This window comes from Anabrus simplex, chromosome 10 (genome assembly GCF_040414725.1).
Source record: "Anabrus simplex isolate iqAnaSimp1 chromosome 10, ASM4041472v1, whole genome shotgun sequence".
NCBI classification, from domain to species: domain Eukaryota; kingdom Metazoa; phylum Arthropoda; class Insecta; order Orthoptera; family Tettigoniidae; genus Anabrus; species Anabrus simplex.
The window spans coordinates 44784289-44906184 of record NC_090274.1 but is presented as its reverse complement, the minus strand read 5'-3'; the positions used below and the strand labels follow the sequence as shown (position 1 = coordinate 44906184).

The 121896-nt window shown below is 39.7% G+C and overlaps 1 protein-coding gene and 1 long non-coding RNA gene across 3 annotated transcripts in view; both read left to right on the top strand.

Moving 5' to 3' along the window:
- Window positions 1-602: 602 nt before the first annotated feature.
- Window positions 603-103966, top strand: Nelf-A (Negative elongation factor A). Of its 2 annotated transcripts, none has more exons than XM_067155030.2 (11): window positions 603-812; window positions 15434-15614; window positions 30946-31031; window positions 31134-31299; window positions 33176-33367; window positions 36536-36760; window positions 59864-59982; window positions 74627-74860; window positions 80884-80983; window positions 95252-95505; window positions 103608-103966. In XM_067155030.2, the coding sequence occupies exons 1-10, from the start codon at window positions 603-605 to the stop codon at window positions 95497-95499; spliced, it is 1761 nt and encodes a 586-aa protein (XP_067011131.1). In that variant the 3' UTR covers window positions 95500-95505; window positions 103608-103966. The 2 variants fall into 2 exon arrangements, with proteins under 2 accessions (XP_067011131.1, XP_067011130.1); XM_067155029.2 differs by having other exon boundaries at window positions 59861-59982.
- A 15424-nt stretch (window positions 103967-119390) lies between these two features.
- Window positions 119391-121896, top strand: part of LOC136882109 (uncharacterized) — a 35271-nt gene continuing 32765 nt past the window's right edge. Inside the window, exon 1 of the long non-coding RNA XR_010861094.2 lies at window positions 119391-119522. This is a non-coding gene — a long non-coding RNA (uncharacterized lncRNA). The remainder of the gene's footprint in view (window positions 119523-121896) is intronic.

The following is a 121896-nucleotide window of genomic DNA, read 5'->3' as shown; positions in this document are numbered from 1 at the left end:
GCTGACTTTGTCCTTCTGTCTTGAAAATTACAGTCGTAACTGTTTGCCTCAGTTTCATCTCGAAATATAATTTTAGGACCATTCATTCTTGAAATTATTAGTTTAAGATATTGCTTGCATTGTTACATAATCACAGCGACTTAGAAATTGCATGATTATATCAGGCTTAATTCTGACGTTGTATCAAAATAAATGTACTGCATGCAGCTGACTAATAATAACAGTCTGAAACCAATATTCATGCTTCACAAATAGTCCCATTACTTAAGAGCGTCTAATGCTGTTGCTATGGTAACAAGTTGCTTCAATTATTCTAGGCAAGTTAAACTTCCCGCTGATTGTAAATTAATGGCAATGCACACGCTATTATTATGAAAACAACAAGACGTGGTCATCAGGCTATTAATTTGATACACCTAGTTTTATAATGTTTGAAGTGGTGGGATCTGATTATTATATAGTAATTGAGGGGTGTAATTGATTGCGGCGAAAATATTTTACAGTAAAGTTATGTGTCTTTTTTGAATGTATTTATTACATCTTTGGTAGTCATGTCGACTGTAGCGACTCTATCGGCTGACGCAGGTATTACCCGATTTAATATGGCGAATGTCAGGGATAGTGATACTTCGTTGTGGCTACATAATAAGCTTGGTATATCAAATGATTCGTGGACAGGTGGTTCAATTTGTTCGCAACTCAATGCAGAGGTATTGAGAAACATAAAAGATTGTTTTCCTGATCTGCAGACACAAGTGAAGCTGAAACTACTACTGTCATTTTTCCACATACCGCGTAGGAACGTTGAAGAGGTATGTTTACTGGTATTTTATATTCATGTTATTTCTTTCCCTTCTCATCTGTTTACTGTGATATTCTGTATACATTACCTGAAAATATTTTGAAAATGTCATTGGTTTTTTAGGGTTTGTTTTTGTAGGCGTCCACTTATGTTTTGCTTATGGTAGGTTTGTTGTCATTGTGTGTAACTATGAGTAATTTTGTGTAATCAGCTTGCAGTTGTCATAGCCGGTGTCAGTGTCAAATAAAATTAAATATTCTTGAAGTTTTCGACATTGCTAAATTATTCGTATTGTTTTAACGGATGTGATTGTTCAGCGAATGGAATGTCATGATTGATTACAATGTTGCAAGAGACAATTACAATGTATTATAGTGTTCGGTTTATAGCTCGTTTTATATTCGCTTGTCGTGGGAGTTAATGAGTTTGAGTTATGTGCTCTTCTGCGATTACATTGTCTTTATAGCTTCGAATAACGTGATTTCGGTTTATTAGAAATTAGCCTGTGGATATTTTATACTCTCTTCAGAAGGAGCAGCGTCTGTTTTGAGAATACACTATTTGCCAGTTTACTCTTTAATGCTGTTTGATATGTTTATTAAAACATCAGGAACAAATTAAGGTACGAAACTGCTACACTCTTGTACAATTGCCTGATATTGTTAGAAGTACCCTGTATTAAACCATCTCATGAAACAAAATATGTATCTATAATTTGGAAGACAAGAAACTTAAAAGAATTGAGAGATCTGTACACTGACAGACTGCAGATGCCAATGGGTTGAAATGTAAGCGGACACAGTAATCCTTATGATATTACAAAGTGCCTAAATGATTTGGGAGGATGTTTAGAAACAGTCATCAAAAGTCTATTGCCTTGAAAAGTTAATGATGCTGATATTCTTGCTCTCATTGTTAAACATCTTGATAATCATTCTTGTGTGAATGACACACACCAACATGAATAATGTATTCTGTGCAACCTGTTGTCGAAGATCCAAGATACCACCAAACAATGTAACAGAAAGAGAAAATTCGCAAGTGTTAGCTTCAATATTAGAATTTTTACAAGGAAGGTAAACTCGGCATAATTAATTAATTAGAGGTAAGGGGTACAATTCCAGCCCTGGTGACAAGATATTTCTAATGTTATAAGTAAGTGGAAATTAATGAAATCTTACTTGGAGTGCATCTTAGAGGAGAGATGTGCTCATTGCGATGTCCAGGAACCCACAATCCTTCCCCAAGAAGTACATGTACTTTTATAACCGAATGAAGAGTATTACATGCCATTTTCATTTCTGAAGTACTGTAGCTACTTGCATTCCTATTGGCCAGTGTAAAGTAGCACGTGGTCTCGTTCACGTCAATAATGTTAATCAGAATCCATTACCACTCCCAGCACAATACAAGCGTGAGGAAACACCTCTGCACCTCCTCTCCTACTGGTTCGCCACCACACGTTTCCCTTCTTTCTGTGCCTGCCATCTGCTTAGCTGATGAACGGGACTGGCGCTATACTTTGCGTACTCTAAAAACCTTCCTCCTAGCTCTCCTTTGTAATTCTCACATTATATTTGCCAGTTAACTTTATCTGAAAGGTTTATAAAAACGTTTGTGACGATTCCTTAAGTGTAATTTCATTGAGCGTGTCAAAAATTATTTTTCTTCTTCAAGCAAATGCCGGAAGGCACGGTGAAGAAGGTCCGCTGAACCTTCGTGAGCTGCCGCTTTATGACGCAATTGAGGGTGAGTGTTAAACAGTCATTTGTTTTCAGATAAAATTTGACGCTCACGGGGTGATGTTACATTGCGTGACCTAGGTCGTAATAACGTAAATTGAAGCGTGGTCTTTTGCGCTGCATGTGAAATTTTAGGTTTTAGTTTTCAGCGCTGTACTGTGTGATATAAAAAAGTAAACTCGTGTCCTCATCCCGAGCTGGTGCAGCTCTATTCAGGCACATCCTGGATGGAGGTGAGCTGCATGTAGCATTTCAACCACAGACCAGCCCTCCTGCAATTCTTAAATTTGTGGCAGTACCGGAAATCAAACCCGTGCTCCCGAGGACGGCAGCTAATAACACTAACCGTTACGCTACGGAGTTGGACACCGTGTGATATGTTGATACCGATAACTCTCTCGTCTTTTTTTAAACAAACATTTATGTTTTCCATTCTATGACATGTATTTTAATTATGTTTATTTTATTTTTCAGAGCTATTTTAAAGACATAAAAAGAACCTGGTTTTGGTATCCCGAGGTACCAAATCTCATTTCGTTCATTGAGATCCTCTATGTCTGCCTCTGTGATGTGGTGGTTAGTGTGATTAGCTACCAGGCCCGGGTTTGATTCCCGGCTCTGCCACAAAATTTGAAAAGTGGTACGAGGGATGGAACGGGGTCCACTTGCCCTCGGGAGGTCAGATAAGTAGAGGCGGGTTCAGTTCCCACCTCAGCCATCCTGGAAGTGGTTTTCCGTGGTTTCCCACTTCTCCAGCCAAATGCTGGGATGGTACCTAACTTAAGACCACGGTCTCTTCCAGTCTTCCCATCCCTCACAAGGCCCTGTTCAGCATAGCAGGTGAGGCCACCTTGGCGAGGTACTGGTCATTCCCCCCCAGTTGTACCCCCGACCCAATGTCTCACGCTCCAGGACACTGCCCTTGAGGCGGTAGAGGTGGGTTCTCTCGCCGAGTCCAAGGGAAAAACCAAGCCTTGAGGGTAAACAGATTAAGAAGAAGAAGATGAGAACCTTTACCTGGGCATGTAATTTCTTTAAATAAGAAGATATTTAACGTTGTTTAAAAGTCGGTGATTTGATTTAATTAATTTCATATGTATGGCCATTCTAAAGGACACTACCAACAGCTATAAGGTGGTTGTAGAAGTAAATAATCATTGAAGCGTAGGTCAGACGCGGTATCCCATCCCACGTTTGACCACAACCGATGGTGCTTAACTTGGGGTTGAACCCATGAATGTGACAACTCGCCGGAATTAGCAGGAATGGAAGTATAACATTTGAATATAATATGGGTAGGCCTATATTAGTTTAGGTTATTTAATATCATTATGTGTAGAAAGGAACGTTATTTAAAGGATTTCAATAATTATAGTACGAAAAGAAGCAAAGTATAGCGCTGGTCCCGTTCAACAGTTAAGCAGACGGGCAGGCGCGGGAAGAAGGGAAACACACGGTGGCGGACCAGAAGGAGGGCATAGGAGAGGAGGTGCAGAGTTGTGGCACTAGGCAGGCAGGCAGTGTGCCGGCTTAGCATTGGCCAGCAGGTATTCATTGCCGTTTGTGTGGAACTTGAAATGTCGCAACTTTTAGGCCCCTTAGTTAACGCCATAATAAATGTCGGCAGCCAAAATTGATTCCGACATCTTTTTTATGTGTACCTCAATGTGTTTTCCAAGTTTCATCGTGATTGCAGACTTAACCATAGCTGATGTTCCCTTGTAAGACATCACAGTGGGATGTATCAGGCCGTACCCATTGATGCTGGGAGTGTATACAGGTGAGTCATCATAGGAAAGTTTCCACTTCCCTCCCCGAAGTGGAGAGGCAGTCCACATAGAAGGTTATTGCCTTCTCTTTGGCCAGGAGATTTGGTGGGTTGAGGGAGAAGCGTAGGAGTTAAAGGGGGCGGGGGTAAATGGGAAATTAAGGAAGGGGAGAAGTGGGTAAGTCTTTTCTTATTTATTTTTGGATGTTGCAAGATATTTTAAAATTGAGAGCATATTGATAATACAATGTTTCTAAATGAAACTCTACCATCTACGTATTACACCTATCCATCTATAAATGATTTCATTCCCCACCCTGAAGGGATGGGGCAGGCCACCTAGAGGTTTAAGTCTTCTTTCTGCCCAAGAGATGCAGGCAGGTTGAAGAGGAAGTGGAGGAGAGGGGAAAAGGATGTGAGGTAAGGAGGCGGTGAAGTAGGGTATTTCGGCCTATGGGCATTTTTTTAAAAAGTTATGGCTTGGTGGGTGGCACACCCTGCTTTCAACTGACGAGGCTGTGGCGACCAAGTGACTCCCGAGATGAGTCCCCCTCTGCTATGCCAACGGCTCCATATGAAGGCGGATGAGCTGGCAGGGGCTGGGGAACGCTCTTGCCCTTGAGTGCGAATCACCTCTGAAGGCGGAGGAATCACATATGGTCAATGTCATAGAAAGTTCTCAACGACGGACCAGGCGTAGGGACAACTAAGCCTAAAGCTTCCCTAGCAGTTGGGAAGGCGGACGAAGGCTGCAGCAGTCTCGAAGGTTCTAGTCGCCATAACTCCTATGCCACTGGGGACAGGTTCTGAGTCTGTTAAGAAATGTGTGATTGTTGTGCAGCAGCATTCCCATACTAAAAGATGTCACACACAGGCGTCTTCTGAAGAACTCAGCACATACACTACAAGTCCTGCGGCAATCAGGGAGTTGTGACAGGAGCAGGATTGTGTAATCTGGGAGCTTCTAGTGACAAACCGGCACATAGGTGACAAATGTGTGATCGCTGTTTTGCTTGATGATGATGCTTGTGATTTAAAGGGGCCCAATATGTAAGGTCATCAGCCCACTGGCTTGAGGAGAGGCTGTAAAGCAACTCGTGTTCTGCATTCGTTACTGAGCAGGCCTATTCAGGAACCACTCTGCTCACTCTGAAAGGAGAAGGGGTATAAAAGGTGCCCTAAACATAGTCAGCCTCAACACAACCCGACTGGGAAACCGCACCCAGTAGGTACACCATAAGCGGCCAGAAGAAAATAAAGATGAATTTTGCAACCTGGAACATCTGTATTCTAATGGACAATGATACAGCTAATTGGCCAGAAAGGAGAACAGCTATTGTGGCTCCTGAACTAAAAAAGATTTAACATCGATATTGCAGCACTGAGTGAAACTAGAAGGCCCGACGAAGGACAAATTAAAGAACAAGCATACTTTGTTTTGAAAACATTCATGTGTTGGTTTTGCCATTGCAAACAAACTTGTTCCTCACGTTGATTAACTTCCTTTTTTTTTTTTTTTTTCTCACTTGAAAAGAAAAATCCACAGCCTGTTTCCAGTCATTCGACGGGGTCAGGAATGGAATGAAGCCCCCATCTAGCAGCGAGGAACAAAGGAAAATTTAATATGTCCTCCTATTCAATACATACTTATTAAATTTTCATTTGTAAAGTGAAAACCGTCAATACGGAATGATTCTAATATCTTGTAACTTCATTCTGGCATAAATGAAGGACTTGTGAGCTTACGCCTCAACCTCACCAACAACGAACGAGTTACAATAATTAGTGCATACACCCCGACCCTCACTTGTGAAGAAGATGAAAAGGAAGCATTCTATTGCCAACTCGATATACTTCTAACAAGAATACCTCAAGCTGAAAAAAATTATTCCCTTTGGGGACTTCAAAGCGCGAGTCGGTGGAGACTCGACACTATGGCCCAAATTCAAAAAGAGGGAGTAGGGAATTGTAACTCTAATGGAATCCTTCTGCTCATGAAGTACTCCGAGCACAATCTAGTTATCACTAATACCCTCTTCAGACAAGAGGGTAAATTTAAAACATCATGGCAACATCCACGGTCAAAACACTGGCATCTAATTGATTACATAATTGTACGCATTTAAAGATAAAAATTTCATTGTTCCGTATTGAAATTATTAACATTAAAAATTAAATAATTGAGGTTCAACCAATTCAATATATAAAATAAAGAAATGTAGTAATTACATTCTTATTTAAATGGGACCGGTTTCAACCTTAGTCCAGGTCATCATCAGCCGTAAAAACAAGTAGGCGAAATCACACAATGTTTATGAATATTGGAGAAATGGGGCAGATTCACACTCTGTCAGGCACAAAGTCACAACACTATCAAATAATATATGAAGATTATAAATAAACTTGAAGTCGCAGACGAATAAATTTGTAGAAGCAAACCGCCAGTTCTCCGTGATCAGCGCGGCACATTCAAGGTCATGCGCTGCGGTCTCGAACGCCAAAGTAGAGTGGAGAATGTCTTGAAGGTCCAATATTTTTCTCGGTTGCGGGAAGTTAAGTATGTATATGAAAAATATACGACGCAAATCAGTATAATTGAATGAGAACTTGTGCTCTTGCTAAGTTCTTGGAAAACTGTTTTCCGCAGCGCATGACCTTGAATGTTACAAGTAACTATTCTCATTTTGGTTCCGTATTGAAGTTGACGTATGTCTCAAGTATTATTACAATATTATAAGTCCACCTGTTCAATACAATACCTTGAATGACCTTGAATGTGCCGCGCTGATCACCGAGAACTGGCGGTTTGCTTCTACAAATTTATTCGTCTGCGACTTCAAGTTTATTTATAATCTTCATATATTATTTGATAGTGTTGTGACTTTGTGCCTGACAGAGTGTGAATCTGACCCATTTCTCCAATATTCATAAACATTGTGTGATTTCGCCTACTTGTTTTTACAGCTGATGATGACCTGGACTAAGGTCGAAACCGGTCCCATTTACATAAGAATGTAATTACTACATTTCTTTATTTTATATATTGAATTAGTTGAACTTCAATTATTTAATTTTTAATGTTAATTGTACGCACCTGAGACTAATGCAACATGTTAATCACAAAGGCTCTAACAAGTGCTGAGACGACTGCTGGACGGACCACTGACTTATACGGTCTATGATGACCCTTCACATCCACGTGCAGTGAAGGAAACAGACAAAACTTACCAGACCTAAAATGAACACGGACTGTCTCAAGGATCATAGCACTAAAGCAAAATTTCAACAGCTCCTAGGTGACAAACTGCCGGATGAATACCCTGAAAGGACTGAAGAACACTGGGTAACACTGAAGACTGCAATACTATCAACTGGTGAAGAATCAGTAGAACGCCGTAGGGACAAACACCAAGACTGGTTTGATGAAAATGACCAAGAAATTCAGGCTCTAATGGACAAAACAGAGAGCAGCACACCAAGCTTGGCAGATCAATCCCAGTTCACTCTCTTAAGAAACGAGAATATCAAGAAGTGAAAGCAGATGTTCAGAGGAAAACCCATGTTCTGAAAAACAGTTGGTGGATGATGGAGTCTCAAGAAATGCAACATCTAGCAGAAACTAACAACACTAGAGCATTTTTTTCAGCATGATAAAAACCATATATGGCCCAACAGCTCAAAGACTAAATTGTCTTAAATCTAGGGATGCTTCTACTCTTCTAAAAGACAGCAATTCCATTAATGTACAATGGAAAGAACATTTCCATGAACTACTGAACAAGGATCCAGAGATCAACGAAGTAGAAGTCTTGAAAATTCCACAAAAACAAATCTGCCGGATCAGATGGAATTCCTGCTGAATTTTTCAAGGAAGGGGGATGAATTCTTACTGAACATATACTAATGCTCGTAGTCAAAATATGGAACAGTAAAACAATACCTCCTGATCTCAGACATGCTCTGACAGTTGCAATCTTCCAAAAAGGAGATAGAACTGACTTTGGTAACTACTGTGTAATAACCCTTCTGTTTATTGCTGGGAAAGTACTCACTCGAATTCTATCTAACCGCCTGATGCCTCTCACTGAAGACTGCTTACCTGAAACTGCCTAAATGAAAGAAACATAAAACATGGCAGCCAAGACAGGAACAAAAGGCAAAAGAAATAGCACCATACGAAAATGCAAGAATAAAATGCAGAACAAGATCAAAATGTAAATTCAGCTGATTGATACGTCATTCTTTCACTCCACTTTCATACTAACATTCGCGCACACATTCAGCATGGCCGGGATCGGCAAACAATATAAGTACCAGCGTCAGTTAAACGACAAACTCAATTTCATATAGCATGACTCCAAGGTCACAAACGAGGTCTCATTTATATCGGAAGTTGCATGCACAGGACAAACAAATTCACCTGTGGGATCAGAGAAATCCCGCAGGCAAACCCATCAGGGTTCGCACTTCGTACGACACGAGTGGAGGCTCGCGGTGACACAAAGGGCAAACAGTCATCAGATGGCGAATTACATAAAAATGCAGCGCACATGAACAGAAGTAATATGAGACCCGAACATCAACATATCATAATCAAAATAACCACAAGAAAAATACGCAGTCCATTCATACAGCGGAGTGAACGACACATATTAATCAGCTATACATAAATGAACGAATACTACGAAAGAATAGCCGAACAAATATTATGAAAGAATACCCATACCTGGCGTATATTAACCGGGAAAGAAAAGAGAAGGATGGTAGTATAGGCTAAGTTTGAATCGTTTAAAGACTCTCCTGTAAGTCAAAAACGCTAATCTGATCTGCGTGGGGTCCATTTTTATGCTTCTCTCCAACCAAAACAAAGATTCGAGTCAAAGAGATGAAATTAACATCTCGTCGGAAAGATATGACCATCCGTGTCCAACATTGAGGGAGCTGCCCTCTCATATAATCATGGAAGTTGTTAAGTCATTCAACGTGAGGTCGGAAGAGGCCATTAGCAATAACAGAACCGTAATATTTATGAATTTGCCATGCCGATATGGCTCAAGACACAGAAGATGTTAGTCGTAGGCCAGTACCAGGTCGACCAAGGATAACCACTCGACAGCAGGACCGATATCTGGCCTTAACCGCCCGACGAAATCGGAGTGCACCTGCAAGGCAATTGTCGGCGGAGCTTGCAGCTGTCTCAGGGGTTGCCGTTTCCTGGCAAACTGTGTACCAGAGGCTCAGAACAGCAGGGCTGTTTGCCCGAAGTCCGGCAGTGTGCGTTCCGCTCACTCCAGCACAGAGACAGGCCCGTTTCGTGTGGAGCCGTCAACATCGAAACTGGACCTTGAATGAATGGTGGCGTGTGCTATTCACAGATGAATCCCGCTTCAGTTTGCAGAACGATGTCCGCCGCACATTAATCTGGAGAGAACCGGGTAGCTGATACAACCACAGGAACATCGTGGAACGGGACCAATATGGTGGTGGTGGCGTCATTGTGTGGGGTGGCATCATGTTGAATGGCCGTACGGACCTGCACTTCTTCATGGGTGGTCCGAGGAACACTGTTAACGCTCGGAGATACAGGGATGAGGTACTGAGTCCACATGTTTGACTCTTCAGGGGTGCAGTTCATCCAGACTTCCTCTTAATGGACGATAATGCCCAACCGCACCGCGCTGCTCTGGTGGATGAATTTCTGACTGGGGAAGACATTCATCGCATGGACTGGCCAGCGAGGTCTACAGATTTGAATCCTATAGAACATACCTGGGATGCATTGGGGACGCGAATTGCATTCCGTCAGCCTCCACCAAGGACCCTTTCGGAGGAATGGGATCGACTGCCACAAGAGCTCTTGGACCATGTGATAGAGAGCATGTCACGTTGCTGCGAAGCATGTGTGGCCGTTAGGCGTAACCATACATACCAGAGATTGCCAAGTTTTGTTAGTAGTTGTCAAAGATGTACCTTAGCCACCTTTCTGACACTGTTTTTTTGGACAAGTTGTGTGACATATGGTGTGTGAGTCTGCTTACGTTTGTTCAGCAGTCCGTCTGACATTCCTCTCAGGCGCTATGGCCTCGTTTAGTGATTATGCTTAAGTTTTGGACACTAGTGTATTTGCAACCAATGTACAGGAACTACTTAATGTTGTCTCTGAAGCCAGCAATGCTATGGGCTTGAGGCTGAATGTAATGAAGACCAAGTGGATGGTTGTAAGTGGGTAAGAAGACAGTATTTGGGGTAGTCTCAAAGCAGGAAAGGACCGGTTCGTGAGAGTGACAACATTTAAATACATGGGGTGTCACATTAATTATGACTGGGAACTTGCTAATGAGATCTGATGCTGAGTTGAGTGGGCTAGAACTTCTTTTGAGAAACTTTTGACAAGCCATGATGTATCCGTTATAGTACGTACACGCCTACTCTGGCACTACATTTTCAGCATCCGACTATAGGGCGTTGAGGCATGGACACTAATGGAGACTATGTGCAAGAGATTGCAAGCGTTTGAAATGTGGACGTACTGAAGGTTACCTTGGCCAGCTAAAATGACCAATATAGAAGTTTTGCACTGTATGAACAAAGAACCAGAAATTCTCACTACCATCAAAAGATGGAAGCTAAGAATAATTTGGTGATGCAAAACAGTAAATACTCCAAGGGAAAATTAATGGAAAATATGGTCCAGGTTGCAGTAGGACACTGTTGCTCAGCAACTTGAGCCAGTGGTTTGGGGTGACGAAGTTTACTCTATTCAAACCAGCTGTGATCAAACAACAGGTCATGCTACTGATTGCTAACATTGTGCAAGGACATGGCACATGAAGAAGAAGATATGTGTTTAATTTCAGGAAATAGCCATCTTCGAATACACTAACATACCTGCTAACCCTTCCGATTTACCTGGAAACTTTCCATTTTTTAAGTCGTCTCCTGGCTTTTCCGATTTCATTTTACTTCTTCCTATTTTTGAGCAATATAACCTCCAGTACGGTCAATACTCTTCCCCTAGGATAAATTCTTATGTGCTTGTGTAATTTACGCAACCTCGTTTTCAAGTGTATTTTATTTGGCGAGTGTATTGCCTTTCTGTCTTCGTGTATGTGTTTCCCTCTCCTTATAACAATGTGTTTGCCTTACAGTTGGGAATTCGGGACAGCAATCGTCCTACAAGCAAGAGAGGCCACCGACTCCGTTAATTAATCGGGATGAAATAATTAGTTTGTTGTTGTGTGGTTCGCGCACTGTTTAACATCGTTCTGTGTGTAGTTTCATTGGAGGTGTAGGTTGGGTGGTTCTGTGCTTCCCCCCTGTCGAAGTCGTAATAATGTATGAGGCATATTGACCTGTTCTGTATGTGATAGTTTCACGTATTTCAGTGCATTAATGTTCATTCTTACTTCATAATTTTGTTGACTTGAATCCATTTCAGGGAGTTGTGTCGGTGACAGTTTCTGGTATTTTCTCTTCACGTTATGGCCACAAAACATAAACGTTATCTTCAATTGTTCAGAGATAACTATAAAATTGTTTTTCCATTCGTTTAACAGTCTAATAAAGGAAACTATTATGCATTTTATTCGGTATGTCGGTGTGATATAAATATTATTATTTGTACATAACATACATACATGTGACATAAACGAGAACGATTAGGTACAATTTCTTGTAAGAGTTTTTGTTTTCTTAGTTTAAGATTTTAATTTTAGTGGTCAAGTCGCATTGTAACTGTAAATATGTATGCCTTTTCATCGAGACCGCGGCGCAATGTACGTGATGAAATCCAAGAATTTAAAAAAAATCTTCCTATTTTTGATTTCTAAAAGTTGGCAGGTGTGCACTAAGATCATACTTTAAAGTCACATAATTCAGAATCTAAGGATTCCCAGAACCATGTTGATAAACCATTTTTTTTCCTGTATCTTCTAAAGAATCCATTCTTGAAATTTTGCCTGGTATTTTTTGTTACACTCTGTATTGTATTTGATCTTAAGCAATCTATCAAATTACTAATTGCCCTTGCAACTTCTTGTCTAAATCCGGATCAAAAGTTTAACATCATAAATTTATCCTTGTATCCCACATTGATATATCACTTCCTTTCCACCCCACTGGATAAAGTTTCCCAACGATGATGCTAACAAAATGATGAAGAGTACTCTTGAGGAGATTTTATCACTTCCAGCTGGCACACTGGATGTGATGATCTATTCTGCCAAAGAGGTTACAGGTCTGGGTCTTTTCGCAGTGTGGAAAGTAGCTCTACAACAGATCAGTAGCAGTAACACTCTCTACAAAGCTGGCAATCAGAACATTACCGTAACGAGAAACCTCAAACTCAAAACTGCACATTGCACGTCCGCGCTTAACACCCTGACTGCCATTCTGTCGTGGCACCCTTCTTGAACTTTTTGATTTCATGAAGGAACAGTTGGAGACGAATGTTATGAAACCACATAGGACATACAGAAAGCAGTGTGTAGGTGTCTATGGGCTATTGAAATGAAGTATTGTTGTAAGGTTATTTTCAGACTTGCAGCATGCTTTGAAAAATGTGTGCAAAGATATAGAGATGTGAAGAAAAGTCTGTAGATTAAAATTGTGTATGTGACTGAGGAGCAGTCGCTTTGTAGGCCAAGGCTCAGCGCTGTATTTCCTTGCAGGGCAGGGTATGTGTTTTGGACCAGTTAAAGAAGCTAACTCGGAGGAAGTTGAAGCCATTCTGAATTGCCACGCTCAACATTGGAATCGAATCTGATGATGTTATTTCACGAACGAAACATCTCATTCTTTGTTTAATAATGTGTATTTTTATTCCTTGTTTATTGTTTTTACAGGTATGTTCTCTTCTCTTCATCCATTCCCTTTTCCAGATTCTCCCTGGGTAGGGTAGTGTACCAAAAAACCCTCCACCTTACTCCACCACTCCTCTTCTAGTACTTTATTGCTATCATAGAATAGAATATATTTATTTATCACCTACAGGATGTCCCAATTACAGATGATGTAATAGAAAAATTAAATAAAAAATTAAATAATTAAATTAAATAAAAAAATTAATTAAATAATATATATACAAATATACATATATATACAAGCAGATATAAATCTTCACATGTTATATACAGATTATTCATATAATTTACAAAATTACCACGTTCCTTCCTTGAGAAGAACTGTACGAATTGCAGTGGAAGGGTGGTGAAAAATGTCGAGTGACCCTTCCAGCTTGCATGAGCCAAGAATTTTCATGCACAACCGTCCTACATTTGGGCAGGTGGAATGTACATTTCTGCCTTGTTCGTCTGCTTGGAACATGAAGTGGGATCAACCCCAGTATAGCCGGACTGTCCACTTTATTCTTCAAGCATTTAATCGCTAACATTGCGTTCGCACACTTTCGGCGCGTTGCCAGCGTATTCATTCCAAGAATGTTTACAAACTCTTCATACCTGCTTGAAGAGAGGGGCATGCCTAGGAATACGAAACTAATCCACTTCATGAACCTTATCTGTACTCTTTCGAGATGGTGTATGTGGCCTTTCTGATACAGGAGCCACGTCTCACAACCATACTCGAGACAGGGTCTCACCAGGGAACAAAACAGTGTTTTGACACATGAAATATTACTGAAATCTTTACAATTCCTCTTGACAATCCCCAGGAGTCTGAAAGATTTCTTTATAATACCATCGATGTGTTTCTCGAAGGATAAGCCTTCCCTGTTACTAAGAATTACACCTAGATCATTAAACTCCTCCACATGATTTAAACTTTCTCCAATGATTTTATACCTGTAAAATACAGGTGTTAACTCCGAGTAAGTGACATGACACCATACTTGAATTTATTCACTTTAAGGGACCACTCCTCTATTTGTAATACAGTCCACAACAGAGCTCCTCCATCTCATTCTCTTTGCAGTCCCTGTATCCATGAATGTTCTTTTTGGTATTCTCTCTCCTGGCATTCTCATCATGTGTCTAAACCATTTCAGCTTTGCTATATCAATCCCTTCTTGAAGTTTACACACTCCCATGCTTCTCCTTATTTCCTCATTTCGTATTCTGTCTCGTCTTGTCTTTCCCTATATGCTCCTCAAGAACCTCATTTCAGCTGCTTGTATCTTTCTTTAGGTCTTCTTAGTCAATGCCCAGACTGCTGAAGCATAGGTCGGTATAGGTTTATAATAGGACATGTATAAAACCTTCTTGCACTTCATTGGCACATCTTTGTTCCATACAATGTCTCTCACACACTGGTAGAAACTTGCAGACTGCTGTATTCTTAAATCGATTTCTCTATCCAAATTTCCATCTTGTGACATCGTGCTGCCCAAATATTTAAAAATTTTCACTAATTCAAGAGGTTCGTTTCCTATTTTTATCACTCCCCTGGATTTTCTGATACCTCACGTCATATCAAAGTCTTGCTTTTTAAAGTACTAATCTTCATTCCAAATTTTCTTATTTCCTCATTCCATAAATCAACTTGTACCTGTACTTCTTCTTCATTATCTGCCCAAACTACAATGTCATCAGCAAAGAGCCTGGACTTTACTTGCTCGCCCATCATCTTCTCCGTGACATTATGTAGAATTCTATCCATGATGATAATGAAGAGTAAGGGAGACAATAGACTTCCCTGTCTTAAGCTTGTCTCAACTTGGAACCATTCAGTTTGACCCACTTTGGTTCCTACACAACTTTTGCAATTTGGATACAATGCTATTTTATTACCATCTGCATTTTTTCATTCCCAGTCTGTGCCTCTGTCAATGTTTTTCATACCAAATTCCCTGGGACACATTCATATGCCTTTTCATTGTCTAGAAACGTTACTACCATGTCCTTTCCATATTCCCAGGTATGCTATAATGTAAGATTTATATTTAACTTGTGTGTTCAGCAGGCTGGAAAGCTTTTAAGTTACAGTGGGGTCCTGTGGTAGATGCCACATCTCATTTGTTAATGAATGAGTGGATTCCAAGAAACCTGCATTGCCTGTGATTGGGGATTGTTTCAATGTCCCGTTTTTTACTGAATTAATCCATCGATCGTTTATGATGACTGATTTACAGCGATATCCAATAACACCTTTGGATGTTTTTTCCAGTGGCGAGTCGAGCTCGAAGAGATTTTGGAAGTAGCGCAGGTGGACAGCGAACAGTGGGTCTCGATGTTGGCGGAAATGATGAAGACTCTTCCTTCAACGGGGTCGCTCAACACCGACATAGGAGAGGTGGACGAGAATCGGAGAATATTCTCAGACTTGGTCAATGATCTCCGGAAGTTTGGTAAGAGAGAAAGACATTTTAAGTGTCAACCCCTGACTTCTCTAAATTGTTATAATAAAGTTTTAATAATAAAGTTTTATTGCAGCCAATGGCCATATGTAAATTTTCTACTCTTTACTATATTCATGTAAGGACTTTTCTCTTTTGCTACACTTATTGAAGTGGTATCGTTCACATATTTTCTCACACAGTTTGCACACACATTCGTCGCTTGGATCGTGATATATCTCTTTTACGCATAGCTTATGATGGAAACCATGTACTGCCAGCCTGTTGATAGGGCTGCGCATGATCTTATTTGGGCCCATCCAGTCTCTGTCATAGCATCCGTCACGTAGAACTCCGGCCAGATTTCTTCTCTTTTGCTTAACCTTAGATTTAGGTGAGCAGTGGCTTGGGGTGTCGATGGCACAGAAAGATATCTAAGGTCCTCGATAAGGAAAGGCTCCTGAGCTAGTTCATAAGCTAGTCTAGATGGAGATGTCTTAGAAATACCTAATATTCTTTTCAGAAAGGTAGCTTTCACTTTTTCAAGGGTAGTTATGTCAGATGTTGATAATTTGTCCCAGATTAAATCTATGCCATATGTCAGAATGGGTAGTATCTTTGCATGAAAAAGTTTCATTGCTGAGCCTATTGATATTTTGGTTGGGTCTTGTATATCGTAAATTCCTCTTATTGCTGCTGCTGCTCTTTCCCTCACATGTATTTTGAATGAGGATCCTGACGTTTGTAGAGTGATGCCAAGGTAGCGAAAATTATTTACTGTAGTTAAATCTACCCCTGCATATGAAATTCTATCTGTCGCTGCTATTCTTCCTCCTTTTCTGAAGACCATACAGACTGTCTTGTTCTTGTTAACCTGGAAGTCTAAATTGTTATGAGAAATTGATTTATGTAATAGTAAAGATTCGCACAATGTGCAAAGAAAATAATTTTAGCTCTCATTTTCATCGAGGCAGAATTTAGTCAGTGACACCAATCTTTTCCTGCATGACATTGCGTGGTACCTTTCACAGCCCCTGCCACACAATTTGCAGAAGCAGTGTGAATCGTTTGGTTCATGGTAGTTGGTTCTGCTGCTTAACCGGTGGTGAAATCCATGAACAGCAAATCGCGTCATTACATGTCTAAGGTGATAACCGGGCTTTTTCCATTCGCTGTTTAACATAGCGTCTGTAGAGTAGAAATCCAGCCATATTTCTTCCCTTTTTCTCTGAAGGTCAATGAGCAAATTTTCGTATGCCGGTGTAGAGGGTAGTTGCAGTTGTAGGCGGAGATCTTCTATGAAAAAAGTTTCTCTTGCCAGCACATATACCAGGCGTGATCGGGTGTACTTTGATACACATAAAGCTTTTTTTAAGAATTTGGCTTTCACTTTTTCTATATCTGCTAGATTGCTTTTGGTAAGATACTCCCAAATTAATGCCATACCATATGTTATTACGGGGGTAATTTTCAATTTGAATATTTCCATTGAGGTTGCCAGCGAGATCTTTGGAAGGTTTTTTATATCAGTCATGGCTAAGGTTGCAGCTGTTGTTCTTTCTTGGACATGTATCGTGAAAACAGTACCATATGTCTGCAAGGTGATCCCTAGGTATTTAAAGTAAGAGGCGATTGATAGTGGCTCGTTCTTGTATGTGATCTTGTCATTGGCTGCTGGTCTGCCTCCTTTCCTGAACGTCATTGTCACGGTTTTCTTTTAGTTAAGTTGCAGTTCATTTCTGGTGGCCCACTTTTCCAGTTGGTCGAAGGCTTCTTGAAGTTTTGTTATCTCGGGTGACATAAGAGCCATATCGTCAGCATAGATCAGTATTTTGACGTCCGCTTTGATGTATTTGGTGATATCTGACGTGGCTATATTGAACAATAACGGGCTAAGTGGATCTCCTTGTAGCACGCCATTTTTCTGTTCTAGCGTTCTGGATCGGTCAACACTGTCGTCTATCTGTACCAGGTTATCCCCAAGAATATTCCTAATAATTCTTGTGATGTAATTTTCCCCTATGTACCCTACCAGCTTTCCTATTATTATGGATCTGCTTATGAGGTCAAATGCCTTGGTATAGTCCACAAAAGTCACATGGAGCTTTCCTCTCGGATTCCTCAAGGCTTCCTCAATTTCGTCCATAAGACATTTCACAGCGTGTAAAGTCGATTTTCCCTTTGGTGAAACCGAACTGCTCTTCAGGGATGAATTCCTCTATCATTTTGTATAGGCGGTTATTCAGGAGACTCGTTAGGATTTTGAAGGCTGTACATTCTGATGCTATGCCCCTGTATGCATTCGGATCTTCAATATCTCCTTTACCTTTATACAACAGCTTCAGTGTGGCTTGCCGCCAGATTTTTGGCACTGTACCTTGTTTCAGGCATTCGTTAAAGATTCCTTCCATAAGTCTAAAAAGTATGGTGCTGTGCTTTTTATATGTTCATAGTAAATTCCATCTGGTCCACATGCTTTATTGTTCTGAGTGTTCTTAATTGCTTTATCTATTTCTGTTCGAGTGAAAGGTTCAAAATGCATTTCTATATCATTTATCGCTTTTGGCCGTGTTTCACGTGCTTGAAATACTTTTTTAAAATGGTCTTCCCATACATTCATTGGTATATCTTTTGGGAAATGAGGCTGTTTTGTGTTAAGTACCTTGTACCACTTCTCTGTTGTTTCTTCTATCATCTTCTGTTCTTCGCGTTTTTTGAAATCTTCTTTTGCCCTTTTCACGTTTTCTCTGTATTGTTTCCTGGCATCGTTGTAATGCTGTAAATGAATAGCATTGGGTTGTTTTATAGCTCAATGTAGCGCTGTTAAGGCCTCTTTCTTTGCTTGGATGCATTTTTTATTGAACCACGGATTTTTCGTCTGTTTTCGTCGAGAAATGTCTACAGTGTTATCTTTGATGAGCTTTTCCACTTTTGCTACTGCTGAGTCCAACTTCCCCATCCGTATTTCCTGCTGTATATAGTGCGTGTCGATGAGGGCAATTGAATCCGTGTCTATTCTTCTGCTGAATTTCGTCTTATCCATTTGGGCATTCGCTTGGTGAATGCCTGGCAGATTTATAGTAGTATCCACAGGTAGATGTTTTCTCGCAACTACATTCGTGATGATGTTTTGCAGAGCTATACTTGAGAAATTGATCCGTAGCCTATGGGACATCTGTCAAATATCATAGATGATCTGAAATTGAAACCCATTTTCTGAACTTTGTGGGTATTACTTAGAGTACTAGGTAAAAGAGAAAACCCTGGTTTATTGAGGCATTAAGCAAGGCTGTTTGCTTCATCATTATTTTGTATTTACAAAAAAATAAGTATTATGATACTGACATACTACATTCACTTGCATTATTTTCCCTGTTCCCCCCACCCCCGATCTGTTCCTGGTAAGATATAGTATTTATTGTACACTATGTCTTGTGGTGTATGCTCCAATAAATTTGTTACTTTCATTGGCCTATGCCAGTCTCATCTTTGACTTTGACAACATGAAACTCATGAAAAGTAATTGCTTTACTTTTACTTATTCTGTCTGGCAATAATTTCTTTGGAGTTTTTCAGGTCAGTGTTGGGCTACCTCAACTCCCAGGTTGTTTTCCATGCACACATTATCAAGGGTATACTGAAACAGATTAGCAGGGCAGTTTAGGATGTAGTTCATATCTTAAACGTGGCCAGATTCATATAGGAAACTCCCATCTTTTCAGGTTGGTCTTCACTGGTGCTACTTCTGTTCACAGCTGGTTAAGTGTTCTCTGCATTTTCCAATCCAACTTTACACCTGCAGGGTCATTCTCTTGAAGCGGATACCAGAGTGGAGGCTCTGCGCTTACTTTTGATAAGAAAGCCTTCTAGGCCTGCCGATGATAACTTCTGCCCCAAAACATGGCATGCCTTTCATCAAAAGGTCTGCTTGAATTTTTCAGTGTATTCATAGGATGATCGGATACTCAATGGAGAGACTTCTGTTGCTCTATAGAGCTTGTCCGGAGGGATAGCTTTCATGCCGCCAGTTATTATGCAGTACGTTTTCATTCTTTCATTCATCGATACGGCCATCTGTGGGCCGTGTTTACACAATCTATCTACACTTTTTTCTCGCAGACTAATGTCCTTTCCTTTACCCTCTTGCCAGTGATCCTTTAGTTTTTGGCTTCTACTTTCTCGCTCTTCCACCGAGATGTTCTGTGATTTGTCCAGTAGCTTTACGGTTGCATCCCTGATTTCCGCAACCTTTTTTCTAAATGTTGTTCTGTCCTGTATCTCTTCCTCCTTGACACCCAATTCTGCGAGGTCCTCGTGAACCTGTGTAAGCCATCAAAGATATGTTTTCTCACTTTTCTTGCAAAAGGAATATTCTGTTGACCAACCTTTCTTGATCCATCTTCTTAATGTGTCCATAAAACGTCACTCTCCTTTTCCTCATCTTTGCTGTAACTTTCTCAATGTTTTTGTAGAGTTCCTGTTTTGACTGCAATCGGAAAATATGTTGGCCATGTTGAGACTCTTTTATACCCAAGATTTTTCGAAGGAATCTTCTTTCTCTTTTTCCAAGGACTGAGTATGCCACCCTTGTCAGTATTTCTGCTCCATATAGGCACTCAGTTCTAATTACTGTGCAGCAATGTTGAATTGAGATGGACTTGTTGGTGTCGTGACATAGGGTAGTGACACTAGAATGCTGGGAAACCAGCGCGATTGTTGCTTATGCCAGTCAGCGCTTGTTTCCTGCCAGTTTCCTTGGAATTTCTGATGGTAAAATATGTCTTCTGCAAGTGAGGATGAACTGATCCTGCTAGAAAATATTCATTTTGAAGATTCTTGTAGGAGAGTAGTAGTAGGAGTCCATGAAATTAATCGTGGAAGGCGGGAATTCCCAGAGTACCATCATCTTTCCCGCAACTGAAGATTGACCCTAAAAAGTCCTTTGCGAATCGAGCTGGTGAAATTCTTTCTGCATGTCTGAAATCTTTAAGGTCACAGTATAGATCTAACATACTACAATAATTTCTCCAATGTTCTACTCACAGTAACATGCCAGTCAACAATGAACGCTACTGAAACAATGAGCTCACGAGCGCAGGAAAATCTCCTTCACATACTTCTGCGTTGTAAAGATTGATGGCCAATGGTCAGTAATTATTAACCCCATTATTTGTGCATTAAAAAAATGGGAGAAGCGGATCTCTCAGGAAACATTCCATTCCACGAAAGGTACACTAACTTCTGCTGAACTGTAATAATACTCCATTATTAATACAGAAAGCTAATCCAAAAATAAGCAGACAAAAGAAATCGAAAGCTCTTGCGTTCAGTTTTCCATTGAAGGCTCCCATCCTTACAAGATTTTTCGACGTAATTTCTATTGGAATGTTCTTTGCCTCTCTTGTCCCATATCGCAAGTCTTTTATATACAAGAACTATTAGTTCCTCGCTGTCTACCGCGCTCTGTATCTCAATTAAAGGAAACGAACTGTCACAACGTGAGCTAAACATGCACTCTGCCAGGCGACTACCAGCGCACTGGAAGCTGGCAAATAAATGTTTCAAATTGTGTTTGCTGGTCGGCGCCAAGTGCAAGTTCCAATAAGCTCGAAAACGCTTCCTTTGTATTCAGCTATGTTTGAAAGAGAGGCAATATTTCCTCTCGCTTGTTGCCGCTTACCAGTGTCGACTCACCTGCGCTGTCAACCAAGCGTTCTACGTGTCCCTTCCCGTAATCTGAAGACCATCTCCATCCTCTTCATCCTCTCTTAATACCTCCTTTTCATTTCCGTTGGGTGTGATAATTTCTCCCGGGTATTTATTTAAGGTGACATAAACTTTTTTTGTTTGAACCTACCTATTACAGGCTGCTTTTGAGAAACACAAGTCTCTCCTTGTTCTTTTCAGGACAGTGAGATTTGCACCCCATGTACTGCAAGTTTTTCGGGATGTTATGCCTTGTCACAGTTTTCTTGACTGTACAGTTGCTATTCTTTGTGCAGCCAGTTCCTGTCATGAATGGTTTAAAAGATCATAGTGCATAGGGGCATGTCTTGAATGCATTTGTGTGGGCTCAGCACTTTCTGATTTAGTAAAGAAAGCAGTGGGGAGTGACCTCAGTATTCATTTCCCTAACACACCTTTCTAGTTGCACCTACGCTCTCTGAAAGCTGACGGTGGAGTTGTCGGGGATCCAACCTACTTCCGATCTGAAAAATCAACATACATGTTCCTACTAAAAATCGTCATGAGGATTAAAATACAGTGTGTTTCTAGAAATGCAGGAAATAGTCAGGCCACGGATAGTACACCTCAAAGCAACACAAAACATTATTATGGACATACATCCTATGTTTGATTGTTTACGAGTTAAGAGACATTCATAAGTTGAACTGGAATTATTGGCAATAGTTCTCCCCGGCACATCCCAGTTCGAGTAGTTGTAGCCATCTGTGTATAAGAAATGTTCCAAATGTGTTACATATCTGATGTGTTTTCCACTACCAAACAGCATATTTTCAAGTTTTGCTCAGAATCATCTATATGTATAAAATAAGAGTTTTGTCTGTACATTGCTCAGAATTTAAAAAGGATGGTATTTCTGTATCAATCGTGTCCACATTAACAAGGAAATGCACTTTTTAATTTTTCGTAAGTTCTGTCTGTCTGTACATGCATCATGAGAAAACAGCTGAAGAGAATTTAATGAAAATCGGTATACAAAGTCGGGGAATAAGTCGCTGTAATCTAGGCTATAAATAATTTCATTTATGCTGAGTGAAATGGTAGTTTAGGGGAAGGCCTAAAATTTAATTCTCAAATATTTAAATTATTAATTTTCATATCTTAATGAAAATTGGTATGTGAAGTTGGGCAATTAGTCGCTATAATCTAGGCCATAAATAATTGTATTCACGCTGAGTGAAATGGCAGTTTAGGGGAAGGCCTAAAATTTAATTCTCAAATATTTATGTTATTTGTGGTCATATCGATAAATACTACTACATAACTAAAGTTATATAGTATTAAATATCCAATCATTTATGTCTTATACATTGTTACCATACTGGCTATGATCGCAGAGATATCCATGAATTAGGATTTTTCTTACCAAGTCCAAATCAGCGCTGAGTCACGAGAAAATGGATAAACAGGATTTAATGGAAATCGGTATGTAAAGTCAGAGAATAAGGAACTACAGTCTATGCTATAAATAATTTTATAAGACGCCCTAATATCACAGAGTCAGAAAAAAAAACTAAATATGAAAGCCTACAATATAGAAAGCTGACAAAATTGATCAACAATAACATTACATTGACCATTGTTTGTTGTGATGTCCTTTATGTATTCTGTTGCGACTCATCTCCGACAGATGGGATTATTGCTGTGTACGAAGTATTTTTTAAAATTTGCTATACCGCACACTTAAACAGATAGGTCTTATTGCGACGATTGGATAGAAAAGGGCTACGAGTGTGAAGGAAGTGGCCTTAGTGTTAAAGTACAGTCCCAGCATTTGCCTGGTGTGAAAATGGAAAACCAAGGAATACCATCTTCAGGGCTGCCCTAGTGCTGTGGTGTTCTAATCCACTATCTCCCCCAAGTGTAACAGCCTGCCTGAATATTGACGGGAAGTAGCTGGGGAGTTAGATAACTTTCTTCTTTAACATGCCAATCCTCTGGTTCATAAATTTTCTGATACTACTGGTATGTAACCCACTAGTTCATCATAGCATTCGAGCTATTCAATCCCTGCTTTGAGGCACTGATTGGAATGACCAGTATGCACATTTAACGGAATAGACCCTAATGGCAGAGGAGTGTTCACGACTGTCTGTGGCCTGGTCATTTCAGCTCTGGAACTTTGGACTGTTAGATTGGCACCGTACTGATTGTTAAAAGTGAGAAAAAGCGCGGTTTTCCATTTGATCGAGTATTTTATATAACATTGCTTTCAATCGTTACGTTCTTACTGACGTTCTTGTAATGACCTATGTTACAAACTTCAGTTAAGAAAACCACAAAGTCAGTCTTTCTTTCAGAATCCCATCAGCTAGTGCTTGATATTATCATTAACCCTCTACTGCTTAGTGTTGCCAAAAGGCAACATATAACTTTTCACCTGTGTAAATGGATAGATATTGTGGACAGCGGTCATTTTACAGCACACCTTCAACTATACAGTCAATCAAACATATGCCAGTGATCCTTTTTTTAATATATATATATATATATTTTTTAATACATAACAGATGACAAAACAGCCCTACAACCGAAGGTACTCCTTCCACCCCATCAACATCCATGCGTTCCAACCACCGTTTATTTTACGTGGGCCCTCCCCATCACATTACCACAGACTTCAGGAGTACCTCTGGCTCAACCTCAAAGATATTACCATACCTGCCAACCCTTCCGATTTAACCGGAAAGTATCTGTTTTTTAACTCGTCTTCCGATTTTCCTTTTTATTTTTAATTCTTCCTATTTTTGACCAATATAACCACCAGTACAGTCAATACTCTTCCCCTAGGATAAATTCTTATGTGCTTGTGTAATTTACCAAACCTCATTTTCAAATGTTTTTATTTGATGCTTTATTTCGCGTGTGTATCGCTCGTCGCCTTCGCGTATCGTGTTTCCTGCTAGCTACAACAGCACGTGTGCTTTACGGCTGGGAATTCGGGTTCAGCAATCGTCCTTCAAGCAAGAGAGGCTAGTGAGCGCTAGCGACTCAGTTAATCGGGACAAAAGAATGAGTTTCTTATTGTGTGGTTCCCGCACTATTAACGTCGTTTCTGTACGTAATTTCGTTGGAATTGTATGCCAGGTGTTTTTTCTAGTGGTTGTGTGCTTTTCCCGATGACAAAGTCGTATGTTAATAATGTATGCGACGTACCTATCTGTTTTGTATCTGCTAGTTTCGCATATTTCACTGCATTTTTGTTTATTCTAACTTCATAATTTTAATGAGTTGAATGTATTTCAGGGAGTTGTGTCGTTGGCAGTTTCTGGTATTTTCACTTCACATTATGGCCAAAAAACATAACAAACATTATCTCCAAGAGTTCAGAGATACCTATAAAATTAAATTTCCGTTCATTTTACAGTCTAATAAAGGAAACTATTATGCGAATCACCTTGGGAGAAAAATTTTATTTCGAGTTATCGAAAATTCGAGATATAGAGAATATCATTTTTGAACATGTATAGCACATAATTGAATCATATATTTCTATGGGCTTTTACTGAATACATTGTGTTGAACGGTACCGGTACTAAAAAATATACAAAGACACTCTATTTTATGGCACCGCTTTAATTATAACCCTTAATATAGTAATTTTTTAGAAATTAGAATAAGTGAAATAAGACACAGGTCCGTTAACACGTTTGGGAAAAAATCCGTTAGTCTCTTCTGTTTGCTGTGGTTAACCTTTCCTCCCTTCACGTTGAAACTTTTCTTCAATATCACGCAGCCAAGTTTCTTAAATTGAGCTTGTCATCCTTGACTTCTGGGCTTGCTTTCGTACATGACCGGTAATTGACACCCGAGAAACGGTGAGGACTTGCCGATTACTAGAAGTTCGAGTTTCCCTGAAAATGGTTTTCCGTGGTTTCCCATTTTCACACCAGGCAAATGCTGGGGCTGTACCTTAATTAAGGCCACGGCCGCTTCCTTCCCACACCTAGCCCTTTCCTGTCCCATCGTTGCCGTAAGACCTATCTGTGTCGGTGCGACGTAAAACAACTAGCAAAAAAAGAAAGTTCGAGTTTTTCGGTTCCTGTCATATTAGTTTCCAGCTTCACTGGAACCCTTTCTTTACTTATTAACTGTTCCTCACAAACTGCAAATGCCACATTGCACAGTTAATGTTGCACAAAATTCGGGTTACAGAGTATTTTTTGCTTCGAGAAATTCGTATAACCGAATTTCGAGAATAGAAAAATAAATACACTTGAAGAAATAGGACAAACGGCCAGAAAATCTAAGTTAGTTTGAGATACTGAATATTCGAGTAATGAAGTTTCAAGATATCGAGGTTCGACTGTATTTGTATGTATGTGTCATAAATCATGTACATTTTCTTGTAACCATTTTAATGCTTTTTTTTTTTTTTTTTAAGTTTAATATTTTAAATTTAATAATCAAATTGATCAAATCACATTGTAACTGTAGGTATAAATGCCTTTTATCATGTCCTTTTTTTCACTTAGACCGTGGCACAATGTATGTGATGAAATCCAAGAATTAAAAAAATCTTCCTATTTTTATTTCTAAAAGTTGGCAGCTATGCATTACCGACAAGTATACTTGCGCATTGCATTTACGTACCCATGGCCAGTAGGCAGTAATGTTCGGTCTTTGAATGTTAAAAGCTTATGATTAAAAGAAACTTGCTTTGTTTTAGCCATGGTGGAAGAACAGGTATCATAGAACTCATGGTGATTAGATAGTAAATTTAATGATAAGCAACATTTAGACAGAATACCTCAGTCCAAAGAATGTGAGGCAGGGTGTAGATGAGATGATACAGGCAGATTGTGAGGAGACAGTTTCTGAGAGTGAAATCACAATGGAAGAAATGGAAACTGCTGTCAAATGAATGGAAGCCGGAAAAGCATCAGGATTGGATGAATTGTGTGTTGAAATTATGAAAGCAGCAGGACCTGTTTGGTCTACAGTGACTGTATAGGCTATTTAGATCTATTTTGGAAAGAAAAATCTGTACTAAATGCCTGAGATCAATTAGTAATAATACCTATATTTAAGAATGGGTACAAGAAGATATGTGATAATTATCGATGAATAGCACATCTATCTCAGATAGGAAAAGTATTTGAAAAATGAATGCGAAGGAAGGTGGAAGGACAATCATAGGACGAACGATATGGCTTTCGAAATGGAAGATCGACACTAGAACCCATCTTCATTACTAGGCAGTTAATGGAAAAACATTGGGAATGAAAATCCACAGCCTGTTTCCAGTCATTTGACCGGGTCAGGAATGGAATGAATGAAGCCCCTATCTAGCGGTGAGTATAGGAATTGTGCCAGCTGCCGAAGCCTGTCACGCTCGCCTGGGGCAATGTGTTGCTGGGAATGAAATATGACAGAGAAAAGCTGTCCAGCACAAATCGCACGTGGAGCGACCAGGATTGGAACCAAGGAACCCAGCGGTGAGAGGCCGGCGTGCTTCCACCTGAATCGCAGAGGCTCTAGGAAAAACATTGGGAATACGGAAGAGATATGATGATGACATTCCTTGGTTTAGAAAAGGCTTGTGATAGTATACCGAGAGCGAAAGTATGGAAATTAAGGGTACAGAAAGGATTTGGAAAACAAATGATGGAATATGTGCAAGGCTCGGGTGCATGTGGATGAGAAACAGGGTGGTTTTGTAATGAAACTGTGTTGCTACAAGGAAGTTAGCTTCCCCCACTGTTATTCATAATGGTTATAGACAAAATTATGAAGGAGACAAAGGTGAAATATGGGGGCAGGAAGGTGATTTGACACTTGTTTTTTCCTTTTGGGTACTTATGACAAATAAAACATATTTATTAATGCCTATACATGCCTGTTTTGCAATAAATGTACATTGAAGTGCCTAAAACATTATTAATTTAATACCTTTTTTTTTTTCTTTTTCCTTCTTCAATATATTGATGCAAGTGTAATGGACTAGTATACCTTGTAAACAGTATTCTCTAACCCATAGGTAAATAATGGAAATATCGAGCTCGACGAGTATTATTATTTGTGTCGTTATTTCCGGACTTTATTTGGTATAAATCATGATTGTATTATTTGTGAGGTCTCATGAGACATTTGCTGTATGTATATTAATATGAGTTTATTTAATGTAAGTACACGTAATTGATAGTATATAATTTATTATTACCTATATATATCCACTGCCATATTGTGCAAGAAACTGTAATAATCTAGAACGCAGTGTGCGACTGGAATTTGTAGAAAATTCCTTACATTGTAAATAGGCTATTGGAGACTCTCAAAATTACTAGAAAACCTGTTGGCCTGGCCAGGCAATGCATATAAAGTGTCTGTCTTGAGAGTTGTTTCAGTGGTTGTTTAACGAGAGTTATGAGCACAAGTCGTTAATCGAGTATGTGAATTTGTTACGGCGCAAGGTTGGTTGACATGCAAGTGTTGCAGTCTCCAGTCTTCTTATACTTCGTAGTAGTGTTTTGTTTGAAGATGGCAGTTTATTAGTGCGTGTGTGTAAAATATGTGTAAATAACTTGTAAATAAAACAGCGTACACAATTCACAGCATTTTGTGTGAGTCATTGTGGCTACAATAATATCTTGATATTGGAATGAAGCTGGTCTCTCATGGAAGTGTGCTGTCAGCATAAAGGTAATTCTGTTCGCAGATGCTATTGTGGAGTGCGATGAAAACATAGAGGAAGTTCAGGGGCAGCTCGACATCTTGAGTGAGTTCATTGAAAATTATGGAATGGAAATCAGCATGGGAAAGAGTAAGACAATGATGTTGACTAGAGGAGAAAGGAGTTATAAAAATAAAGGGACAAAACCTTGAAACTGTGGAGAGCTGAAAGTACTTGGGAAGTGAACTGATGTAGAATGCAGGGCTTAACATAGACATCAGTAAAAAGATTCAGCAGGGAAATGCGTTCTGTCAGAGTGTGATGTGATGTGGATGTGATGTACCACAGTCCGGAGACCTGGGCACTGACAAAGACAGGAGAATAAAATCCAGGCCAGTGAAATGAAATTTTTAAGAAGTATGATAGGTAAGACAGGAATGGACAGAATAAAAAATGAGGACATCAGGAAGGTAACTGGAGAGCAAAAGCTTTTTGACGGAATGGAGAGGGATAGACTTGGATCTGTGTCCACCAACTGGCTGGTGTGTGACGTAAGAAACTCAGGGTGGTCAGCGCTTCAGTCGTAGAGTGGGACAAAGGGTCTGCCTCGCTTTGTACGTGCTGTGCCGTACACAGTGCTGTTAGTAGTGGTACGGTACACAACATAAGTATGGATGAACCGAGCACATCACAGTGCAACGAGCTTTCTATCACAAGAAGTAAATTTCATAATTAATCCGCATTGTCAGATTCAACAAGATAGAAGGTCTTATGTCTACTGTTGTATACAAGAACAGGTATACAGGAACACAACTATATTTTATTGCTTCAGGTAGTCTTAACAACATATATACATACATTCAAATAAAACTTTCCTCGAAGCAGTATGAAAATTATAAATAGTTAACGTTGCTTGAAGACTGAAGTTCAAAAGAATGTACACTTTATATACATATATACATGAATCTATCTTGATGCGAAAGTTCATTGAAAAGCTAGAGTTCTTGACAGTTGAAAACTATCTGCTCTCTACCGTCACAAGTGTAATCAGTAGCAAAAGCTTGCACTAATAGAATATTAGTTGTTTCTGTAACTTGTCAGGAACTGACATTGAAACGCATAATTAGTAGAATACTAATTGATGTGTTTGAGCCTAGGTGGGACTGTGGGAATACTGTCATCTGGCTCGACGTGGCTGCGGGAAACGGGAGCGGAGGCAGTAACCCGAGGTGAAACCTCGAACACTCAGGATCAGTCCACCTATTTGAGACACCTTTTTAAGAGGGATAGCCTCCATGTTCGACATTCGGCATAATCTGGTGCTGGTCACTGGCAAGTCCTCGCCTGTGGCTGGAAGGCAGCGCCTTTATATAGCTGGCTGATGTAACAGGCAAGCGCAGTGCAGATGTATCGTAGAGTCGAGAACAATCCAGGCTGTTGCGTGCGCAGAGCGAGGAGCGCGAAGGACACACGACACCTACGATCTTTGTGGGAAGATCTATATGTATTTGTTGAAAATGTTAGAAATACTACAGCTAAATGTTTGGTTTTTAGAAACGAGCTACAGTATGTAAAGAGAGATAATTTACAGCGCCAGTACAGTTTGTGTCTCGCTGCAGATTATGATCAGTATCAAGGCGAAGAATGGGTACGTGTAATTGCAGAATTGAAAATAAATAACCCTGTCGAGCATTCGACCAGTGAGTCAGCAGTTTGACTGAGTTTTAAAATTTCCTATTTAATTGCAAAGAAACTTACACCATTCAATGATGGTGAATTTGTGAAGGAATGCTTAATTCTAGCTGGTGAGGAGTACTGTACTGTACCACTACTAACACCACTGTATATGGCGCAGCACGTACGAAGCGAGGCAGTCCCTTCGTCCCACTCTATGACTGAAGCGCCTGACCACTGTGTGCACTTACATCACACGTTAGCCAGTTGTTAGACTCTGACTTAGATGGTTTGGACATGTTAAGAGGATGGAAAAGAGATGGATATCGAAATGCGTGATGGAAACCTGGGTAGGAGGAGGGAGGTAGACCCAGACTAAGATGGTTGAAGATCATCAAGAAAAATATCATTAGAAGAAACCTGGATTGGAACATAGTAACGAAGAAAAAATGGTGTTGGATAGAGGAAGATGGAAAGATGCTGTGAACAAACAAACCTGGTGAGAGCTGGACAAGGGAAATGGATGATAATAATAATGATGATGACCTGACTCCAGAATTAACTTGAAATATCCTGTGATAACCTTCAATTTTAGGATTTTCCTGTTTTGGGATGTACTATCTATACCTCAGTTCATTTACTTCCTACAATTTTGGGAATGGCCTGTATATTAGCAGCTACTTCTAATGGTATCTTTTTTTTTGTTTTTTTGTTTTTTAGCATGAGGGGAATGTTTAGTTAAGTTTTATCTACTTGTTGATATTATTTGGAAGCTTCCAATATTATGTGTATGTATGTATGTTGGGTATTCAGCCCGAAGGCTGGTTGGATCCTCAACAGGTTCACCATTAGCTGTAGATGGCCTAGGTGTCACTGAAGAGGCGTACTAGGGAAATGAGGAGTGAGGTAGTTACCCGTTGCTTTCCTCACTGAGCCAGAAGTTGCTATTGCACATCAGTCTGCCAAGCCCACTGAAATGCCTGCACCAACTGACCGTATGAGCAACATTTTCACACCATTCAGAGAAGGGACTGGCTGCATAAGGAATGGCATTACTAGCGTCACTCATACCTCAGCCACTTTCATATTGTCAAAGCCAAGGAAGAGACTGAGACAGGTCAATGAAAGTAACAATTTTATTCTAGCCCATACCAGAAGACATAGCGCACTGTAAACACTACATCTTGCCAGCAAAGGCATTATTATAATGTAGTAAATTTATTCTATTTGATTTTACATTAATGTATTCTTCCTTTTTATTCTTAGCAACATGCTATAATCCTGTGCTAATAAACTGTTGTTATATTTCAGTGAAGAAGCATTTCGAGTTAGGGATGCTCCCATTGGAATGCCATTACTTGAATAAGTCTGCACTCGTTAGCGTCGTGGGTCAGCAAGTAAGATGAACATTCACTCACTGTATCTCACTATGCAGCATTTGGACTTCCTTTTTACCTCACATCCTTAATGACATGATTTTCCTCTAATTTTCATTTCAGCCATTTCCTACAAAACATTTCACCCTGAAGAGGAAACCTAAGTCTGCAGCGCTCCGTGCAGAACTGCTCCAGAAATCGGCGGATGCTGCTAGTAACTTGAAGAAGAGTACTGCTCCTACGGTGCCAGTTCGGTCGAGAGGGATGCCACGCAAAATGACGGACACAAGTGAGTCAAAGCATGGCCTGTCAAGTGGCCAGGAAATTGCATAATTGAAATATGTATGCCAAGTCAAATATAGACAGATTGGAACATGTAAAGGAACATGTTGTTATTATGGTTATGGCTTCTTGGAAATCAATTTTGTTTCTTCTGACAAGTCCCCCTAAATTTACCTCTTGTTGAAAACAGGGTTGAGTGCTAGGAGATGTTCTGAATCTTAAGTTGAAGCTGGAGTATGACAACTCTTTAGACAGATTTTAATACAATTTTTGCTTTACATCTCACCGGCACAGGTAGGTCTTACAGCGACGATGGTATAGGAAAGGGGTGGTAAGTAAGTGGTTATGGCCTTGATATTACGGTACAGCCCCGGCATTTTCCTGGTGTGAAAATGGGAACTCATGGGAAACCATCTTCAGGGCTGCTGTCAGTGCGGTTCAAACCCACTAATCCCTGAATGCAAGCTGAGCTGCATGACCTTAACCACACTGCCAACTCGCTCGGTGATTTTAATACAAGCGAGATGCTCTGCAAGATAGTCATGTCCAATATATCGCCTGAAAGTTGCTCCAGCTTCCTTCATTCATCACACCCTGCTTCTTTTCTACAGTTCTTAAATATTTTCCCTTTTTTTCCCCCCTTCTCTTTTGACTTTGCCATTGCTGCTTTCTTGCGAGCTTCTCAGATTGACAGTGTACACATCCAGTCGACTTGCTCCGATGAGGACTTAAGAATCTTTCTTGGCTTGGGCTTCGATCCATTATTGCACAATTGTTTTCCGGAGATGATTTCAGAAATTTCTAATGCTCCGAAGTTATGTTGGTATCTATTGTTGCCTGGATGACTACCTGAGAGTCTATCAGAAGTACAGTCTTTTGGAAAACATTGGGTCGATATAATAGCTGTTGGAGATCCAGGTAAATTACTTCAATTTCCCTTTCAAAATTTGATTTCTTTTCTACCTTCCGGTTTAGAGCCTCCGAAGCTCAGGCAGCTGCGTGCCGGCCTCTCGCTGCTGGGTTCCTTGGTTCAAATCTTGGTCATTCCATGTGAGATTTATGCTGGACGAAGCGGGGGCGGGACAGGTTTTTCTCTGGATACTCCAGTTTTCCCAGTCTTCTGTCATTCATTAATCATTGCCCCAGAGGAGTGCAACTAGCTTCAGCAGCCGGCACAGTTCCTATCCTCGCCGCTAGATGAGGGCTCCATCCATTCCATTTCTGACCTGGTTGAATGACTGGAAACGCTGTATGTTATCATTTTTCTGCCTTCTGGTGCATACAGGTATTGGGAAAAGAGTTGGTAGTGAACCCCAGTCTATATTTTTTAATATTCTATTACTGTTTTTAGATCCATCTTTGTACAGTCGCAGCCATTCCCCTCCTGGGTACATTTTGTCCAGCATGCTAAGGGTAGAGCATTAGAGTTCTTTTGGATTTGCATTTATTTTTGTAAAGTTATGTGGGAGATTCAGTTGACTTGATACTGTAATGTAATCCAGTGGGTTAGTTAACTCTCCAGTAGGTTGAATAATAGGATAATCACATTCACAGGTAATAGAAAGGAGCAAACAAGTGCAAGTAAAATAATATTTTTTTCTATTATATGTTTTTTTTTCATTGTTCCTATCTTTGAATATATGACAATGACATGTCAGTGTGAGATAAAGGAGCAGCAGAATGAAGAGGCAACGTGGATACACAAAAGGGCAAGGATAATCTCCACATCTTCATACACTGACCTGTCATTGTGTTTATCCTGTTGTGTGTTCATGTCATGTTATGTTCCTGTCTTTCTATATATGACTGGATTTTTCACATGTTAGTTCCTTTCTATTGCTGAAATATGAATGTGTTATTCTGAAACCCTATTGTTGTTTTAGCTCCTCTGAAAGGCATCCCCAGCCGAGTGCCTGCTGGAGGTTTCCGATCTCCTTCCATGACCAGCCCTTCTATGTCTCGACCTCCAATGCCTCGTACCCCTGCCGGACGTAAAGACGGGGGCATCAAGCTCTTGGACATCAATGAGCAACCTCTAGGTTATGCACAAGCCAAGAAGAGGAAGAGGTTGCAAGGTATGTTTCAGTTATTGTTTCGGGACACCACATGTGTAGTATAAAGTATCCAGTCATTTTTGGAGTGTGTGCTTTTTAGCATTTAGTTAAATATGATCCGTTGCGTGGAAAGTGACCTGAACTCTGCAATAATTTTACGGCAGAGTTGATCAAAAGTCTCCAAGGTGTAAAAATTGCAATTCTGTGTTTTGATTTCTCGTGGTATTGGTCTTCTTAACAAACTAATTTACGCAGCAGTTCAAGTCTTCCCCACTCCTTGTCGTGAAGACTTTGTACTATTGGTAACAAAATCAGTGAAAGCTCTAATTGCATTTTCTCTAACTAGTTTTCTTAATAGCAACTGTCAATAATAAATATCTTAATATCTTCAGGAGTATGGCACCTAGAATCATGAACTTTTTTTAATGCTCGGTACCTTATACCAATTTAAGAACCACAAAAATTTCAAAAATAAAAAATCTGACTTTCCTTTATCTGCATTGGGTCACAAATGTAAAATTTGTCCATATTACTGTAGAACGCCTTGTTAACTCTTTCTGGTCGCATGTCAATATGAGGTTGATGACAGCCATTCAACACCAACACTAGCTGAGGTCAACACAGTGTTGCATCATGTAACTACTCTGTCAACTGCACTTTGATTTTGAATTATTAGTCAGCGACTGCTGTTATTTTTGGGCACCATGAGAACTAAGTTTAGAGAGCTGCTTTTCAAATGTGATGGCAATTTTACTGTTTCCTTGGTGATGCATATGCTCTATGGAAAGCAATTGCAGGAAAATGGCGGTGGCCGACTTGACTAAGTATGAAATATTGGTGTCAGTTTTGACAGAATTTACCAACATTGACCATTGAAGTAATGAACTAAAGTAAGTGATGTTTCAGGAAGCGATCTGAGTGGCCATAATAATGGCTGGTGCGTATGATGATGGGGGAGATGGTAATATGTTGTTGTGTCCTGGACCTCACCATGATCATCATCTTCATCTTCTTAGTTTTTGTCCTGCAGTAGAGAAGGGTCCGCTGTTTTGCAAGTCAATTTCCACAGGGTTCTATTAAGCGCATCATTTGAAACATGTCGTCTTGAAGGTGATCAAGCCAGCGTTTCTTGGGCCGTCTATGTGGCCTGTTTCCAGATGGCATGATGTGAAGTGCCGTCTGTACAGTAGATGAACCTTCTTTACGCATTACCACATTACAAAATTCTAATGCAGCTTGGAGATTGTGGACAGTGATATAAGCTTGCCTAAATTCCCTTTTAGATCATTAAGAGGATTTATAAGCCATATTAGGCTAATATGGATCCTAGAGAATTATGGCAGTGGCAGCTATTTTTTATGGACCCGCTACTAACGTGTTGTATATATATATATATTTTTTTTAAGTTCCAATGCAACACTTTTATTAATTGATTTTCAGTTAAAGTACAAATACATTACAATCCTTCAACTGGAGAAATTAACTGAACATAGAATATAATAATCTTATTGAAATCCATATAATCTTACTTTCACTAACACAAAGTTAACAGAAAAACCTAAGATATGCTCTTGAATATCTAGTGGTTTAAGTTACTTGTTTTTCTAGATTTTCGGTGAACTGCATGTACCACAACTTTTACAGTCTAAAATAACTATCAGCTGTTGTGGTATCACCAACATTGAACAAACAATATATATAGTCCTGCGCACGATACACCTACAAATACTTCAGAGGCCAGAGCTTGAAGGCACTAAGTCCTGGAGTGAAACTCTGTACGACTGCAACTCGGTCCACCTTATTAAAGGACAATAAGTCGCCGTGCCCCGATTGCGATGTTAGTGAGTCATTAGACAGAGCAAGTCTGTCTGGAGTGCCTCGGCCAAGCATTCCTTCTTCCCAGCAGCGTGGCTCCTATATATACTGCTAGCCGTAATCACCTGACCGGCCCAGTTGTTATCAGCAGCCCACAGTGTTCAAACCGACACTACCACATAACCTCCACTATAAATGAATCTAGTGAATATGTGAAGCTAAAAATTCAGCGAAGCATTCCACTACAGATGATGAAATGTGACTAAATGGCAAGCTGCATCTGATTTATTTCCATCCTCAAGGGAAAATGGAGGGCTGCAGGTTTGCATTAATGGAATAAGGATATAACTGAAGGAAGTATCAGGAAATGAAAAGAAGGTGCAAGAAAGTAGTAAGTGAAGAAAAGAAGAAAAGCTGGGGGAGTATTTACATGAGAGTTAGAAGAGGATGTTAAATGGATTATTTGTAAGAAAGAAGAGAAAGAATCCACACTAAGCAGGTGAAAGGGAAAGGAGGAAAAATAGTAACACAACCAGAGGTGATATCGAAAAGATAGGATTACTTTGATGAACTCCTGAGTGTGAGAAGGGGTGTAGATCAGATGATAAAGGTGGTGTGTGAGGAGACAATTCAAGAGTGAAATCACAGTGGAAGAAGTGGGGAAAACAGCAGGTTTTGATGAATTTCTCCACTTCTGCACCAGTTAAGAAAATTGACTTTGTAGGATGAAGTGTGAAACATTTGGGTAAACGGAGAGGCATGTTCAGCTTTGCCTGTATTATTGTCTCCTTCCTGGATAATTTTTCTGTGTCGTTTACCTCCTACTCGTCAAAAGAAGCATTTGCATTCTGTACAGCATAGGTGAGTGGTCCCATCCTGCAGCGGTGTAATGAACTGTAATGCCATTCATGTTTACCAGAAGAAACGCACAAGTGGCGATATATTCTTTTGCTCAGGCTCCGTATAGGACGATAAAAGTAACCCGAGTAACACTGTGGCACTGTGTTCATTGTGTTAAACAACAATAAGGGAAGAATATATTTCTATCGATAACCTGGCTTGGTTTCAGTATGTGTGAAATTTACCTAAAAGGGAGATTAATCATGTTCTGTAACATAAAATAATGTTATGTTCTTCAAGATAAATCCAATAAAATTATACCTTATTCCATTGTAGAAAATAAGGTAGGCCTATAGGATTAAAATACTTATCTGCATTTGCTGTAATTTACTCTTGTCTCCACCAGTAAATGTGTTTGTCATACTTACTTTCCTAGCTCACCATTATGACTCTCTGGTCTTACTATTATATATAATAAAACTATGTTGTTATTGTAAATGGCTTGATTTATTAATCTTATCTTCCACATTGCAGACATCGAGGATGCTAAGAAGGCATCTGAAGCTGCGGCTGCCCAACAACAGTTGGCTCAGGCTCAGAATCTCGCATCGCCAGCCACCCCCAGCACGCCGGACTATGCTGTGGGGTTGACTGCTATGAATCCTCCCACGCCCGCACCTGCAACGCCATCATACAGCCCAGCAACACCTCAGCACACTGTTGCTACCATCATCACCATTCCTCGCGATACTACGTCAAGTATGTCTGACTTCTGTCTCTTACTGTATTTAATGTCTTGTTTTTTACCTGCATTTGACGTACCGTCAAACGGGGCGATTTCGGACAGTATGGTAGATTTGCCGTATTTTGTCGCATAGCAACGAGCAGCCGGTGCTTTGCACTTCCGCGCGCATTTTAGTTTAATCTTGAGGTTATGTTTCCCGCGTCCTATGCTTTTTATTACGAATCAACATCATACTTTGGAAAATTTCCCGTGTGTACTGGCAATGTTGAAAGTTCATGCATTATCATTAAGTGGATACTTTCGATTGTTGCGGTCGGAAGGAATGCATTATAACTGTGGTTTTCAGTGAGTTCAACTGACTGAAGTGTTTATAAACGATTGCTGTGGAATTTTGGTGTAATTTTGTGAAAAATAGTGTTTTACGCATATTTGACTGAAAATTGAAAGCAGTCTGGGTGATTTCGGACAATGCCTAGAAATTATCAGAGGCAGAAAGAAGCTGCTTTGAGGGGTAATTACGAACCATAATTATTAGAAAAAGCCGTACGTGATATTAAACGTGGCAAGTTGCCTTATAGGAAAGCATTATTGATTTCCATGGTAGGCCTATGCCTTGGTCCACCCTACAAAATAAAGTGCGGAATGTACATCCTAAAAATGGGAAGACAACCTATGCTAAATGAGGAAGAAGGAAATGCTCATGGAAGCTCGTCACCCTCCGGCCATGCTCCAACCAAATACCCAACACAACCTGCTACTTCCCGCCGCCGCTGCAAATGAAATGTTCTACCTGAGAAGCCGATTTTTGGCCGTGACTTCCGTCGAGATGAAAACAGTGCGGAAACAATTGATGGCGCTGGCAGCAGAAGTGAAAATGAATGCGATGAAGCACACAATGAATGTAATGACGTTCTGGTGGTGCAAGAAGAGGCTTTCCTTGTTGCAGATTATAAATACAAGATATGGAACAAAGAACATACAGGCAGTATTTTGGCCTGGCCTGAAATATTCGTTCAAGGGATGTGGATGTCAAATCTTGCGCCCATATAAAAAGAGCAGAAAAGTGTTTTTCTTCCCCAACATCCCTGCTGAGGATACAATAGCTAAAGAACAAATTTCGAAAATACTTCCAGTCAAATTTGAGAAGAGATGAATGTTTATTTTCAAAGAAAACGTATTTTAGATTTATAGGCCGTGGCAACTACATGTTCATTGTATCGAATTTTTTGCTCTGATATTTGTATCTTTTGTAAGAAAAATTATTAAGATTTCTCAGTAGGATCTCTGTACAGTTTATAACTATTAATATTTTAATTTAGACCGGAAAACGTTTACATTTACCTTGCCAGAAAAAAAAAGATCGATCAGTAACGCATTACATTTATCATTACAATGATTTTAACCAGTTAGTCATATTTTGGACACCCTCCGAACACTTTAAATATCACAAAACTAAAGCAAAAAGAACGAGGAATTGAATAATGGACTATTTATGTCCGATATCACCTAATACGCTTTGAAACTTCAGACAGCGGTTTAAATTGCATATGCGTCCGAAATCACCCCGAAGTACGGGGTGAATTCGGACACTACGTTTTGTTTTATCAGGAAAACCTGTGTTGGTGTATATTTTTCATTTGTTGGGTATTGCATTAATTGGATATATTCCCCATTATTAGGATGAAAACAATACAATTTAAGATCCCCTTCGTGAGTTAAGACGAAAATAACCTCAAAACCGTCCGAAATCACCCCGTTTGACGGTATGTTCAAAAAGAGAAATTATAATTCATTCTTTTGTAAATAACAAAGCATGTTGTTATGTATTTCTATTTTGATTTCCATATTTTAATGCAATCTCTTACTGTTCTCGACTTAGCAGAAATTTGTGCTAGAAAATATTCATACCCAAGCCAGTATTGTCATGTAGGTGTGTCGCTGATGGATATGTTATCATGAAATGTACTTAAGTTTGTAAGTATTGCTGCTAGAAGATTTGGGTCAGTCAGATTAAGCATAGGATCTCATTAAAATACTGAATATATGCCAATAATCCTTGTTGTTGAATAAAGCTCGCACCTTAATTTTAGGAAGGGAAGTTTTGAAAAAAAGAAAAATTTGCTAAACATTTACATTGAGAACCATGTACACTGATCAGCCAGAACATTATGATCACCTACCTAATAGCCGGTATGTCCATATTTGGCACTGATAACAGAGGCGACACGTCTTGGCATGGAAGCAGTGAGGCCGTGGTAGGTCGCTGGAGGGAATTGGCATCACATCTGCACACACAAGTCACCTAATTCCCGTAAATTCCAGGAAGATGTGTTCGATCAGATTAAGATCTGGCGAGTTGGGGGCCCAGCACATCAATTGCAACTCGCTACTGTGTTCCTCGAACCACTCCATCACACTCCTAGTCTTGTGACATGGCACATTATCTTGGTGTGCTGGAGTCGACAATATTTCGGTCAGTACCTTTACTTCCAAGTTATCACTGGCTTTTAGTCACTGATTTCACTAGTGTGGTGTCATCCAGCCATCATCTGTTTAGGTTATAATCTCCTCAGAACATGACTCCTCTAATGTAGATGTATCTTGTAATACGGGAAATGAATCGTCGAGTAGAACTCGAATCAAACGGATTTTCTTCAGGCTCAAATTGATCGTTCAGTGTACCGTAGCTATAATGTTAAGATCTCTTTCGTCAGGCTGTGAATCATGAGTCCCACCAACAGTTAGTTAACACCCAATCTGAAATTATGGAGTATTTACCATTAATGTTTACATTTGTATTAAATAATAAATATCTTAGGTACCGGTATGCATTTAATATAAGCCTGCTGAATAATAAATATAGAATTTTCATTGATTTTTTTAATGTTATTATATTCTTTAACCGGTGATGTGAGGTCTCATAGACTCCCAATAAACATAAAACATCTGGACTTAGTTTAAAATCTTGCAGGGAACTGTAGGTTATGTCATCTTCTTATCTGTGTCAACACACTTCACACCCTGAGTCGGGGTTAGCTCGCTATGTTCGATTGAAATTCTCAAGTGGACTTCACGTCAGCAGTTACGAGAGTATTTTTGTCGATGCATGTTGCGTGGTCAGTGTAAGTAAAACATCTCAAATTACTAGTCCTTTGCAGTTATTATGAACTACAAATTCTCAGTTCCAGCAGTACATTAGGGAACTACAGTACTTATAAAAAATTTAGTGATATGGCTATTTTCTTTTGGCTATTGGAGATGGCAGTTAATGCTTTCGTGTTGTCCAAACTTGGCATCTGATTAGGTGAAATTACATGTCAAAGAAGAATGATAAATGAGTGAGTTTCCAGAGAGATACGAGCAGGAATAACCAACATTTTGCACGTAAGACTCAGCGTCGAGATATGGAAGAAAACTGAAGAAACGGCAATCTTGCCGTGCATATCCAGCATCCTTGAAGAGAAAAACGTAGGCGTTTGCAGTCTACTAAAAAAAATCTGCAACACTTGCAGCGAGAACAAATGGATATTGGACCATCAGTGCAGAACTTCAGTGCCGGAATGATGGGTTCGAAAGTGTGCTGCACCTTTTCATTTATGTGATTATTTTCGTTTACGCTTGCTGAGTTCTGGATCAGTGAAAAGCGATCTGTTTGGTAATTGCTGTGTACTTTTATCATTTTACTGACGACAACGATCAAGGTGAAATTAAGACGATGTCTGCGTACTGTGAATAAGAAAGAACGGGAGATATATCTAATGTTTGCATTATTAGATCGTACGTATATTCATATTATGAGAGATTATTACATGCTAATCAGATTGATTGAGATGACTGTGTACATATTTTCCCACCATTTTTCATTGTAGAAAACTTCTGCTAGTAAAAGTAACTAGATATTACCAAAATAACCCTAAATTCATTTGCGTAGAGACATCTGTTGGAGGACGACAGATTCTAAACATGACGATAACTGCACTGTTTATTACCAGGGCTTATAAAACTGGATTTAAGTGTCCGGAAACTCAATAAAATTGACTGCGCAGTTAAAGTTACAAGCGCCTTTAGGTAACTCACAGGTAACTGTCGTGTACCAGAAACCGGCCAATAGTCTGATTTGGGAAATGGCAAGGTTTCTGTCTCTGGAGATCATCATTGTTCTATGTTGAGGGGACTCAAAACATTTCTTCTAGCCTTTTAATTGGCAGAAAAGCAAGAGAGCATCACACTGTTTATTACAATCGTGGCTTAAAACTATTATGGTTAGTGCATGCAACTGCCATCGTGTAAGATGGTCTACTAAATCCTCTTCTTACCGGGCGAGTTGGTCGTGCGCGTAGAGGCGCGCGGCTGTGAGCTTGCATCCGGGAGATAGTAGGTTCGAATCCCACTATCGGCAGCCCTGAAAATGGTTTTCCGTGGTTTCCCATTTTCACACCAGGCAAATGCTGGGGCTGTACCTTAATTAAGGCCACGGCCTCTTCCTTCCAACTCCTAGGCCTTTCCTATCCCATCGTCGTCATAAGACCTATCTGTGTCGGTGCGACGTAAAGCCCCTAGCAAAAAAAAAAAATCACAAAAAAAAATCCTAAAAAATCCTCTTCTTCTCTCCTACGGAGTCCTTATCACCCGCATCCAGTGGCTCGGTGTAAAATTTCCTTACGTCTTCATCATCCTCTTCCAATACATGTAATACTTCGTACTGGAGAGGGAAACAAATTATCAAGTTACTAGTTTTAAATTTCTGAATACACTGTACCCTGGCCTTTAAAATATGTAATAAAAATCTATACTGGTCTTTGTCATACATTTATAAAATATAACTCTTTATTTTTTTAGAAATGCATTTATTTCTGCTTCCCCCATTCGGAGGCTGCCAAAAAGACAAAGCTTACATAAAAATTTTGATTAGTAATTGCAAGGGCCGTTTAAAATGTGCCTATGAATAGGTATACTACAGTAAAGCCTAAATAATAAAAATTGTATCAGTCAATAGTTATGAAATCCATGATAAATTCCTCATAGGACAAAGATATAGCTAGGAGTATCCACTTCTTAGTATAATAGTAATTAAGAAATAACAGAAGAACATGAAATGCTGCGTAAAGGACATGGAGTACTGTAGGGTACTAGCATGTTTCTTCTGCTTTCAGATCAAGCTAAGTCTTCATTGGTATTCATGATATTTCCTTTCATCTATGGCATCTGCCATGTATAGGTAACTGCGTGTTATTGTGGTGGAGGATAGTGTTATGTGTGGTGTGTGAGTTGCAGGGATGTTGGAGACAGCACAAACACCCAGCCCCCAAGCCATTGGAATTAAACCAATGAAGGTTAAAATCCCCGACCCGGCAAAATATACATGTCGCTTACAATTATGTTTTAAGGTTGTCACTGGAAAGTGCAACATCTGGGCGATTTGCACACTTTCATGTGTGGTTTGACATCCACTTTCTCAATAAACTTTAATTTTTCATCATCTGTAAACTGTCTGGCTTTCTTCTTCTCCATAACTTAATGTCCTGCAAACCGCTATGCATAAGTACAGTAGACCTAATAAATTTATATACGTTGTTACACAATTCATTTACGAACGTAAAAGCATCAATGCGCTGAGAAGTTTATGTACACTTTCTTGTTTAGTGAATAATGGTACTTACCTCAGACAAGCAGCCATAGTCACTTACAAGCTATAAATTTCATTTTTGTTCCGTATTGAAGTGCAATTATAAGAAATAAATTAACAAGAGGGTCCCACCTTTTCAGTACAACATAAAACTGGTTAGAGCGTTTTGTGGGGACCAAAAAAAAGAACGTCCTAAAGAGGGAACGTGCTAAAAAAAATTAAAAGCAATTTTGCTGTTAAATTTTAGGTTAGGTTTGAACGTAAAAAATTATGATAAAAACAAAGAAACAAGTGTTTAAAATTATAATTAATGAAATAAATAAAGAAATAATACATTTTAAGAACACCAACATAGTAAAACTTAACGGAAAAACGTTCGTAGAAATGCGAAATATGCACGTCGTTTACGATTATGTTTTAAAGTTGTCACTGGAAAGTGCCACATCTGGGCGATTTGCACACTGTCATGTGTAGCTTGACATCCACTTTCTCAATAAACTATAATTTTTCATCATCTGTAAACTCTAGCCTTCTTCTTCTCCATAAGTTAATGTCCTGCAAACCACTATGCGTAAGTACAGTAGAAATAATAAATTTATATACGTTGTTACACAATTCATTTACAAACGTAAAAGCTGTATATGTAAGTACAGTAGGCCTAATTTACATATGTTGTTACACACGTAAGTACAGTAGGCCTAATTTATGTGTATTAGTCACTCAGGTCTCTTTCAGACGTTGCAGGAGTAAAACTTGCCGTTGTGTATGTGTGGGTGCACTCGCTTCCGCTGACTTACATGTACAACGAATCGAGTCATGCAAAACTCCATGCAGTTTCCAACCTATCATTTTCAACACACTTTTCAGTGTGTTAAAAAATACGGACAATCATAGTCTTCGTTTATGCTTAAGAAAATACAGAAATAGTTCACGCATGCTGTGTCCTTAACATTTTGTTTAAGATGGGCACAATTTTGAAGATACTCTCTGAATAACGGGTCTAAATGATATCACACTTTCCCAAACACGAGACCACTGGTATTTCCGATATTAAAGTTATTAAGTTCTCAATGTTTATTTCGGATTCCATACCGACCGCTGTACATCACGCAGGAAAAGAAAAAAAGCAAACGAATAACTTTTAAATTGAAAATAAGAAATAAATACTGTATGTCAAATATGTGAGAGCGGGCCTACTTTTTTTTATCGTCTAAATCCATTTCTACTTTCTTACAGGTACACTATCGGGTTCTGTACTGGTAATACCAATATAAATGGTCCGTTATTGGACATAATAAATTTTCCAGCTAACTCGTTCCTCGTTGCCAGCGTTTCGCCCCCGTATGCTAGGCTGGGCTCATCAGTTGGTACCTAGCACACCTACCAAGACGCTGGCTAGTGCATACTGTGGAGGCCACTGCGTAGGCTAATTGCAGCCACCGGCAGTGCCAAAGCACTATGAGAGACCCTGTCTCACTACTAAAAATTGATGCCTGCCTGGCCATCAGATGATATATAGGTACCAACAGATGAGCCCAGCCTAGCACACGGGGGCGAAACGCTGGCAACCAGGAATGAGTTAGCTGGAAAATTTATAATGTCCAATAACGGACCATTTATATTGGTATTATAAATTTACTCATTCGGGACAAATATTTCAGATTCCCTATGGGAATCAACATCTATTATCTTCTGTCCTGATGTCGCGAGCACGGTCAATCCGTTGTATATGACAACGTGCATAAAAACTAATGTCCAATAATAAGTAACTGTGGGCATGGGACTGCGACTCACCACGGACTGCCCGCTCAAACATTCCTCCTGCGCGCTGTTACTCTCCGCCTCCCCATCATCTGAAGGATTCTATTTGAACAATTTGTTCTTAGTTTAGGCCTAGGCGGAGGCTAAACGTGGAAGCGGGTTGAACCCACGCCGTCCGAGAGAGGCCCCACGAACGTAAAATTAATTACCAACACGTCAGATGCGAAGAGAATAAGACAGAGAGTCCTTGTTGGCTAATGTGCGCATCAGCACAAGAGGAGCTGAGGGATGGGAAGAGTTCTAGAACTCCAGGTTCACTCAAGATCAGTTGGTGGTAAAGAATTGGTAGACTAGAGATTTTGCAGACACAATAATTTACTTTTATATGTATATACACTATGATTTATGTGGTCACTGTCCTTGTAAACCACGCCAGTATAGACGCTTCTACTTCAATTCAACAGTGTGAACGCTCATCATGTTGAAATGCCAGTTTTGCGATCAGGGCTTGACCCTGGACTTTTAGCTCGTTGAGGAGATCTTCCTGTTGGTGGTCGCCCTGTCACCGGAGGGTTTCCGGGTGTCAATCTGGATGACGATGAGGAAGAACTTGTAGTTCTACGCCTGTTGTCTGCTGTCACTTCATGTGCTCGATCTGTCACGTTGTTCGCAGGTCTCTGTTGTCTGTTTCTGTATTGTTGTTCCTCTTCAATCCTTGGGTTTCTTTCTGCCGTTATTTCGTCTTTGGGAGCATGTTCTTTATTGTGACTGCACTTCTTGCAGACCAACTGCCGTTCGTTCACTTGAGAACCATCTCCATTATTGTTGTTGTAACATGCGTTGGTGTTATCGTCTTCAATTGCCATCTTCTCTGTAGGAGCATTCATTTCCCTGCCATCAGGAGATAATGCTTTATAGCTAAAACTTTGGCAGCTGCTAGCTAAATTGCTGTATTCTTGTATAGCTCCCTTGCTATAAGAAGCTTCAGTAATACAAGCTGCTTTGTATTTGATCTCGTCATCTGTATGGTAGCAAGTTTCCTTCTTAAGGTGAGAGATCTGAACCCCATTCTGATTGATGGTGAACACGGAGGAAAGTCCATTGGTGCCTTCAATTTCAGTGAGGCTCCTCATAAGCCTTTCAAGAACAGTATACTTGTTATCTAGACTAATCCAGTTCCTCTGTTCTGGTGGCTTTAATCCTAGAGAATTCATCTCTGTGTAGTACTGCTGAGGACTATTAGCGAAAGTACAGCGCACCACTGCGTACTCTTGACCCTCTTTTATTAACTTGGTGACTATCGGTGTTTGAGTGATGGTTTTCACTGCCTCATCCTTCTGACTTCGCAGCAGTTGGATCAGCTGATGTGGTTCCATGAACCCGAAGCGAACACATTTCATCACTTCTCCCACCATATGCTTCCTGTTCTCCCAGTCGAATGACAACCACTTAACTGCAGCCTTAAAGATCTCCATCTCGTTATGGACCGAGACGAAATTGGATTTTAGTAAGGCGCACACTGCCTCTACAGGAAGATTGTCAAAGTCATCCGAGTTGGCCAGGGATAGGAAAGCTAGTGAAATGCGAGGCAGCATGAGCTGCATCACAGTTTTGTTCTCCCTAGCCATGGCTTCAATGTACAACAAAAGCGCTGTTTCTTCTGAGAATACATCCACGCTGTCTATGAATGCCCAACACTGTTCTTCGAGTTCATAGATGCCGAGATATTTTGAAGCTCCAAGTACGTCAAGAATGTTTCTCCTAGTCAAAAGTTGCTCGTGGTTATCGCCGTGCTGTAACATCCAATCGTAAACTATAGGGAATGTTTCATATGGCACTTTGTCTCCAGGTAAGTAAACAGTCATTCCATACTCGCAGTTTTTGAAGAACGTGCTGTATGTTTGGAGTATTATGAGGTGACAACTGAAGTGATGGTCAGCAATCCTGACAAAAAGGTCTGGGCTGCTGTAATTGGTCACCTTTCTTATCACAGATTGGTACAGATCAGTTTTAACAATCTGATCCACGCTACTCCAATTAATGGGGGCGTCGTACAAATCCTCCATCATAGCCAGGCATTCTTTGATGTTGCCCTTGTGTTTATGCGTCATGACTCCATCACTGCATTCACTTCCTGATTCGTGTTCTTCCGATTTGTATTCGGCAATGTCAGAGTTGTCATCCGATAGTCCTCTTTCTTCAGTCCCCACCGAGTAATCGGAGGCATCATCCTTTCCTTGATAGTCGTCACGCTTCTTGTAACAGTACTGCTGGAAGCAGGCTTTCTCCTGTTGCAGGGCCATATTGATGGTAAATTATATCTGAAAGAAAATTAATGAGAATAATAATTCTTCCAGTAAATATCAATAGCCTGAGCTACTTTGTGCAGGCATTTTGATTTGACTTCATCTCGGCTGTATGGAGCCGACACCTGGATGCTAAGCGAGGAGATTGGCAGCGATTGAGACATGTTTGTGGAGGAGAATAGAGAATGGTAACTTAGGCAGAAAGTGTAAGAAATGAGGAGGAGTTCGTGAACTGAAAAAACTGTTGAATGTCATCAGAATGTGGAAGAGGAGTTGGTTTGGGCACTAGCTGTGAAATGAATAGAGCTAAAACCAGTTAGGACGTTTTGGTGGGACTGAAAAAAAAGAAGTCATAAAGGAGGAATGTGTTAAAAAATGAAAAACATTTTGCTGTTGCATTTAAGGTTAGGTTTGAACGTAACAATGATTACAGTGAAAAACAATTCTAATTAATTAAAGAAATAATACATTTTAAGAACACCAATGTGGTAAAACATCGATGAAAAATGTTCTTGGAAACACAAAGTATACACATTGCTATACACATGTTTAAAGTTGTCATAGGAATGTCCAACATCTATGTGAATTGCACACATTTCATGTGTGGATTAGCATCCACTTCCTCAATAAAATTTTTCATCATTTGTAAAATGTCTAGCTTTCATCTTTTCCATAACTGAATGTCCTATAGACCAGTATGCGTAAGTATAGTAGGCCTAATTCACGTACGTTGTTAAACAATTTACTTATAAACGTAAAATTTAGCACCAACACGTCAGGCGAGCTACTGTTGCGTGATCGAAACAACCATACAAAGACTGGCTTGGGATTGACTCTCCTTGCAGCTGTAGCAAATAGGCCAATGCACAACCGCGCTCCGGGGCTGTGAAATTAAGTTCTCTACCAAATCCTTACCCAGGTCAGTTGTCGCTGGCCCGCCGAGCGTACAACATAGCCGGAACGCTGATTTAAATTTCTTATGGTGGGAGTTATGAACGCGCTAAAGTGTGACGTAAATGTGCTATCCAGATTTCTTTAGCATGTATTTATGGCCTGGTACCGTAGAATAATGGCGTAATAACCTGGGAAATATATTAGAGAGGGACGTCTTAACCACTTTGACTGTATTTGTTGGCAAACCCATAGAAAGAAGTGTGAACATTAAAGAGTATCGAATAGATACCAGATGATATACAGTCAGGATACCTACCGGCAAATGAACAGTATTTTAGAAGACAGGGCTGCATGGAGAAAAGCTGTATGAAGCAATGCCTGAGGGCAGAACTCATATCAAAGTATAAGTAGCTGGGTGGATAGTTACTCAATATCACTGTAATGGTCAGAATTGAATGTAGTACATGGCTGTAGAGATTGAAAAAAGCCCTTTCTACCTTCCGCTCAATCCACCTGGCTGGCGAGTGTTGCACCGCCACAGGTGAGTCCACCTTACACAAGAACGCATAGGTGGGCCGTGGACTGTGTGTAAGTCTTGCTTGCATTGTGGATTATATCCAAGTAACAGGAATAACTAAAGATTGAAGGGTAAAAAATCTTACAAGTATAATGGGTCTTTCTTATAAACCCAGAGTACCGGGCGAGTTGGCCGTGCGCGTAGAGGCGCGTGGCTGTGAGCTTGCATCCGGGAGATAGTAGGTTCGAATCCTACTATCGGCAGCCCTGAAGATGGTTTTCCGTGGTTTCCCATTTTCACACCAGGCAAATGCTGGGGCTGTACCTTAATTAAGGCCACGGCCGCTTCCTTCCAACTCCTAGGCCTTTCCTATCCCATCGTCGCCATAAGACCTATCTGTGTCGGTGCGACGTAAAGCCCCTAGCAAAAAAAAAAAAACAACCCAGAGTGAGTGAACACTTATTGTACTCTGCGTTACATCAGCTGCCTCAGCCCAACTTACGTCACGCCCGGCTGCTCTGCTTTAAGTGTGTATACAATCTTATATGAAATCTTACCTGATAAAAGATGCTGGAAGTGTCATCCTTCGTAATGAAGGACTGTATAAACGCCATTAGGATTTTCTGCACACCAGTAGCGTGAGTTACGACTGATCACATGACCACGAGGATGAAACCAGGACTCATCCGAAAAGAACACAAGCTGTGGGTCGAATATACAATAATTCACTGATGCAAGATACCACTCACAATATCTCTCTCTTGTGGCTGGATCAGCAGGTCTTAAACAATGGGCCCGTGTAAACCTGCACGGTTTGATGTGTAACAGCTTTGTAGCTCTGCGTGCTGAAGAAACCGAAACTTGTGCTAATTTTGTGAGTGATTTATTCAGTGACCGTTCAAGATTTGCACCACTGCCATCTAGCTTTTCTTCTGTTTAAATTGTTCTGTGCGTGCATGTTTTTTTTACTGTGTACTGAGGCAGTGGTTTCATATTTATTTACAATTATGTGAATCTGTGCTCGTGAAGGTGGCACTTCACCAGGAAATTGCTGAACGAATGCATTGCATACCCGTCAAGCCGATTCATACTTAAAATAATGTTTACATGCGAAAATACAGTGTTGCAATGGTAACTGTCTCGCCATGTTAACAGGTTCAGACTGGCTACTGATGCTAGGTCGAACACATGGACGCTCCTTGCAAGGTCAAGAACTATGCGCGCACGTCTCGTACAGCTGCTTAGGTGGATCCAGACATTTGAAGCATTCTCGCCGTACTGCCGAGGGATATCTTTGTCAAAATAGGGGTCCATGACATTCTTCTGGCAGTAGGTAGCATTGATCTTCTCATTTTTCGGCCTCTGAGGATTCTGAGTTTACCCGAGGCACAATATCCTGCCACTACCATGAACCTCCTAGCAAACGTTTCTTTGTTTTCCTTGACGAAGTTTGAGTGCCCCTTTTGGCCCTTTGGGCGATAGTAAATTGCTCGGGGCTTGTTGGTGTCATCCAAGTAAACCAAAGCTTCATCCAGGGTAATAACCAACTGGCATTTATCCTCTGCCAGGTAGTTTTCGTATAATTTTCTGGCATTAGTGAGCCGTTCTTTAACATTCCTTGCTTGCAAAGCATTTCCACGTGCCTTATGCGCCTTTACCAGGTTCAGATGTTCATTAATTATACAGTAGATCGTACCTTTATATGTACTTGTGTGGCTGGCAGTGTGTCTTTGAGTTGGTGGATTTTCCTTCAGGGCAGCAGCGTTTACCTTTTTAATGATGTCTGTGTCCTGGAGGGTCAAACTCTCTTGTGCGACAGTTTTTCGAAGTTGTTGTTTCTGGCGGGAAACCAATTTGATGCAATTTTATCATATTACCTACAGATTACTTACTAGTGTTGAGAGCTTTCATTTTACACTGTAGTACGATCCTCAATAATGAGAAATTAGCATCGGAAAGGCCAATAATGTAGCTTTGCCATTATATCTCCAGTAGGCGGGTCATGAGGCAACAATGGTATGATATGACTGTACGTGACACTTCTCTAAATCACACTGACCAGATAGAACAAATAAAACGGCATGCAGCTGTTTCCAGGAGCGGCACGTGCACTCACGGTTGCGTCCTGGAGTAACTGGAGCAACCCTCCATAATCTCTTTGAAATCAGGCTTTGTGGAGGATTCTTTGATGACCATGCAGTGTTGTAAACGGACGTTACTTAGCAACAAGGCATCGTTCGAGAAGCATGAGATTTAATTAGCTAGACAATTGTTAATAAAAAGGAATTGGATTGTGTTTGTTAATATAGTGATGATGACCCCGATACCGAGAAAATGATACAAAATGACAATGTAGGTAGCTCTCCTTATGGCTGGAAAGATCGCCATGAGTCGGACTTCAACTTCAAATGGATCCCATTCTCAGATACGTCTAGTTATAAACCACAACGGGACTAAAACCAAGAGTGAACTTGATTCTTTTCAGTTATTCATAGCTGATGGGTTATTCACGGATATTGTGCGCAGAACTAACCGGTACGCCAGTGTTAACATTCATAAGGTTACGCCCCTAAATGATTGTTCACACTTCATTTCTCGTCATCCACAACGGAGAATTAATGACCACAGTTTTCAGTGAGTGAAAAGTGAAGGGACGCCGACATGAGACAGTGTTTTTCTGTTATGCATGAACAAGAAAGCCTGGGTCACATCCTGGTGAGTGTTTTGGGGAAGTCCCACACAAGGCACAATTACCGATGTAAATGTGTCTATCTGAGATAATTTCAGGGTTAAAAATGCTGAACATTGCACTTGAGTATTGTATTATATTTATTTTGTATTTGTTTTATTTGATTTTTATTAATTTGCTGCCCATATGTTTGTGCGGTCACTTTTCTCCCACTGTAAGCAGATTTTTAAATGGGGCTGGAGAGGCGGGTTCAGAAAGAAATGGAGGCATAGGTGTTAAAAATAACATTCGCCACCAACAGATGGATCATCATCTTTAAGCAATTCATTCTGTGAGCTTGTTTTTGTAGGAATATCGCACCTAGAAGGACTTAACTTACCTTAGCTCTTGAAGTGTCATGGGAGAAAAGCTTAAAAATTTGTCGGTAGATGAAAAATTTTCTGTGTTGATTCCCCCCAACTAATACTAAAAAAAAAGGCCTTGATAAATATGGGCCGCAAATAGATAGAGAATCAGTGTGGTCACGTCACGAATCCATGGAGACATCTCTCCAACAGTGTTAATTGTTACTTTCACTCATTGTTTGAGTTGGTTTATGTACAACACTGTAAATATTCACATGATAATGGTAAAGTTATGAAATGCTTTTTTACTTCTTTCTATACTACAGTTTTGCCAGAAAGTTTAGGGACAAACTATAATTTAAACATAGGTGTTCTAGGTACCAACTGATGAGCCCACCCTGGCACACGAGGGCGAAACGCTGGCAACCAAGAATGAGTTAGCTGGAAAATTTATAGTGTCCAATAACGGACCATTTATATTGGTATTATAGGTGACCCTGTCGTTATATTGTTAATTAAATGACAGTATATTTAGCTGTTAACTAACAATGGTACACAAGTATTTATTTCACGCAAACAAGGCATTTCTACAACAATGGGTACTCCTTCTAGAAAATTTTATAGATTTTTAACCCGTGAGGGGTCACGTCCAGCCGTTTCAACCAGTTCTGTTTATTTTGATCAGTCCTTCTGCGAACACTGTTTATTATACTTCCTACCCCTCAGTCAGTACCTTTCAATGGACTCATCCACACCACTGTTATCCCTCTCCACTCGTTCAGTGAATGACAAACTGGCTATCCAGTCGTTTCGTTCGCACGCAACACCTCACGTTGCGTGTCTCGTTCTGTTCAACCACACGCAACTCATGGCATAGACTTATTTATACTGCGGAAAGTGCACTGTTATCATTCATTGTTGAGTAGAGGGGAAGGAGCATTGTCTAGACGTGTGTTACATGAAATTAAACATCATTTTAACCCTCAAATGGTCTATTTATACGACTGGTACGGTCACACGATTTTCAGGATTTTTTGTATACTTTCACTAAAAATTCTTAAAAATAGGTTTTAAAAGGAAACTATGCAGTGTAATGCATTTTATTAAATCATAATATCATAGGCTAGTGAAATAAAAATATTTTTGTTTTGTACCTTTCATTATATCTTTACAGCCATCCTGAGTTTCCAAAAAAGTGTTTCAAAATTATATTATCAAAATATTTGCGCCCATACCAGACACTAAAATACTCGACTTAACCGAGAAAGTCAAATCACAATGTTGTTCACAATTTTATGCACTTCAAAAAAATATGAACACTTTAGATGTTATATACACAAATAAAGATATATGTATATACATACGTGTGTGTATATATATTCGCGGATGATGTTGCCCTCATAGCTGAAACTGAGAAAGACATAGAGACCTCACTAAAGAAACTGAATGATCTACTAAAACTAAAATGTAATATGAAGGTTAACAGAGCAAAAACCAAGATAATGAAATGTACTCCAGATGGTAAACAGGATGTTAATGCTTGGTTGGAAGGAGAAAAATTGACTCAAGTAAATCAGTTCAGTTATTTGGGAAGCATCATTACATCTGATGGGAGGTGTGAAAAGGATGTCCATTCTCGAATAGCCCAGGCTAAAGAAGCTTTCAATAAAAAAAAAATAAGCCTATTGACCTCCAAGGCAATATCCCTACCAGTAAGAAAGCATTTCATTAAGAGCTTCATTTGGAGCATTGCGACCTATGGCTCTGAAACCTGGACTCTATTAAAGGCTGATAAGAAAAGAATAAATGCATTTGAAATCTGGTGCTGGCGTCGAATGTTACGAATTCCCTGGACTCACAGGCTAACAAAGGAAGAAGTTCTCAAGAGAGCTGAAGAAATCATCAGTCTAGAGAAAAGGATCATGAAAAGAAGATGTAGTTGGATAGGTCATTTACTCCGGCATTCATTATGGTGCACCACTGCTTGAAGGGAAACTGGAAGGAAAGACTAGAAGAGGACGACCAAGAGCAGGGTTCCTCGATGGCATTAAAGGGCGACGTCCATATCAACTAATCAAGCAGCTGGCTCAGGATAGAAGGTCGTTGGACGAGGACTGTCATGCTACCCACCAACCATCAGGTTGAGGAGAATGAGAGAGAGATACATATATACACCAGCACTAGAACGCCTCCGCAAAGTCACTCAGAGTAGCTATCGGAACTAGACTGCTCTCTCCATTTTCTTCCTCTCCTTTCAGGCCTCCAAAAGTGCTGTAAATTGTGGTAACACTCCCTGTGAACTGTGCAGTTACAACCAGGGCACAAATACCGGGTCCTTCCCCTTTTTTTGTTGGTCCACACATTACGCATAAACGTTCCAGCTTTCCAGAAAGTTCGTCAATGTCACTGTCACTGTCATTATCACTCATATCACTTGCATCACTCATTATTTCATCCAACATCTTCCGAATGGGACTTGAACCTGAATTACTCGCCATTTCCACAAAACACTGATAAAAACAGCACGTTCAACAGAACGATACCGTGACGCGGCAAGGCGCCATACTGTCCTGCGCAGTTAAGGTAGCGAGCCTAATGACTGAATTTTAAGACTGTGCAGTTCATTTAAACGGCAGTCTACAGCCTAGCAACTAAAGTAAAAAGAGAGACTGTAATGTGATGTTTAAAATGATACTACATAGAGCACATTTGTGTGTTACTACGCATAACAAGAGCGTGTGTAATGAACGGCTGCAAAACAGTCGTTGACCAAAACGACGTGTACAAGAAGGGCGATGCATCGTTGTTTAACCATTTGAAGGTTAAAATTATTTTCCATAAACAGAACTTGAAATTTTATTTTAAATTCCATCAGCAAGAGGCAATCACATTATTATAATTATTATGTTGATTATTAAAATCAATCAAAGGCATTTATGTTGACAATTGGGCTTCAGTGAGAATTGATGGTAGAATGAGTTCTTGGTTCAAGGTACATACAGGGGTTAGACAAGGCTGTAAATCTTTCACCTTTGCTGTTCGTAGTTTACATGGATCATCTGCTGAAAGGTATAAAATGGCAGGGAGGGATTCAGTTAGGTGGAAATGTAGTAAGCAGTTTGGCCTATGCTGACGACTTGGTCTTAATGGCCGACTGTGCCGAAAGCCTGCAGTCTAATATCTTGGAACTTGAAAATAGGTGCAATGAGTATGGTATGAAAATTAGCCTCTCGAAGACTAAATTGATGTCAGTAGGTAAGAAATTCAACAGAATTGAATGTCAGATTGGTGATACAAAGCTAGAACAGGTCGATAATTTCAAGTATTTAGGTTGTGTGTTCTCCCAGGATGGTAATATAGTCAGTGAGATTGAATCAAGGTGTAGTAAAGCTAATGGAGTGAGCTCGCAGTTACGATCAGTAGTATTCTGTAAGAAGGAAGTCAGCTCCCAGACGAAACTATCTTTACATCGGTCTGTTTTCAGACCAACTTTGCTTTATGGGAGCGAAAGCTGGGTGGACTCAGGATATCTTATTCGTAAGTTAGAAGTAACAGACATGAAAGTAGCAAGAATGATTGCTGGTACAAACAGGTGGGAACAATGGCAGGAGGGTACTGGGAATGAGGAGATAAAGGCTAATTTAGCAAATGAACTCGATGGATGAAGCTGTACGCATAAACCGGCTTCGGTGGTGGGGTCATGTGAGGCGAATGGAGGAGGATAGGTTACCTAGGAGAATAATGGACTCTGCTATGGAGGGTAAGAGAAGTAGAGGGAGACCAAGACGACGATGGTTAGACTCTGTTTCTAACGATTTAAAGATAAGAGGTATAGAACTAAATGAGGCCACAACACTAGTTGCGAATCGAGGATTGTGGCGACGTTTAGTAAATTCACAGAGGCTTGCAGACTGAACGCTGAAAGGCATAACAGTCTATAATGATAATGTATGTATGTTATGTTGAAAAGTGATCGTCTGTGTTTAAATAGTATTATCTCATATTATTGAAACAATAAATAGCTTATTAAGTAAGTGTTTGTTGTTTTATTGATTTCTGCTCAAAAAGATCATACGTGACTCCTGACGTTACGCTCGGCACTAGACCCCTCGCGCGTTAAGCAAGTGATGTTTGCTTTTTTTGGCAGTAAAATACCAAATTACTGAATAACTAATTGTAGAGTTTGATTTATTGCTGAATTATTTCTAACACACTGTATTTTAAATTAGTAAGGATAAAATATGCCTTGAAAAATTATTTTGCAAATGGCCAAGCATTTTCTGAGGGTTTTTTTTTTTTTTTTGGTAGATAAGGGTGGGGGAAATCATGGTATAAGTTGTTTGATATAACTTTCGAATAGAAATACCTAGCACATGCAGAATATTTTTCCTACAGAGCACATCCCAAGTAACGCTGCTGTGCAAACCGCAGTGTGCTAGATGCTTCCATTCAAACGTTAAATCAAATAACGTATACCATGATTTCCCTGGCCCTTGTCTAGAAAAAACAAAACGTAGAAAATGGTTGGCCATTTTTGAAATAATTTTTCAAGGCATATTTTATCCTTACTAATTTAAAATATAGAGTGTTAGAAACATTCCAGCAATAAATAAAACTTGCATCACAATTACTTATTCAGTAATTTTGCACTTTATTGTTAAAAAATCAACATTTTTTGCTTGTTTAAAAATCTGTAAAATTTTCTAGAAAGAGTACCCATCGTCGTAGAAATACCTTGTTTGTGTGAAACAAATACTCGTGTACCATTGTTAGTTAACAGCTAAAAATATTGTCATTTAATCTAACAATACAGCGACAGGATCCCCTATGTTCAAATTATAGCGGCTCCCTAAACATTCTGGCAAAACTTTGTATTTCCCTTTGGTTTTTTTTTCCTATTCTTTTCTCTTTAGCTATAAATCAAATTTACACTTAATCAAACACAATGTATGGACAAAAACACCTTTCCATTGTTCAATTTCTCTCTATGTATATGATTCTTCGAGCAATACTCGGAAAGGCAGGGCATACTTTTATGAAATTCAGCATATATTTTACAGTCATGTTACTTTAAATGCTAGGTTAATGGTCGTTGTAACATTCAATGGAAGAACAGGTGCTAAGATGAGGTCTGAAGTGATTTCTTGGTGAAATTTTAAAAATAGTTAGCTTTATTTAGAAACATATCTAACAAAAGTTACTTTAAATTTATTTCGAACATTCTCTGTTACAACAGATATTTTGACAGACCAACTCCAGTGAGATATTCACTAATTCAGATTTATATTACCTGAACTTTGTTGACATGATAAATATTGTTCAGTTGTCATGGGGATAGCAGTGGTTGTAGTCTTGATTGCGAGATGCATAACTACGTACTCGTTAAGGGGCCATTTTGACATATGATGCAGGAAGTGTTGGATAAGAAGAAAGCTGACCTGTCATTCATTTCACATTTTGATCTCTTACTCTGTATTTGACTTGATTTAAATTTCGTGTTAAAGAGACGCAATTTGACTACATGTGCAAGCAAACAAACTTCGCCTTCATCACCAGAAGATTTTGTTTCGGGAAATGGATAGATTTGTCTCTGCTCACTCGTGGTCTGGGCTGCTATCTCTGTAGATTACAGGGTGGATCTTGTTGTAATCAGAGACCAACTTCACACTCAGAGGTGATGTGAATTTTGCTGCTGTCGCGTACTGTAGGTCCAGAATTTCTTCTGCTACTTATCGAGCGAATTGGCTGTGCGGTTAGAGGCACGCAGGCATAAGCTTGCACTCAGCTTCAAACCCCACTGTCGGCAGCCCTGAAGATGGTTTTCCTGTGGTTTCCCATTTTCACAACAGGCACCTTAATTAAGGCCACAGCGTCTTCCGTACCACTTCTAGCCCTTTCCACCCTCCAGGCACAGTAGAAAAACTATTAAATAAACATAAGAAAAATCGCCGGGAAACCACTACACCTGACAAAAGAAAAATACGTGGTTCTCAACTACGTTAACAATAACACAAAGTAACTAATATTTTCAGGAAACAAGATTTAAAAGTAGCCTATAACGGACAACACACTACAGAGACACATAAAGTGCAACCTAAACAAAAAAGACCCTTTCTCAAAAGCAGGATTATATGAACTGGAACTTCCAAGAACCTAACTGCAATGCCACATATTAGGTCAAATGAAATGTAATTTCCACACAAGATACAAAGAACACAAAAACGCGATCAGATATAATCGGCATTCAGCCTTCGGGGAGCACGTATATGACTGTTCACACCATTTCATAGACATCAACACTGATCTAAAAATTTTACACATCGAAAATAAAAGTAAATCTTTGAATATAAAGGAAGCAGTAGATATGTACATCGCAAAAAATGCTAATGTAAATAACCTAAATGACCATACACACTTAAAAAATTCCCTCCTCTTCGCTCTACTCACATAATATTAATAGTTAGTCTGTATTTCAATTCCTTGCTTTATTCACCTAAAATTATTAATTTGCATTCATCCATATTAAGTACATTTTAACATGAAGTAGGTCAATAACCTTCTCTCCCCTCTCCAGTGTTGATAGAAGATTCCACAGCGCTCCACTCGCTCCGCCCTACTTCCCCCTCCCCTCTCCACGGTACAGTTTACTTGGTTTTATCTTCCAATGGGAGAGATCCACAACACTCCACAAGGCCCCTCCCCTCTCCGCGAGCAGTATGCTTTACCCAAAACTTTTCATGACCACAGTCATGAAACAGTGTTTGGTGACAACGGACTTAGCATCAGTAGTCTAGATAAGTACGTAAGATTTTCATTTTTCATTAATACTTGTAATTTTTTTTTTTTTTTTTTTTTTTTTTTTGTCATTACCGATTCATTTTATCACTACACTCTCTATCATTGACAAGTTTATGCAACGTAAACAATACAGTACATGTGCAAGCGTGTTTTAAGTGATTTGGTAGAATCTGAGGATGTTCTTGTAGAATGAGACATGTCATTCTTTGTATAATAATGTGTATTTTTACAGGTATGTTTATAGTGTTATAATTTATGTTGTAATTGCTGTGTGTTTGACAGACTGAAAAGTGTTTGTTACATTTACATTCTTTCCTGTGCCATCGTTGCGAAAAGGTTAATCTTTGTTGGTGCGACGTAAAGCCAGTTGTAAAAAAAAATCAATCTTCTGCTGCAGGATAATACAAGAGTTTACAGTGAATGTCTTGACTGGGGGTCCTCAATATTCTGGCCTGCAGTGAGCCCAGACCTCTGTCCTGTAGAGCAGGATGGGAGAGTTAAATGGTGTATAGCAGCCCTACAGGCTCTGTTGCAACTCATTCTTCCTTCTGGAGGAAATGGACAACATTCCTTAATGAGATGTAAAAGAAAAGATCAGAAGCTTGCTTCGAAGATGTGAAACACTTTTACGAGCACACGAGTGTTGTTAATCTTCAAACAATTTCCTTTGAAGCTGTTAATAATTGTGTACGTTGCAGTTTAACATTGATGTTTGCTTAAAACTAAGATTTCAGACAGGTGAAATAAAAAAAGCGGCTGATGTTTTGTAGGCATCTCCATGGAAGAACATTGAAACTGTCTATTGAGAAATTGACCCATTTACCAGCACGATGAAGAAGAAAAGAATCACTTATTTCTTTCACATCTTACAATTACCAGAAAACAGGATTTAACAACAAATAGTGATGAGGAATCTAGGAAAGAAGACAGGAGGGCATTAGATCAAAGAAATGCACGACCACTGTGAGTGGATGAAAGAAGTTACAAAACACACAACGAATTAGATCTGAACATAAAACACATGAAGGACAGGAATGCAAAAAGAATAAGAATAATAAACATACCCAGAGATTTCATGAAACTCGAGAAACAGCAAAGGACTCTAAATATGGCCCGAACAATTGTTGATGATGATGATGATGATGATGATGATGATGAGTCCTATATAGAGATAGGAACAAAAAAAAAAGGAACACATATTAATGCAAACATAATGGGGTGTCAGTGAGGAAAGAAGGAGAATGGAAAGAGGAAGATAGGACAATGACATCTTCACACACTGCTGTGTACAAATAGATAGGCTCTCTCCTCGACGATCCCAGTTCTTGTACATTCACCTCTTCTAGGCCCTCGATGAGCTTGTTTGTACTTCCCATCTTCATCAGGAGGGCAGGGATTAACACTTATTGAAGGGTCATTGTAACATATCTTCTGTCTTGATGTGGGAGAGTGGATAAGAAGAAAGCCGAATAAATTCAGGAAAGGGGAATGAACATAAGGTAAATACAGGTGGTAAGAGATTAGATACACAGGACAAGCACAAAAGGAGAGAAGGATCCCAACGGAATTGTATGGAGTGTCCTTGTCCTTTTTTGTTTTTATGTTTGCCCTTGCTTTCTCTTTCTTGTTCCTATCTCTTTATATATGACTTGATTTGGTACTCGTTTGACCGAGCAAGTAGGCTGCACGGTTAGGGTCAAGCAGCTGTGAGCTTGCATTTGAGAGATAGTGGGTTCAAACCCCACTGTCGGCAGCCCTGAAGATGGTTTTCCATGGTTTCCCATTTTCACCTCCGGCAAATGCTGGGGCTGTACCTTAATTAAAGTCACAGCTGCTTCCTTCTCACTCCTAGCTCTTTCCTATCTCATCATTGTCTTAAGACTGATTTGTGTCGGTGAGACGGAAAGCAAATTGTAATTGGCACTTGCTTGTTTCTCTCCGATACTACAATAATAATTTCAGTTACCAAAAAGTACTTTTTATGTATTAAACCATAATCATCTCAGGTACACATAAGTGTAAAGTAGTGCCTTTTTGTTTTTTAATTGTATCTACTAAAACAGTTGTTTACTTTGGAGAAGAAAACACGGCAGTTTTCATCTTTAGACTATCCGTTCCTGAATAATCTTTATTGCTGTTTCTGCTTATATTTTTCCTAGTAACTCCCTCTGTGTTTCAGCAGCACCCGCTACTCAGACTGTAGAAAGTCCGTCAACTCCGGGTCAGTCATTGCTGGTCGCAAATCATCCGGCAGCTACCACTCCGAGCTACGTTCCGCAGGCTACTCCTACCACTTTACAGGTGAGCTCTTCTACAGTATTTGTTTAATATCAGGCTTTTTGTATGACTTGTTGCATAGTAATAATAATTATTATTGTGGTGCGAGTTATTTTAATCACATCTTAATGTCAGTGCGGCTATATATGTGAATGTGAGAGCTCATTGGTTGGGACAAAACTTTTTTGCAAGTCTGTTGTACCTAGTAGGACTTCTTGTTTAGGAAATCAAATACATTTTCTGTGGACAGAAACATAGAAAGGTGCTCTGGAAACATGTTAATGGGAACTCGCGTGGAGAAACTTCTTATTTTACAAGCACAAATAAGGATGCACAGTAGTGGGGCTCTGATGCGCATTACCATTCAACACAGTCACCATTCTTGTTCCAACGATACATCAAGGCGTTGATGCCAACATGGAAGAAATCTGCTTCTAGTCCCTGAAGCCATGTCATGGCGGCATGCTGAATGGCTATATATCATTAAATCGCTTACCACCCAGGTGTTTTCTTCTTCAGTGGTCTGGAAAGGACATAAATTACTGCGTGCCAGGTCTTGGCGGTAGGGAGCATGGTCCAGGATGGTTATTTCCTCACCAGAGGATTTTCCCGTCAAGATGCGGGGTCCCCCTTAATTTTACATCAGGCCTTCCACTTTGTCCAGTCAGTGACATCAGCAGGTCGTATGGCCACATGCCGCATATCCTCGTGGACATATTCCATCTGGCATTTTCTTGGCTTTCCTTTTGATCTCTGTGTCAGGGTTAATTGCAAGAGCTAACGCCGCGATGGGGTGACAGTGAATGTTGCCAGTTATTGTGACACACTGGAGTGTTTGCAGGTGGCAGTTCACAGAAAACAAACTAGACTAATTTCAACATGCCCATATTTGTACTTGTCCCCAGAATCCAAGCAATTTTAGTGATTTTTAGAACGTTCCTGCTTTTTTTACCTATCCAGTGGATTTTAACTTGTGTTACACCATCTGAAAAAAAAAAGTCTTCTTCATTTATATCTCAGTTATTCAAATGCACTATAAGTCTGTTAAAGCGAGAATTTGTCACAGCAAAAAATTTACTCGTTATAGCAGATTATCTTAACCGATTTTTTGTAGATGTTGGAAAAGATACCAAAAAATTATCCCACACGCATTGAAATAGTTATGAAATGGCAATCGGTTTGTTCAAAACTTACAGTAGGTTTTTGGGGATGATTTCCATACTGCGGTTTACTCATTAGTTATTTTGCTAATTCCGATACTGCGTGAACGCAATGTGTTCAATTTTTTAAATTATTTATTTTGAGTATTGTCCCAGTGAGCTATTAGCTTGAGGGAGGGACTGCTCTTTACAATTTTAGCTGTACAATTCATGGTTAAAAAAATGTTTAATATTCTTAATGAAATATACGTTGATCACAACAATGTTGGCAGTACACTGGAGAAAATGAGCAATTATGTTTAACTGTGGCAATAATCGGTACATTTACTCCAGAGATGTCTGTGGCAAACTTTTCAGTTTTCTTAGTCAAGCTGTGTCACCTAACCTAACTTTTTCATTTATGTATCCTGGAAACACATTTCAAGCCCCAATGAGTAATGATAATTTTTTTAAATTGTAAATTTACTTGAGAATAGCCTTTCTGAAATTTAACCAGGCGGGAGACTAACCTCTTTTTTTTATAATCTGCTGTAGGTCGCACCGACACAGATAGGTCTTATGGCGATGATGGGATAGGAAAAACCTAGGAGTGGGAAGGAAGTGACTGTGGCCTTAATTAAAATACAGCCCCAGCATTTCCCTGGTATGAAAATGGGAAACCACGGAAATCCATCTTCAGGGCTGCCAACAGTGGGGTTCGAACCCACTATCTCCCGGATGCAAGCTCACTGCTGCGCGCCCCTAACCGCACGTCCAACTCGCCCGAGACTAACCTCTGAAATCAGTGATGCACACTGTTTACACTGATTGACTGGTGTTGCCGATAGACTTCAGCAGTGCCTCCAAATGTCGACAAGAGAGCTCGCTAATGCACACAGAAATAAAATCGATACCGAAGATGATCGCTGGCGTTCATTATAATTGCTGAAGTGCATAAATATTGAAAACGGAAAAGAGTAACGCATGCTAAGTCACTCGTAATAATAGATGAATCAGTGAAGGTGTTCTCATTGTAAAAAATTAAGGATATTACACAGTTTAATATAGGAATTTTCAAGGGATATGGAAAAAGTCGTTACAACGGGGTTCTCACTATAGGCCGTACTCACTATAGTGGACTTCAACTGTATTCTGAATAGTATACAAGTATTGCTATGTTCCTTATTACTACATAAACTGAAAAATTAAGAAGTATTTTCAAACTGTTTGTTTCGCTATTTGTCAAATACAGGTTGTGTAAGTGATACAAGCTATACATTAACTAACTTATGCTACCTATTAATTCATGCGCTATCATATTGTTTCTTTGTGTGGTAAATTGTACCCTTTAGCTAGATTTTAGGCCTATTCAAAATTATTGCAGTACATAATTTTCAAATATCTGAGCAGCCCCCTTCCAGTTTATGTTTCACTATTAGAGTTCTTTATATCACCTTCTGCCTTAACTATTTCATCTGTTTAGTCTTGTCTTAGCATTTTTCATGCTTATAGTCGTACATGATAAGTACATTCCGCACTGCATTCTTAATTGATGAAAAATATAATGTAAAACGCTCTTACGTTCCATCTAGCAACAGAACTACAGAACTTGTTACTACGTACTCCCACGAACATTTAAACTCTGTAACAAACCATGTCAAAATGGTGGGTGGGAATTTTAAATTTACCTTAATCTCTAGCTTGTACAAAGTGCATGCTTTGACAGTTTTGATAGAACGGAAGCCCACTGAATCTTCAGACTTGGATGCTAGAGTGTTAAGAGAAGAAACAGTATCAGGGTGATAAGTTGCAGGACATATTGGAGTGTATTAGTATCTGTGTAGAGTACCACATAGTGATCAGTAAATGATTGATGTGGTTAATGGTAGTAATAGTTGACATAAAAGCTTTTTGGTATTATTTGCTATATCTCAAAAGTCTACCAGAAGGTCTTGAGAATGCTTGTCAAGAGGTACTGTATTAATTCTTCAGTTGTCATAGCAGTTGGTATGACAGTGTCTTGTTACTGGTCCTGTTGAAGGTAAATTCATACCGTATGTAAAATAAATAATAGAAAACAGGGAAGCAAAATAGTGCTTGAATATCACCATCACCAGGGGAGAATAGAGAAAAAATGGTGGTGACTATCATTAAAAACTAGTCTCAAATGAATTGCGAAGATGACATTACCCCTGAAATAAAGCGGCTGCTGACACTTAGAAGGAACACAGTGAAGATTGAAAAATATCTGGAAAAGTAGGGACATATCATATAATCCCGTATACCACCTGTCATTGAATAAGACCCACACACATGAATTTCCAATGACAAAATTTGGAGAAAAAAAATATCATATGTTTACTTACCAATTATTTAAATTTCTGTAAATGTGTCACAAAACTGCTAATTTAAAACACTTTACAACTAATAAAAATACAGTCACAATTAAACGTCATCAGAACTACCATCTTTAGAACTTTGATCACTGTCACCTTCCCATACGTACACCATAACCTAGTTCACGTCTTTCAGTCACATATTTTCTAAGGCCGTTCATTTTTAGGAAACTATGCACTCTGCCCTTGGAAAGCTCTACGATCACCATTTCTTTTTAATAACATTTCCTTCTTCCTTCAGTCGCAAATACATGAATCATCAATATATATTCAGCCTGCGGCTCTATTTCCGATAGTTTCAGCTTCCATTACAACTTTAAAATTCTCACTGGTAGTAAATGACAGCGAACACTTTTTTGAATATATCACTTGTTACCATGGATTTTTCTTCACTCAGGACATGAAGTATTAATCAACTGACACACCCTGTGGTTCCGGTAACACGCAAGTGAGCGACGGAGCGAGATATCAGGCATTGCCAAGTCGCATGGTTAGAGTTCGTGGTTTATAGCATTTAAAAATCAGAGATTTAGCATTTTGATTTTCAAATTTAGCGTTTTGTAGCATCTAAACTTCTCAAATTTAGCGTTTTGTAGCAAATTGGTTAAAAATAGGCATAATTTGCTAAATTGCACACACAACGGTTGGGAGTAAAATCATACTGTTTAATCACACATTGCTCGTCATGCAGTTTTGAATTCACTATGGAAAACAAGACAAACATCAACATAAGACTGCAAGAAGTATTAACGAACACACAGGAATATGCTTATTTTCAAATTTACAAACACAATTTCAAAGTGAAAAATACTATTCTAAACGTATTTATTTGTCACAGTACAACACACCTACAAGGAAGAGGAATTTCAATGATGATTTAAATACAACCTGCCAATTGTTTAAAAGGTGTCCTCCTTCATTTGAGACCGCCTATCAGTTACAATTATGTTTTACTTGCTAAAAAAAACTACATCGACACTGTTCGTAGAGGCCCAAATGGACAGAAGTGCTGCCAAGGCAAAGGAAGGCCTGCAAAACATTTTTTTCTTCAAGTTTTTGATTGCAGAGTTGGCACATCAATATAGGCCATCTGTATCCTTACATAAAAATGTCCCGATTTGTGACTTTCGGCATGCTGTTTGATCGTCACTTCGCTTCCACCCATGGCTAACAGACAATAAAATAAATCGCTAAAGTACTTTTAAAACAGAACTACTACTCAACACCAATGTCAAGAATAACCGACTAAGATCAAGAGTCAACACACAAAGAGAATGAACATGGTGCTTGAAAGTGTATTTGCTGTTTGATTGACTGCTCTTTGCAGTGCTCTTTAGGCAGTGAAAGAAATTCCACACATTGAACGATTTAACCCTTTGGCCTACTTGTGAAAGGAAATATTCCCTTACATACTATTTATTTTTTCGTCACTTTAACATAAATTTGATTAATCACATAAGAATACACAAAGCAAAGTGAGCTTTTAGCTCGTCTATAGTAACAGGAAACCAATGTTTTTGTTCGCAGGTATTACTGGTTTCAAGGGAAGCAGATAAATTAGCAAGAAATGTAGAGGCATAGGCATTGGTTTCCTTAGTAACGTGATCCCAGAACTGTGGGGTTAGAAATTCATTCCCTAAGTCCATTTCTTTCGGATTATTACCCAACCCCCTCCTCACTATAGAGTGAATTTCAAAAACTGGTTTACATGTTACAGAAAGAGGCTTATTGTCAACAAGATCATAATTCCAAGTGTCATTTTACTAGACGTCTCAACGGGCGAGTTGGCCGTGCGGTTAGGAGCACGCAGCTGTGAGCTTGCATCCGGGAGATAGTGGGTTCGAACCCCACTGTCGGCAGCCCTGAAGATGATTTTCCGTGGTTTCCCATTTTCACACCACGCAAGTGCTGGGACTGTACTGTAATTAAGGCCACGGCCGCTTCCTTCCCATTCCTAGGCCTTTCCTGTGCCATCATCGCCGTAAGACCTATCTGTGTCGGTGCGACGTGAAGCAACTCACTCCCCCCCCCCCCGCCCAAAAAAAAAGGAAAACTAGACTTCTCACTCGCTCTTGTTGCATTCTGGTTTTGTCACGTAGTTTCAATTGGCACTATCATCTCGGAACTGAAATTGGAATCACTTTCATCACTGTCATTTGAAGAAGAAGAAGAAGAAGAAGTATTTTCACTCTCCAGAGAATCTTTTCCACTTTCAACATCCTATTTTCAAGCCAGTTACGAATAAACTCATCCATTAAAAGAAATAAGTTTCATAATGATAGATCCGTATTGAACTGTGATTACAATAGAGTAAAATAATATATTATTATTGGTCCACCTTTTCAATACAAAATGAAAATTACATAGGGACTAGTTTCGACCTAGTAATAGGTCATCATCAGCCTGAAGTAAATTAAAGCGTAAATATCGAAGAAAAACATGTTTTACAACGAGCGGCAAAATGAGGTGCTTTTAATTTTCCGTATTTCAGCTCAGAGTTACTATTTACACAGAGAAAATAGCATCAGGTATCATCTGACATCAATCGGTTAGGCTGCAAAACAAAGAGAATAAATCTCTCCGACCAGCTAACTGCGATAATGAACTTATAGATGTTCCGTGCACCAAGACGGAAGTGTCCGTCAAAGCATATTACCGCTTTACAATCGCAATAGGCGCCGTAATAATTATTTATCCTGAAATAAATAACAACATTTTTATCTTATTTTTAAGAAAAATGCATCGTTTTAAAAAATATATATGTTTATTTCGTATAAAACTGAGAGTTTCGCATCTATTTAGCATAAATTGTATAATTTTGCATTTTATCGCGAATTCGAAACCGCTAAAAACCACCCGTACGGGTCATATAAGATGAAGGCACATACACTGACAAAGTTTCGGCGTATTTCACATTTATCGCAAATGCTAAAAATCACAAACTCTACGCATGGTATGAAACACCGCTCTTGACATTTCTTCAGAACAATGTATAATGAGACCACAACAGGAGAGGCTTTAATATGACCACACCTGAATTTAAAGAGCAATATTTCTGTAAAAAAAAAAAAAAAGTAGTGTGGGTGGTATTCAGGATTATACGGTAAGTGAGAGAACCCAATGCAGACTGGTCAGTGCTATTGTTTTCCCAATAGCCACTTATGGCTGAAAATCTTGGATCCTGAGGAAAGCTGACAGAAGGAAGATCGATGCATTTGTGCTTTGGTGATGGTGACTTCTGCTGAGAATACTGTGGACAGCCAGAATTAGTAATAAGAAAACCTTGGAACAGATCAAGCTAAAAACCTTGTAAGGGAGTATAGTGAGAAAAAGCTATCCAACTTTGAGTGGGAAGTACCTCCCTGGAAAAGGATGTCATGCTTGGAATGGTGCGTGGCATAAGAGGAACTGGCAGGCCACGATTGTGTTTGGTTATTTGGCAACAATTAAGATACTGATATAATGGGTTACGGAACTGAGAGAAACGGACGCAGAATAGAGCTGAATGGAGATACCCGATCCATAAAATGACTGAAAACCACCTGAACAGATGTAGAAGGGGAGAATAAATTATATAATTTTATCTACAGTACTGTTCACCCCCATCATTACCACCTTAACTTGTGGGAGTGTCTGTTTTTAACAATGATCACAGCCAATTTTTCTCTATCCTCCAGTTTTGAATCCTGTAGTTGGGACTTTAATGTGTTTCTTTGTGTACAGTAAAACCTCGTTAAGACGTTTCTGCTGGGGACAATGAAAAAGAACATGTTAAGCGAGAAAATGTATTATTGAATACGTGAATAAATACTATCCAACTATCCAACAGGGATATGGAAACACTAGACTCGAATTTTTCTGACACAAGGGGATTTTATGTCGTATATCCATGGTACAATGAAAATTCTATGAGAAGAGAGTATTAAAAGATGTGAAAAAACACGAAAGAACAAATATCAGAACTTACTCCGGTAGGGCTTATAACATAACAATAGTGCAATGAAAAGTGTTAAAATCACCAAACAACAAATGTGAAAACATTTGAACCAGGCCCATAAAAATATCAAAGTCATCATCATCATCAATGTTCCACTCCAGTCGCCCGGGTGTGGTTAACAAGCCTCCACTCCTTTCTGTCTTTCCACTTTTCCTGCTCCATTACGTCTGCCACATCCAATCCAGCTTCTCTAATGCTCTTCCAAATCTGATCTATCCACCTTCTTCTCTATCTTCCAACTGGTCTCTTTCCCTTAACTTCTATTTCCAATTCCCTTCTTGCTACCCGTTCCTTTCCCGTTCCTTTTACATGTCCGAACCATCTCAGTCTTGCTTTCTGTATGTTCTGTACTGACGGTTCTATATTTAGCTCTTCTCTGATTTTAATATTTTGAATTCTATCTCTTCTTGTATTTTTAACTGTTGTTCTTAAAAATTTCATTTCTACTGCTTGCATCTTACTATCTTGTCTCTTATTAGTTACCAGCGTTTCTAGTCCATTTGTTACAATTGATATAAAATACTGTTTATATAACGTTAATTTCATTCTCTTGGGTACTTTGTCATCCCATAAAAGCTCTCTCACTTGATGATAAAATGTCATACCTTTACTTAGTCTGTTATTAATTTCAGTGTTGATTTCATTACTTCCATTAATAATGCTATCCAGATATGAAAACTGTTCTACATTCTCTAACCGTTCTCCATCTATGTTCACTTGGCTTCTCTTTTCCACAGTGCATGGCTACAGTTTTCTTTTTACTAATTACCATTCCAAACTCCTTTGTATTTTCATTCCAAACGTCCAGTCTTCTTTGTACTTCCTTTTTACCCTTTCCCCAAATCACCACATCATCTACAAATACCAAAGCATTCACTTCATCACTACTGATACTCTGTTTTACACGTTTTATGATTTCATCCATCAATATAATAAACAATGATGGTGAAGTGCACTTCCTTGCCTGAGCCTTTTTTTTTTTTGTATAAAATGTTTCAAAGTCACCACTCCCCACGTGTACACTGCTTTTACTCTCATGATACAACATTTTTATCTTGTTAACTAATGATTTTGGTTCATTCCTTTTCAGTAGGCATTCCCATACATGTTTTCTCTTAACTGTATCATAAGCTTTTTCCAAATCCAAAAATATGAAGATGATTTCCTTGTTCCTTTCCAGATGTTTTTCCATTATTGTTCACACTGTAAATATCAAGTTTATTGTTGATCTGTTCGGTCTAAAGCCATATTGTTCTTCCTCTAACTGTGTTTCTATTATATCCTTCCGTCTTTTGTCTATGACTTTCCCCATTATTTTCAGCCCATGTGATAATAGAGTTATACCTCTATAATTTTCACATTTCTTCCTATTTCCTTTTTTGAACAATGGTACAGTGCTTCCTTTTTTGCCAATCTTCAGGTATCCTTTCATCCTTCCATATGGCATTGAGTGCTCAGTATAGCCACTGTAGTCCAATGCTTCCTGCTGCTTTAATCATATCAGCATTGAATTCATCTTTTTCCACTTGCTTTACCTTTAGTCATTGCTTTCACTGCCCTTTCATGTTCCAATCATGTTATCGGGTTCTCTTCTTTTTCTCCATCTGTTATTTCCATTTTCTTATCTCCTTCTTCCGAGCATTCATTCTCATTATAAAGTTTTTCAAAATACTTTGCCATCACCTTCTGAAGAGTCTTTTCGTCATGTACTAATGATCCATCTTCTCTCTAGTGCCTTGAATTTTTCTTGATTTATTCTTTTCGATTTTATTACTCTGTATATGTAATAGTTTCTGATTTCCTTGACTGTCTTGCTCAATTTTGTTGGTAAACTCTCCCCAACATTTTTTCTTTTCTTCCTTGATACTCCTGTTTGCTTGTAGTTTCAATCTTTTCTATTCCACATGTAACTTTTCTATCTTATTCTCATCCCTCTGATACGTTTTTTGCTTTTCCTTATCCATTTCTTTCTTCACCTTGTTCCTTTCTTTTAATTCTTTTTTTTATTTTGTTTGTCCACCACCATGTCTCCTTTCCCTTAACCTTTGCTTTTGTTTTTCCGCATACCTCAATATCGAAGTATTATTATAATATTATTATTATTCTAAAGCTAGTAGAAGCTTTTTAATTTGTACCAGTGGGTTATTACACATTATCCTTCTGGTCACACACTTAGACAATGAATATGATGTTATACACGGCCATGTGCTACTGCAACAGAATGTCTTTGGCCGCTATTTTGAATCGAACTTAACACATTGCTGTCTGGCCCATCTGACGTACAACTGGCCCCTGTGGCCGGAAGGTTTTGGCAGAGACATCGAGTTATTGCAGGGTATCATAATTTAATAATTTTAGGTTCATTCACAGTTATATCTGTCCACTTTAAAGTTTTTGGTGAGATTTTATATTTCGGTTCATTCTGGTATCGATATCTGTTTGATTCCTCCATCATACACGCCAACAAATCATTACAAATGAACAACTTGACATCAAAATTTATATTTTCAGGTTCACTCGGCGAAATTTTAACGCCAGGCGTCCACGAGAAAGACTGCAAAAACAGTATAATATCATGTTAGGCCACTCACTGCCAGAAATAGGGAGAATATTATCAACAGTACTTACATCTAGACAATCTTTGCTATCTGAAGCATCAGGTCATTGCTCACATGGTGCAATAAACATGTCATTCAACGCATCACTTCCACATAAATGCATGACACTAACATTAGAATTATCATTAGACAATTCAATTTCACTCTCCTCACAATCACAGGAAATATAAGACAAATTATCAGCGTATAATTCATGTATATTATCACCAGGAGTCAGTCCACTGTTTTTGTTTATCGGGGCTGCCATTTTTGTTTACTAGCATTGATGGATACAAGGAAGATATTCGAAGGCGAAAACAAATGCAACTGACGCACTAAAACGGGCAAAACCAGTACTAAAAGAAGCATAGTTTTTCTACCATTTAGGCACATCAAGGATAATCTCCAAATAGTTCCTCAATAACCGTTAGATGGCATCAGAAGACAGACTTGCACAAACACGTATTTATACGTGATCGGCTGCAGAGCACCGTGCTTGGAAACACGTATTGATACGTGAGCGGACAGCATTGTGTTAACTTCGACCAAGTCCGATTCAAGTGATCGAGTCCAAACTGAACGGTGCGAGTTTCATATTCACTTCATCTCTGTGCGCTTAAAGATGCAGATGTCAGTCAACTTGCCGATAGACTTCAACTTTAATTTAATTTTGTTTTCATCAATAAGAAATTTCACGACTATTTCTGTATCCATGATTAGGCTATTACACGACAAATATGCACCACGCTGGTCAACTTCACATGATTATGTTCCCGATGTAGGCTATCGCGCGACAAATATTCGCTACCCATCACTGTACAACTAAACACGAAATACATTTCTAACTTCTGAATGGAATGCAAAATACAAGCACAAGCAGACTCATTGTGTTATTCTGCAGTTTCACTGCTAACTGGCAAGCAAAACTGAGCATTTCTCAGGCTAATGGCTTGCTCCCCGAAGGTGCAATTTATCCTGTGAAGTTCAAGAATTCAAGGCCTTTTCCAGTTATCATGCAACTGCGGCGAGGGCTCTTACCTGAGTTGGAAATCATGTTCCTTCCACAAGGGATGACAAATAACGTTTTCAGGGCTAGGAAGAATTTGATCCTACTAAGCGGTAATAACAACAAATTGTGACGTGATAAGTGAGGTATTTTTATATACATTTAATGCGATGATATTCAGGACCTCAAATTTACCATGTGCTAAGCGGAAAAACGTGTTAATGGGGAATGCACTAACGAGGTTTCACTGTATATTGTATTCACATAAGCTTACTTGGTAAGACATTGCCGTCCCTTTGTTTGCATAGCATTATTTTCTTGTAGAATATCCTTACTGTAATTCCAGTACAACAGGTTAATTATTAATTTTTATGTTCCTTATTCCATTAGCACAACGGCATGCTGCAGATGTACATGGCGGCAAATAGGATGTTCTACCGACCCTGCTACCACTTTCCTTTCCAGGTCTGTACCTTTCCTGTATCCTCAGATCCTTCCTTCACACCCATCAGTCTATGTAAAATGAAATATTTCCTTTGCTACCAGGTTTGTAATTTATTTGATACATTTTGTATTCATTAGAAATGTGAATTATGTATTAGTAATGTTGTGTGGAGAGGCAGGCGTCCTATAGGTGACCTGCATGTCTGTGATGATGGGGCTCGACATTAGATGAATTGTAATGATAAATGGGACACAGATGCTAAGTCCCCAAGCCAGGGGAATTAACCAATGAAAATTGAAGCTGAGACTGCTTGGACCAAAGGTCGGTATGCTAACAATTCTGATGTATGGGTTACGCTTTCACATTGTCTATGAAAGCTACATCAAACGGAGGAAGTCCTCTACGGATTCATTGTCCAGATGGAATTTTGCCATTCTTGGATATCGACATAGGGGTTCACCAAAGTTCAGCCCTCTCTCCTCTGTTATTTACACTCTGTATGGACAATTACTGCTGACCTCCAGCGGTCTCAATCACAGTAGATTTTGTATGCTAAGGACATTGTTCTTGCATCCGAGAGTGCATAGAACTGCAAGAGCGAATACAATAGTGGAAGATCTTCCTCAAAACCTACTAAATGAAGCTAAGTACTCAGGAAATGGAGAGTACCGGGAAAGTGGACTCTGAACGATACCATCAGCATTAATGTCAAAGAACTCAAGGCACATAGTTCAAGTACCTTGGCTCAGGCATTAGTTCCCTTGATAATACCTCCCAGGGGTCTGTTGGAGTCAGTACAGCATTTGCATCAATTAAGGCAAAAAGCTGTGATTGTTGTTCATCTGGTGGCCATCTATGGAAGAGAATGCTGGCTGACAACGTCCAGAAATGAACAAACTTTCCATATAATGTAAATGTAAATGGGGCCGATGACCTTCGATGTTAGGCGTCTTAAAACAACAAGCATCAGAAATGTGAATGTTTTATTGGAGCCTTGGGGTCATATGATGGGATTGTGTGAAGTAATAATGTGTTTGTCAGTGACTGGTTGTTACTCTAATTGCTGAGAAAATAAAGCAAGCTAGGCTGTGGTGGTTCAAACACGTTGTAAGGAACTCCACAGATTCAGTTGCCAGCACAGCACTGCAACTCAACCCCAGCAGGTTCCGAGTCTACAGAAGGCCAGAGGCAATGGATGGACTGCTTAAGCAAAGTCTTCAAGGAAGCTATTGTCATCCTTGAGGCAGTGTTCTCCCCAGAAATTTTTGTCAGCCGGGTGGCACGAATGGGTGGCCGAGCGGGGAGTACTACGTAAAACTTCAATATAAAAAGAATTTCACTTCGTTTCACTCAGGGCGTTAACAAAAATATCAGGCAGGTAAACATTAACGGCAAAATTGATTTTAGTGTTATTATCATGAACAAGACATAACAGAGTATTTTGAACTTCTAGTGTTCTATTGCTCCTTCCAAATCATATAACAGCAGAATTAGGCCTACTACTCGGTTGCTGTGGACATGTGGACTGCCATACGTGTTTGTGACGTCATGCGGAATAGAGGGCTCGCATGCGAATCCACACTAATCCAGACGCCCGTTTGCGACTACGTAGTGATCAAGCTAAACATTTGATCTCCGATGCAATTCATGCAATTATGCTAATAATAATTATTTATAATTTAAATGATCAGTTTTACAGTATTTACATGTTAATTTTGAGCACACAATGACTCAAATATGTACCTATTAATATTATGAAATTAGCACATATCTAGGTTATATTAGCCGGGCGGTCTCTAAAAATGGTAGGGCGGTGTGCCCATTAGAAAGGTCCTAGGGAGAACACTGCTTGAGGATACCATTACTCATTGATAAAAATGGGAAGGAGAGGGATGTCATCTTGAGAAAGTGAGACGAGTTTCATTGCAGCACAGCTATCGAGATATAACACTCCTTTCTTTAGCTGAGAGTTTACTTTTTTTTTTCAAGAATACTATGTTAATATTCTGTTACACTTGTGGAAGAGTCCCTACCAAAAATCCAGTGTGGTTTTAGTTCCAGTTGAGGCACTATCGTTAGGTTCTTCACTGCCATTCAAATTGAAGAAAAATCTCAAGAATAAAATCACCCTCTTTACAGTGTGTTTATAGATTTTTGTGAAAGCTTGCATAAATCGAGAGGTTCTTACCAGAGTCTCAGCTTAAGTTTGTCTCAAATTTATCACATTACTTCTGCTGCCACACCAAACTTTGAAAATGACACTTCCTGAAGCTTAGCTGCAGGAGAACATGCACAGTGCTGCACGCAATTTCAGTTTGATCTTTCCATTTGATTGAAGTTGTTCTCCTTTCAGGGTGAATTTTGGTATGGGGAATAGAAAATAGGCTAGGTGAAGTGAATAAAGCCGTTGGAGGAATTGTAGTTGTCTTTGTTTCCGTCAAAAGTTCACGAATCAAGGGTGATACATGAGCTGTCATGTCATGGTGGAAGCGCCAGCGTTTTTCCACAATTCGGATCTTTTTCTCCTGGTATTTTCTCTCAAATTTTCCAAGACTTTGAGATAATACCAGTGGATCACTGTGATGTCCAAAAAGACTGTCAGCTGCACTTTCACGCTCTATTATTTGACTTTTGTTAGCCGAGGTTGGAATTTGTAAGCTCTCCCTAGCAAATGCTAGTCTGTGATGATTGTGAAGAGGACAGTGAGGTCTGGATTCCACATAAAACTGAAATAGAATATTAAACTGGCACAAAAAACTACAGTTGATATTTTCTTCTGAAGACATACAGCAAAATTCTCTGTAAAACGTAAAGAATTTCACCTTTTTTTTCTTGACACGTCATAAGCCCAAAAAGCCTATATGATATCTGTATGAACGGACCCTGAAAGCATCACTGGTAACGTACAATCTTGCTTCCTTTGACAGGAGAATCTAATCTCTGGTGAAGTTTTTTTGTAATTTTCTGGTTTCATCTTAGGATGTAGTTCGTTTGCCAAAAATCTTAGAGACGTAATTTACTTGAAATTGTTACAATATTTTCTTTTGTTTCTACAGTTTTCAAGAGCTACTCTTCTTTGTTATTGCAGAGCCCTGTTACTCCCCAAGCTACTACAGTGTTGCAGCAAGTGGCCACTCCAGCCACAAGCGTGGTTCAGTCTACGGCAATGGCTCAACCGACCACGATAACGACGGCGGGAGGTGTGACCAAGCAGGTGATTCAGATCAGGCCGGCACCTCAGGTCACGCAGATTCGAATCCAGCCTGTTGCAGCAGCTCCCGGTACCAACAACAACCAACAGAGGAGGGCACTTTCTCTCACCGTGAGTACAATTTCCTAATTACTCCTGTTCCTCCTCAAAGCACTGGAAGTAAATGTCATATTTAGATAAACACGAGACGAGAAATTTATCCAAAACTGGCTTACATGAGCTGAGATTGAAGTCCACACCCAACACTACCTTCATCTGCGTAAAATGCTTGCACGTTCTATGTCCAAGTATTGATCAGGGTCACATTTACTGTTTTATAAGTTTACTTGTATGACTAGAACTTGAGAGTTTGAATTGTTGTTGTTGTTGTCATTTGAGTCATCAGTCCATAGACTGGTTTGATGCAGCACTCTATGCCAGCCTATCCTTTGCTAACCTTTGCATTTCTACGTAACTGCCGCATCCTACATCTGCTCTAATCTGCTTGTAATATTCACATCTACTGCCTACACTTCCCTCAAAAACCAACTGAACAAGTCCTCGGTATCTTAAGATGTGTCCTATCATTCTGTCTCTTCTTATCATCAAATTTAGCAAAATTGATCTCCTGTCACCAATTCGATTCAGTACCTCTTCTTTCGTGACTTGATCTATCCATCTCACCTTCAGCATTCTTCTGTAACACCACATTTCAAAAGCTTCTATTCTCTTTCTTTCCTTACTAGTTATCATCCATGTTTCACTTTCATAAATGCCACACTCCAGATGAAAGTCTTCAGAGACATCTTTTTAATTTCTATATCAATGCTTGGAAGTGAACAAATTTCTTTTCTTAAGAAAGCTCTTCCTTTCTTGTGCTAGCCTGCATTTTTGTCCTCCTTACATCTGCCATCATTAATTATTTTACTACCCAAGTAACAGTATTCATCTACTTCCTTTAAGATTTCATTTCCTAATCTAATTGGATTTGGGTTTCAATTGCCATGCATGTATTCAATGGTATCAAGTATGTGTGGTCCATTTTGGAGCAGAGAATCCAGAACAGATTTCCTCCCCCATAATCATTGACAAAAGTACATGACAAAATTCCTCTGGAAACAATTTACTAAATTGTATTCATCCATTCTGTAACAAATCACAGGTGATTGGGCAGGCCAGGTGAGGTGTTGAAGTTCATCTACATGTTTGTCAAACGGCAGCTGAACAGAACTAGGCATGTGGATTAGGGTATTGTTGTCTTGGGAAGATAGCTTTCTTGTTAGGGGAAACAAGTCTGTGCCATACCGATGGTCATCTAAAATGTCCTCATAATCCTTGGATGTAATTTACCCTTTGAGGGTAAAAACAGGATTGATAGAATATTTGAAACTGTGGCCTACATCATCTCAGAGTGGACAGTGCAATGAATAAACTTCTTGGAACATCCACCACACATACAACCAACCTCTTTGTGGAAATAAGGTGAAGGAAGATTCATTAGACCATATTACTCTCTTCCAATCATTGTAAGCCCATAAGTCCTTATTGCATTGTCATGATACCACTTGTATCATGCTAATGTAATTCCTGAAGGTAATCAGAGCTTTAGAGATTGTTACGCAGCTGCTGACGTTTAGTTTTTGCAGCCCTTTTCAGAGTGTGATTGCAGAAATAGGTTGTTCAAGATGCTGATTTGAGTTCTGATATCACTTGTGTTGCTGTAACTTGGTTTTTGATCCACTATTACTCTACATGTAATAAATATCATTTTTGGTCCGTATTGATGATATTTGATTGAAATAATAACATTAAGTTATTTATTAGACCACCTAATCAATACAAAATCGTCTTGGATGATTTACATAAATTTGTTAGCTAATAGTGGTACATGTTTCGCCTTCCCTGAAGGCATCATCAGCCATAGTCTTAACCTTAAATTAAAAATAAGCGTCTAAATAACATGTAGTAATGAAATGAATTTTAAAATCTTGAAGAGATTTGAAGTAAAATAACATTAAAAATAACAATGATGGTTTGAAAATACAATGTGATGAGATACAATAGTGGAAGTATTTATTACATGTAATGTCAATGCCAACCAGGCAATAGTAAAACCTAACAAGTACTTGAACCTAAAAATTAAAATAGGCAAGATTTCTAGAGATATCAAGTTTCTTAAAGATTGCTTGAAATTAGAGTTGGTACCTAAATTTCTCAAATCTTTACAAAGAAAAAGTCATCCCTATTCAAAATCTAATGCCACTCAAAAGAAAGTAAACAACATATGGTTAAAAAATGAAATTAAACTATTATACAAGAAGAAATCTCTACTAAATTTACAATTATATAGGACTCATTTGACCATCTCTCAGAAATTACCCCCACTCGAATGGAGCTCATTTTTAAGGTACACTGACCTCAAACTATCTTACGTATTAGACAAGAAACAGAAAACCCTAAACCATAAATTACTTTGTCTTCAAGAAACAAATTTAAAACTCCTGACCAAAATACAAACAACAAAGTGTCCCCTTCTCATTTGACTAACATTCCCACTACAATCAACCTATCTAATGCAACCTTCTCTAACCAAGAATTAAATCTATTAGATAAAGGCATCAAACATAATTGGCCTAATCACAAAAAGGCAGAAGACATCATCACTACCATCGCTGAAACCGAAACTAATATCGATAAACAAATCCCAATTGATAAACAGAATGACGTACGATATGAAGTTAAAAAGAAACTCCCAACTTTGATTAATGAGATAACATCTAATAATAACTACAATGTCTCGAAACAAATTCTAAACCTGAAATCCAAAATCCATAACAACAACGTAGTAATTACAAAAGCAGATAAGGGCAACACCATAGTAATAATGAACAAACAAGATTACAACAATAAAACTGAAACCTTTTTTTCAGACAATACCTATACCTTAATTAACAAAGATCCAACAAACAAAATACAGCGTAACTTAAAGAACCTTCTTAAAAATTCTAACTTCATTTTAAATGATCAAGATTATCAGAAATTAACTGTAATGAACCCAAAATTACCTACAGTCAGATCACTGCCCAAAATTCATAAAAATGATGTCCCCATTCGGCCTATAATTAATAGTATCAATAGTCCTACCTATAAAACCTCTCAATTCCTACACAAATTCCTAAAAAAACACTTCAAATTTCACAACTCCAACCCCATAAAGAACTCGATCGAACTTTGTAATTCCCTAAATAAGTTCAGTCTACAACCAAACCACGTTTTATGTTCTTTTGACATCACCAACATGTATACTAATATCCCTATCAACAATACTATTAACATCATAAAAAACAATCTGTTGAAACATAGCACATTGAGTAAAATCGAAATTGATGAATGGTTAAAATTACTTAATTTCGTTTTAGACAACAACTATTTTACCTTCAATAAGAAAATTTACAAACAAGAAGGTCTAGCGATGGGAGACCCGTTATCTGGAATACTAGCGGATATATACTTAGATAATCTCGAACATAGTAAGATTATTAATAACATCAACGGACTCTGTCTTTGGCATCGCTATGTTGATGATACCATAGCTATCATTGATAAACAAATCAACAACAGCAATAACATACTATCATTCCTCAACAACTTAGATAATAATATTAAATTCACTAAAGAAGATGAGTTCAATAACTCTTTGAACTTCTTAGATATCAAAATCACACGAGCATTGAACAAATTCGACTTCCAAATATACAGAAAACCCACCTTTTCTCCAACAACCATAAAAAATGATTCTTTACATCCCAACTCACATAAAAAAGCCACTTATCACAGTTTAATATATAGAGCATTAAAGATCCCTATATCCTCTATTAATTTAAAGAAAGAATTACTATTCATCAAGGAAATAGCTAAATTCAATGGATTTAACACGAGTATGATTGATAAAATCATCAATAAAACCAAACTGAAACTAGCTACCAATTTAACTCCATTAAAACCCGTCAAACCAAAATACGCTAAATTCACGTTCACTAACCATAGCATTTACCCGATAACCAATTCATTAATGAAGCACGAAATAAAAATAGCCTACACAACAAAAACCACTAATCGTAATTTATTCTTCAATCACAACTCTATTAACATCACAGACAATAGTTACTCTGGATCAGGAATATACAGATTGAAATGCTCTACATGTAATTTTTCTTATGTTGGCCAAACTGGCCGCAGCTTCTCTACCAGATACGCCGAGCATTACAATGCCCAAAGACACAACAAATTCTCCGCAATGGCCAACCATATGAGGGACACTGGGCATAAATTCACCACATTAGAACAAGACCTCCATATCCTAAAAAGAGTCGATAAAAGCAAACTCATGACAGAATATGAAAACTTATTTATTTTCCTCGACCAACATTTTAATAAAGATAAAAATCTAAATGACACTATTGATAAAAAAAGCCCCTTGTATGAACAGATTCTTATTTTATTACGAGAATCAACTTCCCTCACCAACAAATTCTTAAAAATCTTCAACCTCACATCAATTAGAGTTCCCACTTCCCCTACAGCTAATATACCCCCCTCCCTTCCCCCCGCCGCTAGTACCTCTAATTCAAATACAACCAATAAACCCATCGCCACACCCACCGTAACATCGCTCCCGCCAATAGCCTTACACCGTTACAACACGCGCAGTAATACACTCTCTTCCTTCCCTCCCACCAATAGCAGCCCCCCTCCAATAGTTACGTCAACGCAAACAGATCCCCCTCCAGCACAAAACTTCAGTTATAACACACGTAGCAAGAAGTCTACTGTTGCAAATACTTCTAACTCATAATATTACAAGCTATCTTTGTCACCGTCAAATGGTAAGTGCATACGATTCTACTTCAATATTTTTCAAATATCTTTTCACACAATTAACTCTACATTTCTTGCTTCCATTTACAGATTCCACTTTTATATGCTTTTTCAACTAGAATATCTGCAAGCTCACAATTTGCAACATTTGAACATCACTTCAAATTTTGAGATGGTCCATAGTGATCCTATTTGAAACTGTTCTTCAACTTCTATTCACCAACTTCATATCCTCAACTTGTTCTACAACTTCACCATATGCATCTGACTTTCGTCTTTTATCTTCAAGATCATGATTAACTTCGGATCTCTCGACTAACTTTGACTTTTATTCTCTCTTCTTTACTTTGATTATATAAGATTTTTCGCCATCATCTAATTATAACCGCCAGACTATCAACTTTACTTTTATGCAATCTTACTACTTGTTGTATAACAATCTGTTGTTTTATCCATTGTACTTATTTTAGCAGCCTTCTAATGTTAATTTTGTTAATACTTCCACTATTGTATCTCATCACATTGTATTTTCAAACCATCATTGTTATTTTTAATGTTATTTTACTTCAAATCTCTTCAAGATTTTAAAATTCATTTCATTACTACATGTTATTTAGACGCTTATTTTTAATTTAAGGTTAAGACTATGGCTGATGATGCCTTCAGGGAAGGCGAAACATGTACCACTATTAGCTAACAAATTTATGTAAATCATCCAAGACGATTTTGTATTGATTAGGTCGTCTAATAAATAACTTAATGTTATTATTTCAACCACTATTACTCTTCGCTAATGGCGTCTTGCTTTGAGTTGGCTTTGCTCTCATCACCATGGACTCTGTTGCTCTCAATACACCTAATACACTGGCTGTCAGTGAAACACTTGCTCCAACTAGCCACGCTCCAACAATCTGTCCTCATTCAAAGACAGAGAGGTCTCCCATTTTGCTTCAACTAGATCTGGCCGATTGCACGCTTAAATACATACTATATCGCCTAACATACTGAAGATTAATGTGTCTCACTGCAGAATCCAAGGACAGTCTCAGCACAGGATGAATCATTGTTACCACCTCACAAACATATGGTCCAGAAGGTGTGTTTACATTATTTTCATGACCCTCTGCATTTGTCTTATGTTTATATTTTATTAAAAATATTGGATTCATAACTCATGTACTTACAATATAACCATTTGGAAGCCCTAGTTTTTTTGACCATTTACTACTACTTAGACTAATATTATTTAAAATTTACTTTGTCTTTTCTCTCGACAGCGCGAGCAAATGCTTGAGGCACAGGAGATGTTTCGAACTGCGAACAAAGTCACACGGCCAGAAAAGGCGCTCATCCTCGGTTTCATGGCAGGGTCTAGAGGTGAGTTGATTTCTGTGAATCTTATTTTGATGGATGTTCAAACTGTATTTTATAAGGAAATGCTCTCTTTGCTGTTCTGCTAGTCCGTTAATAATTGGCTACTAGTGTACCTGTTCTGTTCCACTACACCACTTGAACAATATCCCTTTATTTATGTCAGGGACTTTGAGCTATATTTATACAGCAGAACTTGGGTAATTCAAATGTTTTAAATCCAAATCGTGAATGCCTTGAAATATTTGCACAGATCTTGATAGTCCTTTACATTGCAATGTTAAAGAATTTTTGGATAATTCGATGTAATGCCCAACGAGATTCAGTACTGAAATTATGAGATTCAGGCTACGTTACTGGTACATTGCAAGCCAGACTGCTAGGATTAGAAAGGGTTAGAAAAGAATTCATGTTGTTTGTTAAATCGCAGGAAATAGTCCCACTCTCTTTCTCTCCGTTTCTGCCTCAGGTATTTGTTACTATGTCCCTTTAGTTAACCTTCAGTCATAGATAAAGTTACCATATCAATTTTTCTTTTAAATATGTAAATTTTGATACAGTACTGGAGGAAATTACAGTACATCATGGACATCAGTGTTTGTTTATTACTGAACTGTGTCCTACGAAATCTCTATCTAAATTGATTTAAGAGCAGTATTTATTTAGTTAGTTAGTTAGTTAGGTAGTTAGTTAGTTAGTTAGTTAGTTTTTGAAAATGAGACAAAGTCTCTCATAATGCATTGGTACTGCCGGTGGCTCCAAGTAGCCTACGCGGTGCCCTCCACGGTATGCACTAGCCATGCGTCTTGGTAGGTGTGCTATTTACCAACTGATGAGCCCAACTTAGCACACTAGGGCGAAACGCTGGCAACCAGGAAAATTTATAATGTCCAATAACAGACCAACTATATTGGTGTTGCAATTATATTAACGATAAATAGTCTGGTGTTATATTCACTAGGGGTATTATGCCAGTAGAGTCAAAATGTAACCGAGCTTCGGCTGGCTCCAACTTGCTGAGTCGGCAGTTTGACAATCTGGGGCTGTTTAGGAGTAGGGATGTGACAGTCCACATTCAGTTAGTCCAGCTGGTGTCTTGATACGGTGATGCAGGTTCAAGAATACGTGCTACAAGAACTCTGAGAGAACAGTGAATAATTTTTTTTGTGTGTGGTGTGTTTTCCCAGGATGGTAATATAGTACATGAGATTGAATCAAGGTGTAGTAAAGCTAATGCAGTGAGCTCGCAGTTGCGATCAGCAGTATTCTGTAAGAAGGAAGTCAGCTCCCAGACGAAACTATCTTTACATCGGTCTGTTTTCAGACCAACTTTGCTTTACGGGAGCGAAAGCTGGGTGGACTCAGGATATCTTATTGATAAGTTAGAAGTAACAGACATGAAAGTAGCAAGAATGATTATTGGTACAAACAGGTGGGAACAATGGCAGGAGGGAACTCGGAATGAGGAGATAAAGGCTAATTTAGGAATGAACTCGATGGATGAAGCTGTACGCATAAACCGGCTTCGGTGGTGGGGTCATGTGAGGCGAATGGAGGAGGATAGCTAGGAGAATAATGGACTCTGTTATGGAGGGTAAGAGAAGTAGAGGGAGACCAAGACGACAATGGTTAGACTCTGTTTCTAACGATTTAAAGATAAGAGGTATAGAACTAAATGAGGCCACAACACTAGTTGCAAATCGAGGATTGTGGCGACGTTTAGTAAATTCTCAGAGGCTTGCGGACTGAACGCTGAAAGGCATAACAGTCTATAATGATAATGTATGTATGTATGTATGTATGTATGTATGTATGTATGTATGTATGTATGTATGTATGTATGTATGTATGTATGTATGTATGTATGTATGTGTGTGTGTGTGTGTGAAACTGGGTAGGACACTTACTGAGACATTGATTGTGGTACACCATGCTTACGGAGAAATGTGTTATCACGGACCCAAGTACGTGAGTGACACAAGCTTTTGACAAGTGTTCTCCATTCAGTGAACGTTGATCCCCTCTCCAGAAGACCCACATCACCAGGAACACTCACTCACTCACCCCATAGGCTTCTGAGGGACATGAAGTTCCCATGCTGATCTCGAAATCCTCTTCCATCCTTTTCAAACTTGAGCCTGCTCTTCCCGGTTATCAATTTGGAGGGTCCAGCATACCTTGTTGATCTCCTTCTTCCTGGTGCTCTGTTATCCTCAGTATATGTCAGCCCAGCGCAGTCTGTTGGATTCTATCACACACATTATAGTGTGTTGTTGAGAGAGGGTGTAAATCTCAAAATTAGATCTTTTCTGCCAGCTTTGAGAGATAAGATCGAACCATCGGCCAAATATTTTTCTATAAACTTTATTCTCAAAGACTTGCAACTGCTGTTGCTCTTTCGTGGTTATAATCCACGTCTCGGAACCATACAGAAGTACTGGTCGAGTGATTGTATTGTAGATAATCATTTTTGCATTTCGTGTTAAAAACTTGTAGCCTAATATGGGGTTCACCAGGATTGGAAGGAATTATTGCTAGTGTTGACAGAAGTCCAGGTAATACCACAGACAGTCGATAGATGTCGTGGCAAACTTGTTAGGCATTTTGCATGGTTCTTGTGTATTCCATCCTCCACAACTATTTGAAGATACGATGTGTCTGTGAGCACATTGTTCCAAGAAGCCTAACCGATGGTAAGAGCGAAAATTGGTTAGTGGAAAACTTACTTGACAGGGTGAATCAGGATCCCAATTTGTTGCACAGAATGGTTACAGATTAGGAGAGATGGTGTTTTCTCTTCGACCTACAATCCCAACGGCCATAATCAACGTGGAAATCACCACCTCACCTTGACAAGAACAATTATTGTGCAGACTGATCAAAGGGAAATGTTATGCTCAGTGTGTTCTTAGTCATTCGTGAAAGCTGAACTTTTGCTAAGGAGAGATATTTTGTCATTCTTCAGCATCTATTTGATGGCATGTGACGAAAATAGTGTCATTTTTGACGAGGACTCTCCATCATGATGTCCCAGCACACTAGTCGCTCCATAAGAGACCTGTCCTACCTCATCCTCCGTATTTTCCAGATCTTGCTGCAGGGATTATCACCTGTTTCCTGCTTATTATTTATTTTTTAAATATTCTGACACTCTGAACCCTTTTGCACGAGTATATAACGTTATAGTTTTGATCAGATTTTTTAAAATCATTGGTCCTTGACTCAAAATTTGGAAACTAAATTATTGCAGATGTGGTGAATGAACTGAAGGAACAGGATTTCCTAAACAGGTGGTATAATGGCTTTGAAATTTCCACATTACAGTTACATTACAGATATGACACATTTTACAAGTAATTAATCCCATTTTGTTCCGTATTGAAGATACAATAAGTAAATTCTTTCTTGAAGCAAATTACTGAGTCCACATATTCAATACAATTATACAAAATGAGATTAGTTACTTGTAACTTGACAGCCAACCAGGCAAATTAACGTTTAAACAGATATTTAAATCTTAAGGTCAAAATAGGCAATTTAACAAAAGATATAGCATATTTAAAACTGTAATTTTATTCAAGAAAGAATTTACTTATTGTATCTTCAATACGGAACACAATGAGATTAGTTACTTGTAATATGACACAGTCGAACAGTAAATGGTCCACCATATGTGAAGATCCACAGAAGCATAAGTAATTGCCTGCAATGTTAATTTTAAAGCATTCAAAGTAGTGCTTAAATTTTCCATGGCCAGAGAGAAACTGAGTGAGAATTAATTCAGGCACTAACGTTTTGCACTTGAGTCGGCTATATATGTCAGGAAATTCTCTTCTGACAGACCCTTTTTTACTTGATGTCCTGAGGTTGCTCCACTGTCTTATTAGATGTGTTTTGATTTGGGCTTTTGCGTTCCTTGGGGGTGATTTGTGGGTGATTTCTTTGTTGGATGAGGAGGCTGCTTTTGCGAGGATGTCTGCCTTTTCGTTTCCAGGAGAACCAGTGTGTCCTCGGATCCAGGAAAAACAGACGTGGGGACACTGCTGTGTTCTAGATCTTATAGTAGCAGCTGTTGGGTTGACATTGTGCTTGTCGTTGATTATGTTCAATGCAGCCTGAGAGTCTCTTAGTATCCAAACGCAACTACTGTTGTGTTCACACCACTCCACAGCAGACTTGATGGCCCATAGCTCAGGTTGAAATACTGAGCAGCTGAATGACAATTTGTATTGAACTGAAAACACTTCCCTCTTACTCTCGTAGACAACGAATGCGCATCCCACTTGGTCAGATTCAGGTGTTATTAGGTGTGTGAGAGCCATCTGTGTAGATATAGTAGTCGTGGCTGAGCAAGCAGCCAGTGCAAACGTAAGTCTTGAAGTTACCAGGGTGACCAGATTCCAGAAAGTGACAGTTCTTCTCCAACGTGGTTTCAAAAATTGGTGCAGATGGCTATGTTTTTCACTTTACAAAGGAAAATTATTTTCTGCGTTAATGTGAGTTCGGCCGTTCCAATGGCAGTAAAGAACGGGTTTGTTCCATGTGTCCTGCTTAAGGGGTGGAGGTTCAGTTCACCCAAAGTGGTGGAGATGAATGTGACGTGCAGCCTGCAGGAAGTGATCAAAGATAGACTACAGGACTAGTTTGAAGTGCGGTACAGACATTGGCAGAAGGCTGTTGCTGCTTAATTTGAAGGTGGTGTCCTGTGTGATAATGTACTTTATGCCCATCGATGCCAAAATATAAATGTTATATGCCAGAAAACTGAATCTTAGTGAGGCTCATTATAGTTCAAGTTTTATTATGATACAGGTTCTCCACCAATCTGGGCTCAGATTTTCTTTATTATACAACTGTTTGAACAATAGGGAACATGCATGATCCGGGGTTTTAATTAAAAATATGCTAATCTGATTCAAAATTTCATGCAGAATTCAAAAATGTGATCAGAATGTACAAATAATAACTCCAAACATGATAAAAATCTACGAAAATGTCACGTCACGCAAGTACGCGATCTCATTGGTCTGACGTCATCGTACAGGTTGACTGAATTAGCAGACGAAATAACACATAGTGTGCTGTGAGAAGCAGGATACACTTCGCGTATTTCTACTTTATGTTAGTGTCTGGTATGGTTAAATTCGAGGTCTATACATTGGATAATAATCTGAGTGGTATATTTTAGACTTAAAATGAATCCTGCGCAGACAGTGAGGCAGAAAACTTATAAATGGTGTAGAGTTCCGATGTGCAATAGCACATCGCATACCATACCAAACAAATTGTTTATAAATTTTCCAAAGACGCTAAAACTAGGCAGAAATGGATTTTGGCGAGCCGGAGAAATGCTGGTGATATATCGGAAAAGTCTACAGTTTATTTTTTTGAAGATTTTAACGTAAGATGAATTTGTTTGAATTTTCAAATTACTTTTCCATGTCAGCTGTTCTAGTGGTAAAACTTTAAATTTTAATGTATTATGCTTTATTTAAATGCTTCAATTACATCTTGGAATATGAAAGTAATAAACAGTGCATTAAATAATGCTGATTATTAAAGTATTCTCCAAACCTAACCTATGTTTTGGGTGATCCATGTCAAGATAATAAATCAAAGGGGTTATGAACCATTTTGACAGCTCTAATTCTACCAATATCTCTTGGCATGGGACAGTTATGTATGTCTTTATTGAAGAGCTTAATTGGTAAAGAAATTTAGGCTATATCTAAATACTCTATAATGTAACAAAGAATAGGCGTGTACATCATGAAAGGAAACAACGTGAATTTAACAAACGTATAACTCTACACAAAACCAATGCTTGTCTGTTGGGGGTCTTATAAGTTAACAATGCTCAATTATAATAATTATCATAATATTAATGAAATAAATAACATAATTGCACACAGGTGAAAATAGTGATGTAGGTGTTTAAAATATTATCGTACTTAGCCAAAGTTTTAGGTTATACAAGCCAAGTCAATAAACCGAAGGGTAAAAATACCGCGCGAGTTGGCCGTGCGGTTAGGAGCGCGCAGCTGTGAGCTCGCATCCGGGAGATAGTGGGTTTTGAACCCCACTGCCGGCAGCCCTGAAGATGGTTTTGCGTGGTTTCCCATTTTCACACCAGGCAAATGCTGAGGCTGTACTTAAGGCTACGGCCGCTTTGTTCCCATTCCTAGGCCTTTCCTGTCCCATCGTCACCATAAGACCTATATGTGACCGTGTGACGTAAAGCAAACAGCAAAAAAAAAAGTAAAAGTCACAGCACCCAAAGACATTCCTGTATTGAGCGACTAAAATGTCACCAGGACACTTTTCTTTCCTGATATGCTCAGCTTGTTAAAAGCCAAATGTAATTAATGTTATTGTCTTCACGCCTCGCTAACTACTACTACGATTTTTGGTTGACGCCGATGTGCAGGAATTTAGTCCTGCAGGAGTTCTTTTACGTGCCAGTAAATCTACCAACACGAGGCTGACGTATTTGAGCACCTTCAACTACCACCGGACTGAACCAGGATCGAACCTGCCAAGTTGGGGTCAGAAGGCCAGCACCTCAACCGTCTGAACCACTCAGCCCGACTTGTGAAAACTAGATGAAGTCATATTTATCTTTATCATGTTTAATTTTTTCCCTCCACAAAGATATTTAATTCTCTTTCATGGGCCCCGGAAGTGGGTAGGCCAGTTGTCCCAACCATAAATATTTTTTTTTGGGGGGGGGGGGGAATGATAGATTATAGTCCTATAGTACTATGAACTTTCTTTCTTTCTTTCTTAATCAGTTTATCATTCAGGGTTGGTTTTCTCTCGGACTCAGCGAGGGATTTCACCTCTACCACTTCAAGGACAGTGTCCTGGAACGTGAGACTTTGAGTATGGTGATGAAACTGATGAGGAGGGCCATTACCTCGCCCAGGCGGCCTCACCTGTTATGCTCAACAGGGGCCTTGTTGGAGGATGGGAGGATCGGAAGGGATAGACAAGGAAGAGGGAAGGAAACGGCCGTGGCCTTAGGTGCCTGGAGGAGAAGTAGGAAAATACGAAAAACCACTTCGAGGATGGCTGAGGTGGGATTCGAAACCGTTCTACTCAGTTGACCTCCCGAGGCTGAGTAGAGCCCGTTCCAGCCCTCGTACTATTTGTTTTCAACTTTCGTGGCAGAGCCGGGAATCGAAACCGGGCCTCCGGGAGTGACACACATTAACCACTACACCACAGAAGCGGACTAGTACTATAATGCTACCTATATGTTTATGTTAGTGCTGAAATCCGATTTCTTACTTTACTAATGCTGAAAGCCCGAAAATGTAATGTTATTCTTTAATAGGGGAATCAGTCTAGAAGGAAATGTTGAAAGTGATGTGATATCTATCCAGGTTCGTTGTTATCCTAATACTATGGGTTACAGTACATTGCACGTATATAAAAGACGCCACTTACAAACTTGCTTGTTATCCGCGAATTTCTGCGGCCACAAAAGTCACATTTTTCAAGAATGATGACATCTACACATAGTAGATTGTCTGACTGTGCTGTTTTGAACGTTTCTTCTGTCATTTCGAAGTTATTCGCGATCATGAATAATAAACAATCGGCATTTAGCAACGGCTGATGCACAACGGCTGGTAGAGCTCCATGCGGTACTGGAACGTGACGTCACAGCGCGCCGCTTACGTCAGAGGCCGTTTCACTCGCCTTGCGGAAAGGCACTATTAAATATTTTTTTAATGGTAGAAAACAAGGCAACATACCACAATGTAATACGTTTACGTACTATTTCATTGGTGTACTTTTCAAAAATATATTTTTGAAAATGATGCATGTTCCCAATTAGGTAAGGATAGCATCGCACCTGCACTCAATGCACTAGCTTCGCACTTGTTTCCAAAATCAAACATGTCGTACACGCATATTAACATCAATGCACCTTACTACTTCCAATATTCCACAATCACACTGCACATTCCCGCAAATTCACTTCACCAACTGTACAATAAACAATTTATATCTATATATATAAAATAAAAGTTTTGTCTGTATATTGCTCAGAATTTGAAAAGAATGCTATTTCTGTATTGGTCATGTCCACAGTAACAAGGAAACACATTTTTTACTTTTCCGTAATTTCTGTCTGTATGTATGTATGTATGTATGTATGTATGTATGCACACGCATCACAAGAAAACGGCTGATGAGAATTTAATGAAAATCGGGATGTAAAGTCGGCTGATGAACCTCTACAATCTAGGCTATAAATTATTTTATTCACGCTGAGTGAAATGGTAGTTTAGGGGAAGGCCTGAAATTTAATTCTCATAAATTTATGTTATTAGTGGTCGTGTGTTAATGAAAATCGGTATGCAAGGTCGGGGTAATAAGTCGTTATAATCTAGGCCATAAATAATTGTATTCACGCTGAGTGAAATGGCAGTTTAGGGGAATGCCTAAAATTTAATTTTCAGAATATTTATGTTATTAGTGGTCGTATCTTAATGAAATCGGTAGATAAAGATGGGAAATAAGTCGCTACAATATAGGCTGTACATAATTGTATTCATGCTGAGAAAAATGGTAGTTTAGGGGAAGGTCTAAAATTTAATTCTCAAATATTTATTATATTAATGGTCATATCTTCACGAAAATTGGTATGCAAAGTCAGGGAATAAGTCGCTATAATCTAGGCCATCAATAATTTTATTCACACTGAGTGAAATGGTAATTTAGGAGAAGGCCTGAAATGTGTAATCTATATATATAAAATAAGAGTTTTGTCTGTACATTGTTCAGAATTTGAAAAGAATGGTATTTCTGTATCGGTCATGTCCACAGTAACAAGGAAATGCATTTTTTACTTTTCTGTAATTTCTGTCCGTCTGTTTGTCTGTCTGTAACGTATGTATGTACACGCATCACGAGAAAACGGCTGAAGAGAATTTTATGAAAATCGGAATGTAAAGGCGGGTGCTGAACCACTACAATCTAGGCTATAAATTATTTTATTCATGCTGAGTGAAATGGTAATTTAGGGGGAGGCCTGAAATGTAATTCTCAAATAAGTTATTTATGTTATTAGTGGTCGTATCGATAAATACTACATAACTAGCATAACTTTAGTTATGTCGTAAGTTAGTAGTAGTTATGTAATACACCCTACCGGGCTTCGAATGGATGACCCACACATAAGAATGCCTCCACGTAACGGGGTAAACACCCACGGATGAGATTTGATTGAAGAGCGGGTCGAATTGCTTAACGAGCTTCGAACCGCTCCCCTTCCTACTTTCTGTGCCGGCCCGGCAGCCTGAGCACTTGGGGAAGTGGTACGTTCAAAGAAAAACAAAAACAACGAATACTTAAGATGGAGCCTTATGTCTATAATATGAAAGTAGGATCTCTGGGTTCAAATGCCTATTGGATACTGCTTAACACTGCTACAAATGACAAGAATCATAAAATAGGAGTTACGAATATGAATTTATTCAAAACATGACAATTTAAAGAAGTTGATACAGCTCTCTATACAATGACTCTCCACATATGGGAGGAAAAGAAAATAATAATCACTTTAAAAAAAATACGAATCGCCCATGGGCGTCGCCTGCATAACGGCATGATTGAGGTTTTGCGACTTGCTATCGTTCATTTGTCCTCATTAATTCATACCGTTCATGAAATTTTGTACATTATTCTGTCGGTCACACCGTGAGATGATCTGATGTCCCTATACACAAATATTACTAGCTGTTCTAAGCACGAACATAACCGGGGCCTACACTACATACTATCATATTAAAAGACACATTTGCATAATGCACAAACAAACACAAATACCATTTTTGCTAAACCCCGGACTACTCATCTATCACCAAGACCACACAACGTGCACATAGGTTCTGTTTGAACTCAAAAATATGTGCACATAATTACGAAACATACACAGATATATGGATATATACACTTCATGCACAAAGGAGAACCATTCCTAGAAAAGAAACAGCATGGTTATCACTGTCTCCGGCCCACAGCGCAAGCTTGGAGCAGCTCGCCCAAGGCGCCACCATAATCCGGAGTCGAACTGGCAGACTCCCGACCGAGAGGTACTGTGGGTTTCTGTAGATCCCTAGAATAGTTACTCTCATATCGCCGGATATCGGGGGGATCCCTACTCATGTATTAAATACCTTTAAAAGAAGTTACCGTGATATTATCATTATACAAGTATTCTTAGCTAAGCCATTTAACCCAAACAAAAGAACGCGGGCAGACCCGGGCTCCAAGCCCTAACACAATGGGATACGAGACCCTTTTGTCACGAGGGCGAGAGCTAGACATTCACAAAAAAAGGAAGGCTGGCCATTCACTTCGCACGGCCATTCAGATTCTTCTCTCCCTCAAACGTTCACCCTCTCGTCTCGGGGACACATCCTTGGCCCATTTCATTTGCTTATTTATATTATCGTGGAATTCCCATAAAATACTCTTTTTATTCACTCCCTTCTCAATATTATCACTGAGACTGGGGCACGATCACTTCTCAATCATCTCATCGTAAATTCCTATTCGGCCTTCTCACTACGTCTCATATCGCGTATCTTCTTCCCTTGGGCCTATGGCTCTCATGGCTCCTCGTTCATACCATATAAATACACTTATATTTAAACCTTCTGACCAAAGATTAGGGACTCCCGCCTCTGGGCCTTACCCCGGCTATAGATTAAAAGAAAACACTCCAAACCATTATGGCCAATTAATCAAAAATCACGGGAGACTTTCACATGGTCCCTCACACTTATCTAAATCACACAATATGTACCTCTCCCGGTCGGGATCTTCTTCTTTCTTGCAGTCCATGCACTGATTATATCTGTAAGCTAGGCATGCATTGTCTGACTGACCCATGAGTTTCCCTGGCATATTTGACAACCTCGTGGGACAGTGACTACCAATATTTCGACATGTTTCCCTGCTTGCCAGCACTATTTTTCCAACCGCCCCTACGGGAAACTCAAATATTCTCCTAACCTTGTTCCCATCCTTGCTAGGACATTCTACATATTACTAAAAATATAATCCTCACGATAAGCTAATCATTAAGAAAGAAATATGAGTCGTCCGGGAATTTAGCTTCCTTGAATTTTACTTCAACATTATAAAAATCAATAAAATTTCCATCTAGGACATGCATTAACTTACAACATTTTGATATTTACAAAAGAGCGCTAATCCTATCCCCGGGTTATGTCATGCTTAGAAATTAAATTTGGACATCACTCATCTGTTTGGTGGCCGTTGTTTCTCCCCCCACGGGAGACCCATGGTGAAGTTCTTAGTACTCCATGACCACTCGGTAGGTGGCGGGCGTGCAGTCCTTCATCCCTGGTCCATACAAGTCCGACATCCTGGGGGACTCGTCACAGCTGAAATCTTACAGTAATCCAAGATGGGTACACTTTTACACTCGTCACACGTCCTCTATTTCAGAGTTTACACCCACGAATAAGACGGTCTTTCAAACCACGGCGGGCGCGTTCACAGTAAGAATCGGGTGGCTCACGAGACTCGAGCCCCTGATTCGAAGTAACACTTTGGGTGATACCTAATTATGAATTTCACTGACTCATTAAACCGGCAGTTTCTCAGCCGTATTCTGCTACTTGTTGGTAAATTATGCTCGCGGTTTTTACTAGTTTGACATGCAGCACAGAAACAATACCTAGGCTCGTTTGGCCTCCCGTTCACTACACAAAGGCTTTTGGACACAATAACACTTCTTTGTACGCGGTCAGGGGTTTCTGACTGTAAATGGAGCACCGCGGGACATAGTGTCCTTCTCACGACCGTAAAAGAACAACTGTCTCTCCAATGGCCTGCTCGGCCTATATTCTCTTGCCCGCCGGAAGCTTGGGGGCGTCAACGTTCACGGTTCATTAAGAACAAGAGCTCCTTTCGTACCAAGAATTGACGATATCTAAATATTGCATCTTGTAGCCCTCTGTCTCCTCTTTCATTTGAGCCAGGCGTGCTGGACCTACGATCAGCAGTTTTTATGTAATTTGCTTCCCGCCTTTGATTAATTCATTAGCGTCCCTCGGGAGGTGGAGTTAACTTTGAGCGCGAATCTTGGCTTGGGTGACGCCGCTGTATCCACATGTGTTAGCGATATGTTACATCTTGACAGCTGGTGACCTCATTTCTTCCCCTGCATAAGTTATTACATATTTTTAGTCTGGGGAACGCAGAAAATTCCGCTCTATTCAATGGTGTGTCTCACATAATTTTCCCATGTCCGGATTAAAATATCATCCCATTGTTTACGCGCCAAAATCCGACGTTGGCACCCGTGACACGTGCATAAAAAACCGGAAGTTCCTTATGTTCGTTTGGAACTCTGGGAAGCTAGGCCACACCTCGGGGCGTATCTGACTACTCCAGCATCGCGTCCCCTTCTATCTCTCTCTCTAAGTTGAGAGCGTATTTCCGCGGGGGCTTGGCTGTTGCTTTGTCCTCCCTTTGTTCGCAGGCGCTCTTTTCGCGGGTTCCATTCTGGCAGAACGCCGCTCGATCCCCTTCGCCCATACTGCTACCAATGACGCGACCTTTAGGAGTAATTTTTAATGGAGTAGAAAAGCCCATATCATTCCCATGAGCTGTACAGGACACTGTACGGTTTCAGTAAGAAGTTATTAAATGTTGGATCACTTATGTCTTATGCATTGTTACCGTACCGCATATAATCACAGATATTCATGAATTGGGTTTTTTGTTACTAAGTCCATATCAGCGCCGGGTCACAAGAAAATGGGTAAACAGAATTCAGTGAAAATAGGTATGTAAAGTCTGAGATTAAGGAACTACAGTCTACGATATATAAATAATTTTGTAAGACGCCATAATATCATAGAATCAAAAGAAAACTAATGTGAACGCCTGCAATATAGAAAGCTCATAAACTTTATCAACAATAACATTACATTGACCATTGTTCGTTGTAATGTGCTTTTTGTCTTCTGTTTCCACTCGTCCCCGATAGATAGGATTACTGCAGCGTACCGAGGTTTTTTTAATTTGCTTTACGTCGCACCAACACAGGTAGGTCTTATGGCGACGATGGGATAGGAAAGGAATAGGGGTGTGAAGGAAGCATCTTAGGCTTTAATTAAGGTACAGTCTGGTGTGACTGGTGTGAAAATGGGAAATCACGGTATACCATCTTCAGGGATGCCGGCAGTGGGGTTCGAATCCACTATCTCCCGGATGCAAACTCAGAGCTGCACGCCTCTAACCACACGGCCATCTCGCCTGGTCGTACCGAGTGTAACAGCCTGCCTGTATATTGGCGGGAAGTAGCTGGGGAGTTTGATAACTTTCTTCTTTAGCATGCCATTCCTCTGATTCATACATTTTCTGATATAATTGGTACGTAACACACTGTTTCATCATAGCATTCGAGCTATTCAATCCCTACTCTGAGGCACTGATTGGAATGAGTAGTGTGAATATTTAACGGAATAATGACAGAGGAGTGTTCACGGCAGTCTCCGACCTGGTTATTCCAGCTCTGGAACTTTGGACTGTTAGATCGGCACCGTAGTATTGTTCGTTGAAAGTCAGAAAGTGTGCGGTTTTTCATTTGATCGAGTATTTTATATGATAACATTGCTTTCAATCGCTACATTCCTGCTGACGTTTTTGTAATGACCTACTGCATGTTGAATTTGGTTAGGAAAGCCACCAAATCAGTCTTTCTGGGAATCCCGTAGCGAAGCACGGGTACATCAGCTAGTTTGAAATAAAGCTAGGTTATGATAATCTTCTATCAAAGCTTTGAAAACATTTGACATTGTCAAGGTCTTTGATCCACTTACGGAAAATCAATAACCCAGCGCATGCACTCTGTTCAGTAAACTCAACCGTCAAGCGACATCTTGACAGAAATTTATGAATATTCAAAAAATATAGTTATAATTATCGTCGGACATAAACAGTCGTATGCACTATTTTGGCTTTCATGGTATAATGCTCATGGTTATCTTTCGTATGAAAGTAATAATTACTTTATAGGATGACTGGCATTACAACTGATAACAAGTACTTGGTAGAAGGCATAGAGTCTAATTTTCTTCCTCGTTCTATAAAATCTGTAATGTTCTGTAGTTCTCAAAGTGTTTCCTTCTGCAGTTTAATCTGTTTAAACCTATACCTATGAAAATATCAGAATATAAGAAAGAGTAATATTTGTTGAGAGCATGTATTGTTTGTCTACAGATAATCCTTGTCCTCACTTGGGTAACATCGTGACCATCAAATTAAGCGAGAATGTGGAGACTGTTGCCCAGCCCGATGATACTCACATCACCGTCACCGTGGAGACGCACTTCCAAATGAACTACAACACTGGAGAGTGGAAGAGGATCCGAAAGATCCGCAAACACGAGGATCCCAGCACTGCTCCGCCAGCAACTCCAGCTCCAACGCCAGTCTTAGCCAACACACCTGCTGCTACCGCGACTTGAAGCAGGGTACAGTATATCCATTATAGCTCTCAGTAGTCCGTAATAACCCTTGACATTATGGGTAACATTGTAATTTAAAGCTTAGTTTGTTATACGAAAGTTTCATGTTGATTTCTAGCATTATTTCAGGAGCGAATAAGTTTCTTTCTTTTTACACTTTCAGTACTAATGGGTTTATTCTGCAAACAATAGTTACGGTATATACATGTAATCCCTACATATTTTTTTCTAAATTTGGCAGTGAATGGTTAGATTATGGGTATTATTTGCATCAAGCTTGGTACAGTATTTCTGACATTCAGAAATCTGAAACTTGGTATTTTTTGCTCTCACTCTGTTCCCGCCTCAAGTGAGAAGTGTGCTGCGTTCATATCACGTCATTTGTTTACGGTGGCTGGTGTTTGTTCTTGTTATAAGGTCTTTTATGGCTAAAGAGCAAATAGATAATTGTGCTACAGGATGATAGTACGATGTGGATGCAAGTTGCATACATAATTGGAGGAAAAATAAAACTGATCCCAGGCAAACGGTAACTGCCGCGCATTTTACAGACAGAAAGCAATGTTTCCAGAAGAAAAAAAACAAAAAAAACAGTTGTGTGAACATTTGACTGGAAAGAGACGGTTTGGTTGAGTAGTCACAAGTTAAATGTGTCGATTCAAAGCTATAGCAGTAACTGGAGAGTCGAAAAATTATCGGGCGATGAGTTGCTTCATAGTGTTATAATTTGTTGTACTGTAGTATTTACAATAAATATTTAACAGAAAAGATTTCTTTATTTAAAATTTCCCTTACTGAGCGAGTTGGCCGTGCGGTTAGGGGCGCGCAGCTATGAGTTTGCATCCAGGAGATAGTGGTTCGAACCGCACTGTCGGCAGCCCTCAAGATGGTTTTCCGTGGTTTCCCATTTTCACACTAGGCAAATGCTGAGGCTGTACCTTAATTAAGGCCATGGCTGCTTCCTTCCTACTCATAGGCCTTTCCCATCCCATCGTCACAATAAGGCAGTGTGACGTAAAACAAATTGTTTAAAAAATAAATCCCTTCTTAAAATTAGGGTTTACGGGGATTGTTCACGTATATACGGTATGTTTATTTAGGTCATAGTCCTGCATATAGATCATCTCCAAACAGGCTTTGAAGGCCTCTTCAGTTGAGGTGTTTGTTTCAGTAGCTTTTACTTTATTTTGGACACTTCCACCTAATCAGCACTTGTATTGTAGAATTTTATTCTATCTCATCTACAGTATGGCTAGTTTCCGTCTGTTACTAAGACCATCTTCAGCTACAAAGATAAACTTAGAAATTATACATCGCAAACTTTAAAATACACTGAGCGGCACAAAAAACACAACACTTTATAAATGATCTGTAATTATCTATTTAACCAAAGTGAAGCACTTCAACCAATTTTTTAATACAGGGTATGTCATTGGCGTTGCTTTGCAAGCAAACGATGAAGTGTTGATTCTTCATTGCACTAGCATCAATTGTATTTTCCTGCGCAACCTTGATAACACATCGCTGTATGTGAGTCAATAATGTTTTTGTGCGGTTGCAGCACTTATTATTGTTCCTTTACTTGTTCCCCTTTCAATCACACGTGTTTGTATTATCTTTCTGTGATTGTCAATCAGCTTCCTTTAGTAAACATGCCATTAAGCCCTGAACAAGCTGTAAAAGCTGTTGCTTTGGTAGAAGATGGTCGCAGCATGCATTACATTGCAGAAGTGTGGAGGACTACAACTTCCACGATTTCCAGAACCATACGAAGATACAGGGAAACTGGAGGCTTTGCAAGGAGACCAGTATCAGGCACGAGAAGAGCAACATGGGAGAGAGAGAGAGATGACCGCTACTTAAAACTTCTAGTTCTCCGCAACCGTCGCACCACCGCCGTTGAAGCACAGAATAGACTCCACCAAGTTCGAGGGGTCAATGTTAGTGAGAGAACCGTTCGGAGAAGACTGTAAGAAGCCAATCTTAAGTCCGAAAGACCTGCTACAGGTCTGGAACTCACCAGAGTCCATCGCACAGCTTGACTACATTTCGCAAGGGAACATCTTGACTGGATAGTGCAACAATGGGATCAAACGTTGTTCAGTGATGAGTTGCAATTTGGCCTCCGATCACTTGATGGAAGAGACACGAGAAGGCCAAGGGAAAGGTATTCCTCTTGCACGTTGCTGTTGAGAACGCCTTTTCAGAGTGGTCGTGTGATGGTGTGGGCAGGAATCAATACATCTGCAATAAAAGATTTGGTCTTTGTGGAGAATGGGAGCCTTACCACACATCGGTGTAAAGGAAATCCTTCTGGAGCATGCTGTGTCTTTCGCTCCATTTATTGATGATGATTTTATACTAATGCATGACAATGCATGCCCACATGTTGTGAGAATTGTGCAAGAGTTCTTGTATGAAACAGGAATTCGTGCTATGGCTTGGCCTACTCGAAGCCATGATTTGATCCTATTCAGCCCGTTTGGGACCAGCTGGGGAGAAGAGCCCATCGGCACTATCCAGAGACCCTACAGGACCTTCCTGCAGAAATTGGAGATGATTCCTCAACAGGACATTACCACATTAATCAGGAACATGCCTGAAAGGTTGAATGCCGTCATTGGTGCCAGAGGTGGCAAAACCCGCTTTTGAAGGTGCGAACAGAGGTACCCGAGATCGTCTGTGAAGCAAAACTGTGAAGTGTATAATATTAAAATAGAAGTGCATTACTTTTATGAGCTTACCTACTCAATATTTCCTTGAAATGTGCATCTCTGGCTTAATTTGTTCAATTAGTTTATAATCGTCTTTTCTTTTCATTGTTAGACACTTCGATGGGACCGTATCACAATATTCTATCATAACATAATGGATTAGCGTCATATTCTTGAATTAGGAGTTTCGTATATATGTCCATTATGTAACACTATAAAAACATTACTTTTTCCCTGCAATTTTTGTGAAAAACACCTGAAACACATAAAACACAATAAATTAAAGTTTTAAGAATCTTAATCTTTGTCAAACTTTAATAAAGACTATTACAACTTTTGTACTACCCAATTGTATCGTCCTACGAATGTAACCTCTTGTTTGTAATGCTACTGGTGAATAAGTGTGCATGTAAGCAACAAACAATTATTTAAATGATCAGGTATTTGAGAGGCAATTAACTTCCTAAATATCCTTGTTTTGATTTAGCTACATAAAAGCAGCTTAATGTTGTCAAAGGTAGATGCCCTCAAGAAATTCCTTGTTTTTATGTGTTTGTTGACCACTTTTTGCAACCTCCGTATCAAATTGGATGCTTAATGCCAAACTGCCTTCGGCTTCTGAAATGAACTGTACTCATTTCTGGTGTAGGATGAATAAACCCTACAGCCATTTGTCTGCTAGTGGCTTTACGTCGCACCGACACATATTGGTCGTATGGCGACGATGGTATAGGAAAGGCCTAAGAGTTGGAAGGAAGCAGCCGTGGCCTTAATTATGGTACAGCCCCAGCAGTTGCCTAGTGTGAAAATGGGAAACCACAGAAAACCATCTTCAGGGCTGCTGATAGTGCGGTTCGAACCACTATCTCCCGGATGTAAACTCACAGCTGCGCGCCCCTAACCGCACGGCCAACTCGCTCAGTAAAGGAAATTTTAAAGAAAGAAATCTTTTCTGTTAAATTATTATTATTATACAATCTTCCTCCAACAGCTGCAGGTTGCCCAAAGACAAAGAGTACCTTCACAACAATAATGGATGTGGATACAATAGATAATGTGATCGTATGATGTTAAATGTAGGCAGTCGAGTGAGGCATGTCAAACATTTATTTGAGGTCCGCAAGCATGGTTCTTGAAGCTCATGATGGACTTCTTGAGTGTGGTAATGGCGATGTTATAGATAAAATCTCTATTTAGCCCAAAGGTATTGCAGAAGTTGACAAAAAATGTAGGTATGGTTCCTCGAGCACATAACATCAAACCAATTACAGAAATGGATGAGAGCTTATATTTTCGCTTGTAGAAGTCCGCCGTTTCTTCATAAATTCTTTTTTCTGCATTGACCTCTTCCGGCTGGTTTTCGTTGGTAAATACTACAGTACAATAAATTGTAACACTATGAAGCAACTCATCGCCCGATAATTTTTCGACTCTCTAGTTACTGCTATAGCTTTGAATCGACACATTTAACTTGATAGCTTGATAGCTTATCAACCTGCCTTCGTCCAGGTGAACCAATTGCACCCTTGCTGCATTAGCTCTGCAGCCCTTATTACAACTGTTGCTTGCTTGAATTTCTTACACGGGTGATCAGATCAGCTGCCTGTGATCATCAACTTCGTGTTTTTCTGTTTATAATATTGTAGAATAATATTTTTGAGAATGCAAGGAGCCATCAGGACCACTCGGTTCGAGTCACTAGATCAAACAACGACCCGCGTAAAAAGCAAAGACTAGCGACAAAAATGAGTGTTTATAATGAAGATGCTCTGTAACAGTGTATGCACCACATGCTTTGTGCTATTTTAAGACACCTTGCTTCATAGAGAGGATCACTTGCCAATGGGTATAATTTCACATGAACCGTTATCTACATAATGTCCCTAAGTCTTCAGCCTAGGGACTGTTTGGATTCTCAAAATAGCTCCACCAAAGGTTATGCAGTTATAAGAAACCTGCAAAAACCAATTGTGGCACGAAAATGAGGCATACTAGGCATAACAAAGAATGGGGTTGTTTGCTGTTGCGTTCTCTCTCAGCCAGAAGGTGCTGTTTCAACACAACTGCTCTTATGAGTACCACCTTTCGTAATATCTAGGCACACTAGTCGTGCTCCGGATATCATTACACAGCATCATCCATGCCTCAGCGACTTTGGTAATGTCACAACTATAAACAAGACAGGGAGTTTGTAGAAGCTAATTCCGCTCTGATGTGTGCCAAGAGACACGTGCAAAAATACTGCATCCGTAGTGATATAGTTACAGGCGAAATGTAGATAACAGATGTATTTAATTAATAATTCTACACCTAAAATTAATCAAATCTGTTTACATCAAAAGAGTGTGAAAAATATTCCAAAAATTGCATTATTACGTAGTCTAATTACTCTGGGTATATCCTCCTCCTTTCCCCTTATCCAGCTCCTGCCAGGTCGGTGCATTTATGGTACTTCTCTATCTTCCTCTCTCCTTCCACCATTTCTCTTCCATCATTTTGTCCCAATCCAAGTTTCTTTTTCTTTCCCTCCTCTTTATCGAATCGATCCACCTTGTTCTAGGTTTCCCTCTCGCTCTCTTTCCCTCAAACTTCATCTCCGTCATCTGGTTTGATATTCGTTTTTTCCTCCATCCTCTTTACACGTACAAACCATCTTAGATAACTACTGTCAATTCTGTCATTTAGGTTTTCCATTCTGACCTCCTTTCCAAATCTGTTTTTCCATGTCTTTCCTATCATACTTTTTAATATTTCATTTCGCTGGCTTGAATTCTACTCTCCTGCATACTTGTCATTGTCTAGGTTTCAGCCACATAAGTAAATATGGGGTCTGTACCTTAATTGAGGCCACGGCTGCTTCCTTACCACTCCTAGCCCTTTCCTGTCCCATCGTCGCCGTAAGACCTATCTGTGTTGGTGCGACGTAAAGCAACTAGCAAAATAAAATAAAAAGTAAATATGGGTGCAAAATAGCATTCTGTACGTTATATTTACACTTCCTCAGTACTTCCTTATTCCAGACAAGGTTCCTTACACTCTGGTAGAATGCATTGTCCAGTTGCTACCTCTTGCTACTCTCCATGTCCAGCCATGTATTCTGCATTAATTTACTGCCAATTTTCTCAATGTCTTTCTCCTCTTGGTATCACCATGGTTTTGCTTTAATCTGCACTGATTTTCATGCTATACTTTTCAGTTTTCTCATTCAGTTCTTGTACTTCTTTGCTGTTTGTTCCCCAGACCACAGTATTGTCTGCAAATACAAGGTCTGTCGTATAAACTAAGACCGAACGCACATGTGCAACGGTAGCTGGTTCAGCTGAACTTACGTCACGTGCGGCCGCCCTCCTTTTAACGTGTATACAATCTTAAACGAAATCTTGCCGTATAAAATATGCTGGAAGTGTCGTCTTTCCCGCATTATACAGGCATTGTATCTGGTAACCACATTCTGACTGACACGAGTGAGTTCTGCCGCTGTAATGTTTCTGATTTCATTCGTAATGTTTTTTTTCAGTTCCTCCAATGTGTGAGGATTTGTTCGATACAGTTTTTCTTTCAGTTTAACCCACAAGTAAAAAAATTGCACGTTAGATCTGGAGAACGAGGGGGAAATAGACTAGCACAGATCACTCTGTCTGCAGGCACTTCCAAGATTGTAAGAAAAGAATCTTCTGCTGTATGAGCAGGGGCTGAATCTTGTTGAAACCACCCACGTGATTTTTCTTCTGTTAACTTAGGTAAGAATGGCATCAAAATGTCATCTTGGTACCTCTCTGCATTTACTGTCTTGAAATAAATAAGCGCAATTAATTGTCTTGCATGAACAGCCCACCAAACACTAATCTTCTTGTCATAATGAGGGACTTCATAAACACCATTAGGGTTTTCTGCACACTAATAGCAAGAGTTATGATGGTTCACACGATCATTAAGATGAAACCAGAACTTTTACATACGAAAATACGGTGTTGCAATGATAACTGTCTCACCATGTTAACAGCCCAGATTCAGTCTAGCGACTTGCAGGCTGCTTGCAACGTCGAGAACTGTGCACATGCCTCCCATACTGCAGCTTAGGTCTCGGAGAGTAAAAATGCTGCTTCGACAGTCTTAGTTTATATGAGAGGCCTTGTAGTAATAACTTCATCTCCCTCTTTCCGCAGGCTTCCTTCGTCTCCTTTGCAATTTCGTCCATAACCATTAGAAACCAAAGAGGTGCTAACACGCTCCCCTGCCTTACATTTCTGCCTCCTTTGACAGGACATGATGACATTCATGATTTCACTATTCTGATTTTTCTCTCTCTAAGTCTGGCAGTCTGTCGCTGTAAGCATTGCTTCGTGGAAGTACTTCCCTACCAGAGGCTGCATACAGCTGGTCCACCCATCTGATTGGACGTCTTCCTCGCGATCTCTTTCCATTGATCTTTCCCTTCGCTATCTTTCTTGTTTGTCCTTGTCTCCTCTTTTTATTGCTCCATCTTCCCGCACTCACCTGCCATCATATTTGTTCTATTGTGCGTTCTTTTCTTTTTCTTTTTTTTTTTTTAGCTTGACACTCATTTGTTCCTTTCCAGTACTTATAGATTGTTTTAAGTGAGTGTGTGCAAATTTTGAGGGAACATGGGATAAATTTTATAATGTCCATTCAAAATGAAACTAACCAGAGGCTATAAAATGAAAACCTGTACCATTATTTCAAATGTATTGCCCAGCACTGTTGAGGCACTTGTCCCACTGCGACACAAGGTGTTAATGGCCGTCTCATAAAATTGCAGGGGCTGCATTGTGAACCAGTTCCGAACGTACTGCTTGACATCGGTGTCTGAAGTAAATCGTTTGCTTCTCAGAGTCTTCTTTAACTCACATTGGATTTTTTGGGTGGCGACGACCCTGCATGCTTCCACTGGAGACCTTGTTGTTTTGACCCTGGTCAAAGTGATGACACCCTGTTCAAGAGAGAAGTCCATTCGACATGTTTCCTGTGCTGGTTGATTACTGCGAGGCACCCATTTGGCACACTTTAAGCAAAATTTTCAATCTGTCCTCAAAATCGCTTGTGCTGTTCTTCGATGAATTTTCATTCCCCTCACTCCTTCTGCTGCCAGAAAACGGTCTGCACCCCTTCGTCTTTCTTTTCATCATGTAGTGTGCACCTATATCCCTCCAGTGGTGAGTTTAGGACCTCAACGTTCTTACAGGGACCACACCTTCTTCTGCAGGCAATTGCATTACGATCCTTTCAGCGGTTTCCATTTTATAGCCTCTGGCTTGTTTCTTTTTGAATGGCCCTAATATTTATGTTGAAAATAGGTGGTAAAATCCTGAAATGTACAAACAAAACCTTGAGAAAGATGTCATTTTCTGTTATTTTTCTCTCTTTATTTTACAGTGTTGAAGAATCTACAGGGAATATTTTGTGAAAAGGAAAGACAGAAGTATTATTTTATGTGCAGCCTCAACGGATAATTTTATGACAGCGGAGTGCAAAGAAGATGCCTGTTGAAAATGTGTGTGTAATGATATGTGTGATTGAGGGAGAGATTATTGTATAATATTGTGTCGAGAGTACTATACGAGGTGTTACTTGGGTGTGTGTCTGAACAGAGGAGAGAAAGTTAAAACTCTTGTTATTTGTATGCGTGAAGAAGAAAGTGTTCAGGAATGAGTGATTGATTTCTGACCTGTACAGCTAGTGAAAATGATTTGGTATGCTTTATGTATATTGGATAAGAATATAAGTTTCTTCATCAGAAAACCAAATTTGTCCAATTTTTTGCCAGCATTTTGTTTGTAACCTTCCTTTTAACTATCAGATTTGATGAGCAGATGGACTGCTGATCTATTGCCTTGAATATAAGTCCTTTAAAGTGGATTGCTGGGAGTCAGTAAGCAAAGTAAAAATGATTTGTGGCAATTAACCTGTTAACTATAAGTGTTAACTGTTTGACAGGTGCCACACAAGACTTAGAACAAAGTAACCGTACTTCCACCTCCCTTTGTTGTGATGCAGAAAGAAAGGTAAAGACAAGCTCCATACGCCTTCTCGCTAGCATCAGAGAAATTATAATAAGAAGTACTTCTTGTCCACCTATTCAATGCAAATTACCTTTTTGGTGTTTACACTTTCATACAATTAATTTCTCTAAGGGACATGTTTCGCTCTAATGAAGAGCATCTTCAGCCTTAATCTTAATACGGTGTTCTTGAACAGTCATAAACATATTAAACAGTCAATAGTCAATATTAAAATTACAGTGGTCTAAAAACCAAATTACATTACTTCTAAAAACAACATTAAAGCTCTTCGTAAAGACGTGATAACATAAACAATTATAATTATCACAATGTCAATTTAAAACTTTGTGTCTGAAACTATTATTGAATCTTTGTCTTAAGAACAGTAGTAAATGTCTTTCTATAAAAGACACCAAGGTGAACACCAATCTTACTGAAAAACGAGAATAAAATGCAACTTATGTGACGTGGTGTGTCCAGAATGTGTGTTAAAATAGAGTGTCCACAAGTTGAAATGTGAAAACACAATAATCCATATTGCTTTAAACATAACACAGACAGGATGCAGAATATGAGCAGGAGTCAAATGTGGGCTCTAGTTGTAAATGCTGATCAACTTGTTTGCAAATGTAGGTAGTAGGTTATGTTGTGCAAATTTGCGAGGTATAGAACCTCCGGCCAATTTTTACAGAAAGTGGGATTTCTTATTGTTAAGATGATAGGTATGTCCTGCTGATTTGGAGTTGCCAACTTCACCATCTTTCTTGTTTTTCCTTGCCTCCTCTTTGTAATGCTCTATCTTCCAGCACTGACCAGCCATCATATTCGTTCTGTTATGATTTCTTTTTTTGGTCCTGTCTCTCTATATGTTTGGTTTGACACTCATTGGTTCCTTTACAGTACTTGTAGATTGTTTTTAAGTGAGTACGTTAAAATGGGGCAAATTTTGAGGGAATATGGGATAAATTGTATAATGTCCATTCAAAATGAAACTAGCCAGAGGCTATAAAATGAAAACCTGTATCGTTATTTCAAATGTATTGCCCCGCACTGTTGAGGCACTTGTCCCACTACGATACAAGGACAACTTGTTAGGGATTAGCACTGCGTGTTAAAAGTTCCAAAATCCTGAAGAATTCAAGGATCAATTATATAAATGAAGCAAGACACAAGTTCTTGGAGAGCAGCAAAACATACATGCTGACTGACACTGTGCTTCCAAATGTGTATGAAAACTTGATGAAAAATGAAATAATCCCTGTCGCGTAAGTGCAGCCAGTATCCAGTATTCGGGAGATAGTAGGTTCGAACCCCACTGTCGGCAACCCCGAAATTGGTTTTCCGTGGTTTCCCATTTTCACACCAGCAACTAGCAAAAAAAAGAAATACTCCCTAAAGTGTTATAGTGCTGCATGAACTTCAACTGGTGAGAGATTTATACATCTATTGTTTTCCTGTGCATTGTTCTTTATATTTGAAGTGATCAGCTGATGATGACCCGGAACGGTGGTCGAAACTGGTACCACTTATAATCAAACTAGGAATGTAACATTACATTTCTAATTCTGCTTGTATTGAAAAGGCTGAACCATTATTTATCTTATTTCAATTTAATTGTAGTAATGTATAGACACTATGTGTTGTTAAGACGATGTTTCTCACAGAAAAGAGAAAAGAGAACAAAGTTCTTCTCGGCAGCCATTTTATTCCCTTCATGTTGATCAAAGATGTTGGACGGAAAGATATACCACTTCCGAGTATCATCACATGGTCCAAAGAACATATAGCGAAGATGGCACACATGCGCCTAGGAAACATTTGGATGGACTCCTGCATGTAACCATTCCGGGTACACTATTGACAATTGCGAATTCAGTTTGTACCAAATTGTATTCAGGTTTGTACCAAGTTTCTCATCCCAGTCGATGTTTTGTAACCGTAGTTGTTGTATAAAGACTTTGTTATTGATAACTACAGGTCTCACAAGCCCCAATAGGTAATAAACAGATGTGACTGCAGATGGTACTTCTTGCTTTGTGACGTGAGTTTCTTGGATCAACATCAACAGTGGAGGAAATCAATGGTGTCTTGGTAGCAATCATGAATACGTCTAGGGTAGGATGCCACAGTAATCCTAGTATCCTTACTGTGTCTTCATTGTCCAGTTAAGTGGAAACTGGATTTTTCTTAGTGCTGGAGGGGTGGATTCTAATATGTCAGGAGGAATGGAACAGAATTTCCTTAATGGACTCCCACCATTTTTGAGAAGGTCAATGAGTTCATGTAGGAGGTGCATCATCAATCATGCTAGATCCAGAGAGGATATTGTCTATATAGAAATCCCTCTTCAGAACCTCTGCAGCTCGAAGAAACCTGTGAAATTCGTCCTCAGCTAACTGATGGAGGCATTGAGTTGCAAGGTATCTTGCTTATGCCATACCATATGTGACGGTTGTTAGCTCATGAATTTGCCTGACTGGTCTGGAGAGCTTCTCCACAAAATTCTGTGGAGTCCGGTATCCTGGATGTACATTCACCTGCCTGTAAATTGTAGTTATGTCGGCTGCGAAGGCTGTTTTACGCATTCTGAATCGTAGAATGATGGATTGCAGGTTTTGCTGTGTTATCGGCTCTACTAACAGTTTATTCATTGAGAGACATACCCATGGTAGTTCTTGCTGAACCGTGAAAACTACTGTAGAGTCTTCATAGTAGAATTCGATGATTTGATGACTGCATGATAAGGTAAATAGTACAGTTGCCTGCATTCTGTTGCACGCTTGTTACCCTCTTCATATGTCCCAGATTTTCATACTCCTGAAGGAAGTCTTTATAAGCAGCGCGCAGTTAAGGCTGCCTTTGAAGACGACGCTCTAATTGTTGCAGTCTAATACTGGCATGTTTGAGTCACCCGGTTGACGGTCATCGGTGCAACAAGGTAAGCGAACTATATGCCTACCCGTGTTGTCTCTGCTGCTGACATTAGAGTTCCTCTTTTGTTGTACATTTCTCACTCACTTTTCAATTCCCCAATATCTGTGAAGCTTCTTGTCCAGACTGACATTTCTTCTCAAAATTGTTCTTTGGGGTTGCTGTGGAGCAAGGATATATCCTAGCTCTGTATCTTGAAGAACTGAGCAGTCACTTGTTCTAGTTTGTTTGTCTGGACGCAGAAGAAGTCCAGATAGTTCCGTGCCGATGAGAAGATCAATCCTGCCAGGTTGGCAGAACTTGTCATCTGCAAATGCTACATCAGTTGGTAGGTTCCATCCTTCAGTGTTTTTAAATGTTGGCAGAATATCACCACTTATCATCTGAAGTACTGAACAGCTGATATTCACCTTGAAGCTAGACGCATTAGAGTATACTTCGACATTGACGCTGTGGGTGGTATCTGATTCCACATTATTTATTGCATGGATGGAAATGATGTCTCGAATCCGTGCTAGGTTAAGTAACCGAACCATGGAGTAGGTGATGTTCATTTATGAACTACTGTCCAACGACAGGGGTGTACACTCATGTTCATAAAAAACAGGACACCTCGAAAGACTAGAGATAGGAAGTTCATACTCACAGGACATGTTCATTAGTATGTTCTGCACCAAGCTCGATAGCTGCAGTTGCTTAAGTGCGGCCAGTATTCGGGAGATAATGGGTTCGAACCCCACTGTCGGCTGCCCTGAAGATGGTTTTCTGTGGTTTCTCATTTTCACACCAGGCAAATGCTGGGGGTGTACCTTAAGGCCACGGCCACTTCCTTCCCGCTCCTAGCCCCATCATTGCCATAAGACCTATCTGTGTCGGAGCGACGTAAAAGCAACTTTGCCAATGTGTTCTGCAGAAACAATTAGCATTTTAGTCACCTAGGTTCAGCATGTGTCCTGTTGCCTAGTAGGCACTGGTTCCTCCATGGGCAATGATAACTTGTTCCATGCATGATGGCATCTACGTGTATAAGGCACAAATGGTGTCCTGGGGTATAGCCATCAATGCTGCATTCACCTGGTTCCATAGCTCATCTTTAGTGGTTGGCAGTGGGTCACAGCGCCACACCCATTGTTTCACCATTTCCCACACATTTTTTATTGGCGACAAGTCCGGTGATTGGGCGGGCCAGAGCAACAGTCTGACATCCTGTGACAACAAGAAGGCGCGTGTTCGTGCAGCAACGGTGTGGTCGCACATTGTCCTGTTGATATATGGCGTCTGGGGTGTCGTGCAGAAAGGTTATGGTTATGAGTTGCAGGATGTCATTCACGTAGGTCAAACTGGTCACAGTGCCCTGGACACACACCAGCTGTGATTTGTGGTAGTAAACCTGTAACACCCCACACCTTAAGGTCTTGAGTTGGCTCTGTATGTCTTGTCCGAATGCAGTCAATGTAATGCCTCTCCCCCTGTCTGCGGCCATCATTTTCAAACAGACAAAACTTGGATTTGTCCAAAAACACTATCTGCTGCCATTCCTGCCCCCAGTGACGTTCCATACATCATTGCAGTCTAGCATGTTTATGCACATTAGTCAAATGTAGGTGGAGAAGTGGACGATGCACTGGCAACCCAGACCTTAATAAACTGCGACGGACTGTCACTCCTGATAGTGCATGATGTGTTACACTGTTCCACTGTTGCGCCAGAGCCGAGGACGCAGATCTGTCCTGCAATGCCATTCGCATGAAGTGTCAATCTTCTCGGGGGGTGGGGGGGGGGAGGTCTGGGTGATGCAACCAGACCCATCTTTTGTGTTCTGCGCCCTTGTGTGAACCATTTTGTACACGCCCGTTGCACTTCAACACACTTTGTCCCACACGAGCAGCAATTGCCCGGATGGATGCATCACGTTGACTCGTGCAGTAATGCGCCCTCTTTCGAACTTGCTCATTTGACAGTACAGTTCTCGCAAACGTCTGTGAGGCATCCTGCACGTCTGCTCAAGCCATATTGATTCATTACCTTCGGTTTATAGCGACGAGAGCCGCAGGTACATTTTACCAGTCGTGTTGGTGCGCCGAGATATCGATGTGGACCTTGAATCTGAGGGCCGACATTGGTCAAATGCTAATCATTTCTTCAGACCAAACTGATGCACATGTCCTGCTCTAATCTTTCAAGGTGTTCCGGTTTTTATGAACAGGAGTGTAGCATACCCTTATGATCTTTCAGTTTCTCGATGGCAGTTGAGAGAAGAATTTGAGTGTTCGGATTCATGTTTAAGCACAGTAACTGCTAGTTGGCCATGCGGTTAGGGGCGGGCAGCTGTAAGCTTGTATCCGGGAGATAGTGGGTTCGAACCCCACTGTCGGCAGCCCTGAAAATGGTTTTCCGTGGTTTCCCATTTTTACACCTTAATTATGGCCATGGCTACTTCCTTCCCATTCTTAGGCCTTTCCTGTGCCATCGTTGCCATAAGACCTATCTGTGTCGGTATGACGTAAAGCAAATAGCAAAAAAAGAAAAGAAAACTGCTAGGTGACCCCTCTTCATTGTGAGTGTGTGCTGAAACATTACTAGTGGTAGCCGGTTGTTAGTAAACTAAAGTATGATTATCAAGAGCACCAGTAGTTCCAGGTTCCTGACGATCATGGCAAAGGAACGTATGGTGTCTTTTACCACATTTCCTACAACTACTTGACTGGCAAGCCTTCCATAAAATAAATTTAATTACTCTAAGCCTGTATGGTCATAAGTATCACTTTACCAATCCTTATCACATAGCCACGTTTACAATACAATCTGAGTCTTTATTGATAAACTACATTAAAATCGATACATTGTACATGTACAGTAAGAAAAGCAACGTGATGAATATCTGTGAGAACATATTTATAAATCTGGATCAGAAACTTAATCCATCTCTTAATTTAAATGAAATTTCCAAAGAAGTAAATATACATTTCGAAGAGATTATGAAAAAAATCTTTTCAAATCCAAATGACAGACGAGGTCAGCATATTCCCCCACGCGTTGGATCTGGGCATTTCCTCTCCAACTTCCCTCCCTCCCAAGCAGCTTGCTGCCAGAATGACTTTCTAACTCGGCAATTAGTGAGTGCCATAACCTTGGAGGAGCCAGATTGATTCATACGGGTAGTAAATAAATAATACATTTATTTTCCTCCAGATCTATACCGACTTGCTCCTACTAGATCTTATTAGAAAAAAATATTAAAATTTAAAAAATTAAAAGGTATAAATATACAATTTCTTCTTACTCTAGGCGTGTGTCAGCATGGGTGTTACCTCCTACCCTATGTTGCGGATGACCTGCAACCTCGAACATTCTACTTTTATTCCTTCCTTACAGTCATCATTCTGTACATGACTATCTTGTGCTTACTCAGGCCTCCACTCCTTTTCTCCACTCCCCCTCCCACGGTAAACCAGTAGTAAAGAGCTCTGATATCTCCCCTAAGCACAACTGATTAAAACTGCTCTCCACCTGCCCAAACTTTTATTCTGTTGAGTCAGACAGCTATCGCTGACCTAACAGACACGCTGACGCACCTCTTTCCCTTTCCCCCCTCCCCCTTGGCTAACCAATGTGCGAGGAGACATTGGTAATCTGATGCTGATATGAATGCCTCTCCATGTTTCCTGCCTATTTACATCAACAAGCAACTAAAACAAAAATATTACACTAACTACCTTATTTCCATGCTCTAGTTTTAAATTCATCTTCTCTTTTTTCTCCACACAATATACATTATCGTAGTACCTTTCATTCTTGTACATCCCTTATTCTTATATACCCATCATCCACGAAATTAACCCTCTTCTCGCAATCCTATTCACATTTCCTACCCTTATATACCGTATTAACTACTTGACTTATTCTGTTAAACATGGTTAGGGTCGCTCTCTTCCTGCAGTCAGCCACCAACCCCTGTACTTGTATCTTTCACCCTTTTTATAGTATTTCTCCAACATACTTCTTTCCTCTTTTTCCACTCCTCCCAATATTTTTCTAAACACAACCTATCAATAACACTTTTCGCCTAATCAATACAGTATTCCCCATACTTTTATTTTGGTGCTGGTAAGACATCTGCAGGAGTAGGCCACCCCATCTTTTTTTAATTTTCTCCAATAACTCAACACTCACTACTTCTTCTTCTTTTTCTGCTAGTTTTCCCACATCTGCGGGGTCATGGGTGCGAACTGTGTAGTGTGTTGTCTGAGTATGAAGAGGAAGGTGCTGGGACAAACACAAACACCCAGTCGCTGGGCCAGAAGAATTAATCAGGGGCGATTAAAATCCCCGAACTGGCCGGGAATCGAACTGGGGTCCCTCTGAACTGAAGGCCTCAACGCTGACCAACACTCTCTTTATAATATTGACCTCTATGTACTTATTACACGTAACTCTAGCAGCTGCATTAGCTGTGCAAATGGGAACACCCATTACATTTTACTAAATCTGCTAACTATCTGATTTAGTGTTTCACGCTCTTTTTCAACCACCCCATATTTCTGCTCCATATACAATAACACCCTATTTACTACCACTGCTTTAAACACCATTCTCTGAATATTACAGTCAGTACCTGGGAATGTACTTTCCAATGTCCTTATACCTGAAAGTGCTGCTAACCCTCTCCACTTTGCTTGCTTAATTTGTTCAGACCATTCCTACTTATAAAAACACCCAAATACTCTACGTAGTTTATCAGTCTCTTCTATTTCCTCTCCATTTATCACCCATTTCTTCTTTGTCTTCCTGTTCCTGCATACCATCACCTTTGTCTTATTGCTATTTATTCTCAACGACCATTTACTAGCATACTCTGATACCCAGGCGCGGCGGGCCTATGTTTGCCGTGTTAGCCAGGCTAAGACAATTTAAAATGAAAGATCAACAAATGTGACTACATAATATTACAGCATATAAATTGTTTATTTCATACCACATACTATATATATATTTTTTTGCTAGTTGCTTTACGTCGCACCGACACAGATAGGTCTTATGGCGACGATGGGATAGGAAAGGCTTAGGAGTTGGAAGGAAGCGGCCGTGGCCTTAATTAAGGTACAGCCCCAGCATTTGCCTGGTGTGAAAATGGGAAACCACGGAAAACCATTTTCAGGGCTGCCGATAGTGGGATTCGAACCTACTATCTCCCGGATGCAAGCTCACAGCCGCGCGCCTCTACGCGCACGGCCAACTCGCCTGGTGCACATACTATATTATAACAACCATAAAGCCTAATTCTCTTCTGTATAAATAGAACATTAATTGACAAAAAGAGCTTTGCATCTGTCGAACGATGAAGTTATGCTGACTGTGCGCTCTGTTTGCCATTTCTACAAGGCAAACACGAGGAGCTTCAATTCTGGCGCAGTATGCTTGCGCATCGATGCTTTCGGAAATAACACATAGCTGACCATGCTGGCTATTAGGCTCTCGTGTTTGCTGCAGTCAAGAGGCTAACTTAACAGTAATTATATGCGGTGTTCAGTGGTGATCGTTAGGAGTGTGTCTTATGCCTGCAACGGTTTTATTGTTGTTAAAGTTATGATCGACGACGAATGCGTCTGTATTATTAAAGACTTATAAAACATTCATTCTCTCGCAGAGCTTTTTCTGCTAAGAAAAAAAAATCACAGAAAAGGGAGATCCACTCCTAGTATACCAGCTTTGGTAAATGAAAGAAGAGGCAAAGCACGTAATTGTAATTATTCCTGGTTCACAAATGATACATGGCATACTGCAGACTGTATTGTGAAGTACTTGATACAATGGTTGGACATATAACCAATCATTTTTCCGGACTGAATAAGTTGGAATTTCTTGCTCTTTTGGATTTTGACTTTTTGAAACATACAAAGACCCTTTTTCCTGTTCGGCCATTCAAGTCCTTTGTTAAATCATATGGTAACTACCTACTTCAACGTCCTGGTACTCAAAACCGAGTTGTCGGTCCTCTATGCACCAGCAGAATTTAAACATTCCTGTATACTATAACTTTATAAATATTTAACATGTTCAGAATTAAATGTGGCACCACCTGAAGTAACCAAAGTCTGTTCTTTAATTTTGACTATTCCTCCTACCAGTACCTCTGTCAAATGATCTTTCTCGGGTATGAAGCGGATAAAATCTCATTTAAAAAGTACGCAAACACAAGAAAGATTATCAAAACTGTTATTAATTTCAATTGAGAAGAACTTCCTGAAAAGCTGTAAGAAGAATCTGAAGAATCTGGGATTCCATGATTCTGTTATAGACATTTTTGCTGCCAAAAATCACCAGATAGAGCTGTGTTACAAGATGTAATATCTGTAGATGTATGGGGAGGATTGATTTGTGTAAGTTTAAAAATGCATGTTTCTATTTAAGCTTTAATACCAATAAATGGTTTTTATCCATGTTTCTACAAACTAGTGTGCTAACACTTTGATAAGGGTCACGCGCTGCCACTTCTTATACCTCATTTCTGCTTTTTGTAAACCCCGTCCTGTCAGCGTCATCAATAAGATATCATCTGCAAATATCAAGACTGGGATTTCTTGTTCTTGCCATTTTTCTTCCCCGTGCCCACCTGATATGTTTTTTATAAATACAAAATAATAGAATTGTACATAATTTACAACCCTATTTCAAACCTATATTTGACTCAAGTAAGCCACTACAACCCCTTGCTCTATTCTACTGCTACAATACACTTCCTGTCCGGCACCATGGCTAAATGGTTAGCGTGCTGGCCTTTGGTCACAGGGGTCCCAGCTTCGATTCCCGGCAGGGTCTGGAATTTTTAACCATAATTAATAATAATCAATTAATTCTACTGGCTCGGGGGATGGATGTATGTGTCGTTTTCATCACTTCATCCTCATCTCGATGCGCAGGACGCCTACGGACGTCCAATCGAAAGACCTGCATCTGGTGAGCCCAACTTGTCCTCGGGATACTCCCAGCACGAAAAGCCATACGCCATTTATTCATTATTTATTTATGTATTTATTTACCATAAATCTTTACAGAATCTATGGAAGGCCAGGGGAAAAGGATAAGCCCCCCACCACGTAGTGTCCCCTGACCTTTGAAATAATTACCTAAATCCTAAACTAAAACAGTCATATACACTATTTACAGGTAAAGTAACAAAGGATAGATTAATGTATGCATATTTTTCGTTTACACAACCTTTCACTCCCGGGTTCATTCTTCCACATATTCACATGCATTTTCTCACCGCATGTGCTTCCTAACATAACATTTAACTTTATTTACATTTCTACATTTAATGTTGACAGGGAGATCGTTCCAAAGCTGCGCTGAACGAGCAAAGAAACCTACATTGTAGGACTCAGTTAGCGCAAATGGGGGTGTAAGACACACCCCTTTGCTTCTGCGGACGAAGCTGTACGATAAGGAGAGTCGAGGGAATGGTGAATAGCCCCCATAAGGGACTTGTGTAAGAAGGTAACGTCACTTTGTTGACACAAGGAGGCGATTGATGGGAGGGAATGCAGGCAGCTGTTCTTGTTAATTAGTCGTTTAGCGCGACGTTGGATTCCTTCTAATTTGTGATGGTTAGCTGCAGTGGTAGGGTGCCAGGCACATAGACCATACGTTAGTATAGGTCTCACTAGTGTCAGGTAAGCCATCCATATAGGATTCTACTTGCACCCACTGAGCTTTGCATCTCACTTCCTCTGTGTGTTTTTTCCATTTTATACCAATAGTTCATTTAATTTCAATACACTTCCTCATATATGGGCTCAATCGTACGTCTCACCTTTTTTGAAAGCCCTATCCTCCCCAATCTCTCAAACAGTGCCCTCCTACTCACTACCAAAGGCCTTTTCAAAATCCACTACTGCTATATACACATTTCGTCCTTCGTTCCTCATAATATTTATCTATTATTGTCTTAACTATCATTACATTATCCTTCGTCCTCCGCATAACGAAGTAGCGATGCCAAAGTGTAAGTGCCATTCATACTGTTTTGCTTCATGAACCGTATACTATATATGGTTACAACATGCCTTTGTTCATGTAGTTCTTTGATCCAGTTACGTTCGATCACAGCGTCACTGGCGTAGAATTCAATGTCTAGGAGTTTATCGGTGAATTTCCTTAGAAGTTGCATCTGAAGTGCTTGTAATGGCTCGGTAGATTGATTCGTAGATCTTCAATGAAATACGCTTCCCGAGCCAGAACGTAGACAAGTCTGGAGCGTGCCGATTTACCCACTCTCGGGCCTTCTTGAAGAAGAGGAGAGAACACTGTCATAGTTAAGACCACTGACCTGACAGTAATAGGAATATACATTGCACTGGACAAACCAACAGATGATGTCCTAGAAACATTACTCGATGCATAGGGAAAGTACAGTAAACATTGATGGAAAAGTAATAATCGTGGAGACATCAACTGTTATATTGCCTCAACTGCAGGATAGACAAGCAGATTACAAAATCGGAGATAGGTACCCAAGTTCCAAGAGAAGAAGGCTTCATCAAAATGGTAAACAGTAAAGAGCTTAAAACATACTTTGCTCCAAATGGCTCCAGCGCAATTGACGTTGTGTTCTACAGAGAAGAAAGATTTGCAATCAAGAAACAAGAAGGTGTATGGTCCTGAGGCTCTGCCCCAATCAGGAAACATATACCTACCCATCTACACAGAAATGGAAACCGAGAATCCCCAATGACAATGAAAATTCACATTCAAGAGAACTTGATACAACGAAAATTCAAAACCAATCGAAAATACGGAAAACAACAGTCCTTGTAGCTCAAGGGCACCTAGACAAACCAGTGGAGATATCTACAAACCTAATACAGAAAATGTGGTTTGCCAGGCAGTGCTACATTGCACGCAAAGACACTTTACACGCTCTCCAGACAGAGAGAACAACGGCGACCTCTGATCACTTCAGACATGCTCCATTCAAAGAAGGAAATTCAGGAGGCAGAAGTTATAATGCTAATAGCCGATGCGTAGATAAAGAAAAACATGAAGAGCAAGGGAAGTAGCCATGGAAACATGGGAAAAACACTTCACAATGCTTCTAAACAAAGGCAACAAAGACACATGCAACACCACAAAGCCCTATGACAACTCAGAACATGAAACTAGACTAACCTTAAACAAATAACGTGTAGACGGCAATCAGCAAAGGGTAAAAAGGGAAAGGCGGCAGGTCTGGACAACATATACAGACAGCACTTAAAAAGCTCCCAAGACCACCTACTGCAGCTTTGGACAGATCTATTGAACCAGTGTCTAAATTCAGCCAAAATACCAGGAACTTGAAGAACAGCAACGCTAAAGATACTCCTCAAGGGAAAAGGTGATAGACAATCCTGACGTGTATACAGGCATAGTGCTCAAAAGTAAATGTTCACAAGCATTTTAGCAAAACATCTGACCAACGAAATAAACCTGTTCATGCCAGGCTTCCGTACAGAAAAAAAATCACTATACAAGCCGCAGCACACCCAAAAGAGATGTAGAGCAAGCACTGAGACACCCAACTGGGAAATACTATGTCGTCTTTGTGGACTATAAAAAAGCTTTCGACCTTACAAGACTACTCTATTAATGTTTGCTGACGATATGGCTCTGGAATCGTGTTTAGAGCTGGGAACGGAGCAGTTGCTCCTATGATTGCAATTAGTAGTGCAAGTGCAGCGCTCCATCCGGTATTAAACTGTTGCTTAGAAACAAATCGGTGCTTCGTAAGGCGAGCGAAGGACGGAGGAATAGTACTGAATGCATGCTCGCTTGCAGTTCCAGTAATGTTGCTCAACAGATGTGCTAGCAACGTAGTAAATACTACTTCCTAAGTATGAAGAAGGCGAATATATGAAAAATATAGATTTTCATTTATCATTAGTGTTAATATTTTTCTTCTTAATCTGTTTACCCTCCAGGGTCGATTTTTCCCTTAGACTCGGCGAGAGATTCCACCTCGGGCAGTGCTCTGGAGCGTGATACTTTGGGTTGGGGATACAACTGGGGAGGAGAACCAGAACCTCGCCCAGGCGGCCTCACCTGCTATGCTGAACAGGGGCCTTATGGGGGGATGGGAAGATTGGAAGGGACAGGATGGCTGAGGTAGGAATCGAGCCCACCTCTACTCCGTTGAACTTCTGAGGCTGAGTGGACCCCGTTCCAACCCTCATAAATGAAAATCCACAGCCTGTTTCCAGTCATTCGCACTTAAGTGACCGCAGGCAGCTACCGAGCTCGGTCTCTATCGTATCTGACCTTCCTAGATCAACTCTTGTTCTTGTTCTTTTCCAGCCCGGACTACATTATGTTGGCTAAGCCTATGGAGTCTTTCATGTTCACGCTCTTTGTGGCCCGTGTATTTCGGTAGCCGATACCTTCATCTTTCGAAGTGTCGGATCCCTTCCATTTTTCCCTTTGATCAGTGTTAATAGAGGATAGTTGCCTAGTTAGCGATGCTCTTTTGTTTAAAATTCCGCGCCCACGTGGTTAAAGATGACAGCTGTCAAAAAAGCATGCGGCCAAGTACGTTGCTTTGTTTACAAACAATAGCACGTGGTCGTGACGTCACGGTCATGTAACCGTGTCATTTACCTCAGGTGCTGATGCATTAGGAAAAATGCTGATGCCAGTGATTTTGAACTGTCTTTGCTCCTCTACTAATGTGATTATTTCAATGAATGTTATTAAATACCAGCAGTGTACACGCGTGCACAGAAATGGTGTCCGACATAAACAATCAACATTGCCCCACTCCAGTACTGAAAAGGAGGGGGAGGGAGTGAATGGGTTGTTATGAAGGCTGCTTCAGTACCGAAAAGAAGGGGCAGGAGTGAACGGGTAGTGTTGAAGACACAGTATGTGTGTTGCTATACATCCACCACTGTGCATATTTCAATCACAACAGTCTTGTAGTGGGCTGTCCACCTGCAGCAATGTGTTAAGCAGAAGGTGAGGGAATGCCATGCTTTGTTTATATTGGGACACCATTTCTGTGCATGCGTGTACATATAGCCTACATTGACGTTTTTCTGTACAGTAAATCTGTTTCAATTAATGTTTTAAATACTCTAATGGTACAAAGAAAGTAAAATTAATTTTATCCCATTTATCCTAATCTCCTCCTCTAGTAGCGGCGATTCGGATTTAAGAAGTGGGGGGCAAACATGTAAGTACCTGGTTTGTAGGATATAGTGGCGCGGGGGGGGGGGGGGGGCGTATACATAGAAACTGAAAAGAGCTATAAGGTGATAATTATTTTGATGCTGTCTGAGCGAATTTCAAAAGAGAGGTAGAGGTTGACAGTCTATACCAACTTAAGTGCGGTAATACTAGCTTTTTGAGATTTTGATTCAATACTACACAATAAAACTTTCGCCAAAAGAACAATATCACACGTGTTTTACAATTAAATTGAAGTACGGTGTGATTATGCAATTAAAATCATTTAGTATTTGATTACGCACTAAGAAATTAACAGATACTAAATAGACAGCCAGAGTGACGAATGCGCGCGGCAAGCGGGTGAATCATGGCTGTGTCCATTACCTTGGCAAAAGAAATATACCCTTGCTACCCTTCCTTACAGCACATGCAAAGTCTCCACTACTTGGTGTGGCGCTAAACAAATCTGTTAGCCTCGACTTTTGTGAGTATTTCCGATAATAATTTTGTTATTAATTCAAGAAAATAAGGAAAAGATTTAGCTGATAAGACAACAGGGGTTGTACATATTGTTCTTTTAAATAATTACTGGTTTCAGCCGACTGAAATGGAATAAAAATGCAATATTTTCTCCACAAATTTTGGGGACAACTGCTCCCCCCTCCCCCCCTAAAACCTCCACTAATCGCCGCTACTGTCCTCCCCTCACACAAAATATGTGTACTAGGCCTAACATTATATTTTGTTCAATTAAGTGTTCCGAACACGCTTTAAAAAATGATTAACCGTACCATAATTTAGATCAATTTTGTTGTATAAAGTTGGGAAATATGTGATTACACGTCTTTATTACGGTGAGTTTTAAAAGCTGTTCAAACCCACGCCGCTTTCCGCCATTACACATCAAAAGACAAAATAGTTCACCGCAAGATGGCGCCTCGATCGCAGACCGGTTCGTGTCCTGTCCAGCGCAGCGCTTATTCTCTTTGGACTTTGGTCCAGTCAGTGTCCACACCAGGTCCACACTGGCCCACACCGTGCACACCGTTTCGTCCTGGGAGGAACGTCACGTCCATCCTCTTTCTTTGTTCGACGCTGTCTAACTCGGCAAGTGCTACGAGGCGGTTCGAAGCGTATATGTAACAAGGAGCGACAGGTAGGGCTATGAATTTGGATGAACAATATTTTAAGTCTACGGATAATTGACTGAATATAGTATATTGTTTGCTTTTGAAGGTTGTAAGATTTTGTTTAGTTAAAAATTTATCGCTGTCACGATGTTGAAAGCTGGAATAGGCCTAGGTATCTCTCAAATTGATATCAGTTGGAACGTAATTAGTACATAAGGAAATATTCTTTTAGCTGTGAAGTAGGTAGTGTTATATTTACAGAAATATCTGGAGTGGAAAAACACTACGAGTATTTGCATTCACTGTTCGCTAAGTTATTCATTTTTCTGTTTTTGTCCCCATTCAACTTCACTAAAAGGAACCATACGTTGCATTGTGGAAAATTGCGAAGGGATACAAATAAAAGTTTAAACATCGTACTTCAGTTAGACCTACTTTACATGTTCGTAAATTTATTTTTAAATATTGATTAGCCGCTTCTTAAGATTTAACAGCGTTCATATGTAGGACAGTAAAAAAATATTTCATGATCACTCCTTCATGAATGGTTGCTTAAAAAATTCTCATACCCCCAGAATATTTGATTTAAATTAGGTACGTTTGTAAGTAGAACAATTAGACCTAGAATGGATTTACAGTTTCACTTGGAACTCATTTTCCTTAGACACGATTGGGAAGTTACATATCGGTAGATCCCAGAACATGAGGTACCTACCGTATTCATTGTATATCCTGAGTATCTTTTCGTCCTACAATTTTTGGGCCCTTATTGAAAATACCGGGGTATCTGACCTAATGCTAGGCCAAAATAAATTACAAAACATTGTTTCATAATTTGCATTTTTTCTTTTGTTTTGTTTAAAAAGATCTATTGCCCCTACTTGCGCCATAGACCTATGTTAGGAACCTGCGTGTGTTTGGAAATTGCGGAAGTGTAAAGTGTCGAATGTGAGGAAAGGAACGTTAGGTACGACACAAACACCCAGTCCCCAGGCCAGGGATATTAATCATTTACAATTAAAATCCCCTGGTCTGGCCGGGAATCGAACCCGGAGTCGCCGGGTGACTCATTGCCCCTACACCGCGGGGCCGGACACACAATTCGCTTAAACATGCTTCAGGCTTACGTACACTTTCCTCTTAAGATTAGAGATCAATAAATAATTCCAAACTGTAGCTCATGTTACGGGGTGCCGTAAATTAATGTAGGATGCACCTCATATATTCTAAGTAATTACTCTATCGGCGAATACACAAATTTGGAGGCTGTTGCTAAGAAAAATGCCTATTGTGGAAGTACCACCCTCATTCCCAAAGTTTCCATACTGTGTTCAGATTCCCTTAGCTGTGGAAGTGTGAAGTAAATAGGGTATTTACAGATCGCGGATAAGGAAAATTATATAGTTGGAAAACAGAGTATTTGCATTCACTGGTCGGCAAGTTCTATTCCTTTTTTCTTTCCCATTCAAACTCCCTTAAAGGGAACCGTGCGGTCCCTTGCGAGAAAAATTGAGACGTGAGGACCTTACGGTAGAATGGGTCTGATATGAAGCGAGATGAAAGTTCGTAGCAAGCAAAGGGGACACGGTAGCAAGTTTTTGATGACCGGAAGCCCTTCTTGACGTCAGGCTAATTAAGAGGATTTTACTGAGGTGAAACGAACGTTGCGATACACAATGATGGTAGGGAGAGGGTGGAACCAATAGTACAAAGGTGTCCGCTCAAGTTAGTCTACATCCAGACGAATCGTAATCAACAGCGTCGTATGCTCTCGCTCCATATTCAGAGCACTGCGGAGAGGTTTGCAGGTGAAATCCAGGTTTTTGGCTCGCAATGTCGTTGAGAAATTGAAATTTTTTCGACCTATGCGACTTGAACTAACAAACCACGGTAGACCTAAACGCCTTAACTATCATGGTCACAATGCGGGCTAGACTTATTATTTTTGTAAGGAATTTAAAATTTACTAAATGACAAACCCTTTAAATAGGCCTACTGTTTTCGTATAATTTGAAAATTTTATACGTCTATTTTGAAGAAAATGGCAAAAGACCGGTACTGTCCAATGGCGCCTAAACCAACATGTTCATGAAAATGTTTGGCTATTAACGAATACGCTACCGGCATTTTATTAACTATTCCGGGTATTGTTGCCATTGATGCTTTCACGGCCCGTACTTATAAAGACCCGCCCAGGACCCGCCAAGACCGTTCTAGCGTGCGCCACCACCCTGCCGTTTTCACAGACCGCCTGGCTAACATACGCTAGATATGCGCTGGTTAGATAATTTTAATATATTTGAGTCATTCGGTGCTCAAAATTAAAATGTAAATACTGCAATACTGTTTATTTAAATGATAGTCTTCATTAAATACTGCCAGCATAATTGCATCAATTAC

What these genes read in the sequence shown, in the direction of transcription:
- Nelf-A (XM_067155029.2), top strand. Translation starts at nt 603, where the DNA reads ATGGCGAATGTCAGGGATAGTGATACTTCGTTGTGGCTACATAATAAG. An exon ending in TTAGCGTCGTGGGTCAGCAA is followed by an intron (nt 31,032 to 31,133) that starts GTAAGATGAACA and finishes TTTTCATTTCAG; the next exon opens with CCATTTCCTACAAAACATTT. An exon ending in TCCTCGCGATACTACGTCAA is followed by an intron (nt 36,761 to 59,860) that starts GTATGTCTGACT and finishes TCTGTGTTTCAG; the next exon opens with CAGCACCCGCTACTCAGACT.